This window comes from Notamacropus eugenii, chromosome 6 (assembly GCF_028372415.1).
Source record: "Notamacropus eugenii isolate mMacEug1 chromosome 6, mMacEug1.pri_v2, whole genome shotgun sequence".
NCBI classification, from domain to species: Eukaryota; Metazoa; Chordata; class Mammalia; order Diprotodontia; family Macropodidae; genus Notamacropus; species Notamacropus eugenii.
In genome coordinates, this window is record NC_092877.1 from 16909073 (window position 1) to 17053251 (window position 144179).

The 144179-nt window shown below is 42.6% G+C and overlaps 2 protein-coding genes and 1 long non-coding RNA gene across 17 annotated transcripts in view; 2 read left to right on the forward strand and 1 right to left on the reverse strand.

Moving 5' to 3' along the window:
- The first annotated feature begins 16723 nt into the window (after window positions 1-16723).
- Window positions 16724-97052, forward strand: ELF5 (E74 like ETS transcription factor 5). Of its 9 annotated transcripts, none has more exons than XM_072619185.1 (8): window positions 16724-16744; window positions 55517-55641; window positions 71876-72109; window positions 77456-77506; window positions 81538-81627; window positions 92721-92789; window positions 94445-94640; window positions 95147-97052. In XM_072619185.1, the coding sequence occupies exons 2-8, from the start codon at window positions 55521-55523 to the stop codon at window positions 95241-95243; spliced, it is 858 nt and encodes a 285-aa protein (XP_072475286.1). In that variant the 5' UTR covers window positions 16724-16744; window positions 55517-55520; the 3' UTR covers window positions 95244-97052. The 9 variants fall into 9 exon arrangements, with proteins under 9 accessions (XP_072475286.1, XP_072475289.1, XP_072475284.1 ...); XM_072619188.1 differs by lacking the exon at window positions 16724-16744 and adding an exon at window positions 17219-17371; XM_072619180.1 differs by lacking the exon at window positions 16724-16744 and adding an exon at window positions 39904-40055.
- Window positions 97053-101054: 4002 nt separating this feature from the next.
- CAT (catalase) lies at window positions 101055-129222 on the reverse strand. 3 transcript variants are annotated; one of them, XM_072619179.1, is made up of 13 exons: window positions 129131-129222; window positions 117992-118163; window positions 117234-117344; window positions 115854-115984; window positions 114836-114940; window positions 114156-114281; window positions 112853-113044; window positions 112299-112451; window positions 108941-109079; window positions 104745-104875; window positions 104009-104116; window positions 102546-102629; window positions 101055-101770 (listed from the first exon to the last, which is right to left on the reverse strand). In XM_072619179.1, the coding sequence occupies exons 2-13, from the start codon at window positions 118047-118049 to the stop codon at window positions 101714-101716; spliced, it is 1395 nt and encodes a 464-aa protein (XP_072475280.1). In that variant the 5' UTR covers window positions 118050-118163; window positions 129131-129222; the 3' UTR covers window positions 101055-101713. The 3 variants fall into 3 exon arrangements, with proteins under 3 accessions (XP_072475280.1, XP_072475278.1, XP_072475279.1); XM_072619177.1 differs by lacking the exon at window positions 129131-129222 and adding an exon at window positions 127938-128169; XM_072619178.1 differs by lacking the exon at window positions 129131-129222 and adding an exon at window positions 127938-128169 and having other exon boundaries at window positions 101055-101773.
- A 4085-nt stretch (window positions 129223-133307) lies between these two features.
- The window catches only part of LOC140510478 (uncharacterized), a 51829-nt gene continuing 40957 nt past the window's right edge, over window positions 133308-144179 (forward strand). The window contains exon 1 of one of the 5 annotated variants that reach the window (XR_011969245.1): window positions 133308-133803. This is a non-coding gene — a long non-coding RNA (uncharacterized lncRNA). The remainder of the gene's footprint in view (window positions 133804-144179) is intronic. The other 4 variants (XR_011969248.1, XR_011969249.1, XR_011969246.1 and 1 more) reach the window with 4 other exon arrangements.

Genomic DNA, 144179 nt, shown 5'->3' on the forward strand with positions numbered 1-144179 from the left:
TCCAGTCCCCACCACAGTGTACATAATAGGTGCTTAATAAATGCTTCTCAGTGTGACTTAGAAAATACTTTGGAACTACAGGATCATAGATTCAGCATGGAAAGGGTTTCCAGAGGCCACTAGTAGAAACTTTTTATTTTTACAGCTGAGAAAAGTAAGGCCTAGAATGTTGCGATGGATGACCAATTTATCTTCCAATTGCCAGTCTGGTTGTTGAACCTATCCAAACTTAACTGGGCTTGTTCTTGGACAGCTGACATCAAGGCTGAGGCCACATAGAAAGCCTTTCCAGCTTCTAGGTACTAGACAAGTCTGGGATCTGTCAACATGGTCCTCAAGGACCCAAGATCATCTTCAAGCTTGGATGCAATGCAGGAGGACTTAGTGGAATGGAGCATATACTATAGGTTGAGTTGAAAGAGATCTCAGACACTATCTAATCTAACCCCTGCATTTTACTGAGGAGGAAACTGAAGACCCAGGTACACAGTGATTTTCCCAAGATCAAAACTGGTTGAATTTATTCCCTCTTGATCCCAGATATGCCTCTCTAGGCATGTATCCCAAAGAGGTCAAAGATAGAGGAGTAGGTCCCATAGTTGCCAAAATATTCAGTTTTAACAAAGAATCAATTAGGGAATGGCTGAACTAATTGTGGTATATGATTATGTAGCAACACTATTACTTGTAGGGCAGCAAGCTGGTGCTATGGTCCATAAAGCCCTGGGCCTGAAGTTCAGAAAACTCATCTTTCTGAATTCAAATCTGATTTTAGACACTTACTAGCTGTGTGACTCTGGGTATGTCACTTAACCCTGTTTGCCTCATCTGTAAAATGAGCTGGAGAAGGAAATGGCAAGTCACTCCAACATCTCTGCCAAGAAAATCCCAAACTGGGTCATGAAAAGTCAGACAATGACTGAAACAAGTGAGGAAAAACAAAAAAACCATTGTTTGTGAAGGAAAATACTGAGACATCAACTCTGATCGATGTGATGACTAATCTTGACTGTAGAATGGACATCTACTTTCTCTCTGCAGAGAGGCAGTAGACTATAGGTCTTGAATGAAGCACACATTTTCAGAAGTTCATTTGCTGTACTATGTTGTTTCTTTGTTAAAAGAAAGGTTTCTACACTGGTGAAGAACCATTGGTCAGTGACAGCAATGTTTTTGAAAGCATCAACAAAACGAGCATTATAAAAATCATAAATGTGGAATTCAGAGAAACTTGGGAAGACCTGTGTGAACTGATACAGAGAGAAATTGGCAGGATTTAAAGAATGATTTACCAAAAAAAATCACTATTAATGTAAAGGGAAACAATACTAAAAGACACCACAATTCAGAATTATGTAACGTCTACCCTAAACCATTGATGATGATCATACTTTCCTTCTCTCCTTAAAAGGTGCTGGAGTATGGATGTGGAATGAATGCATTGTCAATTTGTTTCGCTTAATTTTTATTTTTTGGTTTATTTGGAGGTAGGGAATGGTGGTCGCTGGAAAGTGACAACAGTTTTAAAAAGCAAAAAGCATCTATAAATCAATTTTTTAAAAAAGAAAATTATAAACAAGTGTGAAAATGTCTGAAGCTGGAAGAGAACATAGAGATTATTTAATCCAATTCTTTCACTTTTACAGATGAGAAAACTGAGGCCTGGAGAGGTTCAATAGTTGACCACATCACACAGGGAGTAATTGGTAGAGAAGGATTCAAATTTGGATCCTATATTATTTTCACTGCCCCACCCCTGCAGTTATGATTTGCCAAGGTAGAGAGAGTACCCACACCAACGAACCCATGGGTTTCCCAAAAAATTCAAGTCAATTTCTTGGTAATTGGAGCACACACTGGCTGCCTTTGTGTGAACTGATTTACTTCACACATGTTGACTCTGTCTCTCCATGTGCAATTTCCTCTGAAGTCTACTGCCATCACCAGTGATAAGTTTAGAAGAAGTTGAAAGGTAGACTTCTCTACCAAGGGATACAACCAATGGAGCTACTGGCTCCCTAATACAGGATCCTTCACATCCCATGACTTTGGGGAAGACTTGAAAAAAATGACTTCTCAGCTTTTTTCAAACCAGTTTCTTGCACTCTGGCCCTCCTTCTTATCTCCCTCCCACTGGAACTAAGCCTCTTCTTCTGGGACCCTGGGCTCTGATGAATGAACTTTTGCCTTGTCTTGCCCATTTTCCAGCTCCATTTTATAGGTTGTCTTTCCCCATTAGAATTGTTCAATGATCACTGTGGGCAGAGACTTTCTTGCTGGTCTATTCTTGTAGCCCTGTTGTTTAGCTCAATTCCTAGAATATAAGGACTTAATAAATGCCTTTCAATCATTCATTCATTCATTCATTCATTCATTCATTCATATAAACTCTCAATGGTAGGTCCCAAGATAGACCAGAAATCTTTACCTTTTTCCAGTCTTTCCCCTTCTACAGCCTACTCACCCAAGCAACTAGTCATTGCCATGATAGTTCAAGAGTCAAACAGTAGCACTCTTGGACTACAATGAGGGAAGAAAAGGGAACACACATTTATTGAATACCTACTGTGTTCTAGGCACTATGCTAAGTGATTTACAAATATTATCTCATTTGATCCTCACAATAACCCTGGGAGGTAGTAGAGAGATATCACATCTAAAAATCTCTTTTTTTAAAATAAATCTAAAATTGCAGACTTTGAGAGCTCTGTCATATAGTGAACACTTTAAGTGACTTGTTCAGAATCTATAGCTACTATAAACCAGAGATGGAATTTGAACTCACTTCTCCTTGACTTTGACCCTAGTTCTTTAGCCTACACCATGCTGCCCCTCCAGAACCTAGAAGACCACAATTCTACTGCCTTCTGCTTTGGACAGATAATACTTGATGTACAATGATCACATCTGAGCACATTTTAATAAGAAGATGGATGAACACAGAATGCCCAAAGGATGATGAGATGACAAAGGAATTACCTATAAGCAATAACTGGAAGAAGAGAAAATGTCTATTCTACAAAAGAAAACTTAAGGGATATAAGATGGCCACTTTCAAAAATAATTTGAGATTAATCATTTAATGCCTGGATACCTAAACTTTTTTTAAAAAAACTAGACTTGCCATTTCACTGGTGTTAGGAAGAATTAATGAGAAAACTTCTACCAATATAGTTCAGCACTCAGATCATGATTTATAGTCTGAGAATTGCCTGGGTGAATGAGAAGCTAAATGACTAGCCCAGGATCACCCAGCCAGTGTGAGCCAGAAAGGGGGACTTGAACTCAAGTTCAACAGACAACTTTCTATACACTATGCCAGGTTGCATCCACCTTTTACCAAATAAATGTTTAATATACTTTTTTTGCTGGATAGAATTAAACTGAATTAAATTGAGTGCCCCTATTCTGACTCACTCCCTTAATAGCTTGGAAATAGCTGTCAAGTCTGGGAATGCCCAATTGCCACTGGGAGATTTGGGCAATCCCTCTTTAATAATCTTTTCATTGTGTATCTGTAAGTAAGCCAACAGGTCATCTGAAAATCTCCCTTGGTCCCAAGGAGCAGACTTGTTCAACTCTTCTTTCCCTAGGAAATGCCTTCTGGGCTAGTCAGATATAAAGGAAGCACTACGCACATTGTACGGTGACTTTTCTTAACTCCCCTCTCCCCCAATGGGGTTAGGTCCAAAGGTGAAAACTGCTATTTGAGGAAATGTATTTCTCCAGCAAGGTTCAAAGTTGGTGTCCCATTTGCGGAATGAGAGAAAGGAGAACTTAGAAATGTCTGCCATTTCACTTTGCTCCTGGAAAACAGAGGAAAGTGAGCAAAGGTCATCTTTGGTATATGGTGGTCTCCCCTTTCTGCAGCCTTTGCCCACTCCCAGAATCCCTTACAGCAGTACCCAGTAATCTCCTACTATTGACATTCTTCAAACACTCTCCTGTCCAAAACTTTTTAGTGTCTATCTCACCCTATTAACTCCAGGATGCAGTCCCCAATCCTGCCTGTTGTTGAAAGACTTCCACAAAAATATGGTGCCCATCTACCCTTCTAGACAGTTCTCGGTGCTCCCCTTCATGCACTCTTTGTTTTTTGTGTTTCTGTGGGGCAATCAGGGTTAAGTGACTTGCCCAGGGTCACACAGCTAGTAAGTAACTAAGGTCAGATTTGAACTCAAGTTCTTCTGACTCCAGGACCAGTGCTCTGTCTATAGCACCACCTATGTGCCCTGACATTCTTTGTCCCCATCAAATTGGCCACTAGCTGTTTCCCGTAGACAGCATTCCCTCTCCTATGTGTGAGGCATTTCATTCCATGGTCTCTTCTATCTGGAATAAAACCAACAACTAATATTATGTAGCATCTTTGAAGACTAGGAAGTGGCAGACCCCTTCAGGGTGTTTGCCAAAAAAACCATAAATGGTGTCACGAAGAGTCTGACACAACTAACAAAAGTTAATACTCCCAATCCTTGGAGACAGGTGCTTTTATCTTAATTTTATATTTGTGGAAACTGAGCCTCCGCAAGGACTGTTCCCAGTTACACCTAGTAACTATTGCTGCAGGCAAGCTTTGAACACAGGTCTTCCTGACTTTCCTTATGTTATGCCGGCTTTCTTTTCAACTCTACCTCGAAGGCTCCTTAGCTTCTTTAAAAGCATAGCTCAGATGGTGCTGCTCCCATGAAGCCTTTCCTGACTGTTCTTACGTAGTGTTATCTACCTCTTGAAATACATCTGCTTATATGTGCCTATCTTGTATCTACCTCCATGTTAGCAGCTAGGTGATGTAGTAGAAGATCTGAGTTCAAGTGCTGACAGATACTTACTGTGAAACCTTGTACACATCACTTAACCTGTTTGCCTCAGTTTCCTCAACTGTAAAATGGGAAATAATGATAGCACCTACCTGGCAGCATTGTTGTGAGAACCAAATGAGATGATATTATAATAAGTGTTAAATACACCGACGGGCACATTTTACAGTGTAAATGTTTATCCCTTTCACCTTTCCCTTCCCCTTCTCTCCAGAAGACTGCAAGTCCTTGAGAGTAGACACATTTTTTGTTTTTGTGTACCCAGTGCCATATATAATAGGTTCTTAATGAATGTCTGTGGACTTGAATTGGCCCTCCTGGGGGTCCTGCCTTGTTCCCCCTTTTCAGGCATTCAACCATACTTCATTCTTTCCTTCCCTTGATTCTCAACAAAACTCATCCATCTATGACCCGTTCTCCCAGAAGTAACTTACTGGCTAATCTGATAGAACAATCTTGTTAGATTCTTAATGTGTTTTGTTGTAACTACCATTAAAATGTTTTTCAGTGGGACCCCTGAATACCTTGAACCAAAGGAATAAACTCAAATACACATGCAGATATTTAGATACACGAGGCAGCTCATACCAGAGGAAACACCTTCTCTAGGTCCTCCAGTCTTCTTTTCTGTGCTCTTTCCCCCATCTATAACACCCCCTCCCTACCCTCCCCAAGCACACAGAGGCTTTCTATTCTCCCTTCTGCCCTCCCCTATCAAAACTCCTTCCCTCTAGAAATACAAGGGTGTTTATATGATTTAGCCTCCTGGCTTTGTCCCATTAAAGGAATTCTGGCCATGGTGGGGGGAGGATCTGAGTACAGAGACAGAGGGGCCCTTGCAGCCCATCTAAAGTCACCGCTCAGACCAACTCTTCTGCCCATTTGTGAGGACTAGGGGCTAGCTAAATCACCTCAGACAAGCCATGGAGACTGGAAGGCAGTCTTGGAAGGTGCCCCCTCCTCTGGGTCCTGAATACCGAACATTGTATGGGAGCCAGCCCAGTGGGACAAAGAGAGTTAAATCCTGAGTCTCAATCCTGTTAAGAAAATGTGCAATTTACCACCTAATCCTTCTGGTTTCATTACTTCCCAGCCAAGCAAGCATTGTTTGAGGCCACACACTTCACCACTAAGCTCTCTTTGCAGCCCATCTGTTTGAGAACCAGCCGAAACAAGAGGATTATTTTCACTGTCAGCATTCCATTGAAGGCTACCGAAGAACGGTTGATGTGTCTGACTATGAGTTGGAAAGCTTGCAAGGTAAATGCTAGTTTAAAAAAATAAACATAGAACATTAGTACAGTCAGAATGCTGTCCTTCAAATTTCAGATCAAGTAACATCTTCTGCACGAGGTCTTTTTTGGAACCTCTCCTCTCCTTGAAGTTTTTTTTCATCCTATCTACTTTGGGTAGATTTTATAAAAACCCATCCCTATATATGTTATCTCCAGAATTAGAATGTAAACTCAAGGCCAAGACCGTCTCACTTGGTGCCTGGCTCAGTAAGTGTTTGATTGATGCTGATTGATTCATTGCCAAATCCTTGCAGAGTGGTACATTGTTCATCATTGGTACTCCAAGACCTTTTTTAAAAAAAGGATGGATTTATAGACCATTAGATGGTCATATATAGATGAAAAACAAATTAAGTAAAAAAGTACTTAATCTGTATCACAACATTCAGGATATTAAAGTTGTAGATAAGGCTAGAATTTAAAGATTCTATTTTTCCAAGTTGATACCTTGGCCATTAACCTCCCGCGCTGACTTCCCTTCTCACTTGGGTCTCAAGGATCAGACTATAATCCACTCATAAGTGTGGAATGAAGAAGATGTGCCTAAGCAGTGACTTGCTTAAAGAAAAAAAAGGTGTTTTTTTAGTGGATTGTGAACTTAGTTTCCATTTGCTGGAGATCTTCTGGTAGAGGCTTACATGACCACTTATTGGTGTGTTGTAGGGAGAACAATTGTCCACATGAAGATTAGAAAGAAAGCTACTGAGGGGCCTTCTATCTCTGAGAGAGGAGAGATCAGAGTGGAGGGTGATACTCAAAAACTTGGATTAAAGATTGGCCCATCAGTTGGTCCAGCTGTGAAGCAACACCTCTGCTTCCAAGAAAGCCATCCCTCTCTTTCTCAGAGGGTAGACTACCAGGAGAGAAGGATTCTGCTCCAACAGTTTTGATCTCCGCAGATGTGGCCCAGGTCCCAAGTCTGTCACCTGCATGAGTTAGTTCAGTGGCCAAAATGAATTCCCATAGACAGCGTTTCACCCTAGTATAGACCAAGTCCAAGGGTGACCTCTAGGTGACTTGGAAAGGTCCCCTAGTCTGGGGGTTTGTGTTTGTGCTCATGCCAAGAAACTGAGAGGCCAAAAGTGGGCGTACCCAGGTGTGCCAAATAGAGGAGGTTACTTTTCTGCCCCTTTGAATTGGGGGGAATTACACAAGAGATGAGTATACACCTCTCCAGAGCTTCAGCTTTCACTGGATCCTTTAATCGCTCCCAGTTGGCACTCAGTCCCGACTCATTTGTTCGTGCTTACCCTAGAGTTTCTCACATGACAGCCATCCTAACCTCCCGGGGTAAGCCCAAAGCTGAGTAAATGATGGTTCATCTGGGAGCACAGGGTTTAGTTACCCCTCGGCAGGCCTCTCGAGCCTTCCCACAGCCCCAGATGTTTCAGAGTTTCACACCAAGAAGCCTGCGTCGGGCAAGTCCCAATTCAGAAAGGGGAGACTGAGGGCACATGAGTTTGGGGGGATCCCAAGAGAGGAAAAGTTGATGCATTTGGGAGCCTGGGAGGGAAAGGAGCAGCAGTCCTTGGCCATTATGAACTCGGGCTCAGTCCCATGAATTTAGGGTAGACTCATTAAATATTAATTGATGGTTGAGTATCCTCGAGTATCCTTTATTATAGCATCATAGACAGAGCTGGAAGGCACTTTAGAGGTCATTTAGTCTAACTTCCTCATTTTACAGATGAGGAAAGTGAGGCCCAGAGAGGTTTAGTGATCTGCCCACACTCACACAGGCAGGTACGTATCAGAGGCAGAATTGCAACCCAGTTCCTTTGAGTTTATCCTGTGGCAGGAAAAGATCTGTAATACCTGAATACCTCAAGAGAACTGTGAACTCACTGATCATTCCCTCCTATGATGCTGATCCCAATTCATCTATGAACTTTTATCCCATACTAGTCTTCTCCATGTCCTACCAAAGTCCTCTGCAGGAGACCCACCCTCTATGCCAGGGTCCACACCCCTCACTTTCTCTCTCTCTCTCTCTCTGTCTCTGTCTCTCTGTCTCTCTCTGTCTCTCTCTCTTTCTCCCTCTCTCTCTCTCTCCATCTCTGTCTCTGTCTCTGTCTCTGTCTTTCTCTCTCTCTCTCTCTCTCTCTCTCTCTCTCTCTCTGTCTCTCTCATTACTTGATCAACCCACTTGTCTTTCCAGGTCTCTAAAATACCTTATTTGTGCAGCACAGTACACTTTTTATGCAACTAGATAGCATCATAGCGCCCAGAGCACTAGGTCTGGGGCAGGAAAACTCATCTTCATGAGTTCAAATCTGTCCTCAGACACGTACTAACTGTGTGACCTTGGGCAAATCACTTAACCCCATTTGCCCCAGTTTCTTCACCTGTAAAATGAGCTGGAGAAGGAAATAGTCAACTACTCCAGTATCTTTGCCACAAAAACCCCAAATGGGGTCGCAAAGACTCTGAAATGACTGAACAACAATATACTTTTTAGAATAAAATAATCCCTCATCTCCAGCTGCATATCTATATATTGATATCTGTACCTCTCAATCAATATAATTCCCATCAATTCTACCTTCACAATTCAAGAGCTGTAAGGGACGTTTGAATTCACTTAGTCCTACTTCTATTTTACAGATGAGGAGACAGAGGATCATAAAGGTTAAGGGTCTTGTCCAGGGTCACACAATTGGCAGAACTAATCTTACCAAAGAGGTAAGATCCAAAGATTCTGGCACCAAATCCAGCACTCTTTTCATTGCACCACCTGGCCTTGACTCCTCAGAATACAGAAAATTAACTCTTGGCTGCCAGAAGGAGGAAGTGTTGTGTAATGGAAGGGGAATCCTGGTTCTGCCCTTTTCTTGAGGTGGAGTTAAGGTGTTATCCTGGCTCTTCCCTCTCTCTCACTTCCCATACCCACGTTATTATCGAAGCCTGTCCAATTTTGCCTTTGCAGCATCTCTTGAAGACACCCCCTTCCCTCCTCTGATATGGTCCCCACCCTGGTCCAGACCCTCACCCCCTCCCACCTGGACTACTGTAACAGCTCATGGTGGGTCTGCCTGCGTCGAGTCTCTCCCCCTCCATTCAGCAACCTAAGTGAGGTTTTTTAAAGTTAGTTAATTTTTTTTAGTTTTCAACATTCACTTCCATAAATTTTTCCCTCCTCCTTCTCTTCCCCCTCCCCAAGAAGGTACGCAATCAAATATAGGCTCTACATATACAATCCTATTAAACATATTTTTCACATTAGTCACGCTGTATAGAAGAATTAAAACAAAAGGGAGAAATCATGAGAAAGAAAAAGAAAAGAAAATAGTCTGCTTCTGTCTGTGTTCAGACTTCATAGTTCTTCTCTGGATGTAAATAGCATTTTCCATCATGAGTCCTTTGGAATTATTTTAGCATCTTGCATTGCTGAGAAGGGCTAAGTCTATCAAAATCAGGGGCTGGAACACTGTGGCTGTTACTGTGAACAGTGTTCTCCTGGTTCTGCTCACTTCACTCAGCATCAGTTCACATAAGTCTTTCCAGGTTTTTCTGAAGTCTGTCTGTCCATCATTTCTTATAGCACAACAGTATTCCATTACATTCACATACCACAAGTTGTTCAGCCATTCCCCAATTGATCAACCAAAGTGATTTGGCTAAAGCACAGACTCCACCATATCACTGTCCTCAACTCGATAAACTCCAGTGGCTTCTTATCACCGCCAGGATCAAATACAAAACCCTCTGCTTGGTATTCAAAGCCCTTTATAACCTGGGCCCTCCCCTCATTTTCCAGTCTTCTTACACTTAACTCCCTACCATGTGATCTTCAATCCAATGGCATTGTCCTCCTGACTGTTCCATGAATTTCTGGTCCTGTTTAGTCATCTTCTAGTTGTGTCTGACTCTTCATGACCCCATTTTGGGTTTTCTTGGCAGAGATATTGGAGTGGTTTGCCATTTCCTTTTCTAGCTCATTTTACAGATGAGGAAACTGAGGCAAACAAGGTTAAGTGACTTTTCCAGGGTAACACTGTTAATAAGTGTCTGAGGCTATCTTTGAACTCATGAAGATGAGCCTTCCTCATTTTGGACCCAATGCTCTGTGCACTATGGCGCCGCCTAGCTTCCCCCATGAATATGACACTCTATCTCTCAGCTCAGGCATTTTCTTTGGCTGTTTCTTCCTTTCCTCCCATTTTCCCCTGGCTTTCCCCCTGCTTGAAATGCTCCCCCTCCTCCTCTCCAACTGCTGATCTCCCTGGCTTCCTTTAAGTCCCAACTAAAATTCCACCTTCCCCAGGAAATCTTCCCTCTTAATTTTAGTGCCTTCTCTCTGTTAATTATTTCCTGTTTATCCTGTATGTAGCTTGCTTAATATATATTTGTTTACATGGTGTCTCCCCCATTAAATTATGAGCTCCTTGAGGGCAAGGACCATCTTTTGCCTCTTTTTATATCCCCAGCATTTAGCACAGTGACTGGCACATATAATATGTGTTTAACAAACATTCATTCATTGATTGTTTGATTCTGAATTTATCAGATCGTACATGACTATGAGACATTTTATCAAAGGTGAGCGCTAGAGATAAAAGCTGAAAATAAAACAGTCCAGTCTTTGTCCAAATCGAGCTTACTTTCTATTGGGTCAAAAACAACACATAAATAAAGAAGGGATGGGGACAAAAGAAGGATGTGGACAAATGTTCTGCTGAAGGGCATCGGGGGGACTTCTCGAAGGAGGGGGCCCTCCTCCCCACCCCTCACCCCCAGTAGACTAAGCTCCTTCAGAGCAGGTATAATGTCAGATTCAGTCTTTGTGTATCCAGAAACTAGCACATATTTGATTAATGAATGAATGAAGCAATTGTTTGACGGAACTGGCCCATGCTTTGGCCAAATGGATTGGCCAACTCAATCAAACAGATTTAGATAGTTGAGCATAGACTTACACAGCCCAAATAGAATGCATTGCCCAAAAGCCCTCGCTGGCTCTAGGGCTTATAGTTCAGCAGGAGCTGTCCCACTGATACACATGTAAGTAGTAATGGTCCTAAGGAAAACACAAACTCTTACTTGAACACATTTTAAAAACAAACAAACAAAAAACACGTGAAAGGAGAGGCTAGCACAGTTGTTTGTAAACATTTTAGTCTCAGAACACCTTTACATTCTTAAAAATTACCATATGGAGGACTCCCACCCACTCAAGAGTTTTTGTTTTTGTGTTAAAAATTAAAATATCTTAATATTGTTATGAAAATAGTTTTGAGTTCTCAGAGTCTGTGAAAGAGTCTTGGGGCCTCTTAAGAGTTCCCAAACCCTTTGAGAACCTCTAGGATTTGCAGTCCAAAAGCCTGGATTCAAATGCTACTGACTTTGACAAGTCACCTTGGCCACTGGAGCATCATTTCTTCCTCTTCTAAAAATGAAAATAGGGTGAGATGGTCTCTAAGGTTCCTGCTAAATCTGCTGAATTTGGTCTAATAGCATTTTTTAAAAATTTATTTATTTATTTAACTTTTAACAGTCATTTTCACAAAATTTTGGGTTCCAAATTTTATCCCCGTTTCTCCCCTTCCCCCACCCCCAAACGTTGAGCATTCTAATTGCCTCTATCACCAGTCTGTCCTCTCTTCTAACATCCCTCCCTTCCCTTGTCCCCATCTTCTCTTTTGTGCTATAGGGCCAGATAACTTTCTATACCCCATTACCTGCATTTCTTATTTCCTAGTAGCAAGAACAGTACTTGACAGTTGTTCCTAAAACTTTGACTTCCAACTTCTCTTCATTCCTCCCTCCCCACCCATTCCCTTTGGGAAGGCAAGCAATTCAATATAGTCCTTATCTGTGTAGGTTTGCAAATGACTTCCATAATAGTCGTGTTGTGTAAGACTAACTATAATTCCCTCCATCCTATCCTGCCCCCCATTGCTTCTATTCTCTCTTTTGATCCTGTCCCTTCCCAAGAGTGTTGACTTCAAATTGCTCCCTCCTCCCATTGCCCTCCCTTCCATCCTCCCCCCCACCCTGCTTATCCCCTTCTCCCCCACTTTCCTGTATTGTGAGATACATTTTCATACCAAAATGAGTGTGCATTTTATTCCTTCCTTTAGTTGAATGTGATAGGGTAAGCTTCATGTTTTTCTCTCTCCTCCCCTCTTTTACCCTCCGCTGAAAAGTCTTTTGCTTGCCTCATTTATGAGAGATAATTTGCCCCATTCCATTTCTCCCTTTCTTCTCCCAATATATTTCTCTTTCACCCCTTAATTTCATTTTTTTAAGATATGATCCCATCCTATTCAATTCACTCTGTGCTCTCTGTCTCTGTGAATGTGTATATGTGTGTGTGTGTGTGTGTGTATGTGTGTAATCCTACCAACTACCCAGATACTGAAAAAAGTTTCAAGAGTTACAAATATTGTCTTTTCATGTAGGAATGTAAACAGTTCAACTTTAGTAAGTCCCTTATGACTTCTCTGTACTGTTTACCTTTTCCTGCTTCTCTTCATTCTTGTGTTTGAAAGTCAAATTTTCTTTTCAGTTCTGGTCTTTTCTTCAAGAACGCTTGAAAGTCCTCTATTTCTTTGAAAGACCATTTTTTCCCCTGAAGTATTATGCTCAGTTTTGCTGAGTAGGTTCTAATAGCATTTATTAAGCACTTTGCTGGGCACTGAAGACAGGAGGACAATCCAGTTTAGGGTTTTTTGCTTTCCTCTGCTCTTGAGGGATTTGTATCCTATTATAAATAAAAATATCTCACAGTTGTGTGTGATTTATAGATCACTTCACTCAAGTTATCTCACTGAATCTTCACATTAATCCCATGATGGTAGACAGGGGAAATATGATTTTCAATTTATAAACGAAGGAACTGAAAGAGGTTGTGACTACTCAGCTACTAAGTGGAAGAGACAGGGTTTGAACCAAAGCACTCTGATGCCACCAGGAACTATTTTTCTTCCAATGAGCATTAACAGACAGTCAGGCTCGTAGATGACCTTTAGCTCTGTTTGTACATGTCACATACATTGTGTTCCCTATCTGCATTGTGGGGTCTGCAGACCATCAACATCCCAGGATCCCTCTGGCTCAGAAACACAGCCAAGTGACTGCTTAGTCTGACAGACTGAGGGCTGCTGGGGATTAAGACGCAAAGGAACTGTCAAGCAAGTCTCCCTCACACTTTGTATGAAACAGGACCCCTCTTCAAAGCTTGCCTCAAAACAGCCCATAGCTTCCCTGACTTGTGTATTGGCAAGGGAAGGACACACCTGAATTCAGCTTGGGTTGGTGAAATTCTTTGCAAGATTAGCCTTGTTCCCTCCAGAGAGGGTTGGGCAGAGGGGACCTACACAAAAGCGTAATAAGGTGTTGGCAAGAACCACAGGGAAGGAAGGAACAGTATCCAGGAAGGTGGTGAGAGTTCCAGTGCTCTCTGATCTGGACAGACCCTTACTAGAGTACACCACTCAGTGCTGGATGTCCCTTCTTAGGAAATACAGAAACCAGCTGGAGCATCTCCAGAAGAGCTAGCATGGTGGGAAGATTGGGGCCTATGCTATACATGAAATAGGTGAAATAAACATTCATGGGAGGTAGAGTTCCCAGAGGGCAACTGGCTACTTCTCCCCTCAAGGTTCACTCTTCGAAGGTCCTGAGGGGCTAGGATTGTCATATGGTACTTTAGCTCATACGTACACATTGATGTACTTTCCCTGTTGATTATCAATTGATAGCAATTGACCAGCTACAATTATCTTTAAGGAATAAGTATATACTAAAGTTGTGTGGTAAGAACAGTGGGTTCAAGCAATCCCTCCCTTGCAAATAGATGGCATGCTCTCCAACAAGTACATCCAGAGACACAAGACACTGCTGCTACAAATCTTTTTCTACCCTTCATGGGGGGTCTTCAGAAAATTCCTCTTCCATACAGTGCAGTTTTCCTGTTGGGCTTCTTAGAGGGTCCTGAAGCTGCTTTTCCTCAGGGTGTCTTGGTTTAGCTCAGATCCTGATGTAGACCCGGGGAAAGTTGCTAAGATGCTCACAGCAAGGTCAAATTCTTCTGGACCTTTGAAGTTCACAAAGCTGTCCCCTGCTCAAGTGGAGGGTAGAGGAAGAGGAGATGGGCTTTTCTCCGAGAGAATCCCCAAGCCATTCTTTCTTAGGGGTTTAATTTGAAACTGTTCATTTCTCTGGGCCACCAGACATTCAAATGCCCAATTGTGAACCAGTTTTTGTTTTTATACAGAGTATAATTGAGTGCCTACTTGATTAAGTTTGTTCCAAATTGCCTTTGATTGATTGATTCTGATAGAGATGTCTCTGCCTTGTTCACACCTAGTTCATACCTCTGACAAATGATTCCAAGTGACATCTTCCCCTCCCCCTCTCTCTTGTATAAACATACAGAATATAATTATACATTGGTCAGATTGGAGAAACTTCAGATCAAAGACTGATATAAAAAATGTTGTTCATCAAAAAGAGAATGAGCTCAATCAAATAACTACTTTCTATCAGGAACTTCATTTTAATAGTTCCTACTAGTCAGTCAAGCACATCAGGCAGACAGAGAATACAAATAGGTTTCCTAATGATGGTTGAGTTTAGAGGGGGAAAAATAGGTTAAGGAGAGAGAAAAGAAATACAGAGAGAACATTAGGAATAGGCATGGAGACTACAATTTGCAAGGAAAACACCGACAAGGAAGAAAGGATAGAACAATTCAGATCCCTTGGACCATGTAGTACCTAACTGTGCTCTTGGTTAGACAAGATTCTGAGCCTTATCACCTTGAGAAAAATTGAGAAAACTCTGGTCAAAAAGAAGAATACAAAGATCTTTTGAGTCAGATCCAAAAGGTTTTGATCAATGGCAACCTGGAGAGAGGTCTCAAGTGGAAATGTCCCAGAGATGGGACATTTGGTCCTATTCTGATAATTTTTTAAAATAGTCCTATATTTTGTAGTAAGTTTCAGAAAACCAGTGGTATAAGCTCATGGAGGATACATGTCTAAGGAAGTCCACAAGAGACACTCAAAGAATATAGTGAGCTACCAACTCAAAATGAGTCAACAGTGAGGCATGACTGCTGTGTGATGAGATGAATGCAAATAGCATTGAACTTGGAGTCAAAGGGACCCGAGTTCAAATTCTGGCTCTCTTACTACCCACATCAGTGAGTCATTTAATTCCTTAAGGTCTCAATTTCTTCATCTGTAAAATAAAGAGGTTGGACTAGATGACCTCTGAGGTGGGTTTCTTCCAAGTCTAGAATGATGATACTAAGGTAGAAAGAGATAAATGAAGGCTGATTTGATGTAAGGATGGAAATAAAGAAGAAAGAAAGAAAGAAAGAAAGAGGAAAGAAGAAGGAAGGAAGAAAAAAGAAAGAGAGAAAAAAGAAAGGAAAGAAGAAAGAGAAAGGAAGGAAAGAAGGAAGAAAGAAGAGAAAGAAAAAAAGAAGAGAGGGAGGGAAGGAAGGAAAGAAGGAAGGAATGGGGGATCAGGCTTTGAAGAGCCTTGGATGCCCGGGCAGGGAGTTTGGACAAACTAGAGATTTTTGAGCAGAGAAGGGGTGTTGTGTGTGTGTTTCACACATACGTGTGTTGTAGGTTTGGTCTATTGGACCATAGATTAGAGGAGGAAGAGAGAATGAAGACAGGAAATCAGCTAGAATCATCGCAATAGTTTGGAAAGGAGGTTATGAGGAGACAAAAAGGAAAGGATCCACGTAAGAGACATTATAGTTAGAGTCCCCCTAAATGGGACTGGTTAACTTCACGTTAAAGGCTTTCAAATGAAGGCTAGATGTTCACTTGCTGGGGATCCCAGGATCATGAAATCATAAGGTTAGAGCTGGAATAAATGAATGAAGAAATGAAGAATTATTTATTAAGAGCTTACAATGGGTCAAATTAGAGAGAGCTCCGAATGTCATAGGATCACAGATGAGGAAACCAAGGCACAGACAGGCAATGACTTGCTCAGGATCACACACACAAATTGCCAGCAGCAGAGCTGGAATTTCCCTGAGCCTGCATTTCCAATTCTATTTCCATTTTTGTAAAAGGAATTCTTGGTGAGGTGTGGGTTGAACTCGATGGATTCTGATCAGAGACCGATTCTACAAGGGAAAAATGGTCAGGAATACAGACATGAATTTGCAGGACCTAGTGACTGACTGGGGGTGGAGCGAGAGACACAGGAATGAGTCAAAAATGACTCCCAAGTTTCTAGAGAGAACGGTGGTATACAGAATGGCAGCCACACCTTCCCTGAGCCCTCTTGCACCCAGGATGCTAGAGGTAGGCCCTCCCACTGAGCCCTACCCACAGAACTGGCTGTGCCCAAGCTCCAGTGGTAACTTCTGAGTCAGGATTCTGTCCCAGCTCAGCCTCTGACTCGGACGATGGTTGCCTGACCTCGGTGGGCCTCTATTTACCACCTCCCCCATAAAACTGAGATAAAAATATTCCACTCCCTCTCCTGGGTGGCACGAGGATTGGGTTAATTACTGTTTGGAAAGGGAGCTGAGTGGCTGGCAGGGGTGCTGTCCGGACACATTCTGGCTCGGCTGTCGAGGGAAGCACTCACCATCTCGCAGCTATCAGAACACCCTATCTAACAGCAGCTTCAGCCAGAGTGCTCAAGCCTCAGGTGAATTTCCATCATTTTCTCTGGGTGTGAATGTGTTTTCTCCCCCAAGTGAGATCAAAAGCACCGCCGAGCCTTTATTTCTCCTTCTCTCCCTCTCTTTTATCTTTCTCTCCTTCTTCCCGTCTTTCTCTGTTTTCCTCCTTCCCTCCTTTTTCTTTTCTTTTCCTTCTTTCTTTCTTTCTTTCTTTCTTTCTTTCTTTCTTTCTTTCTTTCTTTCTTTCTTTCTCTTTCTTTCTTTCTTTCTTTTTTCCTTCCTTCCTTCCTTCCTTCCTTCCTTCCTTCCTTCCTTCCTTCCTTTCTTTCTTTCTTTCTTTCTTTCTTTCCTTCTTTCTGTCTTTCTTTCTTTCTTTCCTTCTTTCTGTCTTTCTCTCTTTCACCATAAGTGGCCTGAGACTCTGGTTGTTAAGAATCTTGGAAGTAGGAGCCACACCCTATTGCTGCGCTATCACTGGAGGACGTCCACAGCACAGGCCATCGGGGTGTTGACTTTTCTGGAGGCGATGGGGTGTCCCTGTTGAGAAAGCAGAGGCATCCGTGGTCATCAGGGCATCTCAGGGGAGCAACCATGACAACTTCGAGAGAAGACAATCTGACCCGAACACAGTCTGGCGAGATGGGTGAGCTGAGGTGGGTGTATGTATGGCTGACAGATGACGGGAAAGGAAGGGCGACCAGGCATCTTTCAAGGCAGGATCCCTAATCCAGATAATCATAGCCATGTCTAGGCTCTAGGGAGTGGTTTTGGCCCTGAATTGGGGGAAGTAGGGCTGGCACTACTGGAAGCCAAGAACTTATTTGAAAAGTGAAAGATTTGTGTGGTTCCGTAAAACCAGCTGTGGGCTAAGGAGACACAAGGGTCACATGCACAATAAGAGAGTCATTGTTGGGTAGAGGGAGTTCAAATCCCAACTCTGACACTTACTGACTATACAAATGTGAAGAATCAATTAACTTCTCTAAAGCTCAGTTTTCTCACCTGTAAAATGGGGATAACAACTATCCCGTGTGTTGTAAGACTTAAATGGAATAATGAATATGAAAGCATTTTGCAAATTGTAGGACACTGTACAAATATGAAGGGCTGCCAGGATCTGCACCATATTTGAAGGTCTTTGTGTTGGCCCTGGGCTCTTTTTGGAATGCTGTTTTATGTTCGGTGTTTTCTGTAAGAGAAAGTATGTAAGACAGAGAATGGGAGCGTGAGTTCTGACCCAGTCATTGCCTCTGCTTTTGGAATGGGATTATAGGAATATTGGCTTATGGAGCAAGGATCCTAGGACCATAAATATAATTCAATTCAATAAAAAACATTTATTAAGCACCTACTCCTTGCCAGGCACTATTCCAAGTGCTGGGGCCACCTCAGAAGCCCTCTCAGGGGCTCCCTACCACAATGAACACGTGAGGAAATTGAGACTCGAGGAAATGATTTTCCCAAGGTCACACAGATGCTAAATGGCCAAGCTGGGATTCAAACCAAGGTCAAATCCAGTGCTCTGAACGAGTCCCTTATTGTGACCCTGTCCTTACCTGCCTAAAGGAAATAATCACTTTTAGCCCTCTCAGCCCAGGGCTGTTTTAAGAACTAATTCTTGTTTGCAAAGTCCTTCCCTGAATGAAGTTCGGCTGACATTATCCCTGCCCTGCTTGGTCTCTTTGCCAGGTGACTAGTTTAAAGGCAGCCTAGCGGCATCCTCACTCCTCTCCCTAATTCAGCCCCTCGTTGGGAGGCTGTTAAACATTCTGGAGGCGGGGTCCAGAGTGGAGCCAATTTCCATCCCAATCACTGGCCCATGGAGCACCAAAAGCCTGTTTCAAAGGGAGGCCTGGGAACAAGCTGAATCATCCAGAAGAAGGCAGGGCCAGGACGATGACATCAAGGGGTCTGCCTCTCTCCGTGTTCTGGCCCTGCCTGATTTAAGGGCAGCTACCTCTCGGCCTTGGTGTGTTCCTGAATGACTTGTCAATGTCAAAAGAAGCCATGCCAGGAATTCATGGCATGTGGTTAACCCCGTCCAAACATGTAATTAGCCTAAAAGACCTGGCTGCCTCCACTCAGCATTATATCACCAAGAATCAGATTAGTTTATGTGTGTTGGACACCATGAAAACTTTGAAGGGTTAATTAAGGTTCAGCAAAGCCCATCCCCAGGAGCCAAAGAGCCAGAAATTTAACTATTTTTCAAGTGTCAGTTTTTGGAGCACCATGATGACATGGCCACATTTCACCAGGATTTAGAGCTGGGGATTCAAGGACCTGAGTCCTGATCCCAGGTCTCTGCCTTTGTGACCTTGAGCCCATCACTTCAACCCTCTGGGACTGTTTCCTCATCTAATCCTCTCATTCTACAGAACACCTTGGGTCAGTTCACTGGGATGAGGGCTCAGGGTCTGTGACTCCAAGTTTGTCCTTTCCACCATACTCCACTGATCACAAGTTATAGGTTCAGAAGCAAAAATGAGGTCTCATCAATAAAATAAGAGAGTTGGACTCTGACCTTTGAGGGAAAATATAGCACCTACTACGTGCCAGACACTGTACTACATATTATCTCGCTTGATCCTCACAACAACCCTGCCAGGTAGGTTATCCTAATTATTATCCTAATTTTACGGTTGAAGAAACTGAGACATACAGAAGGTAACAAGGTCACACAAGTAGTGAACCTCAGAAGCAAGGTTTCCTGTCTCTAAATCCCACCCTCTGACCACTGCTTCACAGCTGCTTACATTCATGGTATTTGAGAACAGAATTGGCTGACATGTCAATTCATTGTTCTACCTAGGAGGAGATAAGAGGGAGCCACTGGATTCCTGACTTCATTTGGGTTCTGAGTGTTCCCTATGACCTTTTCTTATCTGAGTATAAAAGCCTGGGGTCTCATCATGTGCTTGACTTCAGAGAGGAAAGAGAATTCAGATGCCTTGAGATTCCACTGAGTTCCCTGATTTCCATAGTGTGGCTGCTCCCAGGTAAATTAACCTCCAGAGAGGCAGGTAGTAATTCCAGAGGTCAAAGTGAGTTCACAGCCTAATCTGGATGTCACAATCTGAGTCAATCTAACCATGCAGGCTTTGTGGACATTATTATCAGTCAACTGTAATTACAGATAAAATAGTTTTATTAATCAACTTCCTAAGGGGAGTTTGTTTATCTGATGGGTGTATTTGTGCGAGCGTGGAATGTATACATGTGTGACTCAAATTGAACAAAACTTCTCTTTCTTCATGGTGCTATGAAATTCCACAAATCCCTTTTCTCAAAAAGAAATCTAATTTCATATGGGAATTTTAGTGATGAAGTAGGAAGAGCTGAAATCAGAGTCCTTCTAGCTGGGATTTATTGTGAGACTTTGGACAAGCAGAGTTCAATTGTCTGAAATGCTGGTTCCTCCTTTGTAAAGTGAGAGGATGGACTGACTCTACTCTAAAAGGGGCAAGTCGAGATGCTGAGCAGAGCACCAGACTTGTTGTCATAACAGCCTTGGTTCAAACCTCATCTCAGATACTTACTGGTTGTGTGACCATGGGCAAGTCACTTAACCTGCCTAAGGTTTGCTTTTCCCCTAGGTAACATGAGAATGATCATTGTAATCCACTTCCTAACATTGTCGTGGAGATCCACGCAGTCAATAAATACTCCTAGAGAGACTTCATTGTACCAGGCACAGTGCTAAGCCCTGGGAGGTACAAAAAAGGGTAAAAGACAGTCCCTAGCTTGCAGTCTAATAGGGAAAACAATGGGTAAACAAATATGTACGAACAAGCTACTCAGGATAAAGAGGAAGTAAATATGGGAGAAGTCTTCTCTTTCAAGAGGAGATTTTCGTTTTGGTTGAGACTTACAGGAAGCCAGTGTACAGAGATGAGGAGAGAGAACATTCCCAGGCCAGGACACAGCTAGAGACAGTGCCCAGAGCAGAGAGATGGAATATCTTGTTCATGGGACAGGAAGGAGCATAGAATAAAATGGTATCTGCAAGACACTTTGCAAACCTTAAGGTGAAATATAACGGTCAGCTATTATCATTATCCCTTCGATCTCTCTGCTTCTATGAGTTGGTTTTCAGTATTGAGTCCATGGAGGTTCCACTCAGAGCTCTCACCTCTAAGTTCACACCATAACCCCAAGTTGGTGGCCAAATTGGGTGCAATTTGGGTACTTATCTGAATGTATAACTCATGCGCCCACAACCTTAAGCAGGCTTCATGATCAGAAAGTTCCTGCAAGTGTTGTGCTCCATTTTGAGTCAGGAAAATTGAATTTCTCTGGTTGGATTTTCAAGTTGTATGGAAAGACTCTCTCAAAAGGAAGTTAGTTCTGTTTTAACCTTTATTTAAGGTGTTTAAAATGAACAGAGTGTTTGTTCTCAGCGTTCTCAGGAGACTAGAATTATGACACCAAAATTAGGGGGAAAGTTTTAATTATAAAGGGAAATTGGGGTTGACCAGACCGCCAGACTAGGGATCACACTCTCCCGTCTTAACTTACTTTCTACATGAATGCTCTGAATTGGCTTTCTTGGCATGGCCTGTGTTTGCAGGCTGCTTTTGTAACTTATTGTTTTGTTTTAGCTGGGTACACTTGACATGAAACAAAACGATAAGTCATTCTTTCAAAAAACTTGGTTCCAAAAACTGACACAGGTACAAAGAGAGGACTATAGTATCTAAGCAACATGGATTCAGTTGAATTCAGCAGGCATTTATTAAGCACCTACCATATGCCATGTCAAGTGGAAACACTGGAGATATGGAAACAAATCCATATTGGATTTATTGGGAAGAACAGAGTCCACACACACACACACACACACACACACACAGAGGAAAATGCATGTAACACATCTAGTTGTCAGCAGACCTATATTTGAACCAGTCTGGTTCTTATCAACACAAGCCGCGGGCATTTGAACAAGCCCCTCTGCCTTTCTCACAGGGCTGCTAGAAGAAAACACTTTGCAAATGTAAGTTTCCAGGGAGGAGGATCTTAGCACTTGGAGGGGATGGAGGCATCATAGAAGGAGTGATAGCTGTTGTAATGAGCTTTGAAGGGAAGTACGGATCCTACAAGCCAGAGGTAAAGAGGGAGAGCAGGAGGTGGAGTGTACCAAGGCATGGAGACAGGAGATGGAATGAGCAAATCTGTTTGGATGAAAGGTAGATATGTGAAAGGAAGTAGAGTAACCTAGAAAAATAAGATGGAGCCAGAGCAGGAAGGGTGTTAAATGCTCAACAGAGGAATTTGAATTTCATCTTAGAGGAAACGGAGCCACTGAACTCCTCAAGCAGGGCAGGGACGTGGTCAGACCTGTGCTTTGGGGAGCATCACCTTGGCAGCTCTGTGGAGGCAGGCAGACCAAATAGGAGACTGGTGAAAATGGAAAGGGGTGATGCTAATTTATCTGTGATCAGTTGCCATTCACCGTGGGAAAAGAGGAGAGAAAAGTCAAGTGGGTTTTTCTTTCCAGTCTAACTTAAGACCTGACTTCCTCCTAGCTCTCTGCTAGGGCATGAAAAGTGCTTTGAGGAAGCAACATGGAAGGTAAATTGGGATGGTTACTTTTAAAATCAGCAAACAGAGAGTCCATTTCCTCCTCATCAGTGTAGAAGTGGATAGTTCCTACTTAACCAATCTGGTCTACTTTGAGAAGTTGCTCTGGGACTAAAGAAGGAGGATGGTGAAGAAAGAGACATCATTTTGTAAAACTAAAAGTTTACTTACTCATAAAAAAGCAGTATAATTCAATGGGAAGAACCTCAGAAAACAAAAAACAAAAAAACTAGAAACAAAGTGGTTGCCCATTGAGTAAGCTATGTGGGGTAATACTACATAAGTATTGGATTCGGTAAGCCCTGGGTTCAAATCTTACCTTTAGATGATTTATTGGCTGTGTGATTCTAGGCAAGCCGCTTAATATGGAAAATGAGGTGGTGGGATTTAATGACCCCTAAGGTCCCTTCTAGATCTGCATCTATAATCCTCTGAGCTGATAGTTTAGGAAGATTACACTCTAAGAAACAATAGATAAGAACTCAGAGAATTATAGGAAGACTTGCGTGAACTGATGCAGAGTGAAATAAGTGTAAACAGGAGAACAGTCAACACAATGAGCACAGCAATGCAAATTAAACCAGCCCTAAGAGGCTGATGAATTATGGTCAATTGTCATGCCCAACCATGATCTAGGAGAACAGATGATGAACTACAATTCTCAATTCTACAGTCAGTAGAGAGGTGTGAGACTACTGAAACAGAACAGAATGGTATATGCGTAGTCAGTTGTATTCATTATTCCTTTGAAATGTTTGGTGATGGATTTTATTTCCTTGTAAAAAGAAGGGTTCAATGGTCAGAATTATATAGGAAAATGGCTTTTAAAAATAAAGGGCATCATTTAAACTTTTTGCTTGCCACATAATAAGTACTTAGTGAATGTTTGCTGATTGCTTCCTGGCTTGCTTGATTGATTTTAAAACAAGGAATGAGCATCAGCTTTGCAGTCAGGAGACCTGAAGGAAATGTGAAAACTACTTATCTCACAAAGCACCCTAGAAACATAGGCTGAAGCGATGAGACACTGTAATATTGTGGCTGAAAGGAGGAAAAATGAAGACCTAGGTTCAGCTCACAACTCCGGTACATACGAGCTGTGTGCCCAAGTCACGCAGCCTCTGAAAGTCCATATCTTTGTCTCTAAAATGGGGATAAGCACCATCAGCCCTGGAAATGTGGCCTTAGAACTTAGCTGTGTGACCTTGGGCAAGTCACTTAGCTCTGTTTGCCTTATCTCTAAAATGAGTTAGAAAATGAAATGGCAAACCACTGCAGTAGCTCTGCCAAGAAAATGGGGTCATGAAAAATCAGACACAAATGAATAACAACACACAGTGGGTAGCTAGGTGGTACAGTGGATAGCGCATTGGGTTGAAAACCAAGAAGACTTGAGTTCAAAACTGGCTTCAGACACTTACTAGCTGTGTGAGCTTGGGCAAGTCACTCAACCCTGTTTGCCTTAGTTTCCTCATCTGTAAAATGAGCTGAAGAAGGAAGTGGTAAACTACTCCAGTATCCACTGAACATCTTTGCCAAGAAAACCCCAAAGTGGGGTCACATTTGAAAAATGATTGAATACTAACAACCTTATTTATCTCACAGGGTTGTTGTGTAGATCAAATTAAATGATGCAGATAAAACACTTTTCAAATGACATAAATGGGAGCTATTATTATAAAATACTTTGCAAACCTTACTGAGTTAATATAGATGCCAGATATTATTATTGTTAACAGGCTGTTAATATGTATGGTGGTCCCCTGTGGGTTCTCAGAACTATTTGCTTTTTCCATGGTGGAAGGATAGAAAAACTGAGAAAATGCTTCCTTTTCAACAAGTGCCCTGTCTCTCTTAGTCCTTAGAATTAAAGAGATGAGGGTGATTAATGAAATAGGATAGAATACCATGGAATAGAATGGAAAGAGATGATGGAAACAAGGCACAATCAGCTCCATTTGCTTTCCAGATCTATTAAAACATGGTGTGGTAAGAAGAGACCAGGAGGTTCTTCCTGTAAAGCAAGAGGAGGTCCCACAGCAGTCTACATAAATGTCTACCTCCATGCTCTAGCCCTTCAGAGGGTCAGTTTCTGAGCAGAAAAAGAGCAATTCAATGTATCCTCCCTCTCGATCTGAAAGATGGAGGTCCCGCTGAGTTGATATTGGTGTGTACCTAGAAAATGAATCATAATTTTTCATTATTTTGAAGAGCTAGAATTCATCGGTGGGATGGTGATTGGTGATCACAATACATCATACAAGAGACGGACTTTAAGAGTGAATGTGGCCCCCCCAAAATGATGCCCCTGTAGCCAATTGAATGATAAGCAGCAACAAATATAGCTACACTGGTCCCCTTACTCTGGGACCACACAACTGCACGTGTGTTATAGTCTGTAGGAGATTTCGATTCTCCTGAGCTCCGAAGTATCCAATGCCACTGATGGTGAAAAGTCATAAGTGGCATCCAGTCTCTTAGTGCCATGTTCTGTGCTGTACCGAATGTTATATTTAATGGAACAGGGGACATACTTCTCAGAATAACTCTTGATAATGAAAAGCTAGCCAGGTTTCAGATTCTAGTCAAAGTCCTTGGGATCGTATTTGTTGATGGATCTCGGATCCTCCAATGCTGGGTGGGGTTCTGAAGGAGCAGAGCCAGGATTTTTCTAACATTCCATCACTCCATTACCATCCACATCATTATGCCCAAACCCGTTGCCAAGGTTCCAAGGTGGACTGGGCTGCTTCTGGGCACAGAAATTTGGGCAGGCTAGGTAGGTGGAGGCAAAGGCCAGGCTGTTAGCCTGCTTCTGGGCTGCTATCTACTAACCTACAGGCTGAGGGGATACAAGGATTTGTTGTTGGCCAGTATTCTGAACCAAAGCCTGGGAGGGTTGAGGGAGAGAGAGCACCAGCCTTCAGGAAACTTCTATTCTAAGAGAAAAGCTTCACATTCCTATCTCAGGGACTGGGGCCATCTTCTTGTGTGACCTTGTAAAAGTTGCGCCATTATGCTGCCTAAGAAATCGAGTTGAAAAATACTTCGGAGGCCCACCAGTCCTGACCAGTAATGCCTTCTGCAACCTTCTGGCCGGACGACCCTTTACTAAAAGACATCAGGGAGGTGAGTCACCCGCACTCCCCAGGCAACACGTCCCACTTAGGGGCAGCTTTTATAATGAGAGAGTTTTTCTTTACATAAAACCTCTGAGAATTCCATCCATTGCTCCTGGTTCCACTCTCCAGGGCCAAGCAGAATGTATCCAGTCTCTTTGACAAATACTTGAAAGCAGATTTCATGTCCTACCGAAGTCTTCTCCAGGCTAAACATGCCCAGTTCCTTTGACTAGTCATTGTACATCATGGCCCCCAATTCCCTCCCCAGCTTTGTTGCCTTCCCCAGATTCGCTCCTGCTCATACATTTCTAAAACACCTAGAATCAAGCAAGCAAGCGATGAGCAAGTATTTATTGATCACCCGTCGTATATAAGGCAAAGTACTAGATCTGGGGATACAACTCTTTTGAAATTCATCTTCTCAAGGAACCTATGTTATATATAATACTCCAGAATAATTCCCATCTGGGCAGAGGATAGAGAGAATAGTCAAAAGGATAGCAATTGAACCAACTTCCAAACATTTCTTAAATGTCTACTACATGCAAGGCACTGTACTAGGTCCTAGGGATGTAAAGACAGAAGGAGAAGCACTTCCTGCCTTCAAGGAACTTATATTCTTCTGTAGGGGGGCATATATATGGGCACATGCACAGATAAATAAATGCATAATTGGAAGGCGTTTTACCTGAGAATCTTTATTGTAAGCGAGAGGGCAGCACAAGCAAACCAGTAAATTCTCTTCTCAGCTTCTCCAGTGATTCTATATGGTCCTAAATGAGTCACTGCTGTCCCTCCCCTTGGATAATCATGGTGGCCATTCTGAGCTCTATGGGGGAAGCAGCCACGATGAAAGAAGACAATCCGGGAGTCCTTGGGTTATCCTGATAGGGATGCTGCTCAGTGCTAGGGACTGAACCAGAACTCCCGGGCAGGGTGGACAACATGGTGAGAGAAGGAAGAAGTCCAGAACAGCAATAACTGGCCATGCATTATCTGCTCCACCTCCTACCGTCTACTAACTTATGGTTTCAGAGATAGGCACACACTCTTTATGCCATAATGATTATAATATTTCTGTAAGAAATTTTCCATAAAATATCTTTTTTCTTAAATGTCTTAACTATAAAAATTAGTTTCTTCATAGGATGCTTTACTACACACACACACACACACACACACACACACACACACACACACACACACAAGAACTTCAACTCTGCTTCTTGTGACTAGATCTATTAATGGCACCAGAGAAAAGCAACAGAGAGACAGGTAGAAAGAGAGAGGAAGGAGAGAGAAAAGAGACACAGAGAGGGGAGGAAGAGAGGGAGGGAGAGGGAGAGGGGGGGAGGAAGGAAAGGAGAAAGAGACAGAGATAGAGACCCAGAGCAAGTAATAGAGGGGTAAGGAAGGAAACAAGGGAAGTTAAGAGGAAAGAAAAGACCATAAGAATTCACCATCAGCAAACAAATATTTGAATGCCTACTATGTGCCCAGAAGTTCTGGTTCAGTTTACAACACCGCGTGGTATCCCTATCATGCCAATCCTACCTCAGCCCTTGAACTCTGAGTCAGGCAGGCAGGCAGTCAGTAAACACTTCTTAAGTACCTACTGTGTGAGTCATGATAGTCTGTTGTCACCACACTCTTCTTTCATCTTTACTCTCCACGAACCTCTTTCGGAGCCTGATGGTCAAATAATCCATGTTACAACGTGATAGGAACAAGGAGAGATTCAGACAGTTCTCCAGGAAAATTTTGAGGAAGCAGAAAGTGCTTTCAGGCTGAGGGGACCAAAGAAGAGGCAGAGTCTTCTTACGTAGTCACTGAAGGAAGAGAAGGATTCCAAGCCCAGGACCAGATAGATGACGGAGTAGGCGATTCATTAATGCTAGCATTGTTTGAACTGAATTGAATTGAATTGAATTAGATGATGAGAATGCTCCAAGCATGGAGACAGTCCATACAAAGGCAAGAAGGCGGGAGGAGGCATTGCCAAACTACCCATCTCAATGGGCTGGCTTGTTGAGTGAATGGAAAAGAGTGATACAAAATTAACTTGGAAAGGTGATAATAATAATAAAATATCAAGGGATAGAGACTGAACCTGTAACTCCATCAGCCCAGGGAAGCCCTGGTGTAAGGAAACTCTATCAATATATTATTTGTAATTTATAGTCTTAGAGATTTGCCTAAAGCACTTAGAGGTTAAGTGACTTGCCTAGGGTCACACAGCCAGTAGGGGAGTAGCGGTAGGCGAGGGGGCAATTGCCTGAACTCCGGTCTGCCTAACTTCCAGGCTAGCTTTATTTACTACACTCTGTTGATTCCCAATACTGCTACTAATAATGAACCTTTATGTAGAGATATAGAGGACATTCAATTATGGATTAGCTCACATATAAAGTGTATCACTATATTATTGAGCACTTTCATGTTTGCATAAAACTTTTTACATATATAGAATTTCATTTGTAGGGTGAAATAGAGGAACCAGGAAAGATTGTTAAGGCGGGTAAAACACAGTGTGTTATTGTCTGTATTATCCTCTCTCCCTACTCCTGTCTATGATTTTATACATACGTACATATATATGTATATATAAATCTATGACTATGTATGTATACACACACGAACACTTTATGCCACAATACGTAGAACCTGATTATAATATTTCTACATGAAAATGTAATTTCTGGAGTCAGGAGGACTTGAGTTCAAATCTGATTTCAGACACACACTAGTTGTCTGACCCTGGGGAAGTCACTTAACCCCGATTGCTTAGGGGGAAAAAAGAAACCGTAATTTTCTTAAATGCCTTGACTATAAAAATTCATTTCTTCATAGCATATTTTACTCTTCACGTGTGCACACACACACACACACATGCATGCTTGCTTCTTGTGACTTTCTATAGCTCTATTAATGGCACCAGCACCTTCCAGTCAGTCAGACACAAAATCTCAGCTTTTCCTCTCTCTCTTTTCCTTTCCTTCCCTCCCTCCCCACATTCACTTGGGAGATCATTTCTACCATCTGCCTGCTTTGTCTCTTTCTCTCCATTCCCATTGCCACCACTAGGGCTATGACTCCCATTCCCTCTGATCTAGACTATTACTCAATCAATCAACAGACATTAATTAAGTGCCTCCTGTGTGCCAGGCACTGTGTTAAACACTGGGGACACAAACAGAGACAAAGGCAGTCCTTGGCTTCAAGGAGTCTACAATGTAATACAGGAGACAAGAAGCAAACAGATATGTACAAGACGCTATCTGCAGGATATATAGAAATGAAGAACAGGATTAGTTACTTCTGCTGTAAAACTCCTTTTGAAAATGTGAATCTGTTCCAACACAATCAATGGAAGATTAGAGTAAGTTTGCTTATGTTCTATTTCACCCACAATAAACATGACAAACTCAGAAAACCTCACCACTTCACCATAACTCACAAACTTCCACCCTCCCCGTACCCACCTGCGCAGCTAACTTCAGGTCTTTTTTGAGGTAAAGAGCTCTATTTATTGTATATCTTCTGCTACAGTAGGAGGGGTGGGTGAAGGAGGGCAGGTCTACACAGGGCTGCCCCCAAGGCCATCCTCTCACCCTGACCTTCCACTTTGCCAGACTGTCAGGCCCCATGCATGAGAAGCAGGGTGTAGGCTAAGCAGCAGGACCACCACTGCTGTCTACTTTTGCATTTACGTACTTCTTAACCATATAACCTACAGAAAACTGTGCTACTGTTTTGTTAGGTTCCTGTCTTTTTCTTTATGACGAAGTTTTTGAGTGTTATGACTCTAATTCCCTTTTTTCCATAAGCCCTGTGGTTTTTATTGCTTGATTTTGCATAGTGTGGTGATTTTTAGGAATGCATAGATCAGCATTATAGGAGAACTGACTTACTATATGGCAATGCCCTTCTAACAGGTTTTCCTACCTCCAGTCTCTACATCTTCCTTTCCCCCCACCTCTCCCTCCAATCTAGTGCAGATGGTAATCTATCCACCTTTTCTTGTCTATGTCCTCTCATCAGTGGTTCATAGTGGCCCCATCCAACACACTGGAAGCCTTCCTCCAGATTTGTAGAGAAATGATGAAACACGCAAGTGTTCATCAGTTATCTTTTGTCCTTGCCTATATGACTGACCCACGTTCTCTCAAGGTTATGCGTACCTCTGATGGTAGCATCCTTTCTGTTAGTCAATAAAGATGCATTAAGTGCCTACTATGTGCCAGGCCCTGTGCTAAATGATGGGGATACAAATAAGGGCAAAAAACAGTTCTTGTCCTTAAAATGCTCCTAGTCTAGTGAGGGAGAAAACATGTAAACAACTATGTACCAGCAAACTAAATACCAGACAAATAGGAAATAATCAATAGAGGAAAGGCACCAGAATTAAAGGGAAATGGTAAAGTCTTGCTCTAGAAGATGGAATGGCTTGAAGGAAGTCAGGAAAGCCATGTATCCTGCAGAATTCTTTGTTAGGAATGGGCTGTAGCCTACTCACACCAATCATACTGCCTCCCCATCCTGTGAGTAACCCTCAACTTTCATTTTTCAGAGACTCTGGTATTACATGGAAGGTACTGACCTGGGCTGACCCAGGCCAGTCTGATCATTCTAATTCAGAATTGGAATGAAATGAGAAACACTTGTAGACTATCTAACAGCTAACAAAAGTTAGCTATAATATGGAAAGTATACTCAGCAAGGATACAGCATTGATTCAGCTGATGCTACGCCTCTACGTTCCCCATGCCAGTCAAGGCTAATAATCCTTCCTTGACTCCTCCCCTCTACTCCTAATTCCCCCTGGGCTAGCTTTTATGCTTGGGCCATGAGGAAGCTGTATACATGGCCCCATACTTAGACTCCTATCCAATTAATTCTAAAGGATACCTTCGATACCTTTTAAGGAAGAACTAATTTAGCCTACATGGCAGATACTGTTCCTATCAAACTGATTTGCAGCCATGGGGCATCACTGGAAGATTATTGTTATTGTTTCAGGTTGAAGGTTGGGGACATTAAAAGCACTCTGCAGGCTGAAAGGGGTAATCCAACCTCTCCTCCTCTTGCTCAGTTCTAGACCCAAGTCACTGCCCATGAACCATGTGCTGATGGTTGAAATCTTATAGTCATTAGCTTCCCTGAACTCCACTCTCATTTTTAAAGAACTATTTTGTTCAGTGAGCTTTTGAACCTCCTTTTCCATTTGGCTAATTCTGTTTTTTAAAGCCTTCTTCTCCTCATTGGCTTTTTGGACCTCTTTTCCAATTGAATTAGCCTCTTTTTAAAGGTGTTATTTTCCTCAATATTTTTTTAGTTCTCCTTTAGCAAGCTGCTGACTCACTTTTCAAGCTCTTCTATGGCCTGAGTCCATTTCATATTCATTTTGGAGGTACTGGAGGCAAAAGCCTTGACTTCCTCTGACAGTATGCATTGTTCTTCCTCATCCAAAAGAATGAAGGAAATACCTGTTCACCAAGAAAGCAACCTTCTATGGTCTTATTTTTTTTCCCTTTTGGGGGCATTTTTGCAGCCAGTTACTTGACTTCTGAATCCTTTGTCAAGAGTAGGGTCCTAGTGCTCCTCCTCCCCCCAGGACTGTGCTCAGAGCTGAGATTCAGATCAGCTGCTCAATTCCCCTAGAGGCTTTAAGCTGAGCTGCCTGGACAATGGACCCAGGCTGCTTCCATAGTGGCCTGCCACCCCCTGCTGCTGCCTCAGCGTCTGCCACTGCCTGGGACCAGTGCTAAGGGGATCCCACTCCCCTCTCACCCAGCTGGAAAAACCCTCCCACACTGACCTTTGAAGCTTTCTTTGATGCTTGTGGGTTAAGGGATCTGAGACCCTTCCTGTTGGGGATTCTGCCCCAAAGGCCTGTTCCAGTCCTATTCCTCTTTATGCCATGGCCAGGGCTCAGCTCTGCTTTGTTCAGCGTCCCATGGGATAGACCTTTCCTGTCGGCATTCCAGGTTACCTTTGGTTGGAAATCTCTTTCACTTTGTTGTTCTGTGGCTTCTGCTACTCTAGAATTTGTTGAGAGTCATTTTTTACAGATATTTTGTGGGCTGTGGGAGAAGCACTAGAGTATATGCGTCTTTCTACTCTGCCCTCTTGACTCTGCCCTCTCCTGATGGTTGAAATCTATAAGCTATCCATACAACTACATATCATAGTCTAGATAAGAATCATTCTTCATCCAGTTGGTTTGTCCTATGTGGATAGTTAGTCTTAACTCTTTGGAATGATCATGGTTCTCATGTGGGATGCTCTCCATTATTCCAGAGCTTGGCAAAATCAACGAAATGGTATCTGTAAATAGGTGCATCTCCCTGGAAGATCTCACCTTCTACCAAGCATCTTTTGCTTTTTAGCCAGGATCTTTGCTAAGTTTCCTCCATGACAGCAGCAAATGTCTCCAGTAATCAATATGCAAATTACTGGATGCCTCACTTGATGTTAGTAAGGAGAGGGCCACTGAACAAAATTATCTCTGTTTTTCTATTTTTCTAGGAATCTTGTGTGATTTCAATATATACATGGGAAGTACTTTGTTGGAAGAGGCTTTGAGGTGTTATTTTTCTTCTGCTAACCCAATTGCTTTTTTGAATTCAGTAAAGTGACAGGGGATCCCTTAATTCTCTATACCTCTCAGTCAGTGGTATAACTGTAAACATATACAGGACCAAGTAAATGTAAGACAATCTTAGTAGAGAGAGAACAATAGCAGCGAGGGGGGAGATTGGAATAGGCTTCCCAGAAAAGGTGTTGGGTAAACTGACCCTTGAGGAAAGCTAGAGATTCCAAAGGGTGAAGATAAGGAGAAAGTATATGCCAGGCTCAGGAACAGCCTGGGCAAAGGCATGAAAGCTGGAGATGGGATACCAAGGTTAGAGATTACTAGTAAGCTAATTTGGCTAGAATATCAACTGAGTTAAGTTTCTGGGAAAGTATGATGGAGTCAAATTGTTAAGGACTTTGAAGATTAAGCAGAGAGTCTTGTTTGTTATCCTAGAGGCAAGAGGAGACCACACAGTTCTTGAGCAGAACAGTGCTGTGGTCAGACCTGGGCTTTTGGAAGAATCTTCAGTGGCTTTGTAAAGGAGGGATTGATCCTTTGCAACACAGCGAACAGCCTAATGATGTGATCTGACCTCTAAAATGTCATTCATTTGTTTTTGAAGCATGTAGCTGGTCCGGGGTGGGTGTGGGTATATGAGTGGGTGTTGGCGTTCATGTCTAGGATTTCCAATAAGGGCTAACAAAATGCTAGCTTTACTTTTATATTTAGCATAATGTGCACTTTTGATTAGTGCTCTGGTCACATTACTTGCAGGGGCAAGAAAGACTGTCTGTGTGGCAGAGGACATCACTTATAGGACATCAGTGACACTGTGTTTGACATGACCAATTGGAGATGTAGAAGACCATTGGAGATGTAGAAAGTGGATGGGTACCCACAAATCAGTCAGTCACTCCTTCCACAAGCATTGAGTCGTTAACTATTTACCAGGCATGAGCTAAACTCGAAGGAGACAAAGAAAGACATATACATACACACACACGCATATATTATATATGTTTATATATATTATACACACACATATGCTATATATGTTTATATATATACATACATACACACATGCATATATATATACATACACACATATTCCCTTCCCTCAAGGAGCTCATATTGGTTTTTAAAAATTATTTTTATATATTTCCTTATATGTTACCCAATTATATGTAAAAAATTTTTAACAATTATTTTTTTAAATTTTGAGTTCCCAATTCTCTTCCTCCCTCCCATCCCTATGCCCTCCTTGACAAGGCAAACAATTTGATATTGATTATACATATGAAGTCATAAAAAATATATTTCCATATTAGCCATGTTGCAAAAAACCAAAATAAAACAATAAAAATTAAGAAAGTTTTTTAACAGTTTGCTTCAATCCATGTACAGAGTTCATTAGTTCTCTCTCTTGAAGTGCAAAGCATTTTTCATTATGGTTGCTTTGGAATTATCCTGGATCACTGTCTTGATCAGAGTAGCTAAGTCTTTCACAGTTGATCATCCTTACAATATTACTGCTACTGCATATAATGTTCTCCTGGTTCTGCTTACTTCCATTTGCATCAGTTCATGAAAGTCTTCCAGCTTTTTCTGAAATCATTGTGCATGTCATTTCTTACTACATGACAGTATTCCCTCACAATCATATACCACAACTTGTTCAGCCATTCCCCAATGGATGGGAATCCCCTCAGTTTCCAATTCTTTGCCACCACAAAAAGAGCTTCTAGAAATATGTTTGTGCAAACAGGTCCTTTTCCCTTTTCTTTGATCTCCTTGGGTTTCCAACCTAGTGGTTTTATTGCTGGGTAGGAGCTCACATTCTAATGGTGGAGAAAACATATAAATAACTGTGCACATACAAGGTACATAGGGTGTATGTGGAAAGCAAATTCAGTCCTATCTCCTACTTCATTTATTCATCTGTTTATTCATCCTAGTGTGTGTGCCCAGTGTCAGGGACCCCAGATACACTTTGAAGAAGTAATGAGGAATTCTGATGGATTTTCCTAGGGATAATTCACTGTGTTTGTGGAAGGTCTCATCTCTATCCCTGCCCCTTGCAATGGACAGTCTTCCCTGGTCGGGTGAAATCAAATTAGAAGAAGGGATAGCCCATTCCCTCAGAGAGACATATGGAAGCACAGCTGACAGCTCCTGCCCACCTCCACCCCTCCCTAGAACCGGGCTTCATATCTCCCATATGCTATTTACTATCTGTGACACTGACCAAGGCATTGTACCTTTATGAGCTTCAGTGGCAGAGTGGATAAAGTACTCAAGCTGGGGTCAGCAAGATCTGAGTTCAAATCCAGTCTCAGATACTTACAAGCTGTATGACCCTAGGCAAGTCACTTCTGCCTGCCTCAGTTTCCTCATCTGCAAAATAGGGATAATAATGGCACCTACCTCTCAGAATTGTTGTGAGGATCAAATGAGATAATATTTGTAAAACACTTTACATATCTAACAATGCGATATACATGCTCATTATTGTTATCATTACTTTCTGTAAAATAATGGGGTTGGATTAGATGCCCTGTGAGATCCCTTCTAGCTCTGCTATCCTATCACCAGGAAGAGTAAGAAGGGAGGAAAAGAGGAGAGAGGGGTTCCACAATGACAGTCTTGTGAGGGTAGAGCCCAAAGGGCCACATAAGGGGCTAGGGGTGAGAAGACAAGCAGAGAACCAGAAGGTATAGAAATAGTAGGCTGAAGATTCACTGCAGGGACATTTTCCCTCCAGTGTTGGCACCCTGGGATAAAGCCTCAGCCATCTCTCCTTAGTTACAGCTCTACTAGGAAGTCAAGAAAATGGTAGGCATGGCATATCCCAATATGTCAAAGCTGTATTCCCATCTAAAAGCCTAATGTTTTAGAAGAAAATTTTCTTAAAAGGAAGAAAATAAGACAGGACTTCAAAAACAAATTAGTTGTGTGTCTATAGACAAGTCACTCAACCAGCTGATGCCCTGGGAAACTCTTCCCCTCTCTAGACATAAGCTCTATTTTTTACTTTGTAAATCCAGCAGTCAGTACTATACATCATACAAAATAGGGGCTTAATAAATGTTTGTTAATTCATTGTTAATGACAAGCACTTGATATGCATCAGTGGAGGGAGTTTTCACCCTGGGATTTCTCTATACAGGTCTGGACCAAAAATAGAGGTGGGTAATGGTAAGGGGGGCTGGGTGGGTAGAAGGGGACAACACTATCATCAAGATAGAGCAAGAGGATAGTGTGACCAGAGCTATATTTTAAGCAGACTAATGTAGCAAGAGTGTGGAGGATAGAAAGGAGCATGATGGAGATGCTAAAGGCAGAAGGACCAGTTAAGAAGTCATTGGGGACAGATGATGAAGGTCCGAACACAACCACAATAATCCTTGAGGGTCTGAGAGAAGAGGATGGCAGTGGGACTAGGGGGAAAGGGCCCCTCATAGCCAGCCCTTCTACAGCACTTTAAGGTTTGTGAAGCACTCTACATGAATCATTTTATTTCATCCTGACATCAGCCATAGAAGGCAGGTGCTATTATCACCTCCATTTTACAGATGAGAAAACTCAGGCAACCAGAGGTTATATGACTTGCCCAAGCTAGTAAGTACCTGAGACTGGCTTTGAACTTCAGTCTTCCTGACTCTGAGTCCAGCACTCTATCCATTGTGCCACCTAGCTGCCAACTAGATGATTAATTGGCCCAGAGGTGGGGGTGAGTGGAAGATTCCTCCAAGGTTTTGAGCCTGGCTGGCCTGAGTACTGGTGGTGCTGTTTAACGGAAATAGAAAAATCATTAGGAGGTGGAGATAATGGAGGGGAAGATAATGAGCAATATGGCAGCTTGCCTTTGAAATATCCCATTATTAGCTCTCTGGCCTAAGGGAAGGGGCAGCTGGGTGGCACAGTAGATGCAGTGCCAGGCTTGGAGTCAAGAAGACTCATCTTCATGAGTTCAAGCCCAGACTCAGACCTTTACTAGCTGTGTGACCCTGGGCAAGTCACTTAACCCTGCTTGTCTCAGTTTCCTCATCTGTAAAATGAGTTGGAGAAGGAAATGGCAAACTACTCCAGTATCTTTGCCAAGAAAACCCCGTATGGGACCATGAAGAGTTGGGCATGACTGGAACAACGAATAATTAGATCTGCCTCTGCAGATTTCTCTGCCATTTCTCCATTCACTAAACGGAAAGAATTACCACAGCCAGGCACAAAGGTTTAAGGTCCTTGAAAATGGACATACACAATTAAAAACAAAACACTGTCTGCCCTCAAAGGGAAGAGTATCATAGTCTTAAAGAGGTGCCCAGAGTCCCAAGGAGTTAATTGACTTGTCAACAATCACACAACTAGTGTATTTTCAAAGGTCTCTGTTTTATTTTCCTACCTTTAAGAAAACATTCTACCCATAAAGTTTTTAGTACATTGATCACGGCAGTGTTTTGGGGAATTCCAGAGTTCTCTGATGTTCTTGGGTATCCTCAAGATGGCACTGGAAGCAAAGAAGTCCCTTCAACCAACATGTTGAGTGGACCTACTGTGGCACACTTACCAGAATTCATGGGCAAGAGTGATATGCAGGCTAAGAATGGGTGGTTAGGTTATCTGTACCACTGGAGATAATGCCCATATCAACTATATGGGCCAGCTAGGTGGTACAGTAGATAGTGTACTGGACTTGGTGCCTGGAAGACCTATGTTCAAATCCTCCTTCAGACACTTACTAGCTGTATGACCCTGGCCAAGTCACCTCTGTCTGACTCAGTTTCCTTATTTACAAAATTAGGGAATGGATGAATTCAATGGCCTTAAGTTTCCTTCTAGCTCAAAAATGCATGAATGTATGGTCTTATGAGGTCATTTGAATGTGAAGTCCTTGGTCCAAAAGGCATAAAAGAAAGTTTTGAGCTGTAATTATTCCTTTAGCCTAATCTACATTGGGGGGGGGGGGGACTGGGAGAAAATAGGTGGAATGGTTATTTTCCATCAACATATTTTATCCAGGGAATAAGAATTTTACCCAAGTTAGAGGGAGACCAGACCACATCCAGACCTTCCTTCCCTGCTTGTCCCAAACTGCTTTCCAGTTCATCTCTAAAAGGAAGAAAAGATCCTACCTATCTCAGCCTCCTTTGCTGGACCATCATCCATCCTCAGGGTGGATCTTCTTCTTTTCTCTCTACGTTGCCATCCCTCTGGCCTTAGCTTGAACTCCAGACATGCTTTGCCAATTTACTGCGGGACATCTATATTGGATATCCCATTGGCATCTCAATCTCGACATATCCAACATGGAACTCATCATTGTCTCCCTAAAAATTTCACCTCCCTTGAAACTTTCCTGTTTGTTTTAAGGATTCCACCATCTTCCAAGTACATAACCTTACAATCTTCCTTGACTCTTCCTTCTCCTTAACTACTGTAATACCACTGGTTGCTAAGTCTTATCCATTCGACCTCCATGACATCTCTTGCCCCGTTCCCTTGGCCCCACTCACTGGACCCATCCCTCATCATCTTTCAGATAGACTACTGTAACATCCTTCTAATTAGTTTCCTTGCTTCCAGCGCATCTCCTCTCCAAAGAATTATCTTCCTCCCTTCCTCAGAAGTCTTCAGTGCCTCCCAAACCCCTCAAACCAAATACACATTTCTCAGCCTGGAATTAAGAGACTATCTGACCTCTGACTGCCTTCTCTTTAGTCTTGTTTCACATGGAAGCCTTTCATACACTTCACAGTGTAGCCCAAGTGGGCTAGTAATTGTTCCTCCAAACTCCATAATCCATCTCCAGCCTCTGTACGTTTACCCATCATTCCCTATACTATGTGTGCCCTCACTTCTCTGCTCTGCCTCAGAATCTTCTTCTTTTCAGGCCCAAATCAAGTGTCACTTTCTTTGTGAAGCCTTCCTTGATCCACATACACCCACTCCAAAGTTGTCAATACTGCCTCCCTCCCCAAATTACCCTTGATAATTTTTAGCTATCTATTCAAGAGGCACCTTGGTAGACTTTTTTTTTAAAAACCAGACCACTGGGTTGGGAGCAGGAAGCCTGGTTCAGATTTTGAGTATGTCAGTAGAATACGCTCCTTAAGAACAGAGAGTGTTTCATTTTTGTCTTTGAATGCCCAGTCCAGTGCCAGGCATACGAGTGTCCCTCCATAAATGTTTGTTGATTGAGTGATTGTTATCTACAGCTTGTGTGACCCAGGGCAGACCCATTAAACTCTCCAGCTCTCAGTTTCCTAATCAGTAAAATATTGGGACTGTGAGGCTCAATCATCACCTCCTACCTGAGGCTATCGTGATGTCATCGGTGAGTCATCAGCAAGTGCCTTCTCCCTGTGTGTGCCTGTGAAGGAGAGAAAGAGAAAAGGGTGGAGAGAGGAGGGGGAGAGGAGGGAGAGAGAGAGGAAGACAGAGAGAGGAAAGGAGAGGAGGAGAGGTTTGTATTGTTAAAGGTTGCCACAGGGGTGGGGAGCCTGCAGCCTCTAGGTCCTCAAGTGTGGTCAAAGAGCCTCGAGGCTGCACGTTCCCCGCCCTGAGCCAGACTGAGGCACAGAGGTGGAGGGAGAGCACTCCGGGCATGTGTGCCAGCCAGTGAAAATGCCGTGCCTGTGGATCTCAGATTATGTCGGGGTGCATGGAGAGTAGGGGGGGGCAGGTCATGAAGGTCTTTGAACACCAGCAGATTTTGGGTTTGCTCCTGGAAATGCTGAGGAACTAGTGGACTCTGCTGAGTTAGGGAGGGGCACTGTTGGTTCAGTCGTGTCTGACTCTCTGTAGCCCCGTCTGGGGTTTTCTCGGCAGAGACACTGGAGTGGTTTGCTATTGCCTTCTCCAGCTCACTTTACAGAGGAGGAAAACGAGGCAAACAGGGTGAAGTGACCTACCCAGGGTCACACAAGTATGGAAGCGTCTGAGGTTAGATTGGAACTCAGGTCTTCCGGAAATGGGCCCAGCACTCTCCACTACGCCTCCTAGCAGTCCTGTGGTAGATGCTTTTAGCCTCAGTTTCCTCATCTGTAAAATGGGGCTCATCATAGCATCTACCTCCAAGGATTGTTCTGAGGATCACATATAATAAGGAAGGAAAAAGCCATGCTGAGCATTTTATAGTCATCTTGTTTGATCCTCACAGTAGCTCTGGAAGACACGAGCTGTTATTATCCTCATCTCACCGAGGAAATAAAAACAGTGACTTGCCCAGGAGATACAGCTACCAAGTGTGCAAGGCTGGATTTGAACTCAGGTCTTCCTACCTCCACCCAGCACTCTGTCCACTGAGCCAATGGATGCCCCGCAGCATGCTTGGAGTATAGTAAACGTAAATGCTTGTTGAATCACACTGATGGGACAGCCCCTTAACGTCCAGTGGGGAACGCCTCGAAGCAGGGCTGGTGGCTGTTGTGTGGTTGGTTGTTGGTAATGGTTGGTGCTTGTTACTGTTATTTATTGTGCTGTTTGTTGTTTATTATTGGTTGTTGTTGGTGGTGGTTGGTGGTTGTTGTTGGTGGTTGGTGGTTGGTGGTTGTTGTCGGTGGTTGGTTGTTGTTTTGGTTGTTGGTTGTGGTTTGTTGGTTGTCCTTTGCCGCTTGTACCCTCAGTGCCCTGCAAGCAGCAGGCACTTAGTCCATGCAATGACGCTGATGAGGATGGGCCGGCCCCCCCAGCACTCCCAGAGGTGAGCCAGGCCAGACAGCCTGGACGCCAGGGTCCTGGGGCCCTCGCCTCCTCCCCTGCCTGGGTGGTGAGGCAGCCACACAAAAACAGGATAAAGGTAAACTTCATGCAGGTGAGCCCAGTGGCTCCCCCTCCGTGTCATACTGGTCAGACTGTATGTCACCGTCATCAAAGGGGCTGTGCGCTGAAACCTGAAAAACCAAACGGACCTGTCTGTAGGTGTTACTTATATCACAAAGCTGCAGGTGCCTCCAGCCCCGCTGGCCGACCTGCTAGGAGCTGCTTCCCTCCGAGCCCTCCCTTGGGACCTAGCTCAGCCTGTCAACAAACACCAGGATTCTTAGCCTCTCTCCTCACGTAAGCACCTTTTTCTTTTGTGCTTGGGATTTTCGGTGGGGGTCCAGGTGGGGCGAGGGGCTCTGTTAGGCCAGTTCTGTCCATCTGTCACTCCTTCTTGTTTGCCCCCTGGTGAGGCTATCTCTGGTGAAAGGCCTTGAACTCTGAGCCAATCAGTCCTGCAGGGAGGCCCACCTCCCTGCATGGGTAGTGGGTCCCAAAGCACCTGAGATTACTTGATTGAAACAAGGAGAGTGTTTCCCAAAGCTCAATTTTATTCCTTTCCAAGCTTATCTTTCTTTTTTGTTTTTTTTAAAGACATAGAGTATGGTTTCCATAGATCTTGGTCTTTGGGCCAGAGAAAAAGGTCCCGTTCAAAGAGTGGGATACTCAAACCACCACCCACAGTCCCATTTATTCATCCTCAAAAGAGCTTGTGTGGCACAGGGGGAAATAACCCTGGAGTGGGAGTGAAAGGATCTGGATTTGAATGCCAAAGGTGCCATTTACCAGCTGTGTGACCTCAGGAGAGCCATATATCCTTCTCAGAACCTCAGTTTCCTCATTTGTAAAAAGAGAGGGTGGAAGAAATGACTTCTAAGTTTCCTCTATCATGCTACATCCTCAAAAAAAAAAAAAGGGTATTTTGGTTTCCATGGATTTTTTTTTAAAGATCTAGTCCATCAAAAAATATAGGTGTTTGTTTTTTTAAAGTTCTCCTGTCTCCTCAACCCACCTCAGGGGAAACCTTCCCAGGTAGACACAGGCTTGGGTTTTTCCACGAACTCCCCAAGTATCGCAGACCCAATGAACTGTGTAAGGTTTCAAATGCCTGTCAGATGGCCCTCTGCTGGCACCAGGAGATAGTGCATCCTTCTCTTCAAGTCTACAACATCCAAATAACTAATGGGTGAATTTTCAAAGTTGAGAGGAGAGAGCTCTGCAGCTGGAGTCAGACAATTTGGGTCTGAATACCGCCTCTGAAACTTATGACCTGAGATCCTTGGCCAAATCACTGAGTCTCATTTCCTTCATCTGGATCCATGGACTCCCAAGGGATCTGTGGATAGATTTGTGGATGGGAGGGATGGTCTATGAACTTGGATAGGAAAAAAAATCACATCTTTATTTTAATATAATTAGTTTCCTTTGTAATCCAATGTTTTATTCTATGCATTTAAAAACTTTATTCTTAGAAAGTGTCATTAGATCTCACCAGGTGGCCAAAGGGGCACAAGGCACAGGAAAGGGTAAGACCCCGTTACTAGGTGATGGCTCTTCCTGCTCTAAAGTAATGGCTCTATGACACTATGACAAAAGGTGCAGCATTAGAAGGAAACTTCAAAGCCATCTGATCCAACCCCCTCATTTGACAGATGAGGAAACTGAGGCCCAGGCACAGTAAATGGCTTACCTAAAGTCATAAAGGTAGAGATCATCAGAGGCAGAATTTGAACCCAGGACTTGAGTGCAGAACCAGTATTCTTTCTACCATACCTTACTGATTTTAAAGATCATTAAATCTAGCCCCTTTGTATTACAGATGAAGCTGAGACCATTATTCTTAACTTTAATTATTAAATTACAATAAATTTAATTGAATTAATATGATCAAACCAATTACTAGGTTATAAATAAATTAAATCAATTTTAATTTTATTATGAATACATTTTAATTTTTAAAAATTTATGATGCCTTTTGTTTGTTTATTTTTTTATACCAGAGGCACATCCTCCTATATACTGCCATACTGAACCTTCCTATGTATAAAAAAAAGTTATGCAGAATAGCCTGGCAGTGCACGTCCCATTCTGCCTCCACAGTCCCCCACCTCCCCACGGAGAAGAGGGAGCTGTGGTTTTTTCATCCTCTGCTCTCTGTACCTAGAACTGTTTGTTACAGTTAATCTGCATTCAGCTGCCTTTCATTTAAATTATCGAAGTCACCGTTTGTATTGTACTCCTGGCTTTATTATCTCCAATCTTCACTGCTTTATTCAGTTTCTTTGAAATCCTTGCTGTTCTCATCATTCGTTATGTTGCCCTGCCACAGCGCCCCTCCTCAACTGATGGGCACCAGCTTTGCTTCCAGGTGTCATTTTCCTCCACCACCAAGGGTGCTGCTGTGAATAATTTTTTTGGTATATATGGAACCTTTGTTTTTGTCCTTGACGTTCTTGGCATTGGGATTGCTGAGCCAAAGAGTATGCTGTCGTCATTATTTCTTGGAATTTGCTAGAACAGGATGCCGTGTTCAAAACTTGGCTTGGTGGTCTGGTCCTTTGTTGGCTGATTTACACACTAGGCCTAATGCCCACATTCGGTCAGACCTTCATCTCTTGGTCACAGCTCTGTCCAGTATGGAGAAGGTATTCACCACCTACCCTGAAGGCTTGCTAAAGCCAGAGTCTTTAGGTGAATAAGTAAGAAAACGGGGTTCTATTTGAAGGCTCTCTCTGGTTTCATTTCTAACATAAGAAAACAAACAACTTGAGAAAGTCTTCCCAGATCCCCCCAGCTATCAGTGGGCCCTCTGCTTCTGCAATCACTTTTCTCTATCCCAGTGATATCTCCTAGATTGGGGGGCTCTTTGCCTATTCTGGGAAACAGTCGTCTTGGGAAGGGTGGTGAAGCCCGCAGACTCCTCAGAAACACATTGTTAAATGAGTTAAGTGAAATAAGGAGGATTACAAAGGATGACAAAATCAGTAAAAAGAATAATTCGCTTTTTTTTCCAACCCAAGTTCACAAACCTCTTGAAATCCATCCATGAACCTCTTTGGGAACCTGTGAGCCCCAGGTCAAGAACCACTGCCCTACTAGAAAATTTCCTTGAGGATGAGGATTAGTTTTTTGTCTTTGAATCCCTGGTGCCTAAGATAGGGCCTTCAAAGTAGGCACTTGACAAATACTTATTAAATTGAACCCACAATCATCCTTTTAAAAAAGTGTGGTGTGGGATTCATTTAGGATGCCTTCCTTTTCTGGTTTCTTGGAGAGGGAAAGACACCACTGGGGCCAGGGGACTTGGGCAATAGGATCCAATCTGACATTGAGAATGTAAACTGTGTAATGTGACGTTGGGCAAGTCATTCACTTTCCTGGGGCCTCAGTTTCTCCATCTGTAAAATGGGGGGAGGGGTTGGACTGGCTGGCCTCTGAGATCCTTTCTAGATCTATGGCCCTATGATCTTATAATCAGTCACTTCACTTGCTTGGGTCTCAGTTTCCCAATCTGTAAAATAAGTGAATTGGACTAGCTGGCCTCTAAGGTGGCTTTTAACTCCCCAAATTCTGTTTAATGTAAACTGGTACTGGGGATGTAGTCTTTACCTTCACGGAGCTTACTGTCTAGTAGTAAAGGGATGACCCAGTCTTAACTCTTGTATCCAATATTACTGATAAGTGCATAGAAAGACTCAAAGCAAAGGTTTATAGGAGTTCAGAGAGACACTGTTGCCCCAGAGGACAGAGCCAGGACCAGTGGGTAGAAGGTGCAAAGACATTAATTTAGAGACGGTGTCAGGGACCCCTGGCTAACAGAGCCATCCCCAAGCGGAGCCAACTGTTTCAAAAGCTGGTTGACAGCTGGCTCTTCATCGTAGGTCTCCAAGCCAAAGCCGGATGAACACCCAGATTTGTTAGAGAGGGATTCTTGGTGAGGTACAAGTTAGAATAGGTAATGTCTGAGGTCCTGTGAGATCCTGTGATACTAATGAGAGAAATCAGGGAAGGTTTCCAGAGCGGATGGCAGTCCTTTGGGCTATTAGCTCTTCTAGTGGAAAGAGGGGAAGAAGGAAGCCACAGGATTCAAATTCAAATCCCAGCTCTGCCAATTTCTTCCTGTATGACCTTGGGCAACCTACTCCTCTGTTTCCTCTCCTGTAAAATGAGGAGATTGAACTAAATACCGTCTAAGATTCCTCAAAGTCTACATCTGAAAGAAGGGATTTCATATGTGATGAGACAGGGAGAAGGCACTCCTGGAGGAGGCATCAATCTGAGCAAAATCACTGAGCGCAGGCCCAGGACTTGGGATGGCTAATATTCCCATGAGAAGAAAGTCCATTGTTTTCTTTCCCAACATGCGTTCCAGCATGCTTTGCCTGGGAATAGTTGACATTCCTGTAGCTCTTTAATGTTTGTAAAAGTCTTTCACATAAATTATCTCATTTGATCCTCACAAGGACCTGAAAAGACAGAGATGTTTGTGTATGTGTGTGTGTGTGCATGTGTGTGTGGTATGTGTGTGTGGTGTGTATGTGTGTGTGGTGTGTATGTGTGGTGTGTGTGGTACATGTGTGTGGTGTATGTATGTGGTACATGTGTGTGGTGTGTGTGTGCATGTGTGTGTGGTGTGTGTGGTATGTGTATGGTATGTGTGTGGTGTATATGTGTATGTGGTATGTGTGGTGTGTGTATGTGTGTGTGGTGTGTGCATGTGTGTGTGCATGTGTGTGGTGTGTGTGGTATGTATATGTGTGTATTATGGTGTGTGGTATGTGTGTGGTATGTATATGTGTGTGGTGTGTGCATGTGTGTGTGCATGTGTGTGGTGTGTGTGGTATGTATATGTGTGTATTATGGTGTGTGGTATGTGTGTGGTATGTATATGTGTGTGGTATGTGTATGTGTGTGCGCGTGTGTGTGTGTGTGTATGTGTGTGGTGTGTGTGTGTGTGTATTTTGGACATGGCCAGAGAGGGAATTAGTTTTACTTGACTATGCTGGTGTTTTTGCCTCCTTATGGGATGGTGAAAGTAAGAGAGAAAAAAAGGAGGAATTTGATCATTGAAAAAATGAATAAATAAAATGCTTAGCCAAATGAAATACCACCTAAATACCCACTGATTTATACTTGTCTAATTTTTGTTAATCTAAATGTAAAAATTGCTTGCATACTTTAAAAAAAAAATGACCCTGTGAATTAGGTGCCATTATTGCTTCATTACAGATCAGGAAATAGAGACAAAGATTAAGTGACTTGCCCAGGGTCATAAAGCTAGTAATTACCTGAGAAGGGATTCAAACCCAGGTCTTTCTGAAGCCCCAACATCATGCCACCATCACCCTCATCCTCATCCTCATCCCCATCCCCATCCCCCACCACACTTTCCCAGATCAGCATCCTAGGGTTCCCTTTGTCAATGCTACTTCTGGATGGATCCAGCCTATGTGCCAAAGCTCAGGTAGGTGCATTTTTGAGCACCTTCCCAGGATGAAGTTGATGAGCCCTGGCAGGGTCAGAAAGAAATATTCCTTCTCTGGCTAGGCTTTACTGGTTTGCTTGCTTCTCTCTTTTGGGTGCACTCCCCCAAGATCTCTCATCTTCCAAGACCATTGCAGCCTCAGACTTGTATGAGGGAGGAGTCAATGGGGCTGGACCGGGTTCTAAAAGAAGCTTCTCTAGCCTGATTGGACCTTTCCCAGGGCACCTGGCAAGCAAGCCTCCTTCAGAAGGAGCCCTGAAGAACATGGGAGACCCATGATGGAACCTTCTGCATCTGACCAGTCACCCACAACTGGGCTCTGCTGCTCGACAGGAAAAGGTTTGGCTCCCTAGTTAAAATGGCTATGACAGGGAGCATGTCCCCCTACTCTAACTGGGAGGCATGGTTTGGAGAATGTTGAATTTGGAGTCAAGGGACCTGGATTCGGATCCTGGCTTGGCCACTTACAGCCCGTGTGACCTTGGGCAAGATTAACTTCTCTGCATCTCAGTTTCCAATTCTACAAAGTGATGGAACTAAATCTGATGACCTCCACGGTCCCTTCCTTTCCCAATCTATGAGCCTATGGACCCTACATATAAGATATATAGATATATACATACACATGTATAATAGAGAAACTATATATGTATATATGTGTATGTATATATGTGTATGTATATATAGAGAGATATATCTGTCTGTAGGTAGATGATAGATACATAAATAGATGATAGATAGATAGATAGATAGATAGATAGATAGATAGATAGATAGATAAGATATACACCTCCAATGCAATGACCAGAAGACCTCTACAAGTCATTCTAGCTCCCAAGGATACTAGGAGATCCACCTTCACATTGATTATTCCTGCCTCTTTCTTGCTTGGTAGCAGGAATTGTATTTTTGCATTCATTTCTGGGCTGCCATTTTGGGAATGGAAAACACCCAGAGGAAGGCTTCCAAGATGCTGAAAGTCTTTTCTGTTTATACCATTTGAGCATCAGCTGGAAGACCTGAGGTTGTTTAACTGGAGGAAAAGAAAACTCAAGGGGAAGCAGAATGGCCCTCTTCTAGCATTTGAAAGGCTGTCCATGGAGAAGAGGGACTAGCCAAGTTCTCTGTGGCCCCAGAAGCAGCCCTAGAGAGGAGTCTTTACGCTTGACTTGAGATAGCATTTTTTTTTTAAGAATTTAGAGTCTTCAGCAGTGAAACTGGCTGCCAGTGAGTTCTCCATTGGATTCTTCAAGCAAATGAGATTTAGCTTCCTTACTCATATTATGAAGGAGTTTAATTAGATTATTTTTAAGGTTCAATAAAGGAAAGTGACTTACCCAAAGATCACAGGATCTTTAGAAGAGACTTCAGAAGCCATGTAGTCAGTCAGTTCATCACTAAGCATTTATTGGATGGTCACTTGTGGGGATTGCTCTTTGGCTTTGAAAGCCCTTTCTGACCTGCCCCCTACCCCCCATTACCTTACACCTTACTCTCCTCCATACACACTGTGCTCAGTGACACCAGCTTCCTTGCTGTCCCTTCCACACTCCATCTCCAATCTTCAGGCATTTTCACTGGTTCTTCCCCATGCCTAGAACTCTCTCCCTCCTCATTTTCTCTTCCTTCCTTCTTTGGATTCCTTCAAGCCTCAGTTAAAGTCATGTGTTCCACAGGAGGCCTTTCTTCATCCCGCTTTAATATGAATGCCTTTCCTCAGTTGATTATATCCAAATTTTCCTGAATACAGCTTGTTTGTATATGGTTGTTTGCAGGTGGTCTCCCCCATTTGGCTGTGAGGTCCTTGAGACAAAGGGCTGTTTTTTGCCTTTTTTTTTTTTAATTCCTTGAGCTTAGCACAATGCCTGGTACATAGTAGGGACTTTAATAAATACTTGTTGACTGACTGAGTGACCTCTTATAAGGGTTATAGGTTGGACTGGATTGCCTCTGAAGTCTCTTCCTACTCTAACATTCTATAATTCTGTGATTCTAAGACTTCCATATAGGATTAGGATGCTTGTAGAAAGAGCCCATGCAGCTAACCCCACAAGATGTTTGGTCTAGGAGGGAAGAATATGGGCACAGTTATTTGTATTTCTGACTGTTCTCAGTGGGGTCTGGCTGGATTGAGATGGAGATGGAGAAAGCCCCTGACTGTTCTACTCACACACACATACACACATACACACACACACACACACACACACACAAACACTCTACTACCACCACTAAGGAAGTATGGAATTGGAAATTTAGGTTTCTAATAGCTACTAGGTTCAGTCCCACTATGGTTATTCCATCCTGGGCCATCTCCAGTCATCCTGATGGATATCTGGCCACTAGACTCACATGGCTCTGGAGGAGAAAGTGAGGTTGGTGATTTTGCATAGCCCTCCCTCAAATCAAAATCAACTGCAAGTCATGTCATCATTTCCCTGATGTCATGGTCCTCTTTGAGAACAAAGGACAAACACAACCTGTGAGTAGGACTAATTGAGATAGGAAGGAAGGGTAAAGAGGGCATCCCATGCCCCTTCTTTGACTGATATTTTATTCTGTATTAACTGGGACTCTGGCTTTTAACAGGATTATTCCTGCTCACTTGGCTGGGTTGTCAAGAAAGGGAGAAGAAGAGGTATTTGTGAGGAAGGGAGAGAGCAGGAGGAGGGAGGAATGTGGAGAGTATTCATACTCAAAGGAGCCTTAGTTTTCTTACTCCTGTTATAAAGAGATTTAACTAGATTATTTTTAAGGTCCAAAAAAGAAAAGTGTCTTACCCAAAGATCACAGGATCTTTTGAAGAGACCTCAGAAGTCATCTAGTCAATCAGTTAATCAATAGCATTTATTAAGTGCCTACTATATGCCAGGCTAAGTCCAGAAGATGGAGGGCGGGGAGGTGGGATAAAAAGACAAAAAAAAAGAATAGTTCCTTCCCTCAGGGAGCTTATAGTCTCTCAGATAAAACAATATCATTATCATTGTCAACATTTATTATGTACTTACTATGTGCCAAGCATTGTGTTAAACACTGAAGATACAAAGAAAGGCAAACACACATGCCCCACCCCTGCCCTCAAGGAACTCACCTTGTAAGGGAAGAGAACCCATGCAAACAGAAGATGCATGCCTGAGAATATACAGATGCCCCATAAGATTCAGAGAGTTAAGTGTCTTGTTCAAGGTCACATGATTAGTGGTAGAAGAAGGATTTGAACCAGGTTCTCCTGATTCCTGGTCCGGTACCTTCCCCACTATGTCATGCTGGCTTCTGGACAGAAAACTATAGTCTGTACAGGGAGCTGGGATTTGAGATTTTCAGGGAGTCATTTCAATGATCCTTCCTTTTAAGGTGATTCTCAGATCTGTTAATCCAGCCCTGAGCTCTAATCTTGAATTTCCAATTCCCTTATTGGAAGTAGACATCTTAAACTCAAAATATCCAAAACAGAACTGATTATCTTTCCTTTAAAACTCTCCCCTCTTTGGAACCTCCCCAGTACTGTTGAGAGTACCACCATCCTCCCAGGCCCTCAGGCTCACAACCTAGGCGTCATCCTGGGCACCTCACAATCTCTCAGCCCTCGTGTCCAAGCTTTTGCCAAAACCTGCCCATTTCACCTTTGAAACATCTCTCAAATCCAAATACTCCCCCTTTCCTCCTCTGACACTGTCACCACTCTCATCATGCCACACCTGGACGGTGGCATTAGCTGCTGAAGGGTCAGCCTGCCTCAGGTCTCTCTCCACTCCAATCCATTCTTCATTCAGCCACCAAAGTGACTTCCCTGAAGCTCAGATCTGACCATGTCACCTCCCTCTCCTACTCAACAAACCCCAGGGGCTCCCCATTATCTCTGGGATCAAATATAAAATCCTCTGCATTTCTTTTAAAACTCTTCACAATCTGGCCCCTTCCTACATTTCAAGTCTCCTTACACCTTGTACTCTGTGGTCCTCTCTGTTTTTCTCACAAGATCCTCTGTCTCCTGACTCCAGGCATTTTCTCTGGCTGACCCCCCACCCGCAGTTATCTCCCTCCTCTACTCCATCTGCTGGCTCCCTTCAAATCCCACCTAACATCCCACCTTCTGCAAGAAGTCATTCTTTCCTTCCTTAAAGTTAGTGCCCCTGAGGTCATCCACACTTCATCCCATACATGTCCTTTCGACTTAGCTGTTTCCATGTTGTCTCCTCCCTTGAGTCTGTGAGTTCCTAGAGAACAAATTGTTTTTGCCTTTTTAAAATTGTTTTGTACCCCCTGCGCTTAGCACAGTGCCTAACACTACGTGGCGTTTAATAAATGTTTGTTGACTTGACAGTCCTCCTAGATACTTATTCAATATTCTAAATTGGAAGACAAGTTCCTACACTGATGGAATCACAGACCTCAAACCAAAAAAAATGGTTTTGGGGGATGGGTCTTAAAATTCAGAAAACTTAAGTCAGAATTTTTAATAGTTGACTGCAGTATCATATACCCCAGAAAAGTTGCTGATCAAATGAATGGGATAGCAACGTGGTACAGTAGAAAGAGTACTGAATTTGACCCGAATTCAAATCCAGCCTCAACCACTTACTAGCTGTGTGACCTTGGATGAATTTCTTTCTCTCCCATCTGCTTCAGTTTCCTAAACTGTAAGATGAATTTAGGATAATAACCTATGTACCTCCCAGGGTTGTTATGAAGATCAAATGAGATACTATTTGTAGAGCATTTAATACAGTGCCTAGCACATAACGGGGCATCCAGGGGGCACAATGTATAGAGTGCCAGGCCTGGAGTTAGGAAGATTCATATTTCTTGAGTTCAAATCTGGCCTCAGGCATTTAGTAGCTATGTGACCCCAGGCAAGTCACCTAACCCTGTTTGCCTCAGTTTCCTCATCTGTCAAATGAGCTGAAGAAGGAAATGGAAAAAGAAGGAATTTGCCAAGAAAACCCCAAATGGAGTCACAAAGAATTGGACATGATTGAAAATGATTGAACACCAACAATAACAATAGCACATATTAGGTGCTAAATAAATCGTTGCTCCTTCCCCTCCTCTGTCCCCATATCTTAATTTTTACTAGAGACTCACACTAAGGGAATTTGATCCAAGAATCCTACTATGCTCTAGAATCACAGAGATAAATGCACAGGTCTGGAAGGGATCTCCAAGGGCATCTAATCCAACCCCTGCCTGGAACACAAAACTTCTCTCTGATAAGAGATCTGTGTATGGCACTGTGGGCCAGGCACTGACTCCAATGGTGCCTCTGACAGCTGAACCTGTCAGCTGAAATGAGCCAGTTCCATAAAAGGAGAGCATTGGAACACGTGGCCCCACTGGCCCTAGGAGCTCCAAATCCAAGATCCAGTGATTCCCCAATAAGGGGCATCTTGTTGCCAGCTCATCCTTCCAGTCCTGCCTTTGTGGGAACATCTCTGTTTCTAATTCTCTGCCTCTTCAGTCCCACCAGACTTTGGATCTAATGGCCCAGAGAGAAGAGAAACATGTTTTCCCTAGAGCTCGTTAGATATGTTTTTCTCCAGTCTAGTGGAGGGGGACCTTGCTTCAGGCCCCCAGGCACTTTCCCCCACCTCAGTCACCAGCCATGTGTAGAAAACCAAAAATCCCATGGGAAAGTCTCAGGCCAACTTTAGCCGGTCCATTCTCCTCTTTGCAATGGTCTGTAGAGAGAGATTCATGACCACGATAACATTCTGGGTGTATTAACCCTTTCATTGTTCCTAAGGGTAAGTTTGCCCACTTGATTTTGGTGGTGTCTGGTTGAAACATCAGGATGCACAAAGGGTTTGGTCTTTGTGTGAACAGCAATCCTCACACCAGAGGGACTAGTGTTCCCTCAACACCCATACATCCCAGAGTCAGATTATTTCCAGTTTAGAGGGCTGGTCCTAGATTAGGTAAGAACTGGATTCTAGCCCCACCTCAGACACAGCCTAGCTATGTGACCAGAGGCAGGTTGCTTAAACTCTCCACACCCCCAAATGATCAGTTCTTTAAGACTCCAAGTTACAGATGAGTTGCTCATCTGTATCAGTGAAAGGAGAATTCGTACCCAGAGATACCATATAGGCATCAAAAAAGAAGATGTATTGAGTTCATGGAGACAATTATTCAGTATGACTTGGTGATAGTGAAGGTCATGGTACGTCTACAAACTATATCTCATGGATGAACACATGACCCCCATGTTTAGGTTTGAAAGAAATAGGCAGCTAGATGCTTTAATAGCTAGAACCCTGGACCTTGAATCAGGAAGACCTGAGGACAGCCTCACTTCCTAAGGACCCTGGGGAAGACTCTGAACCTATGTCTGTCTCAATTTCTTCTTCTATAAAATGGGGATAATAACTGCTCCTACCTCTCATGATTGTTTCCAGGATAAATTGGGTTAATATTTGTAAAGTGCTGTGCAAACCTCAAAGCATCATATGAATTGTACATATTGTTATTAAATAGCCATCAGGTCTGAGAGAAGCATATGCTTAAATTTTTATCCCCTTTCTACCTGATATCCATGAATTTGTGTGCCTCCAGGGCTACTGAGCTCTGTCTATTTTCTGAGTATGGGGGACGAGGTAGGTATTGGCCATGAATAGAAGACAGTGAGGATGGTATAGATGAATGAAATTGTGTAGGTGTGCTTTTGTGTGGGTACCCGTAACTCTTAGTGGCTTCCTATCTGTCAAAACTTCAAGAATCTCTGATCCCTCCTCTGGATCGAAACCCTTCTAAGTCTTGGTAGATGGTCAGTCAACAAGTGTTTATGAAATATATACTAAGAGTCAAACACTGCTAGATGCCAGGGATACAAGGAAGGCAAAAATACTGTGCCTTTCACACAAAGAATTTAGAAACATATCCAGCAGACAACAGTGCAAAGGACCATAGACATACAAGAAAAGAAAGTGTGAATGGGAGGTGATCTTGTTTTTATAAATTTTCAGTCCCAAATTCTCCCCTTCCTTTCACTTCCTCCCCCACCCAGTGCGAAGGTAAGAAATATGACACCCATTATTGCTATGAAGTCATGCAAAACATATTTCCACGTTAGCCATGTTGCAAAAAATAAAAGAAGTAAAGTGGAAAAATATGCCAAAGGTCATCTTAGAAGGAAGATACTGGAGAGGGGAAAGACTGAGGAAAGTATTGGATTGGAGAATTGGTATGGTGGAAATAGCCATCATCCTGTAGTCGAGCAGCTGATGATATTCTCCAAACATAGGCAGACCTGTCCTTGGGTGAAGATTCGTTAGATAAAGTCTATCCATATTCAAGACTCTTCCAGCTTGGTGGGACCTATCACACAATAAGCACTTAATAAATGTTGGTTAACCTGACTTCACTTTGAAAACCCAAGGTCTACTGCTTAGGGAATGGTTGAATTCCTAAGGAACATAAATGTGATGGAATAATATCACACAGTAAAAAATGCTGGGAAGATGTAGCCCTGGTGTAGTCAAGCAAGCAAGCTGACCCCAGAGTCAGGAAGACGTGGGCTCCAGTTTTGTCTCTGATACACACTGGATCAGGCCTTAGACGCTATATTTTGTTGGTGGTCTTGGTGCTGTTGAGTTATGTCTGACTCTTCCTGACCCCATTTCTTGGAAACAATACTAGAGTGATTTTCCATTTCCTTCTTATTTTTGCAGATGAGGAAACTGAGGCAAACAGGGCTAAGTGACTCTTTGTGACACCATTTTGGGGTTTTCTTGGCAAAGATGCTGGAGTGATTTACCATTTCATTCTCCAGCTCATTTAACCAATGAGGAACTGAGGTAAACAGGATAAAGTGACATGCCCAGGCTCACACATATTAGCGTCTGAGGCTGGATTTGATCTCGGTCTTCCTGACTTCAGGACTGGTGCTCTACGAACTGCACTACCTAGAAGGCTCTAACTTGTTGAACAGGTGCCCAGCTACACTAGGGAAGAGAGTTCCTTGTGCAAAATTCTCAACACCAATAAAATCACAGGTCTGGTTGAAAAAAAAGATGTGAAGAAAGAATTCAGAGAAATAAGGAAAGATGTGCAAAAATGGGGGGGGAGGTGGGGGGAGGCATGGCTGCAGCAATGTTAAACGAGAAAAACCACTAGGAGGAAGTTGAACTCAGTAATTGAAAAACCACTAATGGCTCCAGAGAAAATAGGACGAAATAAAGAAAACTGGTTCCACTTGGCGAGGAGGTGGGGATCTTCTAGGACAGAATGTCACATACATTGTCAGGTGAAGCCACTTGTATTCAGTGTTTTCGTATAACTGTTTTTCTCGGCTGCAATGGAAGTTTCAGTTTGAGGAGGTCAGGAAAAAGAGATGGATATTTCCAGAAATGACAGCAATACAGAAATAAAGGGAATTGATAAAAAGCATTTTTAAATTTTTATTTTTATTTATTTATATTATTTTCATTTACTTGTTAATTTGATTATTTATTTTAAAAGAAAAAAAAGCAAAGAACTCCCAAGGTCACTTTCACACCACATGTAGCAAGGTAACAGAAGAAGGCTTTCATAGAGTCAAGTTTTGTTTTGTTTTTTACTAACTAAAGAGAGTACAAACTTCTGTTCCAGGCATTCAAGGGCCTCTGCAATCTGGCACCATCCTCCCTCAGCTGCCTTACTTCATTTTCTTACCTCTGCCTCTTTCCTCTGTCCAAACTGTGTTTTGCTGGCTCTGTGAATGTGCTCCTTCCTCCATTCTAAATCCCTTGGCTGTTCCACCTTCTCTCATCTCTGGACCTTTGCTCCATCTTCCTTTCCATATCTCATATTTCCCTTCCCCTCCCCCATCAGTGGGCCACATTCCATGTTCCTGGAAGGGACCCTCATGCCATCTCTATTAAAGCCTCTCTCTTCCTCTGAGACCCAATTAGTGTGCCGTCTCCTCCATGAAGTCTTTCCAGACTCTCCTCACATTTCTCATAGCACCTTCATGGACCTACCCAGGTCTCCTTTGTGCGATCATTAATGGTACATGTGTCTTAGGATCACAAATTTTGGACTGGAAAGGACCTTAGGGGCTGAGTTTAACCCCTTCCCACTTTACAGATGAGAAAACTGAGACTCGGGGTCACAGATGTCTGAAACAGAATTTGATCCTAGTTCCTTCTGACTCTTAAGATTGAGTCCCATCCGCAATACCATATTGCCTCTCCATTAGACTGTGAGTGTCTGGAGCATAAAGTCTGTGTTGTACACATCCTTGCATACCCTTCCCTTGGTATATGTAGTTCATACCGTAGGCACCTAATTTGAGTCTCCTGATTTTCATTTTCCCCTGTTGAAATCCTACCCATCCTTCAAGGTCCAAATCAAAAAGCTTCCTCTTGCTAGGAGTCTTCTTCCATCCTCCAGCTGGAAATGTTTCCTTCTTTAGTGCTGATATAATTTTCTCTTTTTTCCTCTCTTGTGCCTTTCTATTTTGTATCAGAGTTATTTTGGTATTAGAATATAAGGTTCTTGAGGACTGAACTGTGTGTTATTCATCTCTATATCCCCCAAACTGCTCTGCACAAATTATTCACATGGCATAAGTTGGTTGTTATAGTAGAAGGTAGGCTTCTTAGGGGTAAGGATTGTGACATCTTTGTCTTTGTATTTGCAATGCCTGGCACATAGTATTCAGAGAAATAAATATTTTTTGGTTGATTGATTGAAAGACTAGAATATCAGATTGAAAACTAAAGGACCTGAGGGCCAGTCTTCTGCCGACTCGACTCAAATGCTTTTTACTCCAATAGTCTTGGACTAAAAACCATCCCTTGTGCTTCAATCTGAGCTTACCCAAGATCTGAGCATTTCTAGATGCCTGATTTAGGGATTGGGTGGCGCAGAAGGGAGGGAGTGGCAGATGCCAGAGAGAGATATTATGAGCACTAACAGTATGACAAGAAGCCTTGTGAAATATCGGGTAGAGGGTTAGCCTTGAAATCTGAAAGACCTGGATTCAAGTCCTGCCTCAAAAAAATATGACTGATCCTGGGCAAGTCTTGAAACCTCTCGGTGCCAAACTGGGAGGCACTTCCAAGGGAGTTTCTAATTTGCAGTGACGGAGACTTTCATTAATAGGAATTCCTATGCTGATGAAATAGCAAGTCAGGACTCCAAAATTTTAAAAAGCATAACAATCCAAGAAGGGACAAGGTAAAATGCCAGTGATTATCCTATTAGTGGGATTATGTGCAGTGAGCAGTTTCCAGATGGCTTGCTTCCCTGGTCATGCTGTTCCCCAGCTCATATGCATGTGTTCCTCTTTCAGAGTGATGTTGGACTCAGTGACCCACAGCACCTTCCTACCCAACACATCCTTCTGTGACCCCCTAATGTCGTGGACAGACTTGTTTGGGACTGAAGAGTACTACCCTGGCTTTGAACATCAAACAAGTATGTTAAGGCGCGGAATCCATGTCAAACCTGAGGTTTGGCGGGTTGGAAATTAACCTCAATTACTTTCTAGGCTGATCAGTGTCACTGGGAGGTTTCTGCTCTCCCACCAAGAGGAAGGGGTGTCTCCAGGTAATCAGGGAAAAGAACCAGGAGAAAATAGAGGATCACAGATGTTGAATTAGGGGAGATCATTAAGGTCATCTAGTCCAATCCCACCATTTTTTAAAGAGACAAAATACTTTTAATTTGTGAAAGGAGTCTTTTTAAATAAAACTGTAGCATCTCTTATCAGTAAGTAGTTCTAGCAATGAATGAGGCCATCTGCTTTTCTATACTCTTGCTTGTTTTGCTTGTTATTACTCTCTACTCGCCACTAGTGGGCCACCAGGTGGTTGGGGGATTTCTATATAGATGGACCTGAAGATGTTGCAAAATGATTATGGCCCCTATTTTTCATTCTCAAGATCTCCTAAAAATACCTGGGAGTACACCTGCCAAAACAAACCCAGAAACTATATAGACAAAACAATAAAAAGCTTTCTATGCAAATAAAATCATATTTGAATAATTGTAGAGATGTTTATTGTTCATGGGTAGGCAGGGCCAATATAACAAAAGTAGCAATTTTACCCAATCCTACCATTTTATGAATTAAGAAAAGAGAAGCCCCCCCAAAAGGTTAATTATTTGTTGGAGATTGGATTCAGGTCCTCTCTCTCCAAATCCAATACACTTTCATATACATATGTACATTAAATATTGCTTCTTCAAATAAACCTCATGGGTTATTATTCTGGGTGGTCTTTACACAAGGACAGCTGGAAAATTTCATCATGTCACCTTGCCTTAAAATGCTGAGAAAGGATATTAGGTTGAATCAATTAATCAGCAAGTATTTATTAAGCATTTACTATATGCCATACTGAGTGCTAGGGATACAAGGAAATGCAGAGATATGGTCATTACCCTGAAGGAGCTCCCATTTAAATAACTAGGAATATACAAGATATACAGAGAGAAGATATAGGGTAATCACAGAAGCTAAGGTGTTAGGAGATGGGGGGCCCAGGAAAGGCTTCCCAAAGGTGGAATTTAAACTGAATTTTGAAGGAAGTCAGGGAAACCAGGAGACAGGGCTGAGGAGGGAGAGCATTCCAGACGTGGACAATCAGTGCAAAGGCTGGATGAAAAAGTTGGGAACAATGCCAAGTAGGCATGGGTCAATCGATTGTATAGCACATAATGTAACATAGCATGACTGGAAAAGTGGAAAGGGGTTAGGTTGTAAAGTGCTCTATTTGCTAAATAGAGACTTTAAGCTTCATCCTGGAGCCACTAGCATTCAGCTGAGTGGAAGGTGTGTGAGGAAGGCCAATTAGCAGGCAATCATTCTAAAATGCAGTGGTCCAGGTGTGAGAGATGAGGATCTACTCTAGAGTGGTGGCTGTGTGAGTGGAGAGGAGACAAATACCAGAGGTGATGTGAAGGTAAAAATCACCAGATTTGACAATGGATTAGATCTAGGAGGTAAGTGAGAGTGAGGAGCCAAAAATGAAAGCAACATTGCCATCCTGGGGGACTCTAGGTCACTAAGAGAGGAAGGCTCAGTGTGTCATCTACAGAGAGATTGGAATTGAATCCTTAGGAACTGACAAGATCACTAAGGGAAATCACACGGAAAGGGGGCTATCCTTTCAACAATGCAGTTCAGAAAGTACTGTCAGAGTCTGGAACAAGTTATAGTTGTATGAATGGATATGACATTTGTCCAGGCAATTGAACAAAACTTTACTAATGCATGAATTAAGAAAGGAAATTTGTGGTGTCTGCATAGATAAACAATGGTTTAGGTGCATATTTAGCAAGTGTATGAAGTCTTGTGAGTTGCATTTTTACCATGTGAGGTGAGAGGAGAAAGAAGAAAAAAAGGGGAAAATATTTACATGCTAACTTTGCTGTATATATGTTTATATATATGTGAAAGAAATACAAGTTGTACACAACTGATTTGCAGTTTCATGTGCAATTATCTTTTTATTACACTGTTATGAAGATGCTTATTTTATTTATCCAATTAAAAAATAAAATAAAGTCCCTAAAAATAAAAAAAGAAAGTAGTGTCCATTCCAGAGGGAAGCTGCCATATGTCCCAGTTTCCCCATTCTGTAAAATGAGAGTGTTCATGGAATCACAGTATCTTAAATTTGGAAGGGACCTAAAAGGTCACTGGAATTCATGGGCTATTTAGAGCCACGACATCCTTTCTGTCTATGCATAGATTGGCAGGGAGAGGAGAGAGAGAAGGAGGGAAATACCGCAGTGTAATCTATTTTCTGAGTATGGAGGCAAGGTAGGCATTAGTTACAGATGGAGAGGTCAGGTTAAGTGAACGGGTCTGTGAGCGCTCATGTTGGTGAGTTCGAATTCAGAGGCAGGTTCACATCCATAACCTGAAACTCAAGCTAATTGGAGGTGCCATTAAACCTAATTCCAATCTTTTGTTCATCCCGTGACAACGTCCTTTCTTGGACCTGTGCATCCCTGCCACTCCAGAGTGGACAGAATCTGAACCAACCACACCTCCCCCATGCCATGATTCCACAGCAATCTGGGGGTCCAAAGGGAGCTCAGTGTCCACACTGGTCAAACTATATTGGAGCGGGATCCCTTTTCACTGGACTAGGTAACAAGTCATCCATCCAGCCCCTGCTTGAAGACCTCCAACAAGAGAAGAAACTAGCACCTCCCAAGACAGCCCATTCTTCTATTGGACAGCTCTCTTCATAAACAAGGATTTCCTGACATCAAGCCTAAATCTGCTTTTTAGCTAATCCTACCTGTCGCTCTTAATTCTGCCCTCCAGGACCAGACAGAATAAACCGAAGCCTTCTTGCACCTGGCAGTTCTTCGTGCGCAGCTTCATGCCCCCTCAAAGCCTTGGGGCTGAGGTGAAGCACTCCCAGTTCCTCCAATTGCTTTTTAGATGATGTGGCACAGTTTTTAATAATAAGAGCTATTTATTTATTTATTTGCTTTTAGTTTTCAACATTCACTTCTATAAGATTTTGAGTTCTACATTTTCTCCCCTTCCTTTCCCTGCCTTCTCCTCAAGAGGGCATACAATCTGACATATAGCCTTTTCATATTCAATATAGGATATATATTTATTATATATTAAATATATGATATATTATATTTTAAATATATGATATATTATATGTATTATATTAAACATATGATACCTATTATATATAATATATTATATTGAATATATGATATATTTTTATATTAAATCTATGGTATATATTATATGTCAATATATTATATACTATATATTACATACATATTATATATTTACATGTTAAATATATGACATTAAATATATGGTATAGAAAATATATATTTATGTCAAATATATGATATATAGCCTTAATTCATATTAAACATATTTTCACATTAGTCATGTTGTAAAGAGGAATTCGAACCAATAGGAGAAATGAGAAAGGAAACAAAAAAAAGAGAAAGAACAAATAATAGCTCGTATTTATATAGAACTTGACATACATGATCTCATTTGATCCTGACAACAACCCTGCAAGGTAGGGGCCATCATCCCCATTTTATAGATGCAGAGACTGAGGCACGCAGCAGATAAGTGACTTGCCCAAGGTAATACGGCTAGTGGGTGTCTGAAGCAGGATTTAAACTCCGGTCTTCCTGACTCCAGGTCCAGCACTCTGTCCCCTGTGCCACCTAGTGGCCTCCTCCACCATCTTAGTCATCCTCTTTCTGGACAAATTCCAGCTTATCAATGACTTTCTTAAAATGCAGCAATTGAACATAATGTTCCAGATTGGTCGTACCCAGTAGAATGCAAGGTCCGTGAGGCCAAGGACTGTGTAGGATTTTCTTTCTTACTTTCTATTCTCTCCTCTCACCCCTGTAACTTGCTCCTGGTAGAGCAAATCAAACATTTGATCATTGTTTTCTGGATAGAAATAATTAAATTGCATTGACCAGGGCTGCAGTGGAGCTCTTATCTCCCTCGGTGCAACTAAACATTCAATTCGATGAGTTAGGACTAAATGATCTCTTTGGAAGAAGTTCTAAAATTCTATGGTCTAAGAGTCAAAGGTTCAGAGTTCAAATTCCACCCCTAATGATCCCTATCTCTGTGACCTTGGGAAAGTCCTTTAATCTCCCTGAGCCTTGGTTTCCTCATCCGTAAAATGAGGGAGTATTCTAAATCTGTGATCCCAAGGTAATGGGAGGCTTAATTCATTCATCCAAACTCATCAGAGCCCTCAGAGTAGCCTGTCTCACCAAGAAAATCACCAACCAGTCAAAAAGAAATAAAGCTTCCATGCTTGTCTCTCTCTCTGTACACTAGGCTACTTGGCCAGCTAGCGCTCCTTAGGAAAGGACCACACTTGACTTTCTGTCTGATGGAGAGCCTCCAGTGGAAACCACCTGGGTGAGGAAGGCAGGTGGTTCTTGGTGAATGCTGGCTCTCAACGTTTCCTCTTCGGTCCTTTACTGCAGACATGTCTGCTGCTATTACATGCCCCAGTTTCCCCATCTGCAAAATGACTCCAATCTTTGAAATTACGTTTTAGTAACTCCTCCTAACCCTCCAGGCCTCTCTCTTTTCATAGGGGGAGAAATTGGCCAGGAGACATATTTAAGATGTGAAAAAAAAATGCCAGGATCTTAGCTGGGATTCAAACTCCCAAGTTGCCCAAGATCTCACCTTAGCTTGAGCTTGCAAAAACGTTCAGTTCTCAAAGCAGTGTTCAGGATGATGAAGAGTTTTCCATGGGGTTTTATTTTCCTTAGACATCATCTTAAAAGAGGTCTTTAAGAGGGATTTAAGGTTTGCAAAGAACTTTTTACGAGTTATCTCATTTTATTCTTACGTTGACCTGGGAAGTAGGTGCTATTATTATCTCCATGTCATAACTGAGAAATCTGAAACAAATAGAAGTTAAGTGACTTGCTGAGAGTCACACAACAGTCAATAGTCAGTCAACAGTTTATTATATTATTATCAGCTTCTGTGTACCAGGTACAGTGGCAAGCACTGGGAATTCAAAAAGAGGTAAAAGGTAGTCTTTGTCCTCAAGGTACTTATGATCTTATGGAAAGATGATAAGCAAAAAAATATGTTCTGTAAAAAGAAGCCACATTCAGGACAAAGATACTTAAAGGAAACCAGGGAAGCCAGTAGGTGGAGATGAAAGAGCGTTCCAGCGACGAGGGACATCCTGGGTCAAGATTTGAATTCAGGTAGTCCTGACTCCCACTGTGCCACCTAGCTGCCTAGTAGAGAAGACAGTTACACATGGGAAGATTGGTCCACTGAGTCCCACTCTTGTCCAAAGGAAAGTAAGATGGGAGGAGGAAAGGTTGGTAAAGTGGCAAGGGCACCGGCTCCCCAGTTAGAGGACCTGGGTTCCAGTTCTACCCCTTTGACACTATCTGTCTGACCTCAGGTAAGTCATTGAGTCCTTTCACTACTGGTTTCTTCATCTCTAAAATGGAAATAACAATACTTATATTATTTGCCTCGAAGGGTATTCATAAATATATGTGAGCCATACTCAGGTGTTTACTAAAATTGAGTTCATCTAAATCGCTCTAATTAAGAATTCAAGAAGCTCTGGACTGTTTGACTATTTTTACTTTCATCGTATCAGCTAATCATATAATAGTAGATAGAGTGCTGTGCTTGAAGTCAGGAAGACCTATGTTCAAATCTCGCTTAAGACACTTACTATATGATCCTAGATAAGTCACCTTACCACTCTGTGCCTCAGTTTCCTCATAGATACAATGAAGGAGGTGGACTTGATGGCTTCCAAGCCCCTTTCTTGCCAACTCTAACACTATGAGTCTATGATCAAAGCAGGCTAAAATTAACAAGCATTTATTAAGTGCCAACTGCATACAAAGCTCTTTGTTGGAGGTTTTGGATAAAAAGACAAGAACAAGTCCTCCTCTTAAGGATCTTGAGAACAGTTTGTTCTATCATATATACTCTAAAGTCATGAAACTATTCCTTTAAAAATATTCTCATTTCATTAATTGTGAAACTCCTCCCCACCTCTGCCCTCCACTGCCATCCCACAGTTACAAAACAGAGAGGTCTGATTGGATGCTGGGACATGTATAGCTTTAATTTCTCACACTCTTTAAATATTCTTTTCCCATCCCTAATCTTGAGAACAGAGTAACCACATGGCCTCTTAATGAGCACCAACTCTAACCCTAACCCAAGCCCTACCTCCATATTTCTAAACTTTTGCCCATTTGACTAAGTCTTTGACCAACTGGACATTAACCAACGTCCAATAATTTACTTCTTCCTTTTGCATTCTGTCTGCCACATTAGTCTCTGACTCTGATTAGCCCACAGGTTACCACCCAGGTGTATCTTATTCAAGGCACACGTACTGCCTGTGAAAGGTGAGGAAGAGGAGATGACAGAAGGCTTTGGAAGCCATCATGGCTCGTGGCATGTTTGCAATGTTGGGTGTAGCCCCTATGACTTGTGGCCATGAACTCTCTCATGCTTGATGTAATTTGGCAAGGAATTCCTTGGCATCTTGTGGCCAGATCTGAGGTATTCTGGGCCATTCTGGACTACAGGACTGTCCATGAAAAATGGCTTCTTGGTCTTCATCAGACACATTCTTTATACACTGTTGAGGCCAAATCCTTTTCCAATGAGCCTGCCAACCTTTCACTTCTTTCCATTTATGTTTCTTCCATTTCTCCAGGGCTCTTTTTTTCCCACTCAAGTTAAATCACTCCACAAACTTGGAAGGAAAAGGGAAAACGGTCTTGTGGATGGGGTCAGACCAGTTCTGGGAGGAAACCTGGAAGCAATTTATCATTTTGTTGGGGTTTTTTTTCCTCCTCATAAAACTATTTCTTTCACTCACAAAGCTTTAATTCATTGGACCATGCACTGCATATCCTCTTACCTCTTACCAGTCTCAAGCACTGCCCTGGGCAGAATTCTTTCCCAATTCCTTATGCTAATAAATGATTTTAATTCCAGGTGCAAAGGTGTCCAAACTAGGTCTTCCCCTGACCCAGACAGTCTGCCTCCTGATTTCTAGTTCTTTAAATTACTTTGTTTTTTTATTTTTATTTTGTTTGTCATTCTTGAGGCAATTGGGATTAAGTGACTTGCCCAGGGTCACACAGCTAATAATTTCAAGTGTCTGAGGTCACATTTGAACTCAGGTCTTCCAGTCTCTAGGGCTGGTGCTTTATCCACTGTGCCACCATAAATTATTTTGTACTGGTCATTTCTCTCTTCAAGGCTGAGTATCTTATGGGGAAAGCCCCCTTCTCTGAGTCCTAATGTGGACAAGATCTTGCAATATTACTACCACCAATCACATAGTTGCCAGTCTCACGACTGTTCACAACCAACCAAAGGACAAAGAAGTTAGATTTCCACTCTTAATGGAAAAAAAAAATCATTTTTACTGGGAGTGTATTTCAGCATGTTTTTCATGAGCAGGTGTCCAGTTATGCACACTTAGAGTCATTCTTTGACCCTAAGGAGCTCACAGCATTTCCTCTGAGCTCCTGATTCACTTCACCTTCATATGGCAAACAGCTGTATGGGGATCATAAGGAAGCAGGCCCCCAAAGGATAGGCCACAGAGCTCCACACCTTTCCTGAACTACCAATTGAGATAATATTTATAAAGCACTCAGCATGGTACCTGGTACATAGTTGATGGAAGTATAAATGTTTATTCCCTTTCTTTACCTACCAAAAAGCCACACAATCTTTAAGTGTTCAGTCCAAAATACACAAATTCTATTTGCCACCTCTTAAGGTAGTGTGCCCATATTTATGCATACATACATACATATATATAATATATACATATTTACAGACATATATGTATATATACCACACACACATATACATATGTACCTACGTACACACAACACACATATTTTTGCTCTATTGTTTTCAGTCCTGTCCAATTCTTTGTGACCCCATTTGCTGTTCTCTTTGGCAAAGATATTGGACTGATCTGCCATTTCCTTTTCCAACATGTACATGTGTGTGTATATACAATACACACATGTGATATGTGTATACATGTATATATTTATACATATATATACATAGACATGTGCACATATAGGTGAACTCATAACTAAGAGTGCCAGACCTGGAGTCCAGCCTGGGCTAGTCACTTAATCCTATTTGCCTCAGTTTCCTCATCTATAAAAAGAGCTGGAGAAGGAAATGGCAAAGCACTCCAGTATCTCTGCCAAATTCACAGACTAAAGTGGCTCCAGGTGCTGCATTTCGACTCAATAGCATTGGAGAGAGAGGAGATCAGGAAGAAAAGGAAGTGGCTACATATAGACAGATATGGACTCCGTTCCTTCAAAAGCATATGACCCTAGCAGGGAAACACATGGCCCAAGAGTAGCCTCATTAAAGACCTCATCCGCTGATCAATAAAGACTTTAACCTTCCTTAGGGACATCATACTTTGCCAAGGAAAGGCAAGAGAGCAATAGGGCTTCTCTTAGAACTTTCCTGGGCACAACCACTTTATAAAAACATCTCTTGTATGTCCCTAGGTCATGCAGTAGATAGATCACTGGGTTTGGACTCCCAGCCTCAGATACTTCCTAACTCTGTGACCCTGGGTAAGTCACTCTGCCTCAGTTTCCTCATCTGTAAAATGGAGATAATAATGGCACCCACCTCCCAGGACTGTTGTGAGCATCAGTTGAGATGTTTACAAAGTGCCTGGCACATAATAGGAACTTAATATTCCCTTCCCCATCCTCAAGACGTGAACATCTGGAATTGGTTTCTTTGCTGATTAGTAGCAAAATTAAAAATATCACAAATGTAAAATAGGCCCATAAGCTCTAGAGATCAAAGGGACCTCTAGGCTATCTCTTATGATCCCAGGTCCCGTCATCTAATCCAACCCTCCCATTTTATAGAATAAGAAGTGAAGCCTCATAGATGTTAAGTGACTTGCACAACAAGACTTGAGCCAGTTCCATGGTCCATCAAACCCAGAAAACAGGTATGGCTGTCCCCCCTGACACTGGCCTTGGACAATGGGGATGGGCCTCAAACAGCCAAGTTTCCCTTAACAATCCCTTTGGAATCTGCCACTTCTGAATTCATCTATTTTTTTTGGAAGTTATGCACATACTTGGTCTATGCTGTCATTCATTTTAAGATAACTAAAGTAGGACTTCTTTTGATTTGTCCTTCATTTGTCATGTTGCAAAGGTTACCCCACTGAGGTGTCCTGGCAAGGCGACTGGACTGAACTGGACTCTCTCTTGTTTGGTTGCTAACTTTGTCACCTTGGCTAAGTCACTACTCCTGGTGGGGTCTCCTTTTGCTCCAATGTAGAAATGAAGGTATTGGATTGGAGAATCCCTAAAAGACCTTCTATCTCTAACATTCTAGGTTCCAAGGTTCCCTCTCAGCTCTGATATTCTGTGTTCTTCAGATCATTGAACCATAAATCAAGAGCTAAAAGTGACTTCAGAAATGACCTAGTCTAATCATTTTATAGATGAGGAAAGTGAAATCTCCAGAGGTGAATTGACCTACCCAAGGTCACACAGGTAATTCTAAGTTCTCTCCCCCCCTCTCCTTACCCCCAGCTCTGATGTTGTATGTTCTGAGGACCCTTCCATTCAATAAGTTTGCTTTGGAGCCAAAGGACTCCAGTTCAAACTCTATCTCTGATACTATCTGTATGACTTGGCCAAGCCACTTAGCCTATATGGGCCTCAGTTTCTACAACTATGAAATATCTGTCAGAGGTCCATTCCAGCTCTGAATCTGACACTGTGATTCTAAGGTGTCTTAGGAGGCAACTCAGTGGCACTATTGGAGCTGAAGTCAGGAAGACAGGAGTTCAAATCCTGCCTCAGACACTTACTGCCTGTATGCCCCTGGGATATTTATTTAACCTCCCTCAGCCTCAGTTCAAGTCTGGCCTCAGACATTTACTACCTGTGTGAACCTAGGCCAGTCACTTAACCTCTGTCTGTCTCAGTTTCCTCATCTGTAAAGTGGGGATAATCATAGCACCCACCTCCTAGAGTTACTGTGAGGATCAAAGGAGACAATTATGCAAAGTAACCTATAATCCTTAAAGTACTATAGAAATGCTATTATTATTTTCCAGAGTCCTGATTTTTGCTAGTGTGTAGTACTGGTCTCTCTCAGTTTCCCCTACTTAGGGACGGTCAGTGATTGTCTTCCCCTGCACAGAGAGAAATAGACCAGGGGTTTTTAACTTTGTTTGTGTATGACCTCGTGGGCAGTATAGCAAAGCCCATAAGATCCCTTCCCAGGAAAAAATGTTTTAAAATGCATAAAATAAATAAAGCATATAAGATTACAAAGAATCCAGTCATAATATAGTTATAAAAAAAGTTTACAGACCCCAGGTTAAAAATCTCTGAAATAAAAAGCTGTCAACTATATTGCAATTTTCTCTTCTGGATGGCTAGATTATTTTTTTGTTGGGTTATATATATATGTGTGTGTGCATATATATATATATTTTTTTGAGTGACTGTTACTGGCATAAGTTGTGAGGTTTTTTTTTCCCTCCTGCTCCTAAAAGCATGTCATGGTTTGGCTTTCTGACTCCTTCCAAGATTATATACAAGGCAGGCTCTGTGAGTAAGTGTTCAAAGGCTTGAGCTGTGGAAGGAGGCTCCCCTGTGCCAGCAACACCTTCACGGTCAGTGTCAGCACCCATTCCCCACCCAGGCATTTCTCTGAATCTATAAAGTCCTCCTGGCTTCCAGAAAGAATCTGATCCTCCTAAAAAGCCAAAGCAAACAGCCAAAGGGAGGGAAGGAAACTCAGCAGGAATTGTTCTATGAAAAAGAAGAAACCGTGGCTCTCTGATTGCCAACAGCATTGATATTTATCACAGCCAGGGCAAAGTTTCAGAACCAACTACTGAAAAATTTCAAGGTTAATAATCCAGCCAGGATACCAGGAAAGCCAGAGGGCCCTTAGGTTACCTTCAGGTAGAAATGAGAAGAAACAGCCAATCCTTGCTTCTAGGGCGCTGTTGTCTCAAGGGGGCCCCTCCAAGGAGAGCAAACACTGAGGAGCCTGGTCCTGGGGTGGTACCCCACTCCCCCTCACTGACTTCACCAATTCTTCATTGTTTTCTTTGACCAAGTCAAGTTATAATACCTGCTCTTGACTCTCTCCATGGGGGTGTTACCAAGATCTGAATGAATGAATAAAAAACCATTTATCAGGTGTTCCCAGCATTGTGCACGGCACTGGGGATACCAAAAAAAACCCCCAAAAAACCAGATAAGTCCTGCCCTCAAGGACTTCACATTCTAGTGGTGTCCTAGGAGGGGTATTGTGGTTCTGAATGTTTTCAGGGATGGTAAGTAGGACCATATTGGAGTCAATTAACTTTCCAGGAGCAATAACATTGCTGATTTAATTATGGCATATGTTTGATTTATGAACCACAATTAGCCAATAAATGGTCACTCTGAGTCAGGCACTGTACTAAGAGTTTGGGATTCCAAGAAAAACTAAGCAAGACTAAATTAAAAAAAAAAAACGCATAGCCCCTACTCTCACATTCTAATGGAGAAGACAACATATAAATACAAGATATACAGATAAATGCATGTGCTTATATGTTGTTCAGTTATTTCAGTTCCATCCGATTCTTCATGACCTCTTTGGGGGTTTTCTTGGCAAAGATACTGCAGTGGTTTTCCATTTCCTTCTCTAGCTCATTTTATAGATGGGAAAACTGAGGCAAACAGGGTGAAGTGACTTTCCCAGGGCCATATGCCTAGTATTAGAGGTCAGATTTGAACTCAGAAAGATGAGTCTTCCTGACTGCAGGCCCAGAGCTCAGTGCACTATGGTGACACCTAGCCCTCCCATTCAAGATACACACAAAGCACGCGTAGGTTACTTGAATGGGAAAGAAGGCATTAGCAACTGTGGACATTAGCACCATAAAGGACCTAAGTGGTCATAGGAACACAGATTTAGGGATGTCAGCAATCATCTGGTCCAATGGCATCAAACTCATATAGAAACCAAAACCACTCATCCACACCTAAGGCCACATGTTGAATTTTCAAATGTAATTTTGTCTACATTTTATTATATTTTGCCTTATTCCGTTAAATAGTTCCCAATTTCATTTTAATTTGACTCAGCTTCTGCCTTGTGTTCCACACCTCAAGTCTTGTCCAACTCCCTCATTTTAGAGAGATGCTTAATGAGGTTAGCATCTTGCCTCTGGTCACACGAACAACCGAGTTTGACTCAAATCCTAGACTCAATACAGTTTGTCACCCTTCCCCTCCTTAGCGAATTCTCTCCATGAGTCTCTATGCACCTCCTCCCCCCAAATTTCTCACCCCAAAGTCAATGTTTTCATTTGACTTAGGAGCAAACTGAAACCCAGAATCTAACTGGTGGCGAAGATAAGACTGGAGATTAGGTCTTCAAGTTCTTTGTTTCCTGCGCTTTGGGTTGTCAACTGCCTTTGTTAAAGGGATCATAAAATTTAGAGCAGGGAGGCACCTCAAAAAATCAAGTCATTCAGTTCTTGCTTTTTACAGGCAGGGAAACTGAGCACCTAATCCATCAGGGACGGGCTGGTTTATTTTCTGTGTGCAGATAGTACATCCTAAGTTCTGTTTTAAAGATGATAACAGATGGGGAAAGAAAGATGCATTAAGAAGATTAATATCAATTATTGCTATTTACCACTAATCATTCTTTATCTTTTACACATTCATTCATTCAACAAATACATGGTAAGCCCATATACTCCTCCATTAAAGTCCTCTTCAATGTATCATTGGGGTATGTAGGAGAGCTGGGTTCTCAAAGGCAGTTTTAACAGAGTGGAAACTTAAGCAGGTTCTACGAAAATGGGCAGGCTATGAGTATGGGCATAGACAACCATAACAACCGCAATAACTAGAATTTCCACAGCGCCTCAAGGTTGGCAAAGCCCAGGTGCTATTCATTTTACAGTTGAGGAAAGGGAGGTCAAGAGAAGGTAAGTGATTTGCCATATAAGTCACATATCTAAGTGTCTGACATGGGATTCAAGCTTAGGTTTTCCTCACAACAGAATCCAATACTACATCCGCTAGGTCACCTAAGTGCCACACTCTACTGCCCATCCTAAGTTCATAAAGACACTATCACTTTGTTTAGTTGTTTTTACTTGTGTCCGACTCTCCGTGACCCTATTTGTGGTTTTCTTTGGCAAAGATCCTGGAGTGGTTGGCCATTTTCTTTTCCAGCTCATTTTACAGATGAGGAAAGTGAGGTGTGAAATGACTTGCCCAAGGTCACATAGTAAATATCTAAGGTCAAATTTGAACTCAGGTCCTCCTGGCTCTAGGTCCCAGAGCTCTAGCCACTGAGCCACCTAGATGCCCCCAGAAAGTTGGGTACCATGTGATGGGGGGATTGAGGAACTTGTGGAGACCATCAGTTATAGTATGGAGGAGAACACAAGTACCCCAGGAGTTCATACCTGGGCTGTTGTACTCAGTTCTGGGAACCAAAGTTTGAGAAGGACATTGTTACATGAGAAATTGTCCAGAGGAGGGAATCCAAAATGGTGGAAGACGTTGAGTTCATGACATGTGTGAATTGACTGAAGGAGCTAGGATTCTTTATCCTGGAGAAAACTAAGGGAAGAGAGGCATCTACCTAAAGTCAATCTTTAAATTCTTGAACATCTGTCATATAGAAGAAGGAGGAAGAGGCAGGAAGTGGTATAGGGCCGGCTGGCCAATTCATTTCAACCACTCCCTCCCCCTCAGTGCTCAAAGGATACAGTCCAGAGCTGTGGAAATATCAATGCCCCATTCCCTAACCACCAGACCACCAGCTCTGCTTCTAGCCCAGCCCCTGAAGCCATTATCTAGGTAAGTCATCACTATGGTGGAAAGGCTGATCGTCCCCACCAGATACCACCTCTGGGAAGGTGAGCCAGCATAGCCAAGGAATCAAGGCACCCTAAAGGACAGATGGCATGGGGCCTAGCAAGTCAAACCACCATTATCACCTTGATCACTGACTCCTCACTGGAAATAGCCCTGGACCAAAGAAACCAGACCACTGGGAATAAAAATGCCTCCAAGATCTCTGGTCCTGCTTCCAGCCCAGACACTTCAGCCTTCACCCAGGAAAGCAACACCTATAAAGACCTGAAGCAGCAGTTACCTGTTATGGTGCTGCATCCCCAGCTCCTGAGCAACCATGGCTACAAAGACTCTGGAAAGAAAGTTCTCCCCACCAAAGTCCTTGGCAACACCGACTGATTCAACATCAGAAAGAGATACGATTTTATCACAGAAAATAACAGTAGAGACCTGACTGTTTGCTTTCCTGCTGCACCCCAAATAGCCCTTTCCATCTGCCTTGCAGCTAATATCTCCCAAATGCCTTCTCTCCCACATTGTATGAGCTCCTTGAGAGCCATCACTATCTTCATGTTTTATTTGTATGCCCAAGACTCAGCTTAGTGCTTTAAGGACAAAGTAAGAGCTTAATAAATGTTTTATCATTCAGTCACTCCTTCTTCCATTTGGTCCCAGGGTTCAATTCTCCATGACCCAATTTTGGGGTGTTTTGGCAAAGATACTGGAGGAGTTTTCCATTTCCTTCTCCGGCTCATTTTCCAAATGAGGAAACTGAGGAAAACAGGGTGGAATGACTTGTCCAGAGCCAGAATGGAACTCATGAAGATGAGTCTTCCTGTGCTCTATCCACTATAGCTCCAACTAGCTGCTCCCCAAAAGAAAGGCACAGCCTAAATTCTTTGATGATTAACAAGGATAGACTCTAAGCAGTCTGAACTATTGAGAGACATTGGACTCTTCCTGTAGCTATTTGCAGAGCATTCTATCCCGTTTTTTTTCCTGCATCCCCTAAATGCACTGGACCTCCCATCCTTGCTGATTTTCCTGGCTTCCTCCTTCCCTGGGCCATTATGGGTGTGTTGGCAACTTGGCTTCTGCCTTTGATCAAACCCTGACAGCTCCCAGCCTCCCCATCCCAGAATCCATTGGATCTCTGTTAGTACATACAGTTCCAAATAAAGAGGAATTGGGTCAAGTGAATAAGTCCCTTGAAACAAAGACAAAGGTCCCCTTTTGCCCTATCTACTTACTTTCCTGCAATGTGCCCACCTCTCCTTTCTAAGAGACATCTGTTGTGGGTGAGATAGGGTCTGTTAGGGATCCAGGAAAAATCCAACACACCAGAGAATGACTCTGTGGTAAGGGAAGGCAGAAACTGGCAAGAGTGGCCCAAGAAGAGCTTGCCAATATGAAGTAATCTCCTAGAATAGATCCTGAGAACATCTAAAGCAAAATAAAGTACCTTTTTTCTCATTCCTTTTATTTTTTTTATCCCCTAAAGTAATCACTCTATACTTTACGCTGGAGATGGGCTTCAGGATTCTGGGCCCATAGCAGGATTCTATTATCCACAAATTGGTTCCCCTGCCTTCACTTCCATCCTGAGGACCAGAGTTATAACTAGGACTGGGCAACCTGTGTATTGATCCAAGGCACTGAAATGTAGAGAAGAAATCTTAGAGCAGAAATTATAGAGCCCAGCCCCTAATTAGTCAGTGTAATGAATTAAAAGAGGAAGATACCAGATGACACGTGAGCTCTTTCCACCCAGGAAGAGAGAGCTATGTCTCCGAGTCTTTGTCTATCCCCTCCTTTTACCTGGCTTAACTGAATTTATCCTTAAGTGGTTGGTTTGAGAGACTTTTTCTTTCATTTCTCCCTAATGGGGACATTTTGAAAAGTGAAAAAAACAATGTTTTAAGGTGTGAAAGAAAGTTGTGTACAGTTTTACCCAGGTCTCAATCCTTAGGAAGTATTTCTTCGATATGATGGCGACTGGCTGTTGGCACTTTGGTTTCATACTACCCAGTCCTCTCTAGTTTTCTTCCTCCCTTTAAAGGGCTATTTTGGACCTAGCTGCACAACTGAGCAACTTATGGTGAGGGGTCTAGGAAGGTAGGAGGTGGGAATGGTAAGAGGGAGGTAGGACTTTCAGCTTATCCCACTATTAGGACAAGCTAGTAGAGAATAGCCCTTTCCAGGTGACTTTCAGGAAGAGCTGTCCCCTGAATCTTCCTCTTCTGTCCTCTAGCCTGTGACTCCTACTGGACATCCGTCCCCCCCGAGTACTGGACAAAGCGCCATGTCTGGGAGTGGCTCCAGTTCTGCTGTGACCAGTACAAGTTGGACATCAATTCCATCTCTTTCTGTCATTTCAACATCAGTGGACTTCAGCTGTGCAGCATGAGTCAAGAGGAGTTTGTGGATGCAGCTGGGATTTGTGGGGAATACCTGTACTTCATACTCCAGAACATCCGCACACAAGGTCAGTGGAGTTTAAGACTGTGTGTGACCTTGGGCAAGTCACTCAAGTCTCAGCCTCAGTTTCCCTGTTTGTAAAATGAAAGAGTTGAGCCAGATGGGCTCTGAGACCTTCGGTTAATAATAATAGTCCTTCCCAAATGTTTATATGGGCTGTTTGTGCCCAACCTGTGGTAGACTCTTCCAAGCTCATATTGGTTTAATCAGCTACAGTCGAACACACTGTATATACGTTGACTTTGACATCATGATGTCACATTGGTCCTCTTCAATTATGAAGGATGATAGTGAAGGTCTGTGGTTCTACAATTAATAATAATTAGCATTGATAGCACGCTTTAAGGTTTGCAAATCACTTTATAAATATTAACTCACCATAACCCCGGGAGATAGGTGCTATTATTATCCCCATTTTACAGATGAGAAAACTGAGTCTGAGAAGGTTACTCAGGGTAAAAGCTAGTAAATGTCTGAGTCAGAATTTCAGTTCAGGGCATCCTGCCTTCAGATCAACCTTAAGCCAAGTAACTCTAGGGGCAGCTGAACCTAGAATCTGAAAGATGAGTTTAAAACTGGTCTCAGACACTTACTAGATGTATGACTTTGTGCAAGTCACTTAACCTCCATGTGGCTCAGTTTCCCCATCTGAAAAATGGGAGTTAATAGTAGTATGAACTTTCCAGGGTTGCTGTGCGGACAAAATGAGCTCTTTATAAAATCTTCTGCCTGCCTTAAAGCATTATACAAACGCTAGTTATTATTTTGAGTCTTGAGGGCTTTTTCTCGTTATCCAGAAGCAGGCAAACGGACTAGCTGGCCTCCTGAAATTCTAACCCATCAGGATTCCAATGCAAACGCACAGAAATCCTTTGCCAGTACTCCACTTCCAAGAGAAGTGGGCAAATCACCAGAAAATAAGCATATTTTCAGATTTAACATGAAAAGGAAATAATCCTTCCAGGGGAACTCCTGGAACCAGACCAGATGCAGCCCCATCATTTTCTTCATCCTTAGTGACTGGGTAATGAGAATTCATAGCCCGGGAGGTCTTTTGAGATGAGCAGAGATCAAAGAAAGATTCAGCCCTACACAGCAGGTATCTGATAAATTCAGAACAAAATGACTTTCTCCTATCTCCCTTAACCAAACTATTCAATAAACCAGGACCCTGTTCTTATGCTCTAGTACTCTAATTAAGGGAGGTTTCATTGGAGTTCCCTACCAATGTGTTCATACACCAAACTGCCAGAAGGTGGCGCCAAGAGCATGGCCAAATCTACTCAACAAAGCTCATTTGGAGAATGAATGTTTCCTAGTTCAAGCAATCATCAAACATCAATTAAGCATCTACTCACTATGTGCCGGACACTACCCTAAACACTTAGATGATCATAGACTCAGAGCTGGAGGGGACTTCGGGCATCATTGAGTCTAAACTCTCCATTTTATACATAGTACACAGAGTCTCAAAGATGGAAAGAGAACCCAAGTCTTCCTGGTTCTCAGTCGCTGGAGATAATGATGATCTCAGGCAGATGGGTCTGGCGTAGAAAGGACCTCAGAGGCCGTGTAGCCCATTCCCTTTCATTTTACAGGTAAAGAACTGAGTCCTAGAGAGACGAGCTTGCACATAATTTGTAAGAGTCATACCCAGACCGTCTTACACCAAAACCAACATCCTTTCCTTTGTGTAAGAATTCAGCTGTTTATATAGTATCTGATCACTTCCAGAGTCCTTCCCCACATCAACCCTGTGAGGCAGGAAGAGTAAGAGTGATCGTCCCTTTTTTACAGATGAGGACACTGAGGTGGAGGCCGTGTGACCTGCCCAAATATAATTAAGCATATACTCTATGGCCATCTAGCAGGAGTTCTGCAAAAGGGATTCCTGTCCTGGGGGAGAGACTGGACAAATGGTTTCTGACTTGTCTTCCACGATTCTAGGATGTTTACTTTATGCCGAGTTGATTGAATTAACATTTTTCTGTTTACTTACGATTTAGGTCAGAGGTAGCAAACTCTCAGCATGTAGCCTGAACCAGCTGGGAAATGTTTGACAAAATAGATAAAAATACAATGTGAGAAAAAAAAGTCATTGATAGTAGTATTCATAATGAAGATGGAACTTGAAAGTGTCCCTGGATTTAAGAACCCAATGGGACCTTAGCAGCCATCTACTCCAATGAGTACCTGAAAAAATATTCCCTCTCTGACGTTGTGGACAAGTGGCCATCCAACCTTTGCTGGAAGGCTTCCAACGAGAGGGAACCCTACCCCTTGATAGGGTCTGTGTTAGAGAGCTCAAATTGTTAGGGATTTTTTTCTGGCATCAAACCTAAAATTGTCCCATTACAACCTTAGTTTAATCCTCTGAGTTCAAACAGGGATCCCTTTTCCAGGTAACAGACAAAGCTTTGTCCTTCCCCACTCTGGCACTCATGACTTCTCTTCCCTAGGCTAACCATTACCATTCCTTTGAATGTTGATCCCAACATGGCATGACCCCAAAGTCCTCCACCTTGCCTCCATCATCCTGATTGCCTTTCACCAGACACTGTCCAATTAGCTAGTGGCCTTCTTAAAACAGAACATCTGAAATTGAACATGATATTGTAGGTATGGCCTGGTCAGGACAGGAGATGTTAGCATTCTTCATAATTGGACTAGATCCTAGGATCATGTTTCTGGAAGAGGCTAGAGGATCTCGCTGGGCCCTCAGCCCTAAATCCAAAAGTCCAAGATTCACCTGCAGTCAGTTTAGTTTTCTGTGGCTTGAATGTACCAACAAAGAGTTAAAGACGTTTTCTTACCAGGTACCTCCTTCCTACAAAGGACATGGATCTGAGTAAGTGACTGGTACAGGGGGACAAAGCCCTTGGTTGCTCTATCCACTAGGCCAACTGGCTGTCACTCCATAGTTTTTTGCCAATGTTACATTCCATTCAATTCTACCATCATTCAGCAGGTACCCGCTATGTGCAAAGCGCAGGACTAGGTGCTGAAGTTACACAAATACAATGAACACTAGCTGCTTCCCTCAAAGAGCGTATATTCTATTGGACGTATATCATAAATATTACAAGATTTATACAAAAGGGAAGTGCTTGTTCGTTGAACAAGAACCTTATTTTTGTCATCTAATCATCTATTGCTTTCCCTTTTTCAAAGCACTCTCACATCTCATCTCTCATTTCCCCACACTTTCCCAACCTCTTTGGGATCTACTAAGATCAAGTTCAATCATACAGGCAGTTCAGTATAATGGATAGAGGGCTGGGTTTAGAGTCAGGAAATCCTGACATTTACTAGGTGTGTGACCTTGGCCAAATCACTGAATCGATATGTAATTCAGGCAACTCCCTAGGACTCTGTCTGGCAAGTCACAGACTTCGGTGGAGGCACTTCCCACACGAGGAGACCCTTGAATCTAAGCTGATGGAATTGGTTTTATTAGTCACATTTGACATATGAAGCAACTGAGGCCCATAGAGGCTGTGTGTGTGTGTGTGTGTGTGTGTGTGTGTGTGTGTTTGTGTTGTCCAGGTTCACACAGCTCAGGAAAGGAATCCAGATCTTTCTGGGATCACAGAGATGGAAGGAATCTTGGGAGTCATCCAGCCAGTGGTGTCAAACCTAAATAGAAACTGTATTCCTGCACATCACGTATTGACTCAGAAAACCATAAATTGACATTATCTACGTTTTATTGTATTTTAATTAATTTTGTTAAACATTTCTCAATTACATTTTAATCCGGTTTAGGGTTTTGCCACAAGAGACCGGTGACCCTCAGCCTGACACCTCTGGTTCTAGTTCAACCTCCTTATTCTGGAGATGAGGAAAGTGAGGCCCATTTAAGTGATTTGCCCAAAGTCACACAGGTAGTAAAAGGCAGGGGGTAGGATTTGAACTCAGGTATTCTAATTCCATATCCATGCTCTTCCTGCTGTATCATGCTCCCAAACCAGGTCTCTTTTTTAGCACGGGGAGAGTGGGGGGGGGGGCTTCCAAAAGTCTTTGAGGACTTTAAGACTTTGGGAAACCCTGTAAATGGCTCTCCATTGGCAAATTTGAAAGCTTGAAAATAATCCCATCTGCTTATCACATTTTCCTTGTACTTTGATACCCAGAATTGCACAAAAGCAAATGTTGGTTTACGAGTCAAAGTCTAGAAGGAATAAACAATTAGTCTTCAGGTAATGAAATCTAGTTATGCAACTTCTGGAACAATCACGTTCCCCACCATTTTGAAAGGTCACATTTTCCTAGAGCATAGAGTTTAGAGCTGAAAGGGAAATAAAGAGATTCTCTAGTCCAAGGGCCTCTCTTTACAGGCTGGGAAACTGAGGCCAAAGGAAGGGGAGGGACTTGTTCTCAGATCTCACATATAGTAAGCGCAGGGCTAGAGTTAGAACCCAAGCTTTCTACCTCCCAATCCAGTGTTTCTTTTCCACAACACCTCGCTGCCTCTGGTATTTGGGGTTTATATCACTCAACTTCCACCCGGTGTGGTATTTAAAATGGTGTTAAGGATAGAAAGAAACATAGAGGCAATTGTATACCTAAAGTATACTTCCTCCCTCCCTCCCTCCCTCCCTCCCTCCCTCCCTCCCTTTCTTCCTTCCTTCCTTCCTTCCTTCCTTCCTTCCTTCCTTCCTTCCTTCCTTCCTTCCTTCCTTCCTTCCTTCCTTCCTTCCTTCTTTCTATCCTGTTATCCCAGACTCTTAGAGCTGGAGGGGCCATCTAGTCCAATCCTTTCCTGGATATCCTGGGTCAGCTGAGATGCAGCAAACAGAAGTGACCCATGGCTAATTCATGGTTGATCTGGGTCAGCCCAACATTACTAAGCACTAATACCTCACACTGAGGCTGTACTCGGACAGTTGTGTGGCCATGGCTTAAGGAATCTTTTTCAGTGGAAATGAATACATTGTCACCTGCCTAGAGAAGCAGTATGGCATAGTGAATACTGTACTGGACCTGGAACCAAGAAACCTATCCTGACACGGACATTTTGCTGAGTAGCCATGAGCAAGTCATTTAATTTCTCTGAGCCTAAGGAAACTCATTTACTAAACTATAGAGAGATTGCCATCTGCTTTGGTGGAAGGAATTCCTACCCAGAAAATCACAGACATTTGACTTGTTGTCACATATATAGGATGGTTTCAAAACGGACTTACTAGGACCGAGTGCCCTCCTCAATGGAGATCTCCTTCTGGATCCCTGCCCCCTCTCTCCTCTACCCTTACTATAATGCCTAGTCCTTCGTGGCCCTAGCGTACTTTGCCAAATCAAGCCTGAATTGCTGTTTCTTGTGGTTGTGTATTCTTTGTTTCTTGTTCCCTAGGCTATTCCTTTTTTAACGATGCTGACGAAACCAAGGCCTCAATCAAAGACTGTAAGTAAGCATGTTCTAACCTGCCTAGATCTGGGCTGAGTGGGTTGTAATATATATGTGCTTATGAACCGGTGCAGGGGTGAGGGGTGAGGAAGGGAAGAGAAGGCTCATTCTGTCTTTAACTGAAGTTTAAACAGAAATTCCCTTTTCTTTTTTCAACCCAGCTTACTGAAAATATAAAAAATGCCCATGCTTGCTTACTTTGCTTGCTTTACTACTTGAAGTCTGTTTAAATTAATATGGGTATCATACCCAAAGGTGATTCAGGACTTCAGAACCCCCATTCTAAATATCATGTAGGAATTAGAGCTCACCCCAAAATGGAATGTGCTGCCTTGGAAGTTGGAGAGAGAGAGAGAATCTCTGTAAATATCATCAGTAAAGTCAGTGGAGGACCTTTTGGGACAGTTGTTATAGAGGGTATGTTGTGCATATCCAGGAAAAGGTAAAACTGAATGGCCCTTCCAATCCTAAGAGTCTGGGATAACAGGAAAGAAGGAAGGAAGGAAGGAAGGAAGGAAGGAAGGAAGGAAGGAAGGAAGGAAGGAAGGAAGGAAGGAAGGAAGGAAGGGAAAATTCTTATCACATATCTGTATAATTCAGCTAAACAAATTCCCCCATTAGCTCCCTGTCTGGATTTTAAGTCTGTCCCTCTCAGGCAGGGGGTCAGGGGTGCGTTTCATCTCCAGCCTTCTACATTTGTCTTGTCGTTGCGGTGATCAGAGTTCTCTATAAATGCTGCTGTCACAGTTGTTCTCCTGGCTCTGCTGTCTGTGCTCTGCATTAGGTCACAGAGGCAGTCCCAGTATCCTCTAAAATTGTCCATTTCATTATTTCACATGGCCCAGAAATATTATATTCCATCCATATGCAACAATTCATTTAGCCATTCCCCAATAAAAGAAAATCCCCCTTAGTTTTTTTTGTGGGGGTTCCATGAAAAGAGCTGCTATAAATGTTTATACATGTAGATTGTTTTTCCTCTTTCTTGGATCTCTTTGGGATCTAGGCCTCACAGCCATACTAGGTCAGAGGACATAGACAGCTCAGTGACTTTGGGTCATCATTCTAAATTGCTTTGGTGGGCCTATTTTCCCTCAGCCCACTTTGAAGTTTACAACATTCTATCCAAATAGCATTCCCATGATGCCAACAACAATAACAACATTAAAATATGGCACCCAAGAAAGCATCAGCAATGTTGTGTGGGTTCATGCTTCGTTGCCAAAGAAGATCATGCCATCAGAGAAAGGATGACATGACTTGCACTTGACTTTGTTTTGAGTGAGGGAGGGCTGTGCAGGTCACCAGCCTCACTTCTCCTCCAGAGCCATCCGGGTCCAATGACCAGATATTCATCAGGATGACTAGAGATGACCCAGGATGAGGCGATTGGGGTTAAGTGACTTGCCCAAGGTCACACAGCTAGTGAGTGTCAAGTGTCTGAGGTGAGATTTGAACTCTGGTCCTCCTGACTCCTGCAATGGTGCTCTATCCACTGCACCACCTAGCTGCCCCCATCAGCAGTGTTAGGGAACCATTAAGAGAAGTGAAGTGTTTTATGCAGGAAGGGGGAGGGCAGGTAATTCTTCTTAGACTATTCCTAGAATATTTAGTTCAACTCCAACTAATACATTTCAAGAAGAAGACTGGTAAGCTAGAGATCATCAAGCTAGAAAGCAACTGGGAGGGTGAAGGACATTGGGTTCATGCCACCTGAAGATGTGTGGAAGGAAATAGGGATGTTTGACTCAGAGAAGATCCAGAGTATGATGGGATATTTTAAAGGACATCATGTGAAAGATGGATTAGACTTAAGCTCGGTGCCAGAAAGCAGACAGAGAAAAAGTTACCACTTTAGACTTAATATCAAGAGGAAAGTTCCTAACAATTAAAGCTTTCTGAAAACTTACTTAGAAGGGGGTGGGTTTCCCTTTACTGGAGAGCTTCAAACCAAGGCCAGATGACCATCCACTGAGTATATCCCAGAGCAGATTTTTATTCAGAATCAGGTTGGATTAGGTGGTCCCTGAGGTCCCATCCAACTCAGAGATTCTGGGGATTCCATATTAACTCATATTTGCATAATGCTTTAGGGTTGACAAAGCACTTCCTTCACAGCAATGGTGTGAGGTGGAAGGAAGGAAGGAAGAAAGGAGGGTATTGCTATATCTTTCTCCCCCCCCCAAAAAAAGTCACCTTATAGCCAGTCCTCTAGTGATCAACTTCCTTCTCTTAATTTAGCTGGTCTCACATGCCAGGTAGATTCAGTCTTTCCAGCTTGGCAGGGCCTACTGAAGACTGGACTCTGAGTAGCTTTCAAGACCTCCATGCCACCCTATGTATCAGATAATGATGGAATAGTAGGACCAGAAGTAATAGTAGAAGTAGGAACAATTGTAACAACCTCTCTTTTTTTGGTCAGTCCTGTGATTTCACCAGCATAGGAAATTCCTTTGTATGGAACTCCCAGCATGGACCATCTGTAACTCAAGGACCTACCTATTACCAATGCAACCTATAATTCTCTAGGATTGTAGGTGCTCTTGGTATAAAGAGGTCAAGTGATTGATTCAGGGTCACAGAGCCAATGTGTTCAGAAATGAAGTTTGAACCCAACTATCCCTGACTCCATGTAGAGGAGGAGAAGGAAGAGGAGCTAATTTAGACATTTGCCTTTTTATCCTATAAGCTGATTCCATTAATAGAATGATATTTTAAAAAAATAATTGAAGGTTCTAGTTACTGCCATTAAGTTCTGGTTAAATAAGGTTTTACTAACCTTACATTTAACTATATGTATATATATTTATATAATCTCAGCTTCCCTTTGGAAAAATGACTCTGGGGTCTCTCAGCATTCCCCATACCAAAAGCTTAGGTCAAGAGGCAAGCTCCTTTCTGCACCTAACCTGAGCTGAGAACCTTCTAATGAAGCAGGAGGTAAGGGGATCCTAAAAGTTGAGCTAGTTCTGACTTCCCACAGTAACTCTTGTCATCCACACGAGTTTACGTTGGATCAATCAACAGCATGGTACTTGGCGAGTAGGAGGTGCTGAATAAATGCTGATTGATCTATAAATCCAGCATTTATTAGGCACCTACTATGTGCCAGATAGGAGGAAACATAACCTAGTAGAAACAAACCAATTCAATACACATTTATTTGTTAAATAATTACTGTTGTGTCTGGATTATATGTGTTGGGCACTGTGCTAAGTGCAAGGGATTCCCCCCTCCCAAAAAAAAAGACAAAAAAATTTCCTACCCTGAATAAGTTCATAGTCTGTTGGGTCTCAAATCCCACCTCTGACACAGACTGGCTGTGTGACCTTAACCAAGTCATTGTGCCTGCAGAATTATTCTGAGATTGAAAGCTGTAAAGAGTTGCAATCTGCATCATGAGAAGGATGAATTTTCCTTGCAAGGAAGCTCTCTACACTCATGAAATCATAGGTCTGAACCAAAAAAATCATTTCTTTTAAAAACCCACTTTTTTAGGCACTAAAGAAATTAATATAAAAGCAAGACAGTCCCACGCTAGAGGAAACTAGAATCTACTGAGGAGGGAAAGGGGGATAATAGGTTGAGCTGAAAGATAAGTATAAATAGAAAGTGATAGAGGTGAAGGCTTACGTCTGAGGGACCTCTTGAGGAAAGCAGCCCTCAAGCTGAGCCACTAGGGAAGGTAAGGAGTTAACAGACCCACACTCCTCTCGGCATACACTGGGCTGCTAGACCTACCTCAGTGTTGAGAACCCTGGATTTAATAATTGTGGTCAGTCATAGCCAGAGCCCTGGGATATTGGGCCAGGCGAATGAAGCTTTACTTTCAACCCCCTGAGAAGCCTGAGCTTATCCTTTTTATAAGTCTCAGTTTTCTCACCTGTAAAATGGTCATATCAGTATCTGCCCGCCTTCTCTAGGAATGGGCTGGTAACTAGCCAGGTGTTCTCTCAAGTACTCTGGAAGTACATGCTATTTATACCTAGATGCCACATATCAAGATCACCGTTTGCATGTCCCCACAGACTCGCAGAATGTTAGAACTGGAAGGGACCTTAGAGATCACCTAGTCCAAGCTCCTTATTTTACAGATGAAGAGACTGAAGTTCAGAGAGGTAATGTATTTTGCTCAAATTGAAGTAGCCAGTGATTGGCCAGCAGGGCATGGGAACCCAACCAGTGCCTGAGTCCATGGTGTCCAGCTCCACGAGAAAGCCTTACTCTTTCCCCTATACTGTGCTTCCTCATTATTCCTCTTCTCCTTCCTCCTTCCCTTCAATCATCTGTTCATTCTTTGGTTACCTCTTCTGAGTGAGACCCTGGGGATCAATGTAAGAGAAAGACCAAAGTCTTGGTCCTCAAACAGGTGGCAACTAGTGGGGGAGATTAGATAGTTACATGACAGATCAGTAGATTGATTGATAGATGATAGATAGCTGTTGTTGTTGTGTTCGTCCTTCGTTGCCAAAGAAGACCATGCGATCGGGGAAATGATGACATGACTTGCACTTGACTTTGTTTTGAGTGAGGGAGGGCTGTGCAGGTCACCAGCCTCACTTCTCCTCCAGAGCCATCGGAATCCAGTGACCAGATAGCCATCAGGATGAGGTGGGAGATGACCCAGGATGCACTGGGAGACCTTGGCCCCTTTAGGCCAAGGTCTTTGCAGGTACTCACTTAGGGTAAGGCAACACCCATTCATTGAACAGGCCTGTTTAAGAAGTAGCCAGGGCATGGCCCCTTTAATGAGGTCAAGAAAAAGAAAGACATCAGGATGTTCTTGGCCTCAAATGGCAGGTAGCTAAGAGATGAACTTACATATCAGACTCCTATTTGCATAGACAGCTACAGCCAATGCAACCATCAAATCTTATACCATTGCCAGGTTCCCATCTACCTAACCTAGCAATCAGTAATATGTGATGCCAGACAAATACCTTCCCCTCTCTTGGCCTTAGCTCCTGAATTTGTAAAATAGTGTTGGTAGAAAGGTGAGAGGCAGGGAAGCTGGATGGATAGATGGATGGATAGGTAGATATAAGTGTGTGTGTGTGTGTGTGTGTGTGTGAGAGAGAGACATAGAAAGAGAGAAAAAGAGAGAGAAAGAGGAGAGAAAGGGAGAGAGCACATTTTTTAAGCATTTTACTATATACTAATATAGAAACTAAGTACTAAGGATAAGAATACAAATACAAGTAAGACAGCACCTGCCCCCAAGGAGCTTATATTCTGAAGGACTAAGATAAGCCATAAAGAGGAGTTGGAAACACATAGAGAGCAGGGAGTGTATCTGGCCAGGAAGTGACAAGATTAGGCAAGCTTGGAATAAAGAACCCTGGCTGGAGTGGAAGCAGCATGTGTGTCTGGGGAAGAGAGGGAGATGGTTCTGGACAAGATCAGAAATGTAAACAAATGAGCACTGGACTAGGCAGGACACGAGCATGAAAGAATCTCAGAGGAGAGAGAGAGAGAGCTTCTCATCCGCAGTAATAATGATGGTAATAACAGAATTTATAGAGCACTTTTTTATGTTTGCAAAACATTTTACATTTATTATTTCTTTTGATCCTCCCTATAAACCTGGAAAGTAGATTATTAACCTTATTTTACAGATGAGGAAACTAAGGCAAACAGAGGTTAAAGTGACTTTCCCAGGGTCACACAGCTAGTAAGTGATTTGAACTCAGGTCTTCTAGACTCCCAGTTCAGCACTCTCTCCACCTATCTGATCCAATGATACAATGTTGGGCGTCATTTCCCAAACATGTGATAGGGCCCTAGTACAATTGCTTTCCGTCTTACAAATCCAGCAAGTATTTATGAAGCCCTTGGAATGTGGAAGGTTCTGTGCAAGTTGCTAGGGACACAAAAATAAAAACACACACAAAGAGGATCCATTTTCCCCTGGGAGATCCAACATGCACACACCAGAGTGCAAGACAAGGAAGGCAGCCGAGGAGGCAAAGCAGAGGGCCAGTAATCCCCAAGTATTTATTATACCCATGCTGTTGTAGGTACCAGGCATCGGGCAGGCTCTTGGAGCTGTTGTTTGTCTTTCATTCTTTTTTTTTTTTTTTTTAATTTTGTAATGTTTAACAATCACTGCCATACAATTGTGATTTTATCCCCCCCACCTACCCCCCACTACCCCCCTCCCTCCCCACGACTGCATACAATTCTGTATAGATTCTACATATACTTTCCTATTGAGTATATTTTCACTATAGTCATGCTATGTAGTCAGACTAAGATAAATGAAAGAAATCGTATAACAAATCAGAACATGATACACAAACACATACACATACACAAACATGATCTGCTACAATATGTGAGTGACTTCCATATTTCTCTCTCTGAGTGTGGAAGGCATTTTGCCTTGAGGTCCACCATTGGGATTTTTTTTTTTTCAGAAGTTCTTGTGTTATTACAAAAATCTAAGTCTACCAGAAAAAACTCTCACACACTGTGGTTGTTGCTGTGCATAAAGTTCTCCTGGTTCTGCTCCTTTCACTCAGCATCAGGTCATATAAGTCCTTCCAGGCCTCTCTGAAGTCTTCTTGTTCATCATTTCTTATGGCACAATAGTACTCCATTACATTCATATACCATAATTTATTCAGCCATTCCCCAATTGATGGACATCCCCTTGACTTCCAGTTTTTGTCTTTCATTCTTGAAGGGGACCATGACATCAGGCAGAGATGCCATGACTTGCAAGTTAATTGGATTGAAGTGAGGCAGGGCTGTCACCTTTTCCTCCAGAGCCATCTGGGTCCAGTGGCTGGATATTGATCAGGATGACTGGAGATGACCCTGGATAGAAGTGGGAAACCTTGGCCTTTTTAAACTAAGATCTTTCCCAGGTCTGGAGTGGAAAGACAAACAAATGGAACTATGCTTGGCCCCGAGGAGCTTACATTCCATTAAAAGAAATAGCACGGACACATACACATATAAACTATATAAAAATTAATAATCATAACACTTCTATTTGGAGGCAGCTACTTGACTCAGTGGAGTCAGAAAGACTTGAGTTCAAATTCAGCCTCAGACACTCACTAGCTGGGTGACGCTGGGCAAGTCCCTTAACCTGTTTGTCTTAATCTCTGCAGCAGGAACTGGCAAACGGCTTCAGGATCTTTGCCAAGAAAACCCCATACAGGGTCACAAAGAGTCAGACACACCTGAGCGACGAGAAGAAGCATTTATATAAGTGCCTACTAGCTGCTAGGCACGGTGCTAAATGGCTTACAAAAATCATCTCATTTGATCCTCCCAGTGCCCCTGGGAGGTAAGTACCATTATTATCCCTACACACAAGAGAGACCTCATAGGCCCTAGGAATATTTACCAACACAGTAAAGATTTTCAGCCACTGTTTCCCAAGACTGGCTAGCACTTTCTACGCTAACAGCCTGGCATAGGGCAGATACTTCATAAACTTAAGTTAAATTGAATTGAATAGTTCACTCTGCTGAGCAAGGCTGGGGCAAGCTTTATTGCTAGCAGATATGAGTTGCACTAAGTTTGAGACAGTCAATGGGACATCCAAAAAGATGAATTCCCCAAGGTACTGGAGTTCATTTTCCATATAGAGTAGCTGAAGGTCAAAGACCGATTCAACCCATTGAGGATGGACATTATCCTAAAGCTCCCAGTGATTTTCTTGCCAGGTGTTTAAAAATGATTTCTTGAAATATAGCTCTGAATAAAATAGGCTTTTAAAAAGTCCACCGTGTTTCAATGGAGCTCCTTGACTAGCCTTTAAACCCAAACCACCCCAGCTTTCATTGAACGGCCAACAAGAGTCCCCAGCCCAAGTCTCTATGGCTCATTGTTTCAATTTTGATGGCTCAGAATGAGTGTAAATAGCTGTTCTGGCCAGAAACTTTGAGGGCCTTCCCCTCCTAGATTAATAATTTTGTGATGGTAAATTAGACCATCTTTTGTTTAAATTCTTACTTTAGTCGTATGTTGGGTCAGAAACCTTTTGGACTGTGCTATTAGATGAGTGAGGTTTTTTAGTGGGAGGCATTCTCTGGCTCTCTCCTAGATCCCCCATCACTGCTATTGCATAGTTAGTAGCTTGTGGCTCCCCAACTTCAAAAGCCAGGGGCAGAGCCTAGGGCAGAGACAGTGTCAGCATCAGAAGCAGCAGCCCTCCCTAGGCCCACCCCTGAACTTTGGGGGTCAACAACAAGCCCACTTTCACTGTCATCAAACCACGCAAACTCAACATATTTGAGACCTCCTTAAGCAGGCCCTGCAAGAGTCCACCTTGGGACCAAGAGGGGTTCAGAAGAGTGTCTGAGGGAGGTTACATCAATCTGTAAGGTAGGATTTGAGGGTTTCCCCCCAGAGGCATGTGCATCATCCAATAAAATCTTGGAAATCAGGGGCAAAGAAGAAAAAATAGAAGAGAAAGGGATGTCAATGAAGAACTGACACACGAGACTGCAGCCCGAGGAGCCCTCATGACCACTTCTGTCTTCAGGTGGCCAAGCAAGCAGGACCTGGCTGCTTAGCCACAAAGGAACTGACCTCTCTCCACCCTGCTGTGGCAGTCTTTGCACACAGCATACGGTAGTATTCAACAAACTTGTTTTAGAGCCCACGGCAGTGTCTTATATATCTATTTATTCCTCAGAGATCTAGGGGTATTGTAAGGGAAATTTCTCACCAGCCTTGTACGAATCTTCTCTCTCTCCCTCTGTCTCTCTCTCTGTGTCTCTCTCTGTCTCTCCCTGACATACACACACACACACACACACACACACACACACACACACACACACACACACACACACACACACACCTAACCATATAACTCCATATTCTAGTTACAGTTTAACTTCATCAATGGATTTCAGCTAAAGATATTTCTTGGGCAGAAGGGAGATGGAGGCAGGGGCAGTGTGACTGGAGCTCAACTCAAACATTAAAGATCTGGAGGTATTAACAACGGTCTTCAAGCTCAATACGAGTGAACAGGGCACCATGACAGGCAAAAGAGAAAGCCTGGTCTTGGTCTATGTTAAGAGAGGAAGGTGGGTCCAGAGTGAGGGAGGTAATCATGTGACTGCTCTGTACTGGTCTGACCACTTCTGGAGGATTGTGTTGAATTCTCAGCAGTAAAATCTAGGAAGAATATTGACAACAACGGATCATGTCCAGGAGAGGGCAGCCAGGGCAGTCAGGGGGCTAGAGACTTTGGATTGGTTGAAGCAGTTTGGGATTTTTAAGCCCAAAGATGAGAAGATTTGGAGAAAAATATTGGAAGGGCCGTCCTGTGGAAGAGAGCTTGATTTGTTTTGTTTGGACTTAGAGAGAGGTTAATGTTGGCTCACTGTAAGAAAGAAAAGCTTTCTAACCACTAGAGTTGTCCAAAAGTGGAATAGGAGGGAGGTCATGGAGGTCTTTGAGCAAGGGTAGGAAACCAGCTAGTGGAATGTTGTGGAAGGGAGTCCTGCTCAAGCATAGGTTGTGCTGGATGACCTTTGAAGGCCTTTCCAAATGGGAGAGCCTGTCACAACACAGGAGGGAGAATGGTGGGTCTAGACCAGGCTCTAGACTGGCCTGGAGTAGCAGGGATGGGTAGCATGGTGGGAGGTGCATGCTGGGAAAGCCTTTAATCAGGAGAGCACAAGTTCAATCAACAAAGATTTACTAGACACCCACTATGTGACAAGTCCTGGATTGGATCCAGGTTGCCATAGCTACTTTCAACCAGTCTCAGGCCAATGCAGGCATTTTTCTATCACCAAGTAAGGCAAAGGTTCTAAATAGACTCCATGCTCTTCTCCTAAACCACCACCACAGAATTCATATTAGATTAACATAAGCTAGGACCACAACAGGAAAACATTAGCCCAGGTGATGGAGCCACTGTGGTCTAGTGGGAGTTCAACTCCCCATTCCAACGCTTCCTTAGCTGTGGGAATTTAAACAAAACATTCCATCTCTAAAAGCCTCAGTTTCCTCATCTGTAAAACTGGGATGAGAATTCTTGCATTGCCTACAAATAAGCAGATGGATTGAGTACTGAGAACTGGATTTGAAGTCAGGAAGGTCTCACTTCACATCCTACCTGTGATGCCTACTAGCTGTGGGATGTTGGTCAGATCACTTAACCTCTGCATCTCAGTGTCCTCTTTTCTTAAATACTTAATAATAAGCTATGCACGTGTATCTCTGTGTGTACATAGATAAACATATATGAAGGAATAAGCATTTATTAAGTACCTACTTTGTTCCAGACATTGCTTTATGCACTGGGGATACAAAGAAAGATACGAGACAGTCTCTGCTCTCAAGGATTTTACAGTCTAATGAGAGAGACAATTTGAAAACACCTAAGGACAAGCAAGATGGAGACAGGATGAAAAATGGGGTTCATGATAATACCTGTAAGGGGTGGAATGCGATAATCCATATAAAGCACTTTAGACACTCTAAAGTGCTGTAAAAACGCTCGTAATCATCATTGCCTCCCTCATGGAGTCGTTGTGAAGAAAGCACTTTTCCAACCCAAAAACAGTTGCTGTGAGGTCTGTGCTTTTGGCATTCATTGTGTATGTGAGTATATGGATACATACACAGGAGAGGCAGTAGATAGAGCGCCAGGCCTGGAGCCAGGAAGATTCATGCTCCTGAGTTCAAATCCAGGCTCAAATACTCACTGGCTGTGTGACTCTGGGCAAGTCACTGTACCCTGTTTGCCTCAGTTTCCTCATCTGGAAAATGAGCTGGAGAAGAAAATGGCAAACCACTGCAGTATCTGCCAGGAAAACCCCAGATGGGGTCACAGAGTTGGACATGGTGGAAAACAACCACCACACATCGATGTCTGCCTACATATGCACATGAACACGCATGAAGTATCCAGGTGGCACCATGGTAAAGTACTGGGCCTGGAAGCAGGAACACCTCATTCCAAATGAAGGTCACTTCGGGGCAAGTCACTTAAGCTTTGTTGGCCTCGGTTTCCTCAAGTGAAATGGGGATCCCCATAGCACCTAGCTCCCAGAGTTTTTGTGGGAAGCCAATGAGATAATACTTGTAAAGCACTTAGCACAGACCCCATTTATATATTAGATATATTATAAATATATGTATGTTTTTTATATAATATACACATGTATGGTGATAGATAGATAGATATTCACCTCTGAGAAAATAATGGGAGCACTTGAAGTTTTTAAAAACGTTTCCCTGCTGGCAATTCAGCACAACTTTCCCCCAGTTGAATCATTCACCCTCGTTTATCTTTATGGCTGAGTTGTTTTTCTCTCTCGTTAAAAGAGCAAACAGTGGATAAGGCAGCCACACAGCTGCCAGGCTGGCTCTGGCCTGGTGAGGTGCGACTTTGGATCAAACCAAGGGATAGGACTTTGGATCCGAGGAATGCCAGCCTTTGGGCACTCTCCCTCTGTGTCTGAGAGCTGCTATTTTTTTTAAAAGTTTTTATTTAGTATTTTATTTTTCCCCAGTTACATATAAAAACAATTTTTAATACTCATTTTTAAAACTTTGAGTCTCACATTCCCTCCCTTCCATCGCCTGCTTTCACCTAAGCCCCTGTGGCCAAATCTCTGTCCTGGTCTCTTCTTCTCTGTCTACGCAATTTTATCGCTCCCAGGAGTTTGATGGCCATTTTTATACTTCTAATACTCTCTGCTTTCTCATGAGGCATGCATCCCCCTGTAGTAATGCAGACCACAGACTCTCCCCACTGGCTTGTCCTGGGGGCCATGTTAGGATCACCTCGGAACGGGGGAAAGAGTACCCACCCCTGCTGCGTCCTACCTCTCTGACCCTCTGCACGTCATCCAACCTCCCTGGGTCTGTTGGTCAGTTAACAACCATATGATCAAGTACTTATTACATGAGTTATTAAATTTTATTTTTTTCCAAAGTACATGTAAAAAATGTTTTAATATTCTTTAAGAGTTCTGAATTCTCTTTCCCTTCCTTTACCCTCCCTCCTTGGGAAGGCAAGCAATTTGCTACTGATTATATATGTGCTGTCGTCTTACTCTATGTACTAAGTGACCAGGAGTATAAAGAAACAGTCCTTGTCCTCAAGGAACTAACATTTTAATGGGGGAGACCACAGGCAGACTACCAGCGTCCGACAAGGTACACGTGGGGTAAATTAGAGGTCACGGCAGAGGGTCTCAGTTTCCTCATCTGTAGAATGGCAGGGAGAGGTTATACTCAAGGAGCTCTGACCTTGCTTCCAGGTCAGGCCACAGAGAAGGGGCTAGAGGTCTTTCCTGCTCTCTCTTGAAATCATCATAGCAGTAGCCATTCACATGGCATCCTACTACATGCCTGGCACTGTGCTCAGTGCTTTACAATAATTATCTCATTGGACCTTCACAATCCTGGGAGGCCGGTGTTCTTATCATCCTCATTTCATTGAGGAAACTGAGGCGAGCAAGTTAAGAGACTTACGACCCAGCGTCATACGGCTAATACAGGTGTAAGACTAGATTTGAACTCCAGGCCCAGTACTGTACCTACTGTACCACCTAGCTTCCCAATCGTGAAGATACCAAGGGAATGTATGGGCGTGGAGTGCCCATCAGCCATCCCTGCCTCTTGCCCTACAACCAAGCCATTTTCTTTTACGTATATTTATATTACTTTTTATATATTTCTATATAATGGACACACATATATACATACATACATCAATATCTTCTATTTCATTTCTTCCTCATAATTTCATGCTTGTGGCTATAAAGCAATAAGACATAACTGGGAGTCAATACTATTAGTTCAGTCCATAACTAACATAACCAGTGGTCTGTACATTGGTTATCTGAAGACCAAACAACTCAATTCAGCAAGTAATTATTATGCACCTACTATGTGCCAAGCATTGTATTAATTACTGGGTTTACAAAGACAAATGGTTAAGCTCAGCTTAGCCCATTAACAGGTTGCTTGGCTTAAAATTATTGGTCTTTAGCCATTTTCAGAGAAGACCAATGACATCCCAGGGTGATATCTTGACACACACTTGAATTGGATTTAAGTGAGTTAGCTGGGGATCCTTATCATCCACCATAACTCTTAATGCATAGAAACATTAGGATCTCTGTCACTGGAGCAAGGACTCCAGGGGTGGGGAACCTGTGGCCTCTAAGCCCCAAGTGGCCCTCTAGGTCCTCAAGTGCAAGCCTTTGAATCTAAACTTCACAGAACAAATCCTTTTATTAATTTTTAAATTTAAATATTATGTAATTTGTTTATTCCCTATTAGCAAACCAGGGGCCCTTTAAGCACCCAAGCAGTATATGAGGGTTCATTAGTTCTCTATGGCCTCCCGCCTGTGCTCCCTAACATTGCTGTCAGCTTCTAGCGCTACCCTCCACATGGGAAAAAGAACAAGGCTGTACTCAAAAGTTTGAGCAGAGCTTCCTGAAAATTCCCATTTGAAGACAGTGTGGAACAGTAAGTGATCAGAGAGCCAGCCTTGAACCCAGGGAGATCTGGGTTCAAGTTCTGCTGACACAATAGCTGTGTGACTCTGGGGGGAAAAAATCACTTAATGAATACAGCCTTGGGCCTGGAAGACCTGAGTTCAAATCCCACCTCAGACACTTAGTATCTGTGATCCTGAGCAAGTAACTTAATCATCGTTTGCCTCAGTCTCCTTATCTATAAAATGGGGTAATAACTAGCACCTACCTCCCAGAGCTGTTGTGAGGATCCAATGAGATAATATTTGTAAAGTGCTTAGCTCAGCATCTGGCACATAGTAAGTACTATAAAAATGCTTAGTCCCTTTCCCCTGATCTGTCTTGGTAGAGTGTTTTCTCACCTGGGATTTCCCATACCAGTAAACTATCAGGTTCTATCCCAAACTCCTGTCTTAGTTATTTTCTTTATCATTCATTTGGCAATGAATCATCTCCTACCATTTGGTTAATAGGCATTTATTAAGTGCCTTCTGTGTGTCAGGAACTGTGGATACAAAAGAAAGGCAAAAGACAGTCCCTGCCCTCACGGGGATCTAAGGGGGGACTGGAGACAAATATGTACAAGCAAGCTACATATGTGGGAAAAATACGAAATAATTAAGAAGTTTCCTATTGAAGGTGGAATTTTCATTGGACCTTGAAAGAAGTCAGAAAAGATAGAAAGAGGAGAACGAGCAGGGAGAGGTTCCAGATCTGGGGGACAGCCAGAGAAAATGATGAGATGAGAGATGGAGCATCTCGTTCAAGGAATAACCAGGAGGCCAGTGTCACTGGAGTGAAGGGTACATGTTGGGGAGCAAGGTACAAGGAGACTAGAAAGGTAGGAGGGGGCCAAGGTTAAAAAGGGCTTTGAATGCCAAATAGAGGAATTTGTATTTGATTCTCCAGGCTTTTGGGAGCCAGTAGAGCTATTGACTAGGGGGTGCTGTGGCCAGATCTGAGCTTTAGAAGAATCACTTTAGTTGATAAATGGAGGATGGATTGGAGTGGGGAGAGACTTGAGGCAGGCAGACCCACTGGGGGCTATTGCAGTGATCCAGGCTTGAGGTGATGAGGGCAGCGCCCAGGTAGTGGTGGTGTCAGAGGAGAGAAGGGGGTGTATTGGAGAGATGTTGCAAAAGCAAAATCAATAGACCTTGACTGCAGATTAGATATTGGGGGAGGGGGGAGAGATAGTGAGGAATTGAGGAGGACTCCATGCCTTGAGATTCAATATTACTTTTGTTCTTAAGAGTTATTAAGCTTTTATGTCAGGCCTCCTCAAAGACCCTAGCTTCTGGAGGACACCTTCTTCTTTAAAGTCCCCTGCTCTCCCACCCCACAGAACCCTGCAAAATACTTGGCCCCACCAAGGACCAGCACTAAATTATAGTACATTTTTTTACCAGGCCTTAGAAATTCCCCAGAGTCTTACTAGAAAAATTCTCCAAAGATCCTTCTTCAACACAGTAAGAAACAAAAACAAACCTCCTCCAATATCCTCCTTTTTCATCCTTTCTTCTGCTTCTCCCACCCTTGGTTCTTAGTCCCAACCTCCTACGGACAACCAGATTGCACGTTGGGAAAAGAGCTAACCTCTATGCAGGCCTGCTTAATCCACTGCTGCCTCAGTGACATCTAGTTTGGAGGGGGAAAGAGTGAACCCAGCGATCCTGTGGGTACTTTCTCTGGTTAGTGTTTCCCAACGCCTGCTCACCTCTTGGCTTTTGTTTCAGCCCCTGACTCGTCGTGTTTGAAAACAGGAAGCATAAAAAATCAAGAGAGCCATAGCCACAGCAGATCAAGTAAGTGTATTTAGAAATTCCCCTGGAACGGCAGTTTCCTAAGGAGGGTGAATATCCTCAAATCCACTTGATGTGACCCTCCAACCTCCCAGGAATTCAGATGTCCACAGTGGGTCAAGTTAGGCTTGGTATAAGGAGAAATCTTGTAAACAGAAGAGCTCTCCCAAAGGGGCCTGGGCTGTCCTGGGATGTAGTGAGCTCCCTCAAACCTGGAGCTGTTCAAGCACAGGCTGAATGAGCAGAATGAGTAGGACAGGTTGGCCTCCAAGGTCCCTTCCAACTCGGGTATCATGTGGGTCAGCGGAAACACGGTGGGAAGAGGCCTGGATTGGGAATCAGGAGGGAGTAGCCAAAGTTTTGTCAGTGGTTTGCCTTGCCCAGCACCATCATCCATCAGCCAGGTGGGCTTGGCAGTCATTTGCATGGCAGTTGGCCAGCACTGGGTGGAGATGATTTGGGAGGCCCTGGATCTCTGGATCTCAGTTTCCTCATTTAAAAAAGTGAGGAGGTTGGACGATGTGGCTCCTAAGGTCCCTTTCATATCTAAATTCATGCTTCTGAGATGAGTGATCAATCCTTAGTTGCACAGCTGACAAAAGCAAAGTCAGAGTGCAAATCCAAGTCATTTTTCTTCAATCTAGTCTATACTTCAGGGTCTAAGATACTGACTCCCTAAAGTCATGCTGATTACAGAGAACTCTGAAGGCCAACTCTTTGTAAAAGGGGATTCCTCAGGGGAGTTCCCCAATCAAATTTAAAAGCATACCCCTCCCCCTTCTCCAGTACGACTACACATGTCTTTGGCACGTATATGTCATCCAGGAATTGTATGATAAGAAAAGATGTGCTGGTATCATGATGAAAAGCAGACAGAGCACACCACTATAAGATACTCAACAAGCATTTATTAGTTACTTACTACATGCCAGACCCTATGCTAAGAACCTAAGGTACAAAGAAAGGCAAAGACTCAGTCCTTACCCTCAAGCAGCTCCTATTCTAATGGAGGAGACGACATGCATATAACTACACACCGATAAACCACTTAGAATGTAAATGTGGAAAGTAATCTCTGAAGGAAGGGTCTAATGGTGATAAGGACCAGAAAAGACCTTCCTTTGAAGGGGTAGGATTAGAGCAGGGAAAGCCCAGAGACAGGAAGTCAGGGGGAGAGCATTCTGGGGTCACAGCCAGTGGAAAAGCCTGACCTTAGAGGGGGGACGCTTTGAGCTCAAGAAGCAGAAGGAAGGTCAGCATTTCAGCATCATAGAATATGGGGGTAGGGCATGAGAATCAGTAATATGCTAGGAAGGTAATGAGGGGCCAGTTTCTGCAGAAAAGAAGTCACTGGAATTCACTGAATAGGGGGTGACATGGTCAGACCTGGCCTTCGGGTAAATCACTTTGGCATCTGATTGGAAAATGGATTGGAGGGAGAGATTAGAAGTAGTGTCCGGAGACATCAAAGAAGGCCTCTAGCCTTGGGAGGCCCCTGGTGTCCAATTTATGGGAAGCCACAGACAAGTGTGGGGCAGGCTAGGAAGGGATGGATGGGCCTTGGATGGGCCTCTTGGGAGGGAAGTCCTGAATCCATAGGCTCACGTATCCCCTGGAGTATTGAGGATCTAATTTTTCCACTTTTCCCCTCTCCCAAGGTCTCCAGAGTTCTCACCTGTGGGAATTTGTGAGAGACCTTCTCCTGTCTCCTGAGGAGAATTGTGGCATTTTGGAATGGGAGGATCGGGAACAGGGTATTTTTCGGGTGGTGAAATCAGAAGCCTTGGCCAAGATGTGGGGACAAAGAAAGAAAAATGATCGGATGACCTATGAAAAGCTGAGCAGAGCCCTGAGGTAAGTTAATAGCCTGTCCCATCGCTCGTCTCTGGGCATGGTTACATAAGCTAGGAATGACTTGTTTTCCTGGCTTTGAAACTCAGGAATGGAAAGGTCACGAGATCCAGCTTCTGGCTCTTTTGGTGACAGGTAGATTAGGGGCTTGTAAAAGGACACTCTTGGCTTCTCATTCTTGGGAGCCTTTAGGGAAGGGATCTCTTTGAATGGGGATCGACTTGCGAACATGAACACACACACACACACACACACACACACACACACACACACACTTGTGACTAAAGAGAAGGCATTTCAATCACATAGGGATGTAGGAAAGTTTTCTGTGTAAGCCAAGTACAGGGTAAGAAAACACTGTTGAAATCTAAATAAAGTTGCCCCCTCAGAGAGGCTCTGACCTTGGGAATGTTGCCTCATAGGTAGTAAGCTAGTTCTGTCCCCCCTGCCCCACACTGGGGTGACTCTCCTCGGTAACCCTTTAGGGTTTTTTTGGTTTTGTTTTTCAGATATTACTACAAAACAGGAATTTTGGAACGGGTAGACAGAAGGTTAGTGTATAAATTTGGGAAAAATGCCCACGGTTGGCAGGAAGACAAGCTATGATCGGCTTTATTCATCCATCTCACTGTCTGGATCTTTCCCCCTTTAAGAAGTCATCTTGTGACAGACATCTGAAAGTCTCCTTTCTTTTCCTGAATACATTCCGGTGAAATTTCTCCATATCACAGTTTCCATCTGGCTTGACCAGTTACTGACTGTTTTGAGTTATAGCCACAAGGCTACTTGAAATCTAATTCGAAGGGGAGGGATGATTTGGGGGGAATATAAATTTATTTTGTAAGAGTGGACGCCTGTGACGCAATCAAACATCATTTTTAACTCATCAAGACTCGAGAACAAAAAGGACAACTCAAATCTCTGGCTCAAAGCCACAGTTTAGGATGGGGGTAGCCAGAGTTGATGGGAGCTGAAAAGCGCTCACCTCGACACCCTCAGAGTTGGCCATACCCCAGGTGGACTCCTCCACACCCAGCTTCAGTGGTGGCCTCGTGCTGAAACGTCTTCTCCCCGGGCATCCACACCCTATTCCCCCATCTTCCTCTTCACCCCCATTCCTTGGCAATGGCCAGTCTTTTAGCAGTGCATACTCCTTCCCTCCTAGCAGAGTACCCTGAGGGAGCTCTTTCCTCCAGCCCACCCCATTATAAAAATTCCTCGTTAGATTTAGCCCCTAGACCCTGACTTACTGCTCTTCTTCCAGAAGGTTTTACTGTTAGCTCCCAGGCAGATTCCAAAGAACCAAGTACAGATAGTCTAGTTCAGTAACAAAAAACCACAGGTGAGAGTGATTTAGTTTAAATTTCCAAAGATTGGAGTCAGTTAGGCAGAGCTCTAAATCATCTTGACTCGATAGAAAGACAAGTCAGGAGACCTGATCACTTCTTATCTGTGAGACATCGGCCAAGTCACACTTCTCTGAGCCTCAGTTTCCTCATCTGTAAAATGTAGATTATCAGACCTTACCGCCTACCTCACAGGGTTGTTGTGAGGACCCGTTTGTGCAGATAAAGTACTTTGTCACCTCAAAGTGCTATGTGAACCTCAGATATTGTCATTGGCAGATAATTTTCCTATTCGAAAAATAAATTTTACAAAAGTCAGCTTTAGCCATGAATCCAGGACACAAACTAAATTAAGCATAGATGGTCAGTCTTATCTTTTAAAACATATTAGACCGTTACAATTTGTTTTATTAATATTTGTTGTTAATATTTGATTTTCCCTTCTCAATTTTGACTAGGAGTGGGACTAGGGTATGCAAGGGGTTAATGAACTGAAAAATACTTCTTTCCCTTCTTTCCCCCTACCAAATATTACTGCAGATCCTATGACAATCAGAAGGGGAGATCTGAAGTGCCGAAAGGGAAGATTCCCTTTCTTTGGATGTTTTTGTGGCAAAACCATCAAACCTTGACACAACTGGAAAAGTCCTATCAATTAATAGGAAATTAAAAGTTGAACCAGTTTTATTCTTTTTAACTACCTGATTCACCTCCCTCCCCCACCATCTCAAAAGTCCAGATCGCCATATCCAAAATAGTGAAAGTGAAGGAATACTGTCTCAACCAACTTTAGTGAGGTCAAGTCTGCACTGCCAGTTTGTCGCTTATCACCAGTGACCCACCACTCAGTGGTTTGTTACATCTGGCTACCGAGTTGAAGGAGGGAGGCATTTCAGAGCCATGATGTATGTCAAAAACCATAGTGGTCAAAAGGTTAACCTCAAAAACTAATATGTTTGAAAGAAAAATGTGAATAACTGTAAAATAACCTATTTTTGGATTCATGTTTTTTTTTTTCCAGGTGGATACAGTTTGTAAACAATATGAATAAAATATTTAATGTGAAAAATGTTTCTGAGTTACTCTCAACAGTAACAAGCCCAAGTTATAACAGATTTTGAAAACTTCAAGGATTTAATACTGTTGCTTTGTGTTTAAGTACTTAATTTAACAGTTGGTAGGGATTTTTCTCCATTTTTTTTATCCCAACCTGAGAGTTCATCAAGGTTCAAGCACCAAATGAGGAACTTCATCTATTCTCTAACTCAGAGTCCTAGAGAATCAAAAATTTCATAGGCAACATGAAATGAGAGGAAAATGGCACCTGACATACTTGTTCTGGTCACTTTTATAATTTTTTCATATTAAGGAACAGGTAAAGTCCAGCCTTATGAAATGAATGGGTGAATCACTGGATCATCGCATGTCAGGTTTGGAAAGGACCCCAGAGTCTCAGAGCTAGCTAATCCAACCTACACCTAAACCATAATTCCCTCTACAATACTTAGCACCGGAGACCTAGCACAGTACCTGGTAGGCATTTAATAAATGCTAGTTGGCTGACTACAATGGACTCACCAAATGACCCTCCAGCCTTTGCTTGAAGACCTTCAGTGAGGAGAAACCTCACTCACTCCCAAGGCTCCACCCAGAGACATCTCTAATTATTAGGAAATTCTGAGGATACAGGGGTGAGGGGGAATTACTCTCCATAGGCCTGCCTCAGTTTCCTCAAATGTAAAATTAGGGGTTGGACTCATTGACCTCTGAGTTCTCCTTACAGCTCTAGGCATCACCTCTCTGGGCTCAGTGACCTCATGTGAAAAATGAAGGGACTCCCTCAGGGTCCTTAGCCTTTTGTGTGTTACAGAAGCCCCACATCACATCCCCATTGGAATCTGCCAAAGCCTGTGCACCACTTCTTGGAGCAATGTCATTAGGTGGATCAGATAAAACGCATAGGATTACAAAGGAAACCAATCGTGTTACAACAGATACGCACCTATATATAATTATATTTTATAAGATATAGGATACATATCCCCTAAGCTTAGAGTCAGGAAGACCTGAGTTCAAATGTGAACTCAGACATTTACTGGCTGTGTGACCCTGGACAAGTCACTTAACCTCGGCCTCAGTTTCCTCATCTGTAAAATGGGCATACTACTTAGCACCTACTTCACAATGTTGCTTTGAGGATCAAATGAGATATCTGAAAAAGCATTTAGCGTAGTGTCTGGCACGCAGTAGCCTTGTTTCCTTCCTTCCTTCCTCTTTCCTCTAAGACTTCCTCAGGCTAAATGTTCTTAGTTCCTCCAAACGTTCATCAAAAAGCATGACCCTAAGGCCCATTAGAATTCTGGAAGCTCTCCAGCTCACCAATGGCCTTCTAAAATGTTGGTGCCAGAAACAAACACAGTATTTACATAGCCTATCAAGGACAGAGTCCCTGGATGCTACCCAATGCTGCCTTTCAAAAACACAGTCTAAATTTCATCACCTTTCTCAGTTGCCACATCACAATGTTGACTAAATCCCTTCTGACACATTTAATTTTTTAAATCTGAATACGAGGCTACATTTATCAGTCATTTCATCTTATTCAAAATGGTGCAATCTATACACCTTTCAAGACCTCTTTGGATCCTAGCCATCATCCACCGTGCTAGGGATGCTTCCCTACCTTCCTGACTATAAATCTGATAAGTATGCCATTCAGACCTTTATCTAAGCCACTGGTAAAAATGCCAAGCAACACTGTAAGTAAAAGTGAATTGTAAAGACGAGAGGTCAATATCACAAATACAAGATGGCGAAGTACAACTAGAAAACAATGAAAAGGGTCGGGAATCTTAATAAATTCTAAAATCAATACAAGTGAGTGGAGTAATATGGCAACCCATAATGCCATATTATAATTACTAAAGCAGATTATAATGAAGGGTATTATGCATGAATAAAGCCTTCCATTGAAGTTTTACTAACTGTCCTCAACCAAGGCAAGACAAGTATGGATCTGAATTATGGATGTGTGAGAGGGGAGTCCTATTCATTTGTCAAATGTTCTTTGAGGTCACCTCCAACTATGAGAGCCTCAATTATTCCTCCCCTGAGGCATTATTTCCAAATATACAAGGAGACACAATCTGTTATCGTTACATGTTAGAGTAGTCCTGTGAAAGTAGAGGAAAGCCAGACCAGGAGTACGTTGGTGTTTGATGAAACTAAAAATGGGACTGAATGACATTATTATAGCCTTAGCATATGACTATCAATCCTGAGGCCAAGCCTTTGCTGAAAATCCTCAAAAGAACTGACCTCTTAGGAGCCATATATATCTCAAGAATCCCCTCTTAGACCTATGTAGGCCCTTGGAACACAATAGGCCTACAAAACAATATTTGGGCACCAAATTAAGTTTGGGGTACAAAACCCAATGTAATTGAAAGGTTTGTGTTCTGGGGTTCACCCAGCAATTTCCCTGCACTACTAAAGTCTCTGCCTGACTACCCAGCCTCCTGCCTTGATCTCACCATTTTGTGGCACCAAGCAGAAGATCTCAATTCTGTCCAGTCACCTGAAGAGACGGAGGTATAGGGAAGTAGAAGCATACTCTGCCTGAGGCACCAACATTCAGCCAGAAAACTAAACGACAGAGTGAACTAGGACAGGAGAGAGTGGCATCCAACTAGGAGGATCCTGGCAAAGGCTGATGAAAACAAATTCACTGAAGGCAGCTGAGATAGCTTTGAAATTCAGCCCCCAGGGAGGACTCAAAAAGTGGACAAGAGGGAAAATAAAGGGGAAAAAACTGAAATGACCAAAGATCTCAGAACCTACAGCTCAAGCAGAAAAAATCAGGAGGAAAGATTAAAACAAAAGACAGGAAGGTCCCTAAATAACAAGTTGCTAAAAAAATATTGTGAGACAGAGGAAACGGAACCAATATCTGATGAGAAAGAGGGCAATGCTGACTCTCAAGAGAGTATGGACCACAGCAAGACGGGCCCAATGACTCAAGAGAGAAGTCAGCATCTCATCCCCTGCAGGATCTAATGTAAATCCGACTGCTCCTCCCCACACTGCCCATCTCCTCTCACACACTCCCCCAACCAGGGCCACTGGCCTCTTCTGCACTTCCTCAGACGAGACACTCTTATCTCTAAACTCCAGGCATGCCCCTCGTGCCTGCAAGGCTCTGCCTCCAGTCCAACTAAACCAACACCTTCTACAGGAAGCCTTCCCCAACCCTCTTAATTCTAGTGCCTTCCCTCTGTTATTTTTACATTTTGTTTGTTGTTCGTGGTCTCCCCCATTGGACCACAAGCCCCTCCCCAGGGTTTAGCACAGGGCCAGGCACAGAGTAAGTGTAGGATAACTTTATTGAACAACTGAGCACAGGAAGGGTAAGGGGAAGAACTGTACTTTGTGACCAGGGGCATGTGCAAGTGTCTTCAGTGAAGCCAAACTTCTATCCTCACTCCCTTTTTTCAGCAGCCGATGCTTCTAGGAGGGAGGTGCAATGGAAGCAAGGGCCAAGAGTGGGATCTCTAGAGCATAACAGTGGAAATTCAACAGGGGCACCCTGGGAACATTCATCTGATGGGGAAGGTGAGAGAGTGAAGACAGAATACATGAGCATCAAGACCATGAATCGGAGTAACAGCTTAGGAAGAGCCCGAAAGGCCAGAGCCCATGAAAAGAGCAAGGAAAAGATACCCTGTTTAGAAAAAGAAACAAACTAAAATGAAGCTGAAGGGGCAGAGAGGGGATGTAAATTAACTACTTGACCAAGAGGAAGAAAGAAGGGAAGAATTAAAGGAAGGGGAAAAAAAATCAGTAAGCTAAAGGAAACTCCAAAACAAAGGAAAGGGGTAGGGGAGCGGGAGGGTGGAGGAAGAGAATGAGGTAGAGTGGAAGGTCCTTGGGGTCAGGAACTGGACTGTTCCCAGCACCCATCATGCTGCCTGGCACACAGCAAGCACTATGCTTAGTGAACTGTAGTGAAGACTTGGCTGCAGGTGGCAAGTTTCAATATCCACTTAATCACACCAGAAGAAACCAAACACCATTTGCTTTGTTAATTAGAGATTATTTTACTGTGAAATGCAAATAGGATTACAAATCAACCTTTTTTAAAATCAGCACTGCATTAATATCAACATAATTCCAAGGTAAAAAAGAACGGACAATCCAAGCAGAAACAACAAACCAAACACAGATGACAGTGGCATAAGAATTTCCTGAAAAGAGTGCTCCAGAAAACGTTTTCCCTATAAGGAAATTGATTTTTTTAAAAACTGACCCATCCAAAAAAATGATTCTTCTTCTTATCTTAGAGGCAATGAGGTAAGATGAGAACTTCAATCTCATGAGATAATTTTTATCAGATAAACTAATAATTCTATTAAATAATTTTCCTCCAGTCCCTTCGTATGAAATCAAATGTCAATACCAAACACTTTTTAAAAGGCACTGTATTTAACCTTCATTCCCAACATAAAGATGAAAAATTATTTTCCCCAAGTACTAAATTTGGGTTCAAAGGATTAATGGATAATAAGCATTATTTATTGTAAAATGTGAATATTTTAATAAAACCAGGCCTTTATATGGGCGCATTTAGCATAGAGATGCTCTGTACTGTGCGGCAACTGATCATTAGTATTAATCTCTTGTACTTCATCTGTAATATAATTCTTTAGCTGAGGAGAGATCCTCTCGATGACTTCAGAGATTCGATTTTTCCAAATGAGATGCAGACTCGGAATAGGTTCCAATTACATTCTACTTAAAAGAGCAACACAAATTAATTGAACAGCAACACATAAGGATATCAATTGTATTTCCCTCTTATGAAATTACTATACTAAGACAACACAATCTCCTCCAAGGTCCTGTGCCTTACTGTGTGTGACCGTGGGCACATTACCTAACCTCTCTGGGCCCCAGCTTCCACAACTGTAGAAATGAGTGGGTTAGGTAAGACAATCCTAAACTGATGATTGTACAGTCTGAGTGTGGCTGGGTCAATGACATTCAGCCTGGCCCTGTGACTGATGGAAACAACTTAGCCTCTGTTTGGAATCCATTTAACCAAGTAAGGTAAAGGGTAGGAAAGCCAGTGACTGAGCTAAAGGATCACACCAGTTGGTCCGCAGCAGTGAAAGGGAGGGATTACTAAAAGCCAATACTCTGAATGACTGATCTGTCACGAGCTATTGACCACAGAAAACTGGATGCAAGAAAAGGTGATAAAATGTTTGGCCACAAGACCATCCATTCATTTCAGGCCTTGGTGCACCTATACTTTTGCCACATCTAGTCACACATGGAATAGGAATGGTAAATGGCCATTGGAATGTCAATGGAATGGTAATGGTAAAAATGAACAGAAATTCAGAAACTGCTTTAAACTGGAGTTCATTCATAGTTAACCCATTTGTGGGCCTTTTCTTATCGGTTACCTCACTATCTGCTAAAATTTAGGGCAATGCTGCTAACGTTAGACATGCTAACCTGAGGTGCCATGCTTCGAGCACCAAGCTACATCAAGGCTTACCTTTGGTTTCTCAGCATTGTATTTATCCAGGAGCTGCTGGACCCGAGACCCATAGTCACTATCAACATCATAGAAGTTTTTTACCTGGAACCAAATTAAAATAAATCACAAGCTGCACAAACCACTCCACAATACGAGCCCTAGCCCAGGGGTAAGGAATGGGCATGAGGGCTGCCTCCAGACCATGCCTAAATCCATGACCACATGGATGAGGGGGATTCTGGAGGGAGCGCTGACTGCTCCAGAGTCCTAAGGAGGACACTTCCAACAAGAGCCCCAGCCCAGCTCCCAGGAATAGGGGGGAGGGAACAGGAACAGATACATACAAAGAAATACAGTTATCCATTCCACATCTTGACTTTTCCCATCATGGTTTCAATATATCTTGGGTTGGCATAAGAAATTAAATGGGAATTTTGGAGGAGTTTTGCAGAAGCCTCAAACGATACCTGAAAGCTGACAGATGACACAGAGCCTATAACCAAATAACCCAAACTTTACAGGGAGGTCCTGTAAACACCTCATAAAAGAAAAGACAAATTTCTTCTCTGGTACCAACGGAGCACCAAACAGTTTTATGTAGATTTTTCAGGTCGAGAGGGCATTGTGCTCCTCCCTCCTCCCCCCCAAAGATGTGGAAGGGATAACTCTGCTGCTTTCAGTCAGACCCCCATAGTTAAACAGTCAGCTGCAGGCAGAAACATCTCAGATTAAGCCTCTGGACCTGCACCATTCCCCTACCCCAGGGCAGTGAAGAAGGTTTAGGAATAGAGGCTGAGCTGAAGTTCAGAACACGACCAGCTTTCTCTATGACCTGAACACGGGAACAATCCATGGAGAGAACAGGTGTGGGAGCCTACACCAGTAAAGCAATTGTCAACAAATGTCAGACCAGATCCAGTGACCAGAAGTGAGGACGGGGGTTTCTCTCCCCTCAGGCATTTTATTAAAGGTTATTTTTTTTTTTTTAATGCTTTGAGAAAACAGTATTGAACTGAGCTAACTTCCTCCAGGGGCAGCTCTCTCCACCTCAGGAAATTTCAACTTAATTTCTTAAAAAGGGCCAGCATTCTTTAGGGATCCAAGGGTAGGAACCACACTCCCACTGATGACAGTTTATGAAATCCATGATCACACTTGTATTTTATCAGGCAGCGCTCAGAATCCTGCACAACATGGGGCAGCAGCCAAATTAAAACAGTGAGAGAGAATTTCTCCAATTTTAAGAATGCAGAAAAATCATGACTGAGCATTTTGAGCACTGACCTGAGGATCAGTGGGGCAGGCCGAGACACTGTAAACAGTGGAGAGAAAGGAGAAAAGTCCCAGGAAGCCTCCTGATTGTGAGGTAACAGAACAAGGAAGTCGCCTCAGCTCCCTTCATCCCAGCCTCGCTTCTACCCATCCCCAGGAGCGAAGCCCCCGTTGCCCAGGGTACTGGCAGTGAGACAGAGGTCACTCACAGCTTTTTTCTGGATGAAAAGCTGGGCATCCTTCAGGTGCCCAGCAATGTTCTCACACAGGCGCTGGCGCTGCGCTTCGTTCAGCACCTTGTTGTAGAACGTTTTCACCTTAGGAGACAGAGAGGACAAGGTCAGCTCATCCCAGGCAAATACTAATGGAACTCATGACTTCTGAGGACTCATGGACAGGGCGGACTCTGGATGTAGAGCTGCGGAGACCTGGGACCTCCCTTGCCCCTGCCCTATCCTGGCAAACAACAACCTCTCTGAGCCTCAGTCCCTTCATCTGTGAAAGAGGAGTGGCAAGGCCTGCAGTCTCTTCCACAAAGGCCCAGGATGAGAACAAGGAAGGATGGAATGCAAAACATTCTGTAAATGCCAAAGAAACATGCCTCGCCTCGAGGAGCTAACCTCTGGGGGGAGGGGAAGGAGCACCAACAGGTGCACTCAGAATCCTGCCCACACACACACTAACCACTGGCTGAGTCTCCCAGAGCGGCCCCCAGCCAGGCTGGCAGCAGGTCTTGCAGGGTGGGGGCCAGCACAGAACAAGGGGCCTCACTTTCCTCCTTCCTGGGATTGACACAGCTCTCTGACATTTCCAAGAAGGAGCAGAGTGTGGCTCTAGAGCCCCCCCACCTCATTCTGTCACAACAAGACGCTCCAGGAGGGAATGGAGAACATTGACTACAGGACACACAGTGATCAGGAGGAGACAGCAGCGGCTGGTTGTTACCTGGGTGACGTTATCATCGTTGCTGCTGTTGTAGCGTTCCACATCCCCTGAGGTCTGATAGTGATGCTCCAGGGCAGAGGACTGATCCTCAGGAGCCCCAAAGCTGTTAGGGTAGTAATTGGGGGCCCCACCTTGGGGAACAGAAGGGAGAGTTAGAACAGAAAACCTATGTTGTGCATCACTCTATTGCAGAACCCGGCCCTTCTTACTAACGTCAAGTCTAATAAGATGCATGTTGACCCGGCCTGTCCAAAGTCAGAAAAGGAGAGGTCCAATTATGCATCTGAAAAATGCTTACTAGGAAAAAATTATTTTAAAAAACAATCAGAAAAGAAAAAAATTTTTAAAAGAACAAAAATTTTAGCTTAAAAATATTTTTTAAAATGCCTACTAGGATTACTTATTAAGGAAGGGCTATTCCCCAAGAACACAGACGACTGGGGGAAGGGCTCTAATTGAGAAGAATGGCTGGGAAAATTGGGAATCAATCTGGCAAAAAAAAAAAAATAGGTTTAAACCATCATGTTAAACCACGTAACAATAATAAGTTCCAAATGGATAAATGACCACAATAAGATTAGAAGAAAAAAAATGTGTGTGTATATGTATATACACATATATATATGTGTGTGCGTGTGTGTATGTGCATATATTATATGTACATATATATGTAACAGTTATGGCTAGAGGGAGAATTCTTAGAGAAGTTTATGAAAGATAAAACAGACAAGTTAGATTAAATGAATTTTTTTAAAAAGCTTTTATGAGAATAAAATAGTAAAGTTAGGATAAGAACTAGGTAAAATCGAAATGAAACTGCTGAGTGTGCCTTTAAACTTCTCAATTTTAGAACATGCTCTAAAGCAGTTATGTCACAAAATATATACCCCAGACATTACATCGAATGCATATATAAAAAATTAGGGTTTGATAAAGTGTAAAAAAACAGGGAGATGGTATAAATTGAATAGACTGCTGGGAAAAAATGGTTAGCAACATAGTGAAAAGTGGACCTAGATACAGAATTTACACAACATATTGCTTTAAATTCGAGCTAGAACATAGGCTTTACCATTAAAAAGAACATACATAAAAAGTGGAAAAAATAGAACAATATGTTAATTTCAATTGTGGGGGTAAAAAATTCTTTTTATTGAGCAAAAAGAAGAAACAACTGGGGACAAGGCACGTGATGCTCAATCACCGAAAAATTAAAAACTTCTGCCTAACAATAAAAAATACAATCAAGATAAGAAGGAAAAATAGGCTAGGAAAACCGTTTATGGCAAATATAACACAAAACAACTTCTAAAATGTTTAAGAGATGGAGAAAAACATTTGAGAACCAAACCCAAACCCCAAATAAACAGTTACAGGGATATACAAATTTATAAATAAAAACCACACAATATGGATAACTTGAATACAACTTGAATCAACAACATTGAAATAATAACTTCGACCTCCATAACAATAAAGAAATGTAAACGACACCAACTTCTGGTCCCTAGTTCGGTTTTTCAGTTTCTGAAATACAACAATGACGCGCTCCTGGCCAGAGATACCCACCACGGGCCGTAAGAAGGAGGAGGACAAATCTAATCAAAAGGGCTTTTAGATGAAAATGAAGAGGCAAAGAAACATGCATCAGCAATGCTACAAACATAGAAAAGAGCTAAAATAGTGGTAACCATGCCCAGAAAGTTACAGGAGACAAAAATTCCAAGGGAAAAAAAGCCTCTGATTCCTATGCACACAAGTCAAGTTAGGAAGTATGATGAATTGGAAATCCTAACGCTGGAAGGCACTTAACCTCCCAGACACTGGTGAGACGTGGTGGAATAGGTACAAAGTGGTGGGGAGGAGGGATGGAGGGGACTTGGCACTGTATAGTAAAAGATATTTTCCTATGCGAGAATCCAGAAAAAGGCAAGGGAACGGCCCCAAAGTCTCTTCCAGCTATACACTTATGACCCCAGAACTGGTTCAATTTTGCCTGTTTTCCCAGTACCCAACACAGTGTAAGTGTTCAGTGAAAGTTTTTAAACTGAAAATGCAATTCAGATTAGTGAAAAATATAAAAGACTATTAAAATCTATAAGAAATATCAGCTGCAAAGAGAAGAGAGTGAACCAAGCACTAAACAGAACTAGCAAAGGGAAAATTGCATAAGGACAAACAAACAGTTGGGTTACAAGTTCAACTAGAATTCCTGGAAGAGATGAAGCACAGGCTAAAAAAAAGAATAAAAATATTTTTATCAACAAAATGAGAGAGCTTAGAGAAAAAACTGGAAAAGATATGAGAGCTATGGACAAAAGAACTAGAAAAGGAATGCACAGTCTGACACAGGAGCCACAAACCTTAGCCAAGCAACACATTTCCTAAAAATCAGAATGAACCAAGGAGAAGCCAGTGATTTCACACAGCAGCAAGAAAAATTAAGTCAAAGTCAAAGAAAAAAATGACAAGCCAAAAAATGAAACGAAATGTAAGGAATCTCCTAGCAAAAACAACTGACCTAGAAAACACAAACTGCTTACATTCTAACCTGGAGAGATGCTACATGCCACCTAGAATCCAATCCTCACCAGCAGTCATAGAAGGAATCTGATTAGACAGAGGGCCTGGGAATAGTTCTGCTATGTTCTGATGATCTTAGTAGAATGGGAAGAGAGGGGAAGAAAAATCCACTGGGTTGGGGGGAGAGGGAAGAGGAAGGATGGAGAAAATTCTCTTGTATACTTGATACTCACAAATTAGAAAAGGGGTGGGGGAGCAGGCGATGATGGAGCCTCACTCATCTGAACTGATCAAAGGAGGGTGTGTGAGCACGCGCATGCACATGCACACACAGGCACAGAAAAATACTGCACTTCATAGGGAAAAGGAGGGCAGATTAAAAGAGGCATTGGTTCTGAGCAAAACAAACTCTTCTAGCAGCAATTTTTTGCGGCAGTAGAGAAACAGAAATATGGGGCGCCATCGTTTGGGAAGCAGATGAACAGATGATGGTCCATGACGAATCGAACACTGCGGGTTTCAGGGAAGGTTTGTGTGAACTGATGCAGAGGAAAGTGAGCAGAACCAGAAAAACAATTTATACAGTCACAACAATGTTGCAAAGACAAACCTACTACCCGCCTCCCAACAGAGACAGGATGGACTCAGAAGGCAGACGGAAGCATATTTTAGGAAAGTATGGCCAATGTGATAACTTGTTCTGCTTGACCATAAATGTTTTTCTTTCTTTCTAAAGAGGAAAAAGGAGAGATGGGAAGGACAGAAGGTAGATTTTCATGGATTGAAAGAAAATTTAAAAATATACACAGGGACACATGAGCAAAATGAAGGTGAATGGGACACAGAGGAAGTAACTGATAATTGCTACAAAGAATTGAAGTTGAGAATGAGGTAGTGGAGAGACTCGTGGTGATCATAACTGGCTATAAATTATAGCTAACAAGAGACTATGTAGGAGAAATGGTAGAAAGGATGCCACATGCCACAAAGCTGGGCCCTGAAAGAAAAGGTCAGCCTCTGTCTCTATGAGAGGAAGGTCCCAGCACACTGGGTGGACCTTCTGTGACAAACCTAAGAGGAAACATCAGTGAATTCTAAGATCTTCACGAGCATAATGAAATATATTATTCAAATACATTATTCAAATGTAAATGTTCCACAGTATACTGAACTGATTTTGCTGATATTAAAAGTTAAGTTCATAATAAATCACATAAAGTTACCTATGGTCTATCACACACATGTGTTTTGTATACTGGGAGGGCTGGGAAATCTATAAAGCCACTCAAGAATTCAAGAGGGCAGATTAAAGTAATTAGCTATATCTATATTTAGCTATGTATAAATCAGCAAAACAACTTGTGGCAAAGTGGAAAATTCAACAAATTGATAATAAATTACAGATTTTTCTTTCATTGAATTGACTTCCCCAAATGGAACATGATTCACACTTCACAAAGTGGTTGTAAAGAAAGTGGCATCACAGAAAGAGCACGAGACTGCTCCTCATTACCCAGCATGCTCTAGTGTGAGCCACATTTTCCTCATGCAGAAAAGAAGAGGTTTGGACTCAATGGCCTCCTTCAAGTCACTTTCCAGATCTAAATCCCGAGACCCCACAATTTCACAGTAAACTTCTTCCAGCACAGGATATCAAAGAGTTCTAAAGGTACCTTGGTTGTCAAACATGCACATAGGTCCATCTCTTTGGTAATTGGCCACTCGAGCTCGGTAAGGACAGTTCACAGGGATGTGGAGATAGTTGGCTCCTAGACGGTGGCGGTGAGTGTCAGGATATGCGAAAAGACGGCCCTAAAATAATGAGTGTGAAGGTTTACTTCAAGTTGTAAAAACAGAAGGGAAGACAATGTCCTAAAGCACGAAATGCCCCCTCCGCGGACAGATCCGTCCTTTATTATGGACTTTATTCTCACTGAGAAGTCATTTATTCTCTATGAAGTATTCCAAGTCAAGCTAAAATCATTTCTCAAATCTAGTCTACACAGATAATCATCCCAATTTTTTTCAGTTTACAAATTACCAACAAAGCCAAATCATATTTAAGCTTTTTTTCCCTTAAATTATTAATTTAAAAGAACCTGACTAAAACTCCACTGAAACCATCAGTGATTTTTTACTACATGCCACTTTTAAAAGAAAGAGGTGCCTCGAAAATAAGATGATTTAGTTCATTAAAAGAGAAAACACTCCCAAGGTTTCACTACAAAATCAGTCTTATCACAAATATGCTCTACATTCACAACTAGTTATAGTGCTGCTGGTTCAAATAATAAATCTGATGTACACAAATGTAGTCATAAAGATTACCGGAGAGTCAAAATATTCTGCTTACTACAGCAGGAAAATGTAGAGGCACCACAGCAAGAGCAAGGGTCTGGCCCAGGGGTGAGGAACCTATGACCTCGAGGACACAAATGGCCCTCTAGGTCCTCAAGTGTGACCCTCTGACTGAATCCAAACAAAACATGAAGTTCAAAGGACCTCACTTGAGGACCTAGAGGGCCACATGGAGGATGCAGGTTCCCCACCCCTGCTCTGGAGAGTCAGAAGACACAGATGCCCAGCTCCCACTCCATCTGTCCCTCTCATCCCTTACAGCCCCAGTTCTTCCATTTGTAAAACAAGTCAGCCCACAGGATAGTTGTGAGAAAAAGGCCTTTGCAAAACCTTCAATCAATCATGACAATAACACAACCAATACTAGCATTTCTCATTTGAGAAAGATGAGCGTTGAAATGACAAGCATTGTCTGTTTAATTCTAAATTTGCCAGAAAAGGCAATTAAAAGAAACACTTCATTCCTTCACCATTCTGGTTAACTGAGGTTTTTAAAGGTAATTCATTTCCTTCAGAAGGATAATGCTAAGGAATCAGTCATCTCACATGAAAGCATTTTTCAGTTTTGTGAAGGAGAGAAGGACTGAAACTGAAAACGGGGACTTGTTGGCCTAACAGCATGTATTAAATCACTTAAACTATGGGATTCAAGCCCCACTGTGCTTAACTCCTGGTTCAGTGCATCCTTCATCTTCAGAAGACCAAAGACATCAAGGCTGGTGTCTTGACTTGTGCATGAACTGGATTTAAGTGAGGCAGAGCTACACAGTCCTCAGCCTCAGCGTCATCCAAGTCCAGTGGGAAGGCAAAAGTCGGTTCAGGTGGAGACAGCCTGGGACACGGTGGGCAACCTTGCTGTCTTCCACGTCCAACCATGCTCTAAGCATCCACAGTGCCTGCTTCAGCTGTCTTCATAGCCTATGCAACAAACTGTTCTCATCTGCCCATTCCACCTGCTATATCACAGTCTACATCCAGCTCCCTAAACCAATGTAAATAACCTAGGCTTGATTTTTTCCTCACCATTTGTGCCAATAACACAGCATAGGCTCTATCCTGAGGTTGGGGCTTGGTTGACTCCTTCGCCCCTGAGGCAGTCTGGCAATACTCTCCTTCTAGAAACAGGGCTAACAATTCAATTGCTCCATAAGCAAAAGCTAGGCCACGGCCTCTCCCATCTTCTCCTACCCCACGACCCCTCCTGGTGTATCAGGGGTCACTTCACGTAGGAGGAAAGTTTCCAATGTAACAGGAAAAGGTCCAAACTTCCAACAACAGGGAAACAATTAAGCAAGCTGTAGTATTGTGCCATAACCAAATACCCTAAATCTAATAAAAACAGGTGTAAGGCTACGGAATAATTAGTTTGCAAAGCACAACGCACAACAGAACGTCCACATTCATTACAATGTAATGTAAAGTAGAATCTCAGGTGTATGTTAACAAACATTGGGGTAAAAGTTTTGGAGTACCACAAAAAGTGTTTAATATTCAGCTATATTTCTGTAACTACTTAATTTCAATAATAATAACCAGTGTCTTAAGATATATATCATTTTATAAAAAAGTCAGAGGTAGTTGTTGTGGTAGGTTTACAAAATCTTCACTTCTGGTTATACCTTGGTTCATAGGCACAGTTCAAGAAAACAGATCATTTGCACAGTCATTTATTAAACCAGTTCTGCTTCCATTGAATTCTTACCTAAGGAAGTAGTTAAAACTCCCTCCTCATGTTACAAGTGCATGGTATGGGCTCACACCATGAATTATGCCAAATACACCCAATATTAAGGGCTTTATGGACAATAATTGAGGCAAGAGTAATGCATCTCAAACCTCAGCACCTCAAAATCATCAATATTTTCCTGTTTTTAAGTGGAAAAACTAAAAGACCACATTAACAAAATGGCAAATTAAGAGACGAGTTTTGATCAAGGCATTGATTCCAGGCAATAAACTGTCCAGCCCTCCTTCAATAATCAATCAATCAACATTATTAAGCACCTACCATGGGCCAGGCACTCTGTAAAAGACTAAATATTATTCTGAGACACATTTACAAAAAGGAAATCCCAGACTCTTAAAACCCTAATGGACTCTTGCTCTAACACTACTCATCATTCAATGGGATTTAAGGAGGTGGGTTAGAGAGGTAGCGAAAGGGGCTAGTAGATGACATGTACTCTTCCATCCAGTGACACGGACCACCTGGTTGTTCCATGAACAAGACCTTCTATCTCTTAGCTCTAACTATTCTCCTGGCTGCCTCCAGGTCTGGAATGCCCTTCCTCTTCTACTCCAACTCCTGACCTCCCTGAGTTCCTTTAAGTTTCAACTAAAATCTCACCTTCTACAGGATGCCTTCCCCTAACCCTCGTAACTCCAGAGCTCTCCCTCTCTTAATTATTCTACTATACTATACTATGTATTTGTTTGTCTGTGGTCTCCCTCAGTAGGTTGTGAGTTCCTTGAGGGTTTATCATATCTCTGGCACTTTGTACAGTGCCTAGCAATACAGTAGGCACTTAATAAATGCTTACTGATTGATTGGCTGATGATCTCACCCCAAAACATTCCCATGCATGAAACATCATCAACCTCAAACTTAAGGTATGGTTGGCTCCAAGGTCAGTCTAGGACAGTCTGAACTGTACAGAAACCCCCCAAGCTTACCTGTAGCATTTTATCAGGGCTTGCTTCAATGCCTGGTGGCATGTTACCTGGGTCAAAGGCTAACTGTTCCACCTCTGCGAAATAATTCACAGGGTTCCTATTTAAGACCAGTTTACCAACTGGGATAAGAGGGTAGTCGTTGTGAGGCCAGATCTGGAAATGAGAGAAGCATAATGTGACAGATAAGTTAAAAAAAGTAAAAAATACTTCAAAATCTTGGCACCCCACCTTACAAAGTCAGTGATTATGACAGATGATGAAAGCCAAGAGATCACTCTTGAGGCTACCACCGAACAGCCAATTCACAATGTCTTTCACAAAATTTGGCCCTTGACAAATACATGAGATTCCAAGCCACTGGAGCTTATATTCACCAATCAACACACTAAGCACCTGCGATGAAACTACACCCCCACATTCAGAGAAGGGAACACTGTGAAAATCCTAGGATAACACCATCCTCCATGCTGCTGGGACATACTCTGCCTTTCGCTTTCCATACTCAATACAGAGTAAGGAATTGCTAAGCCACCTAAGTCTTTAATTTGCCTTACCTTTGTGAGGTCAAACGGATTAAATGGAAATATCTCTGCTTGCTTGAAAGTCATGACCTGGATGTAAAATGTCCAGCTTGGGTAGTTGCCCGAAGCAATGGCGTTGAAGAGATCCCGCAGGCCGTAATCGGGATCTTCCTGAGCAAGTCTTCCAGCCTCTTGAACAGAAAGATTTTTGATTCCTTGGTCAGTCTAAAAGAGAAAAAACAACAGAAGCAGTTAGACTGAGCTTAACTGGCAGTTATCTGAAGTGAACAAACCACAAAGGAAAGGACTAGGAGGTCATAAGTCACTGATTTCCATAATTAAACGATCAACAGAGAACATATTTGAGTAACATCATTTCCAAATTTCAAACCCATTAGTAGGTCATCAAACACCATTTGGCAATGCTGATTTTCAGAACAGCCAAGGAAATATGTTTGTTGTCTAACTGATATCAAACTTTGTTCTATCAGAGCATTTCTAGCAGATGCTTAACAAATATTTGTGAAAGGAATGAATGTATGTACACAATACATGTTAGATTGTAAGAGATGTTTTTTTGTCTCTTTTGTATCTCCACTATTTGGCACAGTGCCTGGCACATAAATGTTTACTGTACGTACATAATTTTATTTTTTTCAGTAGGTGCTACCAAAGTACATTCCCATAGCTCTCCAGTGGGGGTGGAGGAATAATACAATGGAATATTAAACAAGAGATAGCAACACAGATTGGTTTTAGCAAAAAGCACCCTGCCTCCATCTCATGATATTTGAATTAACTCAACTTTTTCTTTTAAACAAAACTGAGGTTCTCAATGTCTAACAGAGTTGGGGAACTTGCAGCCTCAAGGCCACATATGGCCACAGGCTCCCCACTCCTGGCCTAGAATTTATCAACATGAATAACAGTATCTTATGCAGAAAAGGTCCCTTTAAAATATTCCGATTAATAAGAAGCAATATTAGGTAATACAATGGCCACTTAGAGACCCAGGCCTCCAATTACCTAGTTTTGTCACCTAGGGAAAAATCATCTGCTCTTTTTGCATCTGAGATTCCCCATCTGCAAAATGAGGGCTGAACTCAGTCATTTAAAAGGTTCTTTTCAGCCTTAAAATCCTATAATTTAGTACCTTCCAAAAGCAAAGAATTCAACCTGCTTCTATGAGAAAAAAAAAAATTTTGCTTCTACCCTTCAGAATCATTCATTTGCTTTTAGCTTTGCACATTGGAGGAGCTCGATAAATAATGTTGAATGAAAGATCTAAAAGATCCTCTGATGACTCTCTCCATCTGGAAAGCTAACTCAGAATCACCTTGTAGTGGAATTTGCAGTACACCGCTTGCCCTTGAGCATTGACCAGCTTGAAGGTGTGAGATCCATATCCATTCATGTGACGATGGCCATCTGGAATCCCTCGATCACTGAACAGGAAGGAAACCTGGGAAGTGAGAGGAAGAAAATCAAGTTTCAGGCCCAAACATTACAGAGTCCAGGGTCGCAGACTGCCCATTGTATGTAGATTTCCTAAATCATAAAAGAAGCGTAGACTCACAGGAACCTTTCCTTTTTGTTCCCCAAGCCCAATTAAACACTTCATAATTAATGAGATTATCAATCTGTTGCTTCTAACAATCTAATTCTAATTTGGTTACATTAGCCGCTTACAGTTTTCTTGAAAGAAAAAACTCATAGAACAGGGGTAAGGAACCTGTCTCGAGGTCACATGACCCTCCAGATCCTCAAGTGTGACCCTTTGACTGAATCCAAACTTCACATGGATTCAAAGGGTGGAACTTGAGGACCTAGAGGGCCACATGTAGCCTCAAGGACACAGGCTCCCCACCCCTGTCATAGAATGTTCTTCCTAGGAAATCAGAGGAAGCCTCTCAAGAGAAAAGGTAAAGGTCACTCCCAAAATGATTTTCCAAATCCCACAAAATAAAGCATCAATAAGTTCCTCTCTTGTGGGGAATAATTACAATGCATTCCTACCTGATGCAAAGATTCAGGGCGAAGACTCCAGAAGTCCCAAACCATGTCAGGATCTTTAAGGTGAGTTTGAGGGTTCCTCTTCTGGCTATGAATAAAGGATGGAAACTATATGGGGACAAAAGTGGGGGGAAAGGATCCAACATCAGGTGACAGAAGTTATGGCTTCTTTTCCATATTTGCTCTAGGGTTAAGTCATAGAATATTCTGAAAATGTAATCAATCATTTTGATTCCAGTCAGTTGATAAATATTTCTTAAGCTCCTACCACAGTAGGGTCAGGAACTGTACAAAGGACAAAGGGCACAAAAGGGGCAATAGAGAGTCTCGCCCTCAAGGAGCTCACAATCTATGTTAATAAACAGAAGGATGGAACTAACTGGTGATTCCACTGGGGGAGAGAACTCCCAGACAAACCAATGGAGGTTAGCACCTTCTTAGAGAGTTAGCTTGATCATGGAGAGTCATCTGGCTAATATATGCCAAAAGCTGGACTTGAACTCAGGTCTTCCTGGCTCCAAGGCCAGTTGTCTAGCTTTTACTTCAAAGTGTTTTTCAAATAAGTCAGAATCTTGAACCTACTACAGTGAAATGTTTTGTTTACAATGTCCAGCTAGCGTCCAGCTATTGTCAAAACTGTCTACAGGCTCCCTCACAGCAAAAGTTGCATTAGGAGAATCTATCTACTTCAATTCCACACAAAGTCCTGTATGTCTCCCAGCATCCCAATACATCCCCCAACACCTTCACTATGTGCCCTGTGAGAGGAGACTCCTCTTTTCAAGGTCCCAGAGCCCTGCAAGCGCCACTTGCCATGTAGGGGTCATCATTATTATGACAATTAACATCAAACCCCAAGACTAAGAATGCCACTTGTTCTCTTGATCTTGAAATTCAAGACTTGATTTGCAATGGATCTTCCAAAAGACAATCAGGCAATCTCAGAACAAAGGCCCTTTCTCTCCTTCGGCCTTCTGAAGCAAGTCTTCTCAAGCGCAAGATACACAACAATTTCACCTACCAGAAGTGGGTCCCTGATAAAGAAGATGGGGGTGTTATTTCCTGTGAGATCCCAGTTCCCCTCTTCGGTGTAGAATTTCACAGCAAAACCTCGAGGGTCACGAACAGTGTCTGCTGATCCGGATTCTCCAGCTGGAAAGTGCACCATGTATAGATGTTAGAGACAGTAGTCTTCCAAGAGGGCTAAAACAACATTACACTTCATTCTCCTGCTACTTTCTGGGGGATAAATTAAATTCTTGGGCTCTATCGGGGGTAGGGAATCTACGGTCTCAAGGCTACAGTTTCGCCCCTCCTGTATCTAGATGACCACTTCTCCAACCTATAATGTTAATTCACTCTAGGAAATGGACAAATAAGAAGGTAAAAAGTAACAAGTATGCGTTGTCCCCCCACTGTTAGAATGTGGACTCTTTGAGAGCAGGGACTGCCTTGTTTGTCTTGATTACCCAGTATCTAGGACAGAGTTCTGCACAAAGTAAACACTTAAATACTCTTTCATTTATTCATTCAGATAAAATCGTCAAGAACATCATGAGTCAAGCTCAAGTGATTATAAGGATAGACTTTAAAACTTTCTTCGGCTAATACTAAGGTGTTTCAGTTCCACCATGAATTAAAATTTCCAGATAAAAAGCTTTAAAAGAAAACTGAAAATTAAGGAAAAAATATGAGGAATAAGTGAACTGCCATGTCATGACTCTGAAGCAGAGTTAAAACACAAGTTCCCTATTTATAATTAAATTTGTTATATAGTAATAAAAGGGGAAACAAAAAACCAATTTGGGGAGAGGCCCAAAATCTCAACTCTAGAGATCTGAAGTAAAAACTAGTGCTTGTAAAAAAAATTCTCAACTATTTCCCGAGATTTACAAAATCAGATCAGGAAGTCACTGCCCCTAAGTGTTACTACTCAAGGTTCTAGCAGGTAAGATATAGGTAGTTTGCTAACAAGGATCAGGAAGTTTCTGTTATTCTTTAATCTTGCTCTATTTTCAAAGTTCCTCTTTTTTTTTCCACCAAGAAGTTTGTTTCTGCATGAGATATTTGTTGTAGCTGTTCAGTATTTCACAGGTGACCCCATTTGGGGTTTTCTTGGCAGAGATACTGCAGTGATTTTGCCATTTCCTTCTCCAGCTCATTTTACAGATGAGGAAACTGAAGCAAACAGGGTCAAATGACTTGCCCAGGGTCACACAGCTGGTAAATGTCTGAGACCAAATCTGAAGTGGCAAAGACGAGTCTCTCTGACTCCAGCCCAGCGCTCCGTCCACATAGGGTCACAGCTAGTAAGTGTCAGAGATTGGAGCCAATGACTGACAAAGCAGACTGGGCAGTTTACAAAGCAGTAGTGCTCAGGCAACTAACATTGATGACTTACCAACTGTGGAGAATCTAACGGCAATTGGAGTCTTTTTCCCAATATGCTCAAAGACTTTTGCCTTGCAGTACTTGGTAATATCATGAGTGACTTCAAAATACCCGAATGCTCCTATAAGACAAGCACAGATGGCATGGATCGGTTAAGAATCAACTGAGTGCCTAATTCATCCTACCTATTAGAAGTGGGAGGCACCTTCTGCCCTCCAAGAGCTTACAATCTACAAACATCCTGGAAACAATGGGGATATGGATGTGGATGTTGGGGTGCTAACTCAGGAGCACAAGCTAGAATTCAGGGAAGTACTCGTGATCTAAAAAGTGTTAAAGAAAGCTTCATGAAGGTGCTAAGTCTTGAGCCAGGGCTTAAAGGAAAAGTAGCATTTGTGAAAAGAGAGATAGAATTATAGGCAGGGGAAAGGAAGCAGAAAAGCATCGTAGAGGCCAGAATGGCAGCGGGCACTCAATGGAGATGCCATAATGCCCAATGAAAAACCATGATACAAAATGATATGAGTGGACAGGTAGAGCATGAAGAATGGGTGACATGATGAGATTCAGGTCTCTTCCAACAGAGGGGGTAAATGAGCAAGTTTTCCAACAGAAACTTGCAAGGGCAAAGAGATTCAAAGTCTCCATGCTAGAACTGGACATGTCTAACCACGAGGACAAAAGTACAAAATCAGGGCTTGAGAATACTCATTCTCAACCCAGGTAGCATAAAATAATTACCGTACACCAGCTAAATGCACATCTTACCTGCTCCTTTAGCATGAACAACTCTCTCAGGAATTCTCTCCCGGTCAAAGTGAGCCATTTCATCAGTGAAAACCACATCTTGAACAAGAAGGGGACCCCGAGGTCCAACGGTCAGAACATTAAGTTTGTCTCCTACGGGGACACCAGCTCCCGTGGTAAGGGAATCAGGTTTCTAAAAAGAAACAGGGGCACAGAAAAATCATCCACACTTAAAATGACATTTAATTAGTTAATATCAAAACATCCCCAATATACATGATCACTGTGGCCAGTTCTCCACATTTTTTCCACTTGATCCATTAAATGCATCATCCCTAACATCCTACTCAGCTACAATTTTCAGACCATTTGCTAAAATTTGCGTTTGTATTTCGGAAATTTTCGGCAAACATCCCTGCTGGCCATGCCACTTGCCCCAAAGTAAAGAGGGTCCTGAGTAATCACCACCTTCTTTGGAGACTCAGCTCCAGCACCACCTGAAGACGCAGAGTCTGATCCAAGGCCGTGGTGCCCTCCCTCCCCAATCACCTTGTGTTTAACCACTTGGTATCTCACCTTGTTTATTACTTATTCTGAATATACTCCTCTATGTCCCCATGGGTGGGATTATGTCATTCTTTGTACTGGTAACTCCAGCGTTTGATACAAAGTAGCTACTTCATGTTTGTCGATTGGTGACATCAGCTATGAATAAATGCCTAGCATCTTACTGTTAAGAACTGACACTGACATGATGGGGCTTTAAGGTTTACAAAGTTGTTTATATACACACCATCTCACCTGACACAAATACCATTGGTATTTATGACCTGAATTTTATAGTCAAAGAAATCAGAGGCTCAGAGACTCAGTACCTTTCCCACAGTCCCAAGGCTGGCAGTGAGGTGACAGAAGAGAAAGAACGACTGTTCTCGATTACATGCCCACTCTGTGCCAGGCACTGTGCTAAGGCAGCGTTTTATAAATACTATCTCATTTGAGGGAGGTAGGTGCTGTTATCTCCTGCCAGGGCTAGCCCTCCACAGCAGAGCTGTCCAGAACCCAGGCTTCCCTCCAGGTCATGATGAAACATTAGAGGATGATTTGGGGGAATGTGATCACTAGGAATAATGCAAATTTCAAAACAACCCCTTTACTCAAGCCTTGTCATACAGGTGATTTATGACTGTGGTTAGTGTTAAGAGTCTGACAAACAAAAGTCCTGGTAATTTATTAACTTCTTCAAGTTAAATATACTTCTGGTAATAACCTCATCCTCAAAAAGGTATAATGAGACATTTTACACTAATTGAAAACAAGCTTTTTTGGACTGTGATAAACTGTTTTGTTTTCTAAGCATGAAAAAAGTTTTTAAGCTTGAAAAAACTTAAAAGAATAAACCAGCCAGAGGGAAAGAAGAGACCATTATTTGAGCAAGATCACTGCCTGAAAGTTTAATTTGTCACATCTTGATCATATAAACAGAGAGTCAAAAAGAATGGAGGCGCCTGCTTAACCCATGAATGTATAAAGTAATTCTAAGACTACAGAGAAGTGCAACATGGAAATCGCTTCTACAAATTAAATAAGAAAATGAATGTTAGCCATGGATTCTTGACAAAAAGGCTCAACCATCACGAAAACAAAGGCATCGTGACAGGAATTACAGGAGATTTTCAAACCAAGACAATGGGTCTCTTCTAGTTGCCTTAATAAGGACTATGGGGCTCAAAAGTGAAATGTGACTGGAAAGAGGATAATTAAAAAGGAATGAAACTCCAGATTTCCTCAAAATCATAACTGAGGTTAAGAAAAAAGGTGAAACTAGAGGTAATAACCAATACTGGTTCAGGGGGCAATGGATGCAACATACCTCCTCCCTCCTCCCTGGAGAGAGGTGGAGGACTTAAGGTACTGAATGCTGTCTACACTGTTGGTCAGAACTGGCTTTGTTGTTCTTCGGTCATTTTTCAGTCGTCTCTGATTCTCTGTGACCCCATCTGGGGCTTCTCAGCAAAGGTACTGGAGTGTTTTACCATTTCCCTCTCTAGCTCATTTTACAGATGAGGAAACTGAGGCAAACAGGTGAAGTGACTTGCCCAGGGTCACACAGCCAGTAAGTGTCCGAGGTCAGATTTGCACTCAGGAAGATGAATCTTCCTGACTCCAGACCTGGTGCTCTGTCCACTACACCTCCTAGCTGTCCAGGAATTGCCTTTAATTATTCTTTTTTGTGATGAGAGAGGGAAGATATCAGGAAATCTGTGACATAAAAACCAAAAAATCTCAATAAAATTTAAAATACATGCATATAAGGGGGAATAAAAGAAATCAATAGTGCTGAATTCAAATCTTTCCCCTGACTCTAGCCAAGAGAACAAATTCCTGTAACTATGGGTCCCACCATGAGAGTCTCCCTAGGGCACCCTTGGGACACACAAACCCATAGCTCCGAACTTCCTCAGCCTTCCAAGTGGCAAAGTCAAGCTCCCTGAGAAGCAGTGAAGGCACAGCAGCACCGAGGATGGCCCTTTAATGTCTGAACATGGACATGAGCCAGAAGAGTCAACATGGTCCAACGGTCACAGTCCTCAGTGCAGATCGTTGTGAAAGATAGAGCAGACCCAGGGCACAAGGCACCCTCAGGTTACAGAGACTGATACATAATGTGCTTGGAGGTGAGAATTACCTCCTCTTTATAAAGTAATAAATCAATTCCCTCTTAGATTAGCATGATTTAATCATAGGGTCAGAGGAGCAGAAGATTTTAAAAAGGTACTGAACCTTCTCTCTGCCTTTAGGCAAGACAGCCACAAGCATTCAAGGCAGCTGACTCTTGTTCTACTAAAAAATGCCTAAAATATCACCACTCTCTACTTTCTGTCCACTATTTAACAACAGCTTATTGATGTTTACCTTAAATGAGGCCAGATTTTTGAAGTTTTGCTGGCAAATATTCATAATTTATTTATGAAGAGGTGGGATATAAATATAATCCATGATGTTATTCTTCAGGCATTTCAGACACGTTCAAACTTTCGTGACTCCCACTTGGGTTTCCTTGGCAAAGATACAGGAATGGTTTGCCATCTCCTCCAGCTCAAATGACAGATGAGGAAACTGAGGTAAGCAGGGTTAAGTGCTTGAGGCTGGATTTGAACACAGGTCTTCCTGACTCAAGTCTTGGCATTCTATCTAGCTGTCCTTTATTTATGACGGGAAGGGATGTAAATATTTGTGATTTGTTTACGATAAGGCCATTTACAACCATCTTTTTAAAACAACTGACTTAAAAGCTCTTCCTTATACTTCCGTATCATCATGATCCATGATTTTTGAACAACACAGATCACAATACCCCCATGATTTGGTCATTCTCACCATTATAATTACAGGTGACATTTAAATCACACCTTCAGGCTTTGCCAAGCACTTTATATACATCACCTCAAGTGGACAGTATTGTTCAGTTGCAAGGGTCACAAACATTCATTCCCCTGCAGCTAGGCCAGTGAGGGGCTTCTGCCTTGAGCTAGGCTGCTTCTCTGTAAACACAAAGTCCACGCCTGGGCAGTTCTTGAAGCTTTTCCAACTTGCCTAAGTTTCTAATGCCACAAATACAGGCCTTTAAGAAACTGCAAACAATTAAGAGCCATATGAAAGAATGCTTCAAACCACTAATAATAAGAAAATGAACGAGAGAACTTCAAGTGTTCACCTCATCCTGGGAAAACTAGCCAAAATGAAAGACAAGAACAAGTGACACAGGGGGAGGGGCATTGAGGTGGAAAAACAGGCACCCACATGTATGGCTGACGGAGCTAACCAGTATAAAAAGCAACCCGGAGTCATGTGAAGTGATTAAAATGGCCATCCCTTCGATCAAGTCCATTTACAAAAGTCTTCCATAATCGTGCACTGAATTTGCTTCTTGCTTGTCTAATTCTATTTGGACAAATAAGTCACGGTCATCTTTCATATGCATGGATCAACAGCTGAAAGGCATAGTAAACTAAGGAGAGGGAACGCTACATATGGCAGCAATGCCCCCAACCACCTGGTAGTCTGATATCCCATCACCCAAGCTATTTTGAATAAGGGGACCCACTCCCTAAAATGCTGACTTTGTTTTCTGGGGGTTTTCTTATGCAAAGAAAATCTCTGGCAACCAAGCAGCAGCCCAAGAAACAAGAATAGATAAGAATGAGAGATTATACATGGCACACTATGGCTGGTCAAATGAAAGCCTGTAATCTTATTTCTGGGGAGGCTCTCGATCACTTGAGCTCAGGAGTTCTGAACTGCAGTGTCCTAAGCCTACTGGTTATCTGCACTATGCAATATGGTGAGCTCTCAGGAGGACGTGGCCATGAGACTAAGGAAGGGGTGAGACTGCCCAGGTTAGAAAGTGGGCAGACCCATCAGCATTGGGACCAGACTGTGAGCTGTGGCTGAACTGGGGGGTGGGGGGGGAGGGAGGGAGAAAAACGGAGAGAGACAGAGGAGAGAGAAAAACTCAGCAACAATTACTCAGGACTTTAAGTGACAGTGCTGATGCCAACCTACATGGGTTGAGGGTATTTATTCAATAGGATTTCCCTCTACCAACAAAATCAGAGATTTTATCACCCCAAATGTTATACTAAGAGTATATTCAATTCCTGCGTGATACAGTACACATGGCAGCCTTGAAAACTGGTCTATGCTTTCAATAAAGGAAGAAAGAAGAAAAAGCCTCCAAAATCAATCAGGTGGACAGAAGTGTATTATCATAAATTAAGCATTATCTTTATTCTATGGGGCAAAAACACCAGCTGCCATGTCACTCAAAAAGAGGGGAAACACAGGCAACAGCAAATTTTTCATTGTCATTTTTTTTTAAGTTAACCACCACTTTCTAATGTGGATAAAGCTTGTGTTAATAACACAGGGATGGGGAACCTGCAGCTTCAAGACCATGGACGGAATTCCCTCAAAGGACCACACTTGAGGACCTAGAGAGCCACATGTGGCCGGGAGGCCACAGGTTCCCCACCCCTGACCTAGGATTTGGTTCCACAAGGCAGAGAACCAGGCCATCTGACACTGGCTCCTTTTGCCATATATGGGAAGCTACTTTATATTTCTATCTCATCTATTAGTAAAAGGTAAGAAAAAGAATCTTTTGAATTATAAGTGCTACTCTAATGTCATTCCCAGTTGTTAAATATGATATTTAATGTCACTGGATCAGCATGAAGATTCACTGAAAGGAGCAAATAGGAGTTAAGGCACAAAAATCTTATCACATTTCAACAAAACCGTTCACTTATGAGGCAGGAGGGAAGTTTCTAACTCACCAGATAAGCAGTCAGCTGACGCTATTACTTAATATAGTTAATGCTAAGTAGCAAGAAACAGTCAAAGTTCTCATTTTGTTTTTATCTAAAGAAATTGGAAATGCAGCCACCATTCAACAAGCATTATGTAAGGTCTAGGTGCACTTGGTCCTCTGGTAGCTGCTAAAGGGCAGAGGTGTCAATCACACATGCTAAGGCCTCTAACAGCATTCCCGAAGCCCCCAAACCAAATAAAGATGGAATTGGGAATAGGTAAGTAGTCAAAGGATGGAAACAAACAGTTCTCTAAAGAATTATAAAGTATTCACAACCACTGGGAGAAAATGCTCCAACGCACTAATGACAAGAGAAATGAAAATCAAAGCAACCCTGAGGTTTCATCTCAACCCTGCAAACTGGCAAAGATGAGCAAAAAAAAAAAAAATGGCATTAGTTAATGACAAAGAGGTTGTTGAATGAGAGGCACGCCAATACATTGTTGGTGGAGTTGGGAAATGGTACAGCCATTTTGATAAGCAATTTGGAATTCTGCAAATGAAGCTACTAAAATGTCCAAATCCTCCGACCCAGAGACTGCACTACTGGGTCTACACTCCAAAGAAGCCATTAATAAAAAGAAAGCCCCATATGCCCTTATGGCTAAGAACTGGAAACAAAGTCGATGTTCAATCAGTTGGGGAATAGCTGAATAAACTGTGGTACAGGAACATCATGGAACGGGACGAATGATGTGTGTGATGAGCACAGAGAAGCGTGGAAAGATCTCGCTCAATGGGTGTGCAGACAAGTCAGCAGAACAGTAATTACAACAACGGAAATGTTCAGAACAAATCAAAAGTCAATGTGACAAAATTGTAAAACTCAGTAGGACTTGAATGCAGAGATATGAGAAGCCCCTTCACAGAAGCGGGAAGGCCACAGGAACTGCACATCATACAAGTTTTCAGACTTTTTCAATGAACTGATCAAATGATTTTTTTTATTTTTTTACTTCTCTAAAAAATAGTATGTTATGTACAATGACTCTCTGAGAGAGGTAGAAGGAGCGATACATGGGATAATTATGGTGATATGAGAAACCGAAAATATAAAAAACCCTTAGTTTTCTTGGAAGCAATCAGAGTTAAGTGACTTGCCCAGAGTCATACACAAGTAAGTGTCTGAGGCTACATTTGAACTCAGGTCCTCCTGACTCCAGGCCCAGTGTTCTATCTGCTGTCTGACTTACAAAAATGTAACCAGGAAATATTTAGAAAAATAAATAAAAATGCAATAGGACATACAGCTAACATGAGGTTTTCTAAATTAACATGTGTCTGCATGGATCCTAAATATGGTGGACTCATTTTATTTGCATTTGGCATGACTGTGGTCGGGGATACAAAGAAGAACACAGAGAAAACAGCTAGAGAATGCCTGAAAATGCAGATCATACGTCTCTTGATTATTAGCTTAATAACAGCTTCACTGTATTTGACAGAGCGCCCAATTCCCCTGACATCAGAATCTGTTCATGAGTTAGACGCTCAATAAACGGCTTTCCAGCTGGGCTCACGCCTTGGTTCCAAGTTCAGATAGGCTTGCCAGGGCAGGTGTAGCTCCATACCTGTCAGGAGCACACCTTATCTATCTGGCTAATTTGGACGCCAGGCAAACAAGGGCCCCAAAGTGCGGAGCGATGGAGTAAGAGCTGGTGGAGAAATCATGAGAACTGGGTCCTGGGAACCTTGGGCAAGTTACTGCTTGGCCTCTCTGGGCCTCAGCTTCTCCTTCTGTAAAACGGGGAAGCTGGAGTTCTCTAAGGCCACAGCAAGACAGGAATGACTGGCAAAGGAGATCACGCAGGCCAGGAGCTCTCACACTTGTCCACTGTGGTAGCACTCTTCAGTTTAAACAAAATCTTAGCAGACCCATGTAGTCAAATCCTCTCACGTTGTTACTTTTAATGCTTATTGGCAACATAAGGTTCATTAAAACTAAAACAAAACTTAAGGATTTTAGAATTCTTTGCAACAGTTGGAAAAATGCTGATCTAGCTAACTCCCCCCCTTTTTTTTTAACATATACCCCTTAAAATCCTACAACATCCATGGGAAAAAAGTTCCAACTCACTAATCACAAAAAATACCAATTTAGACAACTTAAGTTTTCCATTTGCTTCTACTTAGCAAACTGACAAAGATGATAAAAGAGGGAGGTAATCAATATTGTTGGAGCTTGGGGAGACAGGCACATACATGTCTATCCTGCAGATGAAGGTTGTACTGGATCTAACCATTCTGGAAAAGTTTGAGAATTATTGAAAAAAGTCACTAAGTTGTACATAATCTTTGATCCATCAATCTCATGATTAGGCACATGCCTCAGTGAGGTCAAACAAAAAGAAAGGCCCTATCGATAATAAAATATTCACAGCAACGTTTTTCACAGTAGCAAACACCAGGAAACAAAGTTGATGTCCATCGACGGGGAGTGGCTGAACAAATTATCTGGCACGAGACTGCAACGGAATACTTTTTGACGGTACAAAACAACAAACGTGAAGGTTTGGAGAATCATGGGAAGACATGCATGAGCTGAGACTGAGGGAGATAAGCAGAATCTGAATACACACAGCAGCTACAATCATGCAAACAAACACAATGAAGCAAAAAAGGAGGCCAAGCTCTAAGCAGCCACAATGACCAATGTGGGCCCAGAGCTCCAGGGAAAGGCACTTTTGCTGTTCTCCTTTCCAGACGATAAGCCAGGTGCTTTCTGCCCAAATGACTTTCCTTGTAATAAAAGTGAGTTGGAAGAGGAGTTGGTGAAGGAGAGGGAGGAGGGGAAGTCAGAAATGACTGTGATATCAATTAAATGTACTGATCCAAATTAAAAAATAAAGCCCAAAGATAGCTAGACTCTGTTAGATTTGAGCAGCCCAGTGCTCCCTCCAATAGAGGCTGGTTGGGAATCTGGAAATCCTCCCTCAGGATGGCAGGATTTGGAACTTAAGGAGCTCTTAGCCATGATCCAGTTCCATCCTCTCCTTTTGGGGACGTCTCTTTCCAAGTTAGCCTGGATGAATGAAGCCCACCTAGGATTCCACCTCAGCATCTTCCACTCTTAGTTCTCCTTCCACTAAATTCCAGGTCCTTCCTCTCCAGTGCCAATCACTAGGTCTAACTGCCCTAAGGTAGAAGCTGCTGAGTACGGTTTACTTAGGCCAAGCAGAGAATGTCAGCCTTTTCATCAATCAGTTAGTCCTACTATGCGCCAGGTTAAGCCTTTTCATAAATGGGGGGAGTGGGGAGGGAGGGAGAAAAGAGGGTGATGGAGCTGGGAAGAGTAAACTAGGCAGATGTTGAAACAGTCCTAATGGCAAAGGGCCCTGAGTACACTTCTCGGAGTACAAACAGAATCTCAAGGTCTGAAGGAACTCGGAGGCCATCAAATTTCATTCCTTCCTGACCAAGAATCACCTACAGGCTCTACAGGATAAAGAGCATAGACTCTAGATCCACAGGGCCCGGGTTCAAAACCTGCCTAACAATTACAGTCTGACTTTGAACAAGTCACTTAATCCCCACGGGGTCTCAGTTGCTTAGATGGATTCCTGCCACCCCCCTACTCCCCTGGGTTTCCTCTAGCTCGACATCTGTGATCTACTCTCTTAATGCTGCCCACGGATGGGCATCTGGACATCATCGTTGGAAAGGTCTTAGTCCCACGCTAAATGGAAAATGGCAGCCTAAAGTAGTTTAAAGAGTCGGCACAGAATTTCAAAATTTCCAAAAGGAGTGGAAATCTGCCTCTCTGCACCTTCCACTAGTGGGGGGCTTCACGTGGCTCTACTTCCTGCCAGATTCGTTTCCCCGGGCTTCCCCCTCCACCGTCTCCTTCTATCCCCAAGGCTGCGACCTCTGTACCAGTTGGCAACCCCACTACTATACACTCGGGGCTTGGCCAGTCCAGCCCTCTTGTTAGTTAGGAACATAGAGGTGTTTTTGCCAAGATTCTTAGGATCCACCCTTTCCTATCGGACACCTCTTCACCCTCCCAGTGGACATTCCACCCCCTCCGTTAGTGGACATTGGAAACTTCGTTTAGAACAGTGCGAATTCTGAAACTGACATCCCCAACACTCCCCCCCCACCATGTTAGCGGGCATTGGAACTTTCCTCTGGAACGTTGCAGATCCTGAAATTGACATCCCCAACCCCCCCCCCACGTTAGCGGGCATTGGAACTTTCCTCTGGAACCTGTAGATCCTGAAATTGACTTCTCCCACCCACACCCCTCCGCTGGCGGACAACAGAACCTTTCTTTGGAGTGGGGGGCATTCCACCCAGCTGGTCTAAGACCACCCCAACCTTCCTTTACAAGGCTACTGGATTGAAGGCCCCACCCCGCCCTATGGTCACTGGAGTACTGCTCAGGAAGGCCGAGATCATGGATGTCCCCCCGCCCCCGCTGCAACTGGACTCTTCCTCGGACAGCTCCGCGGGCTGGTTCCCCCCGCCCCCAGGGATCATTGGATCGTTCCTCAGGGATGCCGGAGCCCGGGGCCGTTAGCTGCCGGCCCCCTTCACTCCCGGCATCCTCGGACCCCGTGGGAGGATCAGCCTGGGCCCGCGGGGTGTAGGCACCTGCGAGCTCCGCTGCTCCTTCCAGTGCTTCATCTGGTCGGTGGCTTTGTCTCGGCTATCCGCCATGGTGAGGGGTCTGGGGAAGCGGGCAACGCGGCAAGAACCCTGCGAGCTGGGCGGCGGCGCTCTGCGCTCTGCCTCGCAGCCTGGCAGCCACCCGTACCCGCCAGGAGCCGAAGGAGGCGTCGTCACGCTGCGCCAATCAGCGCCCGCCCCTCGGCGTGCGGCCCTCCAATTGGGCGGCGGGCTCTCGCTCTGGATTGGTCCGAAGTGGGCGAGTGAGGGGGAGGCCGGGAGGCCTCTGTTAGGGCCCCCTGGGGAGGGGCGGAGGCGGAGCAAACGCATCAAGTCAACAAGCATGTATTAAGCGCCTGCTGGATGCCGCTCGTTCGGCTTTGCAGCCCTGTCCGACTCTTGGCGACCCGTGCGGGGTTTTCGTGGCGGCGATCCTGGGGTGATTTCCTTCTCCAGTGGGTTAAGTGACATGGCCAGGGTCACGCAGCTAGTGCGTGTCTGGGGTCTTCCTGACTGCCCCTGTGCTGCCTCCGCTGCTTGCCGGACCCTGCCCTAAACGGGGCAGCGGAGCACCCCAAAGAGGAGCCAGATTTTGGGACCCAGGCCCTGGAGGCCATCTAGGCTGTCCCCCTTTTACAGATGGGGAAACTGAGGCTCATGGAAGCGAATGGGCGGGCCCGACGTCACACCAGTGTGAAGTATATATTATATATATGTCTCTAAAACTGAAAATGTCCAGGTGAATAGGAATGGCTCCAGTCCAGTGACACTCCAGAAAAATGTGCAAAAAGCAGCTTGCGAGGGGAGCATCCGAACCCGGGCCTTCCGTCTCTGGAGTCAGGGCTGTCCTGCAGAGAGAGCGCTGGGGAGGGTCAGCGTGAGCGGGACTGGCAGGAGAGGACGGGGAAGGAAGAAGGTGAGGCCAGTGGTCGTTCTGGACGTGGCAGGATGACCTGTTAGATCCAGCGCCTTCAGGCAGCCCCAGTCACCTCCAAAAGCCCATTTGCCTGCGGCTCCTTCCCCACATCCCTAACCTAGGTGGGCTGTTTGCCCCTCTGTCTCCTAGAGAGAGGGTTCTCTCAAGCTCCCTGAAACAGGTCAGGCATGGAGCACCTGAAGAAGTCACCTCCTGTCCACCTTCTACCTCCCCTGCCCCCTTTCATGGCCTGAGAGCTTACCTCTACAGACTGTGTAGCCGATAAAGGTTGGCTGGACCCTTCTGGTACATTTTTCTCATTTGATCTTCACACCAACCCAGAGTCAGACAGGACTGAAATGAAAGAACAGCAACAAATGTACTGTATTAAACAAAAATTCCCAATGACATTTTAATCTGGTTGGTTTATTTGGGATGTTGGGGCCCATGTACTACCAGGCCATGAGTTTGATACCTCTGATCTGCATCTTTGGAGGGAATACCTACATTAGTCAGAACTTGGATCCCGTAGAAGTGTTGAAGATGAATTTTTGTAAATCATGATATTTTAAACGTAGACTTAGCATCTGAGAACTGCTTTCCCTGCAACTGGATTTGCATGACACCAAGACACAGTTAACTGGGATTAAAAAAAAATCAGACAATTTGGTAGGAAAAAAAAGTCTCATCAGCCTGATTGTTTAGCCAAGAAACCAAACAATCAGCCTTTCTCTCCTTGATTAGCCTTATTGGCCCCTTATATGCTTTCTGCATACTGTACCAAAGGTCAGGAAGCATGTGACTGCAGTCTTAAATGAAGTTGGCTTGAGATAAACATATGCTTCTGGCCATCTGCTAGTTGTTTTTGATAATATGCTTTTTGATAGTATGTTTTTGATAAGTCCTATAAATTAGGACCACTCCTCTTCCCTTAAATACCAAAAGAAAGTTTCAGCATTTCAGAAAAATTTCCATCAGGAAAATCTTCTAAATCAGCAAGTAAAGACAACATTAAAATAAAGAGAGTACAAGGGTCATGCATGCACACACACACACACACACACACACACACACAGAATTTCAGAACAGAAACTGCTAGTTTCATGGGATATAATGGGAAGAAATGGTAGGCAGGGATGTTTAGCCACCTAACTGCCACAACCACCTTGGCTGTTTAGTCGTTTTCAGTCACAGCCATGACCCCGTTTGAGTTTTCTTGGCAGATACTGGGCTGGTTCGCCATCATTTCCTTCTCCAGCTCATTTTACAGATGAGGAAACTGCTTCAAATAGCTAAAAGTGACTTGCAGGGTCCCACAGCTGGTAAGTGTCTGAGTCTGGATTTGAGCTCAGGAAGATGAGTCTTCCTGACTCCAGGCCTGGTGCTGTGTCCTTGGAGCCACCTAGCTGCCCGATATTATAACAGAGATTATGTTAATTTGTGGTTTTCTAAATCAATATGTGGCCCAAGGGTACCCCTTTTGTATTTGAGTTTGAGGCCTGTGGTGTATATCAGAACTCCTGCCTGCCTTCTCCTACTGAGGGATTTTTGTACATGCCATCCAATAAGTCACACTGCTAGGAAGTGAATGAGGTCAGATTTGAGCTCAGAAAGATGAGTCTTCCTTAGTCCTGGCTGGATACACTTTCCACTGAGCCTCCTACCTGCCCCATAGTACAACATAGAGAGTCTACCTAACACGCTAAAGGTCTTCCCTCTTTGGTTCTTTAACATTCTGTAGGTAACAGGGTAACAAAAGCTTTACATCCATTATCCCACCTTCTAAGTATGTAATTACATTACGATCTTTTCTGATCAGACTTTGCCTGGATAATATCCTTTCTGTAAAAAAAACACAAGTCTCTTGTAAACAAGTGCACATTGATTATACTGTAGCCTACCTACATCCATCTCAGGTTACGCAAAATTTGTGATGCTTCTGAGATCATAGTGTTCTGGGCATTTCTAGCCATAAGAATACTAGTATTTTTTTAAAAATTTAGTTTTTGTTTTAGGAAACAACTAGGGATCATCAAAGGCACTGGGCAATTTCCCAAATGTCATCAAGTCCACCCTTTTCCTCTATTTCAAGGACAAGCTTATTTTCCACTGTCAGTGCCTGTCCAAAGCATATGTATTAACTTTACATGGATGTACATTGTATCATGGATTGCCCATCTGGGAAATAAACATTCATCACCCTCTTGGTTTTTCTTGCGTGCACTGTTGGCTAAACTCTTTTGAGTAGTTAGAAGTCTTTTTTACAAACCTCCATACAATTCTGAAGTTTGATGCAGTCAGCACTGATTTGCAAACAGGAGCACCAGGAGAACTTCACCGTCAGGAAATACCTTTTCCATTTGTATTTTTCACCATTTGTACATCTTCCGTCTTAGTGGTGAACGCTTGGGAAAAACCCACTTCTGCCGTCTCCCTTTTTTTATACTAATAGCCAGAGAATCATTGAAACAAGTTATGATCTTAACATATCTGTGGAAGATAGTCATTAATTTTGCCATTGGTTTTTATATTATATTATATATAATATATATTACATTTATCAATATATCAATATGCAAAATATGTATGTAATAAAACAATGTATAATATTATTAAATATAATATATTGTATATAATGTGTGTATATGTGTATATATGTACATATTTAAATAAATGTATTTGATAAGTATTTAAATGTATAAAAACAGTACTACATTCAAAAATCAATTCTCTCTTTCCTTTTCTCTCCTCATCCTCTGAATATATGCATATATACACAATACACATGTATACATATATAAATAGTGTATACATTTATACTATTTGGGTATAAAATCAATAATTCATATGTTTTATATATGCATATACAAATTATTCAGTCTTGAGTTATGCAAAATTGCCTATGATGTATCAGATGTCAAGAGCTGCCATCCAGGACCATGTAGCTTTTCTGCTGAGGTGGGAGGGGGGGCAGCCTCTCCTCCCCCACCTCTCATGGGAGAATGTAAGGAAAGAGGCACTGGGAGTTGTCAGTTTAAACCGACTCTGCACCCATGCTGCTATATGATAGGGTTAGAGGGGGAGGGCTTGCTTCTTCAGACCAGAGCCAGGGCCTTCCAGCACAGAGCCACCACCAAATGACTGCAAGCAGCCAGAGAGTTTGCCATCTCTGAAGTACCCAAGCACCGTTTGAGATTTCTGGGAGAAAAGAGCCATAAGGAGAGCTTTCATGAACTTTTTCTCCCTCTTGGGAAAACATGGGCAGGCCAGGCTTGAGCAAAGCACATGGTCTTCAGGCTGCAAGTCATGGCTTCCATGGCTGTCCTTGGACTGCTGAGAATTGGGAGCAATGGTGAGTGGGACATCCAAGACATTTTTTCTTCTTTCTTTCTGCACTGGGGAAGAAGTAATTCCTATTAATTATCCAATTCCTCCACATTCTTGCCTCTCTCTTTCCAGAGGGAAGGAGTTAGACGCAACAGAACAAAAGATCTAGAATTTTATCCTGGTTTAGCCAGTTACTGCTTGTGTGACCTCAAGCAAGTAACTTAACACTTCTGGGCCTCAGTTTCCTTTTTTAAATGAAAAGATTGAATTAGATGACCTCCAAATTTCCATCTAACTCCAAGTTCGTAGTCCTATTATTTGATGAGCTTAAAATAGCTATTTAACACTTAAGATCTGATCTATAACAATAGTTACGATGCAGAGTCCAAAGTCATTGTAATATTACAGATATTTCAATAGACACTACTTAGTTTCAGAAGAGAGAAAAGGACATTTTAGGACTGTGTGGTATTGGTCTGTTTTGCTACATACAGTCTTTATTAATAAACCTTTTGATTATATCTTGGCTTGAAAGAGACATGATCCCAAGTTTTTGGCAGCTGTGTTCTATTTTTAAAGTGCAGGCATGAAATTATTTTTATTTCAGCGTTATAATTAAACTTCATACTGTAGCCCCACACAATCAATAATATACTTCTAGGCATGGAGATAATGTAGATTCAGTAGCATTTTGGTACCAGCACCCTAAAGTATTTGGAGGCACAGGATGTGGTGACACCTGAAACCAGAGCTGTTCCTTTCTTTGGTCGGAAGCTCAGAAATCACTTTCAGCGCTCTAAACCATCCGTGATAGCGAGAGGTTAAAAAGAGTGAGAGAACCAAGTTTATGTAGAGAGCACAGAGTACCTCATGTCTTTAGTAATTTACTCAACTGATACTGACTTTTATTACTGATGGAATCAATAGCGCATTTAGGGTCAGTTGACCAAATGAATGCCAATGGTTAGGATAGGAAGTGACTTGTCTTTCTGTATTCTAATGGAGAGAGAGCTGTCACACACTGACTGAATGACCCTGGGCAAGTCACTTAACTCTTAGTGGTCCAAGCAGCTCTCCAGGACCATACATTGTAAAGCAGATGCTTATACCCTTTGGGAAAGGAATTCCTCCTGCAGGCTCCTTCCACTACTGAAATTACAAGCCCAGTTTCAAAAATTCCTAATATTACTTATCTGAAAGCAGAATAGTAATCTAAATTCTCCACAACTGTATATAGACCAATTCTCAGCAGTCCAAGGACAGCCACGGAAGCCGTTTTACAGCCTGAAGACCATGTGCCTGCCCTGCCCACATTGCCCTATAAGAGAGAACAAGTTCATGAAAGCTCTTTTCTCCCAGAAATCTCCAAACGGTGCTTGGGTGCTTTAGAGATGGCCAACTCCCTGGCTGCTTGCAGCCACTTGGTGGTGGCTCTGTGCTGGAAGGCCCTGGCTCTGGTCTGAAGAAGCAAGCCCTCCCGGTTTAACCTCACTGTAGCAGCATGGGGGCAGAGTCCGTTCAGACAGCTTCCAGTGGCTGCCCCTCCTCCAGCCTCAGCAGAACTGCTGGATGGTCCTGCATGGCAGCTAAAGTCCAGGCCTTGGTTAGGTAAGCCCGATCCTGGTTTGGGGGCTGCCTCTTCTCTGACACTGGGTCAGTCAGTCTTGTTCCATTCAGGGGAGTCTGGGCTTGGAGGCCACCTTATGAGTTTGAAAGTTTCCACAGTCCTCAGTCCCTTGGTTAGAACTGACTCCTCAGAATGAGGCGGACAGCAGTGCAGTCAAAATGAAACCTAAAATGCTTTTCAGCAGCCTCACAAACTGCTTTATGTTCTGGTGATGTTTGAAGTGTCAGCTTCCTGAAGGACTTCCCTCCTATACTGCTGTTAGAAGTTTAGTCACTGAATCCTTGTTTTGTCTTCCTATCAAGGCACACTTGTGAGTATTTGGTGCTGGTTATTTCTTTTGTTTATAGGGAATAAATACCTGTCTCATGATTGATTCATACTGGACGTTGAGTACTTTGGGGAAACCTTGGACCTAAGGTAGAAGGTGAGCCTTGGGCCTTTTCCTCCAAAGACCCTGAGGTTGAAGTTTAAAAACTGAAGCTTAATGAACAGTGTGGGGAAAAAAGGAATCTAACCTTTCTAGGTAACCCAAATGCCACAGGAATGAGCCCAATCTGACCACCATAGGCATGGGTCCGATGAGAGAGCCACCTCAATGGAGTTTAATGAAATGTTTTAATTTTTGATTTTCTAGGTTTTTTTTTTAAGTTGCATGCCCAATTCCTTCATCTGCTTCTTTCTCCTCTTGAAATTATTTGGAGATATACATTTTCCCCTAAGGATTGTTTTTCCCCTTAGTGAAGAAAGAGAAGAAGATGACCCCAGGCCTTATGAACTCAGCAACAGTTCTTAATTGTTAAATTATCAGTAAGAGAATACTGTAAATGAACAGAGTACAATAAAATATAATGGACTAGAACAAGAAGCAATGATATTGTCTTTTGACCAAAAACAGAACTTCGTACTGTGAAATATAGTTTGTTAGAGACATCCAGGAGTACAGGTAGGATGCCTACCTGCAACTCTTTGTAAAGGAGTTTTTTGCTCATCAGTTCTGACGGAAAAGAATCATGTAAAACATTTTTATTTCTTCTGGAAGGTGACAGGCACCCAAAGCAAAATGGGAAGCCACAGAAACTATGTGAATTTGTTTATTTGCTCACACTCCCCATCCACCCTCCCTTTGGGCTTTAGAAAATGGCATGCATATCTTAATATAATTACTTTCACAATGTTTCTGGGAGATTGGGTAGGTGTGGAGTAAAGCAAGCTTAGAATATTTGTACACAAATTAGAAATGAAATGGTGCACTGAATAGGAAGGTTTCACACCTGTTGACTTTTGATGGATGACCAACAACCAATGTTCATTATATGATTTCAGTTGAGGGAACCCTGACCTGGGATATGGGGGCAGGGAGAAATTAAGGTGCCACTCGTCGAAAGAGGGGAAGAATAGGTTTTATCTCTCAATCATCACAGTGACTCATAGATCATATCTTTATCACTCTTTGGCATGTTTTTTCATGTTTTCTTCTCTATCCATTCATTGATGAACTAAACTGATGCTTCATCATATACTGGAGAAGACCCAGCTTTTCAAAGGCTGGACACAAGTTCTAGTGTCTCAAAGCGAGGAAGTTTGGGGACCTAGTGATGAATTCTTGTTATCCATTCTCCAAGGACCAGACTAGGTTCAAAACCTCATTGATAGAAGAGCAACTACTTCCTTTTTTTTTTTTTTTTTTGGCTCCAGAACCTGGCCATTAAAAAAAAAAAATCTCCTAATACTACTCTTTGCACATCTCCTATTTTATCTGGTATCTATAACAATATGTCAAATTTTCTGCCAGAACAGACAGCATTACATGTGAGTGATGAATGTTACTTGAGCTCAGGACATAGATTCCTGGTTGGGTTAGTATCCCTTTCTTTAAAAAATCTAATTTCTCTCCCTCCCACCCCACTTCCCACCTTGGAATAAAAAGAAAAACAAAATCTTTGTAACAAGCATGCATAGTCCTTGGAATGCTGGACTTAGAGTCTGGAAGACTAGAGTTCAAATCCCCTCTCTGATGCCTACCAGCTGTATGACCCTGAGCAAGTCACTTAACCTCTGTCTACCTCAGTTTCCTCATCTGTCAAACAGCACCTATATCGTAGAGTTGTTGCAAGGCTCAAATGAGATAAGATATGCACAGCTTTCTTTTTTAAAACCTGAAAACTTTATAAACTCTAGCTATCAGCATTATTCTTATTAGTCAAACAAAATAAATTCTTGCATTGGGCACGTTCAACAACTCCATATCCTAATCTAAACCCTGAGTCATTTCTCTGTCAGGAGGTAGGTAGGTAGCATGTTTCCTCATGAGTTCTCTGGAATTATCATTGGTCATCCATCACGTGGAACAGAGTTAATTAAGTCTTTCAAAGTTTCAAGTTGTTTGTCCTAATGTCATTGTTAATTGTTCTTCTAGCTCAGCTCACTCTGCATCAGTTCATCTAAGTCTTCCCAGGTTTCTCTGGAACCATCCTCTCCATCATTTTTCATAGCACAATAGTGTGCCATCACCTTTCATATACCTTAACTTACTAGCCACTTTTCAATCAGTGGGCACCCACTTGGTATCCTCTTCTTTGCTACAACCAAAGCCGCTTTAATTATCTTTGTGCACATAGGTTCTTTCTGTATTTCCTTGATCTCTTTGTAGTAGCTAACCTTTCTATTTTGGTTTGTTTTGTTTTTTATTTTATTTATTTGCCTTTTAGTTTTCAACATTCACTTCTATAAGATTTTAAGTTCTAAATTTTCTCCCCCTCCCTAAGACAGTGTGCAATCTGATGTAGGCTATACATGTATAATCATATAAAAACATTTCCACGTGTGTCTTGTTACAAATGAGAATTAGAACCAAAGCAGAAAACCATGAGAAACAAACGAAAGAGAGAGAGAGAGAGAGAGAGAGAGAGAGAGAGAGAGGGAGACAGACAGACAGAGAGACAGAGACAGAGAGACAGAGAGACAGAGAGAGAGAGAGAGAGAGAGAGAGAGAGAGAGAGAGAGAGAAAGAGAGAGGGAGGGAGGGAGGGAGAGGGACAGGGAGAGGGAGAGAGAATGAGAATAGTATGTTTCAATCTGCATTCAGACTCCATAGGTCTTTTTCTGGATGTAGACAGCATTTTCCATCACGAGTCTATTAGAATTGTCTTAGATTCTTGTATTGCTGAAAAGAGTTGTCTATCAAAGGTGGTCATGATGCAATGTTGCTGTTACTGTGTGCTGGTTCTCTTGCTTCTGTTCACTTCACTCCGCATCGGTTCATTCAAGTCTTTGCAGGTTTTTCTGAAATCTGCCTGCTCATCATTTCTTACAGCACAACAGCATTTCATTACATTCATTTACCAGGACTTGTTCAGCCATTCCCCAATGGAGAGGCATCCCCTGGGTTTCCAGTTCTTGGCCACCACAAAAAGAGGTGCTATAAATATTTTTGTACATATCTAACCTATCTTTTTAGCCTTTTCACTTCTGTTAATGCAAATAATTCTCTACCTAGGCAGCTAGGTGGGACAGTAGACAGAGTGCTAGGGCTTCACTCAAGAAGATTTTTATTTTCAGTTGTGTTAGTCTTGTTTTCTTGGCCACGATACTGGAGTGGTTTGCCATTATCTTTTCCCACTCATTTTACAGATGAGGAAGCTGAGGTAAACAGGGTGAAGTGACTTGCCCAGCATCACACAGCTTAATCATGTTTAAGGCTAGATCTGAACTCGGCAAGATGAGTCTTGGCTCCAGGCCCAGCATTCTGTCCTTGGCACCACTTAGACTTGAGTTCAAACCAAGACACCTAATAGCGGTGTGATATCAGCCAAGTCACTTAACCTCTGTCTGCCTTAGTTTAGGAATAATAATGGCACCTACTTCCTAGGGTTGTTGTGAGGATCAGCAGACGTAATATATTAAGCACTTAGCACGGTGCCTGGCACAGGTGCTTATTAATGTTTCCTTCTTTCACATAGCATATGGCTCTTCTCCAAGCACCTTGATATTCCAGTCAAACTAGGCTGCTAGAACCCCCCACCCAAAATCAATATTCTGCCTTCTGCCTCAATACATTTTTCACATGCTTAGAACGCACTCACATCTCAGCTCTACCCTACAAACCTTCTTTAATGTTCAGCTCAGATGCCACTTCCTCTGTAAAGCTCTCACTGATTTCTGTCAGAGAAAACTTCTTTCTCTCCTCGATTTTCCTAGGACACCCTATCAGGATCTCTCTTTTGCCTGTATCACACTCCACCTGGCATCACACTTTTCCATGAATAAATGATATTCCTCTCTTTCTCCCCTTTGTCTCTTGGAATGAAGCTCCTAAGGGCAGAGACGTGCCATTATTTTACCTTTGTATTCTCAGCATCATGCCTATAGTAGATGCTTAATTAATGTCTATCGCACTTGAATGAAAGTGCATACCAGAGCATGGCGTATTTGTGATTTGCATCAATGAGTGAGATTATCAATATCCATGAAATTATCATTTTTGAAGTGACATATTAAACTCAGAAGTAAGGGTACCTTTAGCAATAGGAGGCATCCTAGTGTTCTTTGATAGATGGTGTTGGCCATTGTGGAAGAATGAGGAGCCTTTCTTACGTTTAGCCTGCTCCACAATTAAAGCAAAGGGAAAAGACATCGAAGTGCAAAGTTCTTGAAGGTAAGGCAGCGTTCTTTTTGGCCTTTTGGCTAAATCTATTTCTAATGTATAATCTATTTACGTTTGCTTCTTTACAGGAAGAAATATCTCTCATCTATCTAGTTTAGCTTTTTCCCCAGCCATTCCTACCTCCTAAAGGACTCAGTATTTTTACCTCTACAAGGTACATGAAGATAATTCCAAGTTTTTATTGAACATGCTGTATTTACTGAAGATGCCAATGAGATTGCCATGAGCAGTTCTATCATACTAAACACAAATTTACAGAAGGCATCCTCGACCTTTGCCATATTTGCTCAACCTCTAGACCGACTATTGCCCCATGCCGACTATTGAAACTGTTTTAGGCAGAAATCCTTGATCTCCTTGCCAAGAGAATTAGGCAAAGGGCAACACTGGTTTAGAATATAAACACATTTGTAAAATCTTGTGGAGTAGGATGGTAGAAGATTATGAACAGTGTCATCTCATGAAACCACAAGAATTAGTAGAATGAAGAACAATTTTATAAAAAGTTTGGCAAGAGACCTGAATAAGCCAGTTATCCCAAAGGTATGATGAAACACGGACAAAAAAGAGAAGATGCAAAAGATCTGTAAAGTTTACATTCATATATGTATGTGTATATCTATATGTTTGTATATAAACTTTACAGATATCTATGTATGAGTATGTATGTGTGTATACATGTATATACATACATACACACATGCATTATTATATATGTACATACATACAACACTTTCCCCCACATTTGTCCTCTATCATTATTAGTCTTTGATGTGCTGCCTGAGGAAGCAGAATTCTTCATCAAGAACTGTGATGTTAGAGAACAGACATTCTAGGACTCTATCTATGGAATCCCTGTGCTGAGCTCAAGTACGTTCTACACTTGCATCTAATAAATGGACTAGGTTAAGCGTACACCCCAGCCCCACCATGCTTGAGCTGACACAATTTTGAGGTTGTTGAGGGATTAACTCTCAAATTCTCAGACATTGTTACTCCCCAAGATGGTAGTATAATCAGTAATTAGCATACCATATGTATACTTTCCCAACTTTACCAAATTTTAAAAAATATTTTGTCATTTACCATGGAGACTAGAGACAAACATTCAGGGGCTGTGAGCTTGTTCCAGTCCCTAGCTTTTACTTAGTCATTATGGTTTGCCTGAGTCCAGCTTAGAAAAAACCCTAGGCCCTAATTAGGCGAAGTACACTCCCCATTCTCAAATTCATTGGCTCATCGCTCTCACCTTAGCTATTGAGGGACAGTTCTACTTTTAGCTTATAGTCTAGGGTTTCCTTAAATAGAAAAATGTAAAAGAGAAGCTCAGTGTACAAACATGAGGCAAGCATAAGACAGGTGATTTATTCCTACCAGAATAATGCAGTGATAAGCATAAGAGAATCATAGCACTTGTTACAGAAGGGTTAGACCAAAATTAGGTAAAAACTTATTACTAATACTATAGTAAGCTGGAAAGCCAGACATAACACAGCCGACCATCACCTCTGCATCAAACCATCTGGCTTAATCTTCCTTCCAGCGACTTCCCTCTCAGAAGTAGAAACCTTCTAGGATACCAGCCACTGTCGCAGTACCCACAACCACAACCACTCCAGGAGATGAGGCTGCCGCCTCTCCAAGACAATTTCACAAGTAGGTATGCTGAAAAAGGAAAAAAAATCGGAGAGTAGCCAGGTGTCCCCAGCACCAACTAGCTTGTTTATGTCCTTTTTGGCATTAGCCACCATTTGGGCAGGGTTGCCCTGATACTGGGGTGAAGATCACACCTCTTGATAAAGCCACATCTTGTCATCTTGAGAGAAGCAGCCAAAAAGAAACCAGATGGAAACAATTTCCTCTTTGAAAAGATGTCACCTGATCTTGGCTCTTCCGGCTAAGCTACTAAGCAGATGACTCTCAGAGAGGAGTCAGACATGGCCGAAAGCTGGGCTCCCAGCTCTCCCACTTGCTCAGCTAGAACTGGCAGCCCTGTGAGCTCCATGTGAAGAAGAGATCTGCTGCATGTGAACTAGGGGTATGCCCAATAACATTTGGAGATAGGAATAGACACTATACAGCAGGCAACTGACAGAAAGATATAGAGAATACAGGATCCCCCGGCAGTTATTGCTTATTGATTATTCTTAAAGCATTTGATTCCATAGAGGAAAATGAATGACATCTTAGACTCACTTTCAACAGACAAGACCATGAATAATTTCCTGAAAGATATATTAAGAAGATAACTTGTTTGATGCCCTCTGATCATTAACATACGTGAGACCTAAAACAGAGAGAAGTGTGCTGCTGGCTGAAGACATTTACCTCTCCACCTGGGAGAGTTGGATTTCATCTTATAGGTGTTTCTATTTGTGGATCAAGTTGGTATAATTGTATGAAGCCTCGCAGAACATACTAAAAAGATCCATGAGGAGAGCTCAGCATAACTAACTAACCACGCAGAAACAACAAAGTGGATGAGTAACACTTATTGACCAGAGTATAGCATGAAGATGGATGGATAATCCATAGAGCTGGCCCGTTAGTACAGACAACTTATACAGATGCTACAAATAAGCAATGAGTTGAATTTGACAGCTTAACAAGAGAAAATTGTGCGGTACACTTACTAACACAAAACTCTTCCCTGAAACAAAAATCTATCTTTTTAAACCCCATATACTACCAGTGATGCTGAATGTCTGAAAGTGATAGAATGCCATGGTTGGCAAAAAATTAAAGTTTAGGTCATGCAAACAGTGGTGCACAGGCTCATAAAGTGGACATGAGTGGGCCACAAAACACTACAGACTAAGAACTATAGATGTGAAAGTGGAATAAAGGACGTCATCAGAAAGATATAGACCCAGAAATGAAGGCGGCTCAGTGACATGGTGAAAGTATGAGACAATCCACAGACAGTGTGCATGATCCCTTAATAAGCAGAATGTCAAGAGATCCAGAAGAAGCCACCAGCAGGTTGAAGGGTGCTCCTGTGAGGGATTCTCAGGAATATTTGAACACAAATCCCAAAGGATGTCCTCATCAATGGATATAGAAAGACAAAGTATTAATACATAAAATATCAGAGTTATCAGAGTAAGAAAGTAAAGAGTAGTAAAGAAAATTATTTAAATCTTATAGTTATATTGAATGAGCCAATTGAGAACCATTGTCAATTGGTGATTGTTGACTCTTTAGAATGACCAATATGTAGAAGTGTTATATAAGCCATGAGATAAGAGAAAAGGAAAAAGGAAGTGGGTTCTTTTTTCTTCTTATCCTATTATCTTCCTCTTTTCACACTTACATAAGTCTCAGACTTGGCTCTTTTATGTGCAATCTTGGCACTTTGAAAATTCTACTTCCACATTATTTTTTACTAGGCTTTATGGATCATACCACTGTTATGGAGTTTCTTTGTTTGTTGTGGTTTTTTTGAGGGGGAGGGTTGGTGATGGTTATTGAAAGAGAAACAAGGGTTCCTGAGAGGGAATTAGGAGAGTAACCGAGGGGGACCTGAGTCAGGGCACTGTGCTCAAGGGGAGAAAAATTATAACAACTTGAAGGAAGAATTGACCCTGGATCCTTTGGAGGCCATTACTAAGTCAAATGGGCCAAAGAGAACCTCAAGCCATAGGAAAGGCAAACTGCCTTGACCAGCCAGATAAACTTGGGCAAGCCTTCAGCTCCTTCCACATCCCAACCTGAAATCTGGAGGAACTCAAATAAGCAAAACACTTACTCTCAGGGACTCTGTAAGAATTCAGCCAACAGTTAATCCAAGGAGTTTCACTTTCCCCCTGGACAAGGAGTCCTGTAGAGGTTCCACAGCAGGTCAGTTTCTGAATGTCTGCCAGGCCTAGTAGGTGCCCAGCTTTTCCTCTCCTAGCCAAGGCAGATAATCATAATAACAAGTATACTGAATTTTGTAAAGTTTCTTTAAAATATTATCTCGCTTTATCCTCACAATAATCTGTGATATTCAGTATATGATAACCTTGGTCTTAGCAATTTTCCCTCTTCAGCTACTATAGACTACATCCTTAGTACCTCAAGTTCTGGTCCATCGGCTAATGTCTGTGATTCATATACTAACCAGTGGGATAATTTACTGACTTTAGACATTTCGGACAGAGGTGAGGAGGCAGAATGGGCCAGTAGAAAGCCTGCCACATTGGACAACAGGACATGAATCACATCCATTATTTATTACCTGCGCGACCTGATTAACATCTTTGGACCTCAGTTTCCTAATCTGGAGAATGAAGGACATGGATTAAATAACCTCAGTGATCTGTTTGAACTCAAAGTTTGAATTTATCATCCACTTAGGAGACCTTGGCTGCTCCAGGACATAGAGAATACTCTGAAACATAGATAATAGGCAGAAAAATTCTGTGCCACTTAACATTTTTGTTAACATTTGTGACTTGGACAAAGGCCTAGATGACATATGGATTCAAAAAGCTCCTGATGGAATAGAACTTTAGGCCAAACCAAAAGAGATGAAACATCATAGAGATAAGTATCCAAAACTCAACATCCCAGGTAAGAGATGGGGGAGGCATGGCTAGGCAGTACTTTGTCTGAAAAAGATCTAGAGGTTTTAGTGGACTGCAAGATCAATAGGAATCTGTAGTATAATCTGAAGCCCAAGAAAGCTAAAGATGCATGGAGAGATATGTGGCACAGAGCCAGGAAGGTTGGCATTGTGCTGGACTCTACTTTTGTCAGACGGTCTCCAGAATATTGTGTTCAGATAAGGGTGCCACTCTTTAGATGGAATCTTAATTGGAGCGTCAAGATGAGAACAACTAGTATAAAAGGCTTCTAGATCATGTCATGTGAATATTGGTTGAAGAAACTGGGGAAGAGAAGACATGGGAAGGAAGTCATAGCTACCTTCAGATATTGGAAGGGTTGTCACTTTGAAGTGCTAGAGAATAAAATGTTATTAGCCCTATTTTACAGGTGAAGAAACTGAGGCTCAAAACGTTTATGTGACTTGCCCACAAGCATATGTTCTAATAGCTAGAACTGGTTAGGAGTTGGACTTTGCCCTTTTAAAAACCCTGCATTAAAATGGAAGCACCTTAGATTTATTAAGGATAGATGGAGGGGAGAAGAGAAAAATAGTACAAAAGGACAAGATCAAAGGTGACTTAACCTGTTTGAATATTTTGCCTGAGGTCTAGGCATTCCCTAAAGGAGCATGATGAGAAGCTACCATGGGGATAGGATAGGGGCCAGGGCACAGAGATGCCTCATCATATGATCCATTTCTCATGGCATTGTAAAGTTTAACGAGCTAATGCTTACAAAAACTCTTTTCATCTGATGAAAAACACTTTGTGGGTATAGAGCAGATTATAATTCCAAGGTTAAGAGGTTCCTCAGTGGTGAACTTTTGCATTTGGTTTTGGATTTTATCTTTGCCTGCCAATTAGTTGCCATTTGTTTAGTAAGTATCCCCTATTATCTTCAAACAGATCCAGTTTTATGGGAGCCCCAGTAGTATTTGAAACATGCCCTGTCTTGCTAAGCTGTCATACTGTGCAATTGTTATAATTTATGTTGGGCTGTTGGCCTGGTCTCTGCCCACACAAGATTTGAAAAGAGAAATTAGATTTAGGGAAATCACACTACATTGAAATGCTGTGTCTCATACCAGCTCACCAGAGCCTTGGT

Coding starts and splice junctions, on each gene's coding strand:
- CAT (XM_072619177.1), bottom strand. CDS start 128,003: ATGGCGGATAGCCGAGACAAAGCCACCGACCAGATGAAGCACTGGAAG. Junction 115,985..117,233: donor CGTTAGATTCTCCACAGTTG/GTAAGTCATCAA, acceptor TGCACTTTCCAG/CTGGAGAATCCGGATCAGCA. Junction 104,876..108,940: donor GTGCATGTTTGACAACCAAG/GTACCTTTAGAA, acceptor CTGTTCCCCAAG/GTGGGGCCCCCAATTACTAC.
- ELF5 (XM_072619188.1), top strand. CDS start 17,310: ATGACAACTTCGAGAGAAGACAATCTGACCCGAACACAGTCTGGCGAG. Junction 17,372..55,516: donor GGCGAGATGGGTGAGCTGAG/GTGGGTGTATGT, acceptor TTCCTCTTTCAG/AGTGATGTTGGACTCAGTGA. Junction 94,641..95,146: donor AAGCTGAGCAGAGCCCTGAG/GTAAGTTAATAG, acceptor TTTGTTTTTCAG/ATATTACTACAAAACAGGAA.